The sequence below is a fragment of the Triticum aestivum genome, chromosome 7B (genome assembly GCF_018294505.1).
Source record: "Triticum aestivum cultivar Chinese Spring chromosome 7B, IWGSC CS RefSeq v2.1, whole genome shotgun sequence".
Lineage (NCBI taxonomy): Eukaryota > Viridiplantae > Streptophyta > Magnoliopsida > Poales > Poaceae > Triticum > Triticum aestivum.
This window is the reverse complement of record NC_057813.1, coordinates 716,443,117-716,586,686: the sequence shown is the minus strand read 5'-3', so window position 1 is coordinate 716,586,686 and position 143,570 is coordinate 716,443,117. Positions and strand designations below refer to the sequence as shown.

Below are 143,570 nucleotides of genomic sequence, written 5' to 3'. Positions count from 1 at the left end.
GGCTCGAATACAAGTGCTCGATCATAGACGAGTCAGCAAAAGCAACAATATCTGAGTACAGACATAAGTTAAACAAGTTTGCCATAAGATGGCTAGCACAAACTGGGATACAGATCGAAAGAGGCGCAGGCCTCCTGCCTGGGATCCTCCTAAACTACTCCTGGTCGTCGTCAGCAGCCTGCACGTAGTAGTAGGCACCTCCAGTGTAGTAGTCGTCATCGACGGTGGCGTCTGGCTCCTGGACTCCAGCATCTGGTTGCGACAACCAGAAAGAAAGGAAAAGGGGGAGAAGGAGGGAGAAAGCAACTGTGAGTACTCATCCAAAGTACTCGCAAGCAAGGAACTACACTACATATGCATGGGTATATGTGTAAAGGGCCATATCAGTGGACTGAACTGCAGAATGCCAGAATAAGAGGGGGATAGCTAATCCTGTCGAAGACTACGCTTCTGGCAGCCTCCGTCTTGCAGCATGTAGAAGAGAGTAGACTGAAGTCCTCCAAGTAGCATTGCCAAGTAGTATCTCCAAGTAGCATCGCATAGCATAATCCTACCCGGCAACCCTCTCCTCGTCGCCCTGTTAGAGAGCGATCACCGGGTTGTATCTGGCACTTGGAAGGGTGTGTTTTATTAAGTATCTGGTTCTAGTTGTCATAAGGTCAAGGTACAACTCCGGGTCGTCCTTTTACTGAGGGACACGGCTATTCGAATAGATAAACTTCCCTGCAGGGGTGCACCACATAACCCAACACACTCGATCCCATTTGGCCGGACACACTTTCCTGGGTCATGCCCGGCCTCGGAAGATCAACACGTTGCAGCCCCACCTAGGCCTAACAGAGAGGTCAGCACGCCGGTCTAACTCCTATGGCGCAGGGGTCTGGGCCCATCGCCCATTGCACACCTGCACGTTGCGTGGGCGGCCGAAAGCAGAACTAGCCCCCTAATACAAGAGCAGGCTTACGTTCCAATCCGGCGCGCGCCGCTCAGTCGCTGACGTCTAGAAGGCTTCGGGTGATACCACGACGTCGGGATACCCATAACTACTCCCACGTAGATGGTTAGTGCGTATAGACCAAATGGCCAGACTCAGATCAAATACCCAGATCTCGTTAAGCGTGTTAAGTATCCGCGAACGCCGATCAGGGCTAGGCCCACCTGTCTCCTAGGTGGTCTCAACCTGCCCTGTCGCTCCGCCACAAAGTAACAGTCGGGGGCCGTCGGGAACCCAGGCCCACCTCTACCGGGATGGAGCCACCTGTCCTTTCAGCCCCCTCATCAGAATCACTTGCGGGTACTCCTCGAGCTGACCCTACTTTAGTCACAATCTGTATAGTATGTAGGTATGTGTAGTATATACCCGTGATCACCTCCCAAGTGATCACGGCCCGATAGTATAGCAAGGCAGACTGACAAGAATGTAGGGCCAATGATGATAAACTAGCATCCTATACTAAGCATTTAGGATTGCAGGTAAGGTATCAGCAGATGTAGCAACAATGTCAGGCTATGCATCAGAATAGGATCAACTGAAAGCAGTAACATGCTACACTACTCTAATGCAAGCAGTATAGAGGAGAATAGGCGATATCTGGTAATCAAGGGGGGGGGCTTGCCTGGTTGCTCAGACAAGGAGGGGTCGTCGGTGACGTAGTCGTCCACAGGGGCATCAGCATCGTCACGGGGGCTACCGGAGAGAAGAGGGGGAAGAAACAGTAAATACATAGCAAGCAAGTGCATAACAGGTCAACAAGCAAAGCTAGACGTGTTCTAACGCGGTATGAGGTGATACCGGTGAAGGGGGGAAACATCCGGGAAAGTATCCCCGGTGTTTCGTGTTTTCGGACAGATGAACCGGAGGTGAAATGTTGCAGGTTCTCTATGCTAGGGACGCGTGGCGGACGAACGGGTTGCGTATTCGGATTCGTCTCGTCGTTCTGAGCAACTTTCATGTAGAAAGTATTTTCATCCGAGTTACGGTTTATTCTATATTAATTTTAAAAGATTTAATTCATTTTTAGGATTTATTTAATTATTTAAATTCAACATTATCCAGAACAGTGTTTGCTGACGTCATCATGACGTCAGCATGACATCAACAGTCAACAGAGGTGTTGACTGGGTCGCTGACGTGTGGGTCCCACTGGTCATTGACTCATTAGCCTAATTAGTGTTTAACTAATCTAACCACTATTTAATTAAACTAATTAGTTAATTAGGTTAATCCAATTGTGATTAATTAACTTAATTAATTCCTTAATTAATTAATTTAATTATTATTATTTATTTAATTATTTTTTTAACTCTTTTATTTTATAAAATGTTGTGGGCGCTGGGGCCCGCATGTAAGTGGCCCAGGGCCTTAACGGGCGATGGGCGTTCGGGCGCAGGGGCTCACGGGCGCATGCCCGAGGGAACGGACCCGCGCGGTGCCGCTGGATACAGCGGGGCGGCCGACGGAGGCCACGGCGGGGCTCAGCCGGGGAAGGCTGGCGCGGGTGTGCGGGCGTTGTGGCCGGCGCCGGGGTGGTTGCGTGCGGGCACGCACAGCAGGCGGCGGGCGCGGGCAGCAGGGGGCGACGGGCGTCGTGGCTGCGGCTGGATGGCGTTGGTCGCGCGCGTGGGAGCGCACAGGAGTGCATGGGCGCGTGCTCTGGGTCGAGCAGGGGCGAACGGGGCGACAGAGGAGGAGAGGAGGAGATCGGGGCCTCACCACGTCCGTGGGGTCTAGGCAGTGGGCGTGAGGAGGAGGACGGAGACGTCGCGGACGGAGTGGAGGCAGGCCGGCGAGGAGGAGGAAGCAGACCGGCGAGGAAGTCCGGCGAGGTCCAGGCGGCGGCTCGGTGGCTCCGGTGACGGCGTCGGGGAGGCAGGGTCGAGGTAGCTTCGGGCGGGGTTCACCGACGGCGCGGTCGTGGACGGGGTGGCGAGGTGGCGGGGGACCGGTAGGGCGACGGGCCACGGCGTCGAGCGGCAGGAGTGCCAGCCGCTGTCGGGGCACAGGCGAGGCGGCTGGGCGGCATCGGGTTGGGCGCCGGCATCGGGCTCAGGGGATCTGGCGGGGAAGAGGACGAGGAGGAGCTCCGGCGACGGGGTGGCTCCAGCGAAGTAGTGGCGGGATGAGGCGCGACGGTGGGGCGGGGCTCGATCCAGAATCGGGATCGGGCGAGGGAGAGTGAGCGGAGTGGATCGAGAGGTGGGGGAAAGTGGGGATCGTGGGGGTTAGAGTTCGGTCAGTGGACCGAGGGGGTTAAGTGGGGTGGCCGGCTGGGCCTGGTGGGTTGGCCCAGTGGGGTTGATGGCCTGCTGGGCTGGGGCCCCTGGGGGGTTCTTTTCTTTTTGTTAGTTTTCTTTTCTGTTTTGTCTTTGTTTCCTATTGTTTTATTTTTTTTGTAATATATATATACTTGGCATCTAATTTAGTAATTCAATTTAGGCCATTGCCTCAAAAAGTCAAGTCCTGAAATAATTTAGTTTGACATTTTATTAATTAGAAAAGGTATTTGAATAACTATTTATGCTGATGTTTTATTCATCTGATAGTATTTAAAGATTTTATAAAAGTGGGGTTTCTTCACCACAATCACCTTTGCATTATTTAGCACGACTCGGACATTTTAGTTTTAAAGTTTGAAAACTTTTGTTGTTTGTCTTTATTTTAAATTTGAATTTGAATCGTTTTTGAACCATCGCGAGATTAACTAAAGTGACAGCAGTGACATGGCATCATTAGGAGAGGGTTACTGTAGCTTGATTATCCGGGCGTCACACACCTTCCCTACCAATGTGAGTTTATTGATAATGGAATCGTATCTTCATATGCTAAGGGTGTTTATTATTACTATGACGTTCAACAAATTGAAGTATTTGTTGCTTTTAAGGGTGCTTATGAAATTGCTTCTTTGATTGAAAAGTATGATGCTACTCTCTACAAATCTGAAAAATTTGCCATACTTGAATATTGTTATGATAATTATGCTTCTAATGCCCATGTTAAACCATATATTGAGAAATTCTCCGCTGTCCAAGAAGAGACTAATATTTTGCAAGAAGCTATGGAAGAAGAAATTGATGAAACTGTGAGATCATTGGATGAAAAAGATGATGAGGAGAGCGAAGAACAAAAGAAGGAAGAGCGGATTGATCACCCGTGCCAACCTTCTAATGAGAGTAACTCTTCAACTCATACATTGTTTAATTCCCCTCTGTGCTTACCGAAGGATGATTGCTATGATCCCGTTGATTCTCTTGAAATATCCCTTTTTGTTGATGCTTGCTATGCTTGTGGCCAAGATACCAATATGAATTATGCTTATGGAGATGAACTTGTTATAGTTCCTTATGTTAAACATGAAATTGTTGCTATTGCACCACGCATGATAGTCCTATTATCTTTTTGAATTCTCCCGACTACACTATATCGGAGAAGTTTGCGCTTAGTAAGGATTATATTGATGGGTTGCCTTTTACCATTGCACATGATGATTTTGATGAATGTAATATGCATGTGCTTGCTGCTCCTACTTGCAATTATTATGAGAGAGGAACTATATCTCCGCATCTTTATGTTTCCAATATGATAGAATTGCAAGAAACTGCTTATACTATGCATTGGCCTTTACTATGTGTGCATGAATTGTTCTTTTATGACATGCCGATGCATAGGAAGAGAGTTAGACTTCGTTGTTGCATGATGTATGTTACTTTGTTCTCACTACTAAATTACAAATCATTGTTAATTAAAACTGGCTTTGATATACCTTGGGATCAGGGTGGATTCATTACTTGAGCACTAAATGCCTAGCTTAATGGCTTTAAAGAAAGCGCTGCCAGGGAGACAACCCGGAAGTTTTAGAGAGTCATTTATTTCTGTTGAGTGCTTTTATATAGTTTAAAAACAAAAAAATAAAGAGGGGAACCCAAAACTGTAAGTGCATCTAGTGCCCCTTAGTGATTTTGGTGTATTGAAGACTTATAGGTTAAGGGACTGATGCGTTTGTGAGTGTACACAGGTCTATAAGTCTATGAGGAGTTTGATATTTACAGAGAAAGTCGACCCCTAAAAATGAAGTTTTTCGACTGAAGACTTTGATATTCTGAAGACTTTCTGAAGACTTTGAAAGTGAAGAAATTGGTGTGACCTTGAAGACTTGATATTCAGTTGAGGAACATGGAGCGTGAAGACTTTTGTTTTCGTAGTTTCATTTTCTCTTTCTTGAGTCATAGGAAACACGTACTGTTAAAGGGGGTCGAGGAAATACTAAGGAAAAATTTCCATGTGATGCTCAACTCAAAATCCTACACCTACCAATACCTTCGAGTGAAGCCATTGGAAATCTCATACAGTTCAGTCATTTTCTTCAGTGACAGAGACGCAGTTCTTCTAGTCACTGAGGACTTTGCTCTGACTGAGGAGTTAGGAATTCGCCAGTGCGAATTGCCTACACAGTGAGGAACATGATAGCCCTGAGGAATTTGAGAGTCAAATTTCCGACCGTTGCTGTGCTGCGCGCCGGTCGTCCCAAAATATCTTATCCACCTAACGGTCATATCATTGAAGGGCATTTATGTCTTATCATGTCGGGCTGCTCCCTAGGCTATAAATAGCCGCCCCCTACAACCACTAGCTAGTTGGCTGCTCCGAGAGAACTTGACACTTGTCATTTGAGAGCAACCCATCCTCCGAGGACTTTGAGCGAAAATCATCAAATGAGGAAAATCCCAAAACCAAACCCCCACAAACCAAAAGTGATTGAGCATCACTGAAGAAATTGATCCTGCGTGGATCCGACGCTTGTTACCTTTGAAGACTGTGCTTCTTCCAGACGGTTAGGCATCAAGGTCTAGAGCATCCAAGAGGAATTGTGGATCGCCGAGTGACCAAGTCTGTGAAGGTTTGGAAGTCACCTGAAGACTTACCACGAGTGATTGGACGGGGCCTACGTGGTCTTAGTTCAAGGAGAATATGGTGAGGACTGGGTGTCCTGAGTTGCGACTCATTGACTGGGTGTCCGGGACTGCGTGTCCTCGAGTTTAAATACTCAGCCGCTCCAACCAGACGTACAACTGAGACAGTAGTTGGAACCGGTTTACCAAATCATTGTCTTCACCAACTAACTGGTTCTATTTCCTCAACCCTTTCATTTCCTCATTACTGTGTTGAGTGTTTGTTCATATCTGTGCTTGAAGACTTTGACTGAAGACTTTCTCAATTTCCTCAGTTCAATTTCTTTAGTCTATTTGTCTTCATCTTGTGTTATCCTGTGATTACGCTTTCTGTACTCTGTGCTTGTCTTCATTTCATCATGATGACCATGCTTGTATTCTGTTATGCATACTTCTGAGTACTTATTCTGCTGCAAGTAGTTCTTTGCTAAGGAATTTCCTCACCAGCAAATTCCTTAGTGAAGAATTTATAAAAATCGCCTATTCACCCCTCCTCTAGTCGATATAACGGACTTTCAATTGGTATCAGAGCAAGGTACTCCCTTGTTCTGTGTGATTTTGGTTTAACCGCCTGGAGTTTTAGTTATGTCGACCGCAGGTATGAAGAAAGTGACATGCCCTATCTTTGACGGTCATGACTATCCCAAGTGGAAGGCCATGATGAGGAAGCGCCTCATGGCAATGAACAGCGAGCTGTGGACCGTCACTGAGATTGGTCTTACTGATCTATGCAAGATGGCGGATGCTGATGATATTCGCAAGTACACTCGACTTGACATCATGGTGAAGGATATCATTTGTTCCTGCCTATCCAGAGATCAATTCGGACGCATTATGCATCTTGGAAATTCAAAGCTTATCTGGGACCAAATCTCTGATGTCTATGAAGGTCATCGAACCCGTCATGATCCCTGGTTTGAGGACTTCAAGGAATCTCTCAAAACGATGACTTTCGAGCCAGAATCATCATCTTCTGCATCATGTCTCATGGCAGACGGTGCTGAGGTAACCGAATGCTCCTCATCCGAGTTCTGTGACGATGAATCTGATAATGATGAATCTGATGATGATATTGAATCTTGTTATACCAAACTCGTTTGCATTGCCACTAAACAACAAACGGCTTTGGAACAAGTTCAAGACATGCTAGACAAAAGTGATGATATGTTGCGTAAGGAAATGGATCAGTCAAAAGCATTGGGTGAATGTCTTTAGAGAATTCACTCCAAGTTTGACGCCCTTCAAGATCAACATAATACCCTCTTGACTGATCACGAGAAGCTTTCTTCTGAATCACTTCAAAGAAAGGAAGATCTTGAAAAGCTAAGAGTGTGTTATGAAGATCTTCAGAAGGAGCGCGATTCATTACTAGCTCAACAAATCAGCGCTTCTCAGGAAGAATTTGTTCCTCCATGCTTAAAGTGCATTGAACGTGAATCTGCTAATTCTTCACCTGAATGTTCAAATGCTTCAACTGTTACAAATTTTTCATCTGCCTCTGCTATCACTAATTCCTCATCTGAGGACATTGCTAGTATCACTGACAATGCAGGGCTGAAGGAATTATACATGACAGGCATGTACAAAAGCCTCAAAGGGCATCAGACTCTTTGTGATGTGCTTAAAAAGCAGATCCTCAACAGAAACCCTAGGAAAGAGGGTATTGCCTTTGAGAGGAAACTTAATGCTGATGGAACATATTGGAAGCCTGAGCAATACCCCAAAACCTCATGGGTTACTGCAAAGGGACCTCCAGTTGATCCATCTAACTTATCTGGCTTTACATGTGAATCTCCTCATTCATCTGATGAGTCATTTGACTCCAACTATAAACTGTTCAAAAATCATAATGGTGAAGTATTTGCTAGATATGTTGGCACTAACTACAGGAACTGTTCCCCTATGAAGAAAATCTGGGTTCCCAAAAGTTATGTTGATAGTCTTCAGGTGAATGTCCTCATGACACCACCTGTGAAGAACAGGAACCCCAGATCAAATTCTTCATATGGACCAAATTCTTCATATGGATCCAATTCCTCATATGGATCAAATTCCTCAAAAGGATCAAAGTCCTCATATGGTTATCATCATGCTAACAACTCTGTCTCGCAGGGTAGAGCTAAGGGCTATGAATATGTGCATTATTCTTCAAACCATTATGTTCATAAGTCCTCGAAGAATTTCTCTGCTTATTCATATGCTTACCCTAACCCCTCTTATGTGAAACGAAATGGTTTGGCATCTTTGCCACCTTTCTCATATGGTGCTCGCAGAGTGATGAACCCTTTGCCACCCCTTCAGATGTGGGTGGTGAAGAAAAAGAACTAATCTCTTCTGCAGGGTCAGGTCTCCAGACGTGCTTTAACGTCTGAAGAATTTGCTGGGGACCTGACAAAAATGCCTAAAAGGACGCAGGCGAATCATGATGAAATGAACTTTCATTTCACACGTCCTCATACTGCTATATCTGCTTACTGCTTGATGAAATTCATCTGATGAACTTGATATCATATTCTTCACTGATGAAGCATATGAGATTGTAAGCTACACTAATTCATCTGCAGGATGATCAACCCAAAACCACTGAATGGGTCCTCGATAGTGGATGTACGAATCACATGACTGGTGACAAGAATCTATTGACAGATGCTCCCTTATCACCGTTACCTCTGAAGCATATCATCTTTGCTGACAAAGGCAAAAGTCAGGTATTGGGTCTTGGTAAGGTTGCAATCTCTAAGGATAAACACATGGACAAAGTCATGCTTGTTGAGTCCTTAGGATACAATCTCATGTCAGTCTCAATGCTTTGTGATCTCGATATGGTTGTTGTCTTTGGCAAGTACCGTTGTGTTGTGATTATGGAAGCTGACAATTCCAAAGTCTTCGAAGGCTTTAGGAGAGGAGATCTGTATATTGTTGATTTCTCTACAGGACCACAACCAGCCGTGTGTCTACTTGCAAAAGCTTCAGAAGGCTGGCTATGGCATCGATGACTTGGTCACGCAGGCATGAGAAATTTGAACACGCTTGCAAAGAAGAAGCATGTCATTGGCATTGAGAATGTCAAATTCCTCAAGGATCACTTATGCGGAGCCTGTGAAGCTGGAAAAATGACCAAGGCCAAACATCAGCGAAGACTATCATGACCACTACTCGTCCATTCGAATTGCTTCACATGGACCTCTTCGGACCTAATCATTACTCAGCAGTCACTAATGATGCATCTCTATATGGTTTTGTCATTGTTGACGATTATTCTCGATATACATGGGTACACATTGTTACTTACAAACATGAAGTGCAGGAAGTCTTCAAACGATTTTCCTCGAGGGCTTCAACCAAATTTGGTGTGAAGATCAAGCACATCAACAGAGTATATCTTCACAAATTCTTCAAGAAGACAGCCTATGAACTCCTCACTGACAAGAAACCCAATGTGAGTTATTTCAAAGTCTTCGGTGCTAAATGTTGGATTAGAGATCCTCACCACAACTCTAAATTTGCACCGAAAGCACATGAAGGTTTTATGCTTGGTTACGGAAAGGACTCGCACACCTACAGAGTCTTCAACATTGTTCTTCACAAGATTGTTGACACTGTAGATGTGCGGTTCGATGAAACTAATGGCTCGCAAAGAGAACACCTACCTTCTGTGTGAGATGAACCAGCACCTGAGGATTCTATCAAGTTCAAGGCAGCTGAGGATGTCATTCCAACTGAAGAATCTGCTGAAGAATTCATTCCTGTTCATGAAGAACGTCGAGCTGATGCACCTGAAGAAAATCCTGAGGAAAATGGTGCTGAAGAAAATGCTAATCAAAATCCTCAGCGACAACCAGCTCATCCTTGCGTTGCAAAAGAAGTGCAAGTGGAGAAGATCATCGATGACATTAGCGCACCAGGTCCTCTCACACGCTCAAAAGCTTCACATTTATCTAACTTTTGTGGGCACTATGCTTTTGTCTCTATCACAGAGCTCACTAAGGTAGATGAAGCATTTCTGGAGCCGAAGTGGATTCAGGCTATGCAAGAAGAATTACATCAGTTCGAGCTCAATAATGTCTGGGAACTGGTCAACCGTCCAGATCCTGTGGATCTACCGCAACAAGCAAGATGAAGATGTCCTTGTGGTGAGGAATAAGGCACGACTAGTAGCTCAAGGCTACACACAGGTTGAAGGAATTGATTTCGATGAAACTTTTGCACATGTTGCTAGACTTGAGGCTATTCGCATATTACTAGCTTACGCTAACCATCATGATATCATCTTATATCAAATGGATGTGAAAAGTGCATTCCTCAATGGTAAGCTTGAGGAAGAAGTATATGTTGCTCAACCCCCAGGTTTTGAAGATCCAAAGAATCCTGACAAAGTCTTCAGACTCAATAAGGCCCTGTATGGCCTCAAGCAAGCCCCTCGGGCGTGGTATGATACATTGAAGGAATTCTTCGTGAAGAATGGCTTCATACCCGGTTCACTCGACCCTACTCTCTTTACAAAATCTTATGATGGTGAACTGTTTGTGTGCCAAATATATGTTGATGATATTATCTTTGGCTGTACTGACCAACGTTATAGTGATGAATTTGCCTATATGATGAGTGAAGAATATCAAATGTCTATGATGGGAGAGTTGAAATTCTTCTTAGGTCTTCAAATTCGTCAGCAGCGCAATGGCATATTCATATCTCAGGAGAAATACCTCAAAGATGTACTGAGGAAATTCGGCATGCAAGATTGCAAAGGCGTCAAAATTCCTATGCCCACAAATGGCCATCTAAGCACTGATGAAAATGGTATTGACTTTGATCACAAGGTATACCGCTCCATGATTGGTTCTTTATTGTACTTATGTGCATCTAGGCCAGATATAAAGCTTAGTGTTTGCATGTGTGCCCGATTTCAAGCTGCACCGAAAGAATCACACCATAAGGCTGTGAAGCATATTCTTCGATATCTAGCTCACACACCAACACTAGGATTATGGTACCCCAAGGGCTCTGCTTTTGATCTCATTGGATATTCTGACTCTGACTATGCCGGTGATCGTGTGGACCGCAAGTCAACATCTGGCACTTGTCATTTCCTCGGACGATCTTTGGTCTGTTGGTCCTCGAAGAAACAGAACTGTGTATCACTGTCTACTGCTGAAGCTGAATACATTGCTGCTGGCTCTTGCTGTGCTCAACTGCTTTGGATGAAGCAAACCCTCAAGGACTATGGCGTCAACATGAAGAATGTGCCCCTCTGCGACAATGAGAGTGCCATCAAGATTGCTCACAACCTAGTTCAGCACTCGAAGACAAAGCACATCCAGATTCGTCATCATTTTCTTCGTGATCATGTGTTGAAGGGCGACATCTCCATCGAGCACGTGAAGACTGAAGAACAGCTAGCTGATATCTTCACTAAGCCCTTGGATGAGAAGAGATTTAGCAAGTTGCGGTGTGAGCTAAATATCTTAGAATCTTCGAATATTCTTTGAAAAGGACACACATCCTAACCCTTATGCAGAATTGATGACTTAGATGTGCAACACATGAAGAAATGTTTTTCTTCAATCAATGAAGAATAACACTCTAAGTGTGAAGAAATTAATGAAGAATTTGATTCTCAGAACCCTACGACAATTGTCCGTGGTGTCTGAAATCATCATTCTTATACGGTGGGACACGCCACCACAAAAAGTTGAAAATCTTCAATTTGAGTTTTTCCTCATTTTTGAAATTCTTCAGTTTTCAAATTCTTCAACTTTGCAAAATCTTCACTGTTTCCGTCGTTTTTCTTCATTGGCTATATATATATATATATGAGTTTATGTCCTCTACAGCATTCACTTATGGCTATTTCTTCAAGTTGTGTGTTTCTACTAAGTGAATGTGATCGGACCCTTCCCCCTCTATGCTATACTCAACCCAATCTATTCACAAGTTCTTCATGTGCGTTCTATGTGAAACTCGCTCAAAGTCTTCACTGTGTCCTTGTCAGCTGAAGAAATTGCGAACGAAACTTTAAAACAAATCTTATCCAGATTTTCGGTTTTACCGCTCAAACCGTTCCGCATCCCACGATGTATTATTTTATTCTTCCACGATCTTACACAATCTCATCTGCTTAGTACGTGGGTGACACATGTCGCGTGAAGGAGAAAGGGCAGGGGCATGTTCGTCCCAAAATCTTCGGGCGAACAGTTTTTCATCGTGCCTATAAATACCCCTCTCCCCTTCCTCACTTCATTTACTCCGCTCGGCCGCTCTCTCTCGCTCGAACTCCTCAAACCCTAGCGCCGCTGCTACTCCATCGTCGCCGGTGAGGAAGAGCTTCGCTGCCTCGACCTCGTCACCGTCGTACTCGCGCCGGTTGCGGAAATCTTCACTCCGCCGCCGCCGTAGCTGTCTCCCTCTGCCAAGTTAGGGCGTGGGAGATCTAACTTGACGAACTTCACCTCTGTTCATCTCAGTTCGTCGTGTTCTTTAGTTTGGCGTTCCTCGAAGAAAAACTGCATACTTCTTCAGAGTGTTCAATTGTTCAAATTCCTCATCTGAAGAATATGGCTGAAGGAAAGAGACCGCAGAAAGGAGGAAAGAAGCCTGAGGTCATGACTGCTTTCGAAATCCCTGATGACATATACAAGGATTATTGCACACCTGATGAAGCCAATTTTGGCAAAGAGAATAAGAATCAGTGCAAGGTGCGCATACAGAGGATTGAACGGAGATGGGCAAGAGAATGGAGGGAATATTGATATGTTACTCCAAAGTACATGAAGAAATTCGTTTTAAATCCTCCATGCCCAAGAGCTCCATTGGCACCTGGCCAAGTAGCTGATCCCACCAGCATCAAGCGTGGTGAGGACTTTCCTGAAGAATGGGCTAGGCGCCAAGCTAAATTGGCAAGACAAGCCAAGGAGGCAGTGAGGAAATTCAATGAGGATTCTGCCACTGCTGCTGCTGCTGAGGCCTCGGTCAAGCCGAGGAAATCAATGCCTAAGAAGCCTGCTCGCAAGCCAAGTGCTTCACTGACAGCGCCCTCACGGCCAAGTTCCTCAGGTATGCCCTCACGGCACATTCCTCAGACCGCTACTGCTCCACCAAAGTCCTCAACTCCTGTGCATCTGGCTACATGTCAAAAGACTACGGGTTTTTCAATTGCTTCTGGTGTCTTAGCGAGTTCTTCAGGTGCACCAATGTCCTCATCAGGCCCTACACTGTTGAAGACAAAAGCAACAGCTGGACGCGGTCCTCGGCCAAGTCCAAGGAAGAAACAGGTTGCGTTCCAAGTGCCCTCTGATGATGAAGCTTCTGATGGTGAACTTGCAGAAATCATCAGAGACAGACAAGTGAAGGCCGCTAGAGCCAAAGGCACATCTGTGCCACTGCTTTTGGATCCGAAGAAGATCCTCGATTACATTGATCTCTGGCACAAGGATCCAAACACTCCAATGCCTGATCTGCCTCTGACTCCCAGTCAAAGTCACATGCTGACCCATTTCATCACTCAAGAGAAATGGAAATTTGAGAAGGCTCGTGAGATCAAGAAGGCTCAGTACAGGAAGGAGAAGCTCCTGAAGAAAAATGTTGTCAGAATGACACCTGAGGAACTTATCCAGGCTCAATCTGAAATCCAAGCCCTCGGCAAAGACTTCGATGCACACAATGCTGATTAGCAAGGAGCCAAAGTGAGATTCGTCAACCTGACAAAGAAAATGACAACTGTTGCAGCCCCACCGCAACAAGAAAACCCTCAGGCTGCAGACTTTGCTCAGCCTGCTGAAGAACATGCCAGCACAGCTGATGACTTTCAGCCTGCTGATGAAAATACAAGTTCCAGGGCTGATGACTCCATCCCAGCCGCTGAAGAAATTGCCAGGGCATCCACTAATGGTGTGCCTGAAGAAACTGAAGAGATCAGGGCAACTGCACCAGTTGCGCCTGAAGAAAATCAACCAGATTCCTCAGCTCCTCCCGCGCCTACACCAACTCCAGTTCTTCCTTCTGCCTATGAAGTGAAGAAAACCAAGGCTGCAGAGCGAGCTGCAGTGAAGAAAAGGAAGGCATCAGCTACGTCAAATTCTTCGGCTGTGAAGAAAATGAAGCCAATGACCAGTTCTCTTGAAAATCCTATTGATGCTGTTCCAATTTCCTCCATGTCATCAAACGAAATTGTTCCTTATGGAGAAGACTACAAGATCCCAAGCAGATCTGATGAAGAAAATCATTCTGTTGCTTCGTCAGAGCAGATTGATGATGAAATTGAAGTGGACGCATTCCCTTCAACGCCGGTCATTTCCTCACCTCTGCCTCAGTTCACAGCTGAAGAGGCTGGTGTTGAGGAAATTGAAGATGAAGATGTGGATATTGGATGCACCACACCTGTGATGAACGATGACTTTTGGGAAAGTCAGCATCCCAATACTCCTCCATTCACACCTATCCAACAAATTCCTCAGTCCCCGACAACCACAGTTCAGATGGGCTCTGAAGAAACTCATCCCACTCCATCTGTTCATGAGGAAATTCCAACCGCTAGTGCTGAAGAACCTGCTGCTGCTGATCCTCAAGTTGCACAAGAAGAGGAACCAGAAATTCCTCAGCCTGAAGAACCTGAGCTCGCGATTCCTGAGGTTGTGCTGCAAATCACTGACACTCCTCTACCCAAACCGAAGAATCCGTTCTCAAGCAAGCAAAAATTCAAGGCTGAAGACTTCTTTTCTGAGCATGTGTTCTTCACTGACTATAATCCATATGACTCTGCTCGCATAAGGAAGAGGCATTTCTGGACTGCTAGTCAAGCCAACTTCTATTCCTCAGTGCTCTTTGACAAGGACAAAATCTTCGATCATGAACATATTCCTCATGTGGATATGGAATCTCTGCCATGCTTCGAGCCAATCCTCAGTGTTATTCATGATGCAGGATTACTGAATTTCTTCACTGACATTTGCGATTGGAATGAAGAACTCATTCTTCAGTTCTACGCCACACTGCATATCACTGGAGACGCTGAAGATGTCAATTCATGGGTGTTGGATTGGATGACCAAAAACACTCACTATAAGGCACCAGCAACTGAATTGCTTCGTGTCCTTCCTCTTGATCCTCCCCATGACAGTGTACGTTGCATCTACAATGACCCTGAACTGACAAATCACTATATGCAAGTGCTCATGAAGCCTTTGAAGCCAGGGCAGGCCCCACGAACCAAATTCCTCGTCAAGGAATTGCTCTATGTGCCTCGGACTGTCTATCGCATTCTGACAAAGACAATGAGTCCTATCAAAGGCCACGACTCAAATGATGAAGATGTCATTGGCATCATGAAGAACATGCTTTTCAACATCATTCATGGCGTTCCCGTCAACTTCCATGATTTCTTCATGAGGACTCTGGCAAATGTTGCTATGTCACCATTCAAGCTGAAGCCCTATGCGCCTTGGATTATGAGATTCATAAGGGCAAGATCTTCACTGAATTACAAGGCTGACACTCTGAACCATGGTAGCTACTTGACTCCCATTGAAGTCCTCAAGCGACCAGTTTCATCATCTGATGATAAAGGCAAGGCAGCTGCTGTGATCGATGAAGGCACTCGTCCATTGGATGGTCAATTTCGTCTGGCTACATCTTATTCTACCAATGACGACTCTGCCACACATGACACTGCCGCAAATACCTCAGCCAAGCAAAATCCTCAAGCAACAGCACCCAGGGTGATGACTGATCGTGAGTTACTCCTCAGTCTTCATCAGAAGGTTGATCGCAATCACAAATGGGTAAACCGTCAGTTTGGTGCAATTCTTCACAACATGACCTCAACACATAATGCAGTGAAGAAGAACCACTACTACCTTCATGAAACCCTCAACCGAACCTGGGCTGTTCTCGTTCATGTTTATAGCGCTGAAGAACTGAAGACTATGGGTCTTAAGGAAGAATTTGACTGGTCTGCACCTCCTCCGAAGAAATTCAAGAGGGTCAAAGTTCCTCCACTGGTGGCCAGCTCTTATTCTTCATCGCGCGAAACTGATGAATATGAAGATTTGGACGACACTGCGGCAGGCCCTGCTACAACAAACAACCCCGACAACGCTGGCGCTCCTCCATCAACTTGAAATTCTTCAGGGGCGTTAGTCCTCAGTTTAGATCCTTTTGGTCATTTGATGACAAAGGGGGAGAAATCTGAGTTAGTCTTCAAGTGGGTTTATATTATGGGTGTTTTTCTAAGTTACAACTCTCGTTCTTCCAAAACTTTTATTGGATCGAGTTATAATCTTAAACCCGATGGTGCCCTGATACTTTTAACCGTGCTCCGATACCTTTGATGCACTGTGCTCTGATACTTTTGATGTGCTATTTTTCATGCTTATTCCTCGTTAATATTATTGCACGCATGCTGAATTTCATCAGGCACCATATTTCATCATGCATTTCAAATTCTTCATATTATATATCAAATGCGTGTATGAATTACAAGATATAGGGGGAGATCTCCATGATTCAACTCTTCAAATGTGCATTGCCTCAAAAGCAAATTCCTCACTATGCACATCTTCAGGGGGAGTTCTTCTATATCTTGCAATCAAATTCTTAAATATCAGTATTTACACTTCATATGTTTATTCCCGTTGAAAACTTAACCTATGTTGTCATCAATCACCAAAAAGGGGGAGATTGTAAGTGCATCTAGTGCCCCTTAGTGATTTTGGTGTATTGAAGACTTATAGGTTAAGGGACTGATGCGTTTGTGAGTGTACACAGGTCTATAAGTCTATGAGGAGTTTGATATTTACAGAGAAAGTCGACCCCTAAAAATGAAGTTTTTCGACTGAAGACTTTGATATTCTGAAGACTTCCTGAAGACTTTGAAAGTGAAGAAATTGGTGTGACCTTGAAGACTTGATATTCATTTGAGGAACATGAAGCGTGAAGACTTTTGTTTTCGTAGTTTCATTTTCTCTTTCTTGAGTCATATGAAACACCATACTGTTAAAGGGGTTGAGGAAATACTAAGGAAAAATTTCCATGTGATGCTCAACTCAAAATCCTACACCTACCAATCCCTTCGAGTGAAGCCATTGGAAATCTCATACAGTTCAGTCATTTCTTCAGTGACAGAGACGCAGTTCTTCTGGTCACTGAGGACTTTGCTCTGACTGAGGAGTTAGGAATTCGCCAGTGCGAATTGCCTACACAGTGAGGAACATGATAGCCCTGAGGAATTTGAGAGTCAAATATCCGACCGTTGCTGTGTTGCGCGCCGGCTGTCCCAAAATATCTTATCCACCTAACGGTCATATCATTGAAGGGCATTTATGTCTTATCATGTCGGGCTGCTCCCTAGGCTATAAATAGCCGCCCCCTACAACCACTAGCTGGTTGGCTGCTCCGAGAGAACTTGACACTTGTCATTTGAGAGCAACCCATCCTCCGAGGACTTTGAGCGAAAATCATCAAGTGAGGAAAATCCCAAAACCAAACCCCCACAAACCCAAAGTGATTGAGCATCACTGAAGAAATTGATCCTGCGTGGATCCGACGCTTGTTACCTTTGAAGACTGTGCTTCTTCCAGACGGTTAGGCGTCAAGGTCTAGAGCATCCAAGAGGAATTGTGGATCGCCGAGTGACCAAGTCTGTGAAGGTTTGGAAGTCACCTGAAGACTTACCACGAGTGATTGGACGAGGCCTGCGTGGTCTTAGTTCAAGGAGAATACGGTGAGGACTGGGTGTCCTGAGTTGCGGCTCAGTGACTGGGTGTCCGGGACTACGTGTCCTCGAGTTTAAATACTCAGCCGCTCCAACCAGACGTACAACTGAGACAGCAGTTGGAACTGGTTTACCAAATCATTGTCTTCACCAACTAACTGGTTCTATTTCCTCAACCCTTTCATTTCCTCATTACTGTGTTGAGTGTTTGTTCATATCTGTGCTTGAAGACTTTGACTGAAGACTTTCTCAATTTCCTCAGTTCAATTTCTTCAGTCTGTTTGTCTTCATCTTGTGTTATCCTGTGATTACGCTTTTTGTACTCTGTGCTTGTCTTCATTTCATCATGATGACCATGCTTGTATTCTGTTATGCATACTTCTGAGTACTTATTCTGCTGCAAGTAGTTCTTTGCTAAGGAATTTCTTCACCAGCAAATTCCTCAGTGAAGAATTCATAAAAATCGCCTATTCACCCCCCCTCTAGTCGATATAACGCACTTTCAAAAACTTTTCAAAAAGGAAAGTGAAAGTGAGAAAGACAAGCATTGTTGAAGTGGGAGCTAGCCTTGAACTTTGTTCATGCTCACGGAAACTTTGTGAATCCTGATTAAAGAAAATTTTCAACAAAAATAATTATCCCCTTGTACAATTCCATTGTATTATAAAAATAATGTGCCAAGGTTTGCCTTTAGGATGTTTACAATGCTTGTTGGTTTGTACGGTGCAGGACAGAAACTTTGGCTGTAGTGCGCGATTTTACATTTTTAACTGGGACGTCAAATGGTTCTGATTCCTTTTGCACTGTCTTGCCGTACAATTTTTTTATTTTTCCTAATTTTAGTAGAATTTTTGGGGTACCAGAAGTATGTTGAATGTTCAGATTACTACAGACTATTCTGTTTTTGACAGATTCTGTTTTTGATGCATAGTTTTCTTGTTTTGATGAAACTATCAATTTCTATCACTGGATTAAGCCATGAAAAAGTTATATTACAGTAGCTACATTGAAAAAACAAAATATGAATTGGTTTTCAACAGTACCTAGAGTAGTGATTTGCTTTATTATACTAACGAATCTTACTGAGTTTTCTGTTGAAGTTTTGTGTGGATGAAGTGTTTGATCGAGGAGGTCTCGATATGAGGAAAAGGAAGAGAGGCAAGAGCTCAAGCTTGGGGATGCCCGAGGCACCCCAAGTAAATATTCAAGGAGACTCAAGCGTCTAAGCTTGGGGATGCCCCGGAAGGCATCCCCTCTTTCTTCAACAAGTATCGGTATGTTTTCGAATTCGTTTCGTTCATGTGATATGTGCGAATCTTGAAGGGTCTTTTGCATTTAGTTTTCATTTTTCTTTTTTACACCATGCTGGTATGAGATAGTCCTTGGTTGATTTATATAATAATCATTGCACTTCACTTAAATCTTTTGAGTGTGGCTTTATAGAATGCTTCATGTGCTTCACTTATATCGTTTGAAGTCTGGATTGCCTGTTTCTCTTCACATAGAAAACCTCCATTTGTAGAATGTTCTTTTGCTTCACTTATATTTGTTAGAGCGTGGGCATATCTTTTGTAGAAAGAATTAAACTCTCTTTCTTCACTTATATCTTTTTAGAGAGATGACAGGAATTGGTCATTCACATGGTTAGTCATAAAATCCTACATAAACTTGTAGATCGCTGAATATGATATGTTTGATTTCTTGCAATAGTTTTGCGATATAAAGGTGGTGATATTAGAGTCATGCTAGTGGGTGGTTGTGGATTGTAGAGACACTTGTGTTGAGGTTTGCAAGTCCCGTAGCATGCACGTATGGTAACCGTTGTGTGACAAATTTGAAGCATGGGGTGTTTCTTTGATTGTCTTCCTTATGAGTGGCGGTCGGGGACGAGCGATGGTCTTTTCCTACCAATCTATCCCCCTAGGGGCATGCGTAGTAGTACTTTGCTTCGAGGGCTAATAAACTTTTGCAATAAGTATATGAGTTCTTTATGACTAATGTGAGTCCATGGATTATACGCACTTTTACCTTTCCATCATTGCTAGCCTCTTCGGTACTGTGCATTGCCCTTTCTCACCTTGAGAGTTGGTGTAAACTTCGCCGGTGCATCCAAACCCCGTGATATGATATGCTCCATCACACATAAGCCTCCTTATGTCTTCCTCAAAACCGCCACCATGCCTACCTATTATGGCATTTCCATAGCCATTCCGAGATATATTGCCATGCAACTTCCATCATCATCATAGACATGACTTGAGCATTCATTGTCATATTGCTTTGCATGATCGTAAGATAGCTAGCATGATGTTTTCATGGCTTGTCTGTTTTTTGATGTCATTGCTACGCTAGATCATTGCACATCCCGGTACACCGCCGGAAGCATTCATATAGAGTAATATCTTTGTTCTAGTATCGAGTTGTAATATTGAGTTGTAAGTAAATAAAAGTGTGATGATCATCATTATAGAGCATTGCCCCATGAAAAAAAAGAAAAGGAAAGGCCAAAGAAGCCTAAATAAAAAACAGGGGGCCAAAGAAGCCCGCAAAAAGAAAAAGAAAAAAAGAAAAAAAGAAAAAAAAAGAAAAGGGGCAATGTTACTATCCTTTTACCACACTTTTGCTTAAGAGTAGCACCATGTTCTTCATATAGAGAGTCTCCTATATTGTCACTTTCATATACTACTAGGAATTTTCGTTATAGAACTTGGCTTGTATATTCCAACGATGGGCTTCCTCAAATGCCCTAGGTCTTCATGCGCAAGAAAGTTGGATGCACACCCACTTAGTTTCTTTTGTTGAGCTTTCATACACTTATAGCTCTTAGTGCATCCGTTGCATGGCAATCCCTACTCCTCGCATTGACATCAATTTATGGGCATCTCCATAGCCCGTTGATTAGCCGCGTCGATGTGAGACTTTCTCCCTTTTTTGTCTTCTCCATATAAACCTCCACCATCATATTCTATTCCACCTATAGTGCTATATCCATGGCTTGCGCTCATGTATTGCGTGAGGGTTGAAAAAGCTGAAGCGCGTTAAAAAGTATGAACCAATTGCTCGGCTTGTCATCGGGGTTGTGCATGATGGGGGCATTTTGTGTGACGAAAATGAAGCATGGCCAAACTATATGATTTTGTAGGGATAAGCTTGCTTTGGCCATGTTGTTTTGAAAAGACATGATTGCTTTATTAGTACGCTCAAAGTATTATCGTTTTTTATGTCAAATGATAGACTATTGCTTTGAATCACTCGTGTCTTAATATTCATGCCATGATTAGACATATGATCAAGATTATGCTAGGTAGCATTCCACATCAAAAATTATCTTTTTATCATTTACCTACTCGAGGACGAGCATGAATTAAGCTTGGGAAGCTGATACGTCTCCGTAGTATCTATAATTTTTTATTGTTCCATGCCAATATTATTCAACTTTCATATACTTTTGGCAACTTTTTATACTATTTTTGGGACTAACATATTGATCCAGTGCCTAGTGCCAGTTCCTATTTGTTGCATGTTTTATGTTTTGCAGAAAACCCATATCAAACGGAGTCCAAATGGGATAAAAACGGACGGAGAATTATTTTGGAATATTTGTGATTTTTGCAAAGTAAAATCAACGCGAGACGGTGCCCGAGGGGGCCAGGAGATAGGGGGCGCACCCCAGGGAGGTAGGTGCGCCCTGGACTCTCCTGGGGCCCCCGTAAGGCGGTTGACGCTCTTATTTTGCTGCAAGAAGCTAATTTTATGAGAAAGATCTGGGCGAAAGATTCACCCCAATCGGAGTTACGGATCTCCGGATATAAAAGAAATGGTGAAGGGGAAGGATCTGAGAACACAGAAACAAAGAGACAGAGAGAGACAGATCCAATCTCGGAGGGGCTCTCTCCCCTCCCACGCCATGGGAGCCAAGGACTAGAGGGGAAACCCTTCTCCCCTCTAGGGAGAAGGTCAAGGAAGAAGAAGAAGAAGGGGGGCTCTCTCCGCCTTGCTTCTGGTGGCACCGGAACGCCGCCGAGGGCCATCATCATCACCGCGATCTTCATCACCAACTCTTCCCCCCTCTATGCAGCGGTGTAACTCCTCTCTTACCCGCTGTAATCTCTACTTAAACATGGTGCTCAACGCTATATATTATTTCCCAATGATGTATGGCTATCTTATGATGTTTGAGTAGATCTGTTTTGTCCTATGGGTTAATTGATGATCGTGATTGGTTTGAGTTGCATGTTTTATTATTGGTGCTGTCCTATGGTGCTCTCTGTGTCGCGCAAGCGTGAGGGATACCCGCTGTAGGGTTTGCAATATGTTTATGATTTGCTTATGGTGGGTGGCGTGAGTGAACAGAAGCACAGACCCGAGTAAGTAGGTTGTTTGCGTATGGGATAAAGGGGACTTGATGCTTTAATGCTATGGTTGGGTTTTACCTTAATGATCTTTAGTAGTTGGGGATGCTTGCTAGAGTTCCAATCATAAGTGCATATGATCGAAGAAGATAAAGTATGTTAGCTTATGCCTCTCCCTCAAATAAAATTGTAATAGTGATTACCGGTCTAGTTATCGATTGCCTAGGGACAAATAACTTTCTCGTAACAAAAAGCTCTCTACTAATACTTACTTTATTGCATCTTTATCTAAACAGCCCCTAGTTTATATTTACGTGCTCTTTATTAGCTTGCAAACCTATCCTATCACACCTACAAAAGTACTTCTAGTTTCATACTTGTTCTAGGTAAAGAGAACACTAAGCGTGCGTAGAGTCGTATCAGTGGCAGATAGGACTTGAGAGGGTATTTGTTCTACCTTTAGCTCCTCGTTGGGTTCGACACTCTTACTTATCGAAAGAGGCTACAATTTTCCCTACACTTGTGGGCTATCAGCCACTCAATCCGAGTAAAAATAGTTACATGCTCGAAGCAAGCAACTAACCAATGAATATATATTGTATATGGGCTTACCTTTTTTTTAATATGTGTTTATATATTCACTTTTGAAGAATAGAGATAACAAGTGATGGTTTCGGATGATGCTTTGAAAATGTCTATTGAGAAAGCTTTATGATGGATGGATTGAAAACTTATTGAGGGTTACAGAACTGGAAGAGATGCATAGAAATAACTGTTCTTCTTTATATTGTTGTACATGATAATACAAAAAGGTCTCTCCCCTTCTTATTTTTATATATGTTTGGAGAGATGTATATGTATTATGCTGATATTCAACAAGAATCCATCGACAAGATGTTGACGCGATGTTGTTGGGAGGGACAAAAATTCATCAAGTTACATACAACAACTAGACAATGCCCCGCGCGTTGCTGCGGGAAGCATGATAAATAGATGCATAATAGGTGCTAAAAACTAAAAATATAACAAAAAAAATTTAGGATTGCTCTTGGTTTATATTTGAAAACAATAAAATCATATGAAGCAAGAAGCATTTGACAAAATAACGTATAAAAATATAAACTATTGAATTGAAGTAAACGGGGTGCCATTTTAAACAAAAATGTGTAACACGGTCTACATATATTTGCTCTATGCATCCAATGTATATACCATTTATGCCCACACAAAATTAGTGAAACAACTAGAAGGGTAGGGCGCGCTTTGTTGTGCCTCGTGTTGTTGGGTTTCTTAAAAAAAGTACAATCTTAAAATATAAGGTATATAGCTCTTTTGAAAAGTCAAACTATTTAAGTTTGATTAAATTTGTAGAGAAATATATCAAAACCATAATATCAAATGGGTATGATATATTCATCACGAAATGAATTTCCATACTTTTTTTGTTTCATATTGTGGATGCCGATACTTTTTGCTCTGAACTTGCTCAAAGTTAAAGAAATTTGATTTCTAAAAAGCTAATACCCTTTTTATTTTGGAACTTACGGAATATTTAGTTTGGCGGGCGACCGAGATGATGGAGTGTATTTATTTTTATTTATAATGCGGTGATTTGATTGGACTTTCTTAGTGTGGTATGTGTTATCCGCTAACCAACGTATATTTATATGAAGAAATTTCTACGTCGGTAGCTGCATGTACTATATTAGTGCTAAAATATCACACGGTTACTTTCTTATTTTCTAGGTGGTAGCAGGGTGCACGGGATTAATATGGTTTTATACGACTGATTGCTGCTGGTTGATTTCATTGGCCCGGTCAAAATTGTAAACCAAGTCCAAAATTGAATAACTCAATTGAATGGAAAAGATTCAAAATTAGTGAACATACAGAATTAAAAGAATTGAGCGGAAAAGCTCCTTAAGAAAGTATTGACCCGATCAGAATCAGGTGGCTCAATCCCAACTTGAAGACCCAATTAATTACGAGGCCTTAAAAGTTAGGAAGCATAGTGTATAGTAGAAACAAATTGAATGAGAGAGCTTTGAGAAATTGTTGACCCGGTCACAATCGGGTGACCCAATTTTCAATTGGATACCTCAATTGAATGTGGGCTCTTTAAAATTAGGGAGTCTAGTGTTACAGAGGATGGATAGATTAGTGCATAAAATTAACTTATGACCACATTCATGACTTGATGATGTGACATGATAACATGAAGAGAAAAGAAAAGTACTTATGACCACATGCATGATTTGATGATGTGTCATGGTTGTAGGAGGAGGAAAAATAGATTTTTTTTAGGGGTAGGAAAAATAGATAGTGGACTGCAACTATTTAAGAATAGAAGGTACATGTATATATACATCCTCAAGACCCAGCCCTCCCGGCCCGGCCCGGCCCAAGCCCAAGCCCAAGCCCAACCCGGGCCCGTTTGAGGAGAACCGCCTCGTCACCGACCGACGCGTTATTAGCGAGGAGGCGAGCGGAAAATCCTCGCCTCTTTCTTTCCCCACCCCTCCCTATCCGCCTCCCCGCCCCCGCCGCGATCGCCCACGCAGCAGCCATGGCGGAGATCCTCGACCCGGCCGCCGCAGCCGCCGCGGGCGAGCCGGCGGAGGAGCAGGAGGAGGCGCGGCCGCTCTCCGCCGCGGCGGCGGCCGCGGCCGCGGACGACGACGAGGACGAGGAGGAGGAGGGGGACGTGTGCCGGATCTGCCGCAACCGCGGCGACGACGAGCACCCGCTGCGCTACCCCTGCGCCTGCAGCGGCAGCATCAAGTTCGTCCACCAGGATTGCCTCCTCCAGTGGCTCGACCACAGTAACTCCCGCCAGTGCGAGGTACGCATCACCTCGCCCGACCTCCCATCCCCGTTGACGCAGCTGGGTGCGTAGCTTGGTAGGTCCCTCGGGGATTCGATTGGGCGGTGGTGGTGTAATCGATCGACGGGGCGCCTAGCCGGTGCTCTCAGCCGATTCATTCGGGAAATCCCCTCCTAGTCGTTGGTTGGGGGTAAAATTGGTCAATACGCGTCGTCGTGCCTGGATAATTTGGGCGAGTGATGCGGTGGTGATTTCGCGCGTGCTAGGAATGATTTTACCGTTCCAATTTGCTATAATTTGTGAAGCTAGGGTTTCAGAACCAGGTCCATGGAATGTTATTTTGTGAATTGCCCTTCAAGCAATAGGATCTCGTTCCGTTGGATACTTTGGCCTTTTTTAGAACCATGTCCATGGAATGCTTTCTGTGAAGTGTCCTTCAAGCAGTAGGATCTCGTTTCGTGGCAAGCTAATTTGGTCTGTACATGGTGTCAAGAGATTGGTAGTTAATGTCGCCATGCGCCTATGCCATTTTGCTGACATGGCGACAGTATCCTACTCCCTCGGTCCCGTAAAATAAGATGTTATTACAACCAATATGTGAGCATAATCAGTTACTGCTTGTGTCATAGAGGGAGTATTTGTTACTGCTTGTGTCACAATCTCGCCGGGAAAGTTAGTTTCAGCGTCATATATGCTTGTTCTGCCCAACTCCAGTTTTAACAAACTTCACTTCTGTGACTTTCAGGTCTGTAAACACGCATTCTCTTTCTCGCCCGTCTATGCTCAGAATGCTCCAACAAGACTTCCTTTCCAAGAACTTGTGTTTGGCGTTGGGATGAAAACATGCCATGTGTTTCAGTTTGTCCTCCGGCTTGCCTTTGTTCTTTCAGTCTGGCTCATGATTATCCCATTCATTACCTACTGGATATGGCGGTTAACATTTGTGAGAAGTCTTGGTGAAGCTCAAAGGCTGTTCTTGAGTCACATCAGCGCTCAGTTGATTCTCAGTGATTGCCTACATGGATTTCTTCTCTCAGCTATCATTGTCCTTATATTTCTTGGAGCTACCTCTTTAAGGGACTATATAAGGCACTTGCGGGAACTTGGAGGACATGAAGCTGACAGGGACGATGCAGGCCGTGAAAGGCATGGTGCCCGAGCTGTCAGAAGGCTAGCTGGTCCTAATAACAGGGTTCCCGGTGCAGACGGAAATATTGATGACTTGGCTGAGGCCCAAGGACTTGGTGCTGGGGAGCTTCTGAGGAGAAATGCAGAAAATGTTGCTGCTCGATTGGAAAGACTAGAGGCCCAAGTTGAGCAGATGCTAGATGGTCTGGATGATGCGGATGGTGCGGAGGATGTTCCTTTTGATGAACTTGTTGGTATGCAAGGCCCAGTATTTCACTTGGTTGAGAATGCAATTACGGTAAGGATCTTTTCTTGTTATTCTTCTTTTAGTTAGACAATCGGTTTCCTTGTATGTTTACATGTATCTGAACAGATATTCCATCTAATATTTTCATCCTATGCAAAGTATTAGGCTGTGTTTTCTCAACAATCTTTGGTTGGACAGCATCTGTATCGATTATCCCTACTATGTCCCCTCCAGATAGTTAGCCAGTTATATGCCTTATCTTGGTGTCCTCATTAACATGATGCTCAGCACTGTTATCTGTGACATCTATCTTGCCTTTTTCAAGATTGTTAGATGCATTAAAAGCACTATTCAATCTTGGTGTCCTCATTGGCTTCTCATCGCACTCCCAGAAATGTCATATTAATACCTGGCATGAAAGAAATATGTTTATTCTAAAATTCAGACGCATTTAGGATCCTTAAAGTGTAATTGTGATTTTTCTGTCATGTATCACCTGGTGTATTGTTAGCTTTATTGCTGTCATGCTGGCAGTGTCTGTTTCTCCCTTATTTTCTAATTTTTATATGCATATATTTCTCTTCAGGTTTTGGCCAGCAATGCTATATTCCTCATTGTTGTGATCTTCGTACCATTCTCATTGGGAAGGATTGTCCTGTATTATCTATCATGGTTTTTCTCTTCAGCCTCCAGTCCTATGCTGGCTAGGGTGATGCCATTTACGGAATCTGCTATTTCTTTGGCTAATGAAACATTGAATAGTGCTTTTAATGCCATGAAGAATTTCTCTTCCGACAGTCACAATGAAGGTGTTATTGGGCATGTGATTGAGGTGGTTACTCAGTCCTTGAAGATAAATGCCACTGGTCTTGCTGTAATGCAGGGCACTGGGAAGAGCAGTCTGGTGAAAGGAACAGTTATTGGCTCATCTTATCTTTCAGATCTGACAACTCTTGCTGTTGGATACATGTTTATCTTTTGCCTTGTGTTTTTGTACATTGGATCACTGGCTTTACTTCGATATGCCCGTGGAGAACGTTTTACTATTGGAAGACTCTATGGCATCGCTGCAATACTAGAGGCCATTCCATCTTTATGCAGGCAGTTCTTTTCTGGAATGAAGCATCTCATGACCATGGTCAAAGTTGCTTTCCTTTTGGTGATAGAACTCGGAGTATTTCCCCTTATGTGTGGTTGGTGGCTTGATGTCTGCACTCTTAAGATGTTGGGTACCACAATTGCTCAAAGAGTTGAATTCTTTACGATGTCACCCTTGGCGAGCTCCTCGATCCATTGGCTTGTTGGGATTGTATATATGCTCCAAATAAGCATATTTGTCAGCCTTCTTCGAGGGGTATTGCTCAACTTGCCAATCCTTGTGATATTTCTGCTAGTTCATGAACTGCACACAAGGACTTGTATATCTTGTTTCTCATGTTTGTTTTGCCTTCCTGTGTAGGTACTGCGGAATGGAGTTCTTTACTTCTTACGGGACCCTGCTGATCCAAATTACAATCCTTTTAGGGACCTGATCGATGATCCTGTGCATAAACATGCTCGACGAGTCCTTTTATCTGTCGCTGTGTATGGAAGCTTGATTGTGATGCTGGTCTTCTTACCTGTCAAACTGGCCATGCGAGTAGCTCCTAAAACTTTTCCTCTGGACATTACGTGAGTCCTATCATCACGATATCTTTTTCATTGAGCCTTTTATCATTTCCGTCTCATTTGGTTATTACACTTACATCATTTTGTTGACCTGTTTTTGCAGCATTTTTGACCCTTTTACCGAGATTCCAGTTGATGTGCTTCTGTTCCAAATATGCATCCCATTTGCGATTGAGCATTTCAAGCCTAGGGCAACTATTAAAGCTCTGTTGCATCATTGGTTCGCTGTGATTGGCTGGGCACTAGGCTTAACTGATTTCTTACTACCAAAACCTGAAGAAAATGCTGCTGGGCAAGAGAACTGGAATGGCAGGGCAGAAAGAAGAGATAGAGTACATGGTGGGATGGAAATGGTAGCCCCACAGCTTGAGCAGCGTATGATTCAGCATGCTGCCATAGATAATGATGGTAGGGGTAATGCAAATGAAGCCAATGACGTTGCTGAAGAATCTGATGTAGATGATCAAGGAGATTCAGAGTGAGTATAATATCTAGATAGCTGTAAAAGAATAACTAATTACTTTCTGCATATTATTTTTGAACCTGCACAAAAGAAGATTATAATTTCTATATCTAAAGAAAAGCAGTTTGGAGTATGATAAAAGAATAACTACTTGCTGTTCTTACATCGTTTTTGAACCTGCACAAAAGAAGATTATGCCTCCTATATCAAAAGTAAAACAGTTTGGAGTGTGGTTGAATTATTTTTCTTCTAACAAATTCTTAAGACTATAAACTCTGCCTTTAAATTTTACAAGACCTTGGCGCAGTGGTAAAGCTGCTGCCTTGTGACCATGAGGTCACGGGTTCAAGTCCTGGAAACGGCCTCTTGCAGAAATGTAGGGAAAGGCTGTGTACAATAGACCCAAAGTGGTCGGACCCTTCCCCAGACCCTGCGCAAGCGGGAGCTACATGCACTGGGGCTGCCCTTTTTTTTTCCTTGAAGCCCCTCCCCTCCCTCCTCCTTTAGAGAAATCTAGCATCTATGTTAAGTAATCAGTATAAGCACGGAAATTGCTTTTGGATCCTGGGGCTCCATGGAGCCCGTCATATTTTGAAGTTTAATGTACATAGAGATGCATACCATGTTCCTGTAAATTTTCATGATGAAATATGTTTTGGTGTGAGCTGCACACACACAAAAAAACATGTATTTCTAGCACATTTACTATTTGCTATGAACCATGTTTTTTTCTTCAGAATTGTTTGAAACTTAATCTCACTTTTGATTTTTTTTTAAAGGGCTCCATGGTGCTCTGGGAGCAAGAAATCCTCTCTTATATTAGTATATATAATACTATTACTAAATTTTATCACTAGTTAAGTGTTCTTAATAATTCTTTACCTTTTGAAGGTACAGTTTTGCACTCCGTATCATACTCTTGCTTGTACTGGCATGGATGACGCTACTCATATTCAATGCTGGAATGATTGTTATTCCCATCTCACTTGGCCGTCTAGTTTTTGAGGCTGTTCCCCGCCTGCCAATCACACATGGCATCAAGTGCAATGGTAATTTGCTGATGAGTACTGCTTACCTTCCCTTGTTTGCTATATAAGTTTCATATTTACGAGGTTAATGTAGTGATGCTTCACTAAACTTGTGGTTTTCTTGTCTCTCGATCAGATCTGTTCTCTTTTAGCATTGGTTGCTATATTATCTGGAGTGCAGCAGCTGGAACCAGATATGCAGTTGACTACATTAGATCACGACGTCTTGGCTTCCTGGTGCAACAGATCTGCAAGTGGTGCTCTATTGTCCTGAAGAGTTCCGCTCTCCTGTCAATATGGGTAATTCATCTGGACTGAGCTTTTTCCAAGTATCTCATTTTGCATTTGTCAGCATGGTCTATGATTGACAAGGCCTGTACTCTAGTGTCTAACCACGAATAATGTTCTTTCCAGATCTTCGTTATCCCCGTGCTGATTGGACTCCTTTTTGAGCTGCTGGTGATTGTGCCCATGAGGGTGCCTATTGACGAGAGCCCAGTTTTTCTGCTGTATCAGGATTGGGCACTTGGATTAATATTCTTGAAAATTTGGACTAGACTGGTAAGAGTGCAAATCTCTGATTCTGTTTGCAAATCTCTGATTCTGTCTGTTCCACTTAAGCTCTCAATGACTTTGCAGTTACTTTTTAAGTTTTAACCGGATAAACTTATTTATAACCATGGGTAGGCACCTATATGAACGTTTGAATTATTTTATTGATTGTTTTTCGTGGGTACTCATTGCAGGTGATGCTGGATCAAATGGCACCTTTGGTTGATGAAAGCTGGAGGATGAAGTTTGAGAGAGTAAGAGAGGATGGCTTCTCCCGTTTGAAAGGTCTATGGGTCCTGCACGAAATCATAACCCCCATCATCACGAAGCTCCTTACTGCTCTCTGTGTTCCATACGTCCTAGCGAGGGGTGTGTTCCCGGTGCTGGGCTACCCACTGATTGTGAACTCGGCAGTCTACCGTTTTGCCTGGCTCGGGTGCCTGATATTCAGCACGCTCTTCTTCTGCGGCAAGAGATTCCACGTTTGGTTCACCAACCTCCACAACTCCATCAGGGATGACCGCTATCTCATTGGCCGGAGGCTGCACAACTTTGGCGAGGACTCCCGCCGGTCGAACGAGCCTGATGAGACTCCAGGTTCATTAGAAGACGACCTTGCGCTGATCCCTATAGATCATCCGGACAACGACGACGTCGGGCTGAGGTTCAGGGGCAACAACCGTCAAGAAGACGCTGGGCTGGTTGTCGGTTAAGCAGGTGCGTGTGACCGGCATTGTAGAGTGAATGAGTTGCCCTGTAGTAGCGTTAGGGTAGTAGGCAAGCATTGTTGTACAACACACATAGTAGCGAGGGGAATAAGCTAGATAGAAGGATTTGCGTGCCGAAAGCTGATGGTCAACTGCCTTTTTTTGGTTCCTGTGGTAGTCGTTGCTGAATGTATATATTGGTGGAAGACCTAATCAGACATAATCTGATGTTGTACTGATGTAATGTGTAAGGATAAATCTGATTCCACACTGGTGTAATGGCTGATGTTTCACGTTGGACCTACTCGTTCTGGTTTTCATCTCATGGAATGTAGCACCGAGGTTAATTTGCACTTACTAGCTGTTTGTCTGCTCAGTTCTTAGGGCCGAGGTGTTCCCTTCATAGCCATCAACCACAGTTTGATAGCATGGTGTATTATTATCAGTTTAGTGACAATGAAATTGGAGACTGGCGCTCCTAAGTTTGGAAAAGAATTAGAGAAACTATGCATGTATATTTTTCTATGTGCAACTTAATGATTTATGGAAGGCTAAGAGTGACAGGCCCTTGGAAAGAAATCTGGGAAGCTGAGGTTTTAGTTCAAACTAAGACAACTTATTACTATTATAGATCCCAGGGAGTACTATATTTTGCTGCGCATGCACTTGTACAAGAACCAAATGGCTGATGATCTAGCCGTGCTCAACTAACGAGGGACGACAGGGTGCATCTGCCAACACATTGACAAGCGCTCCTTGCTGGGAGCACCATCAGAACTGATCTACAACCAACAGGTTTCAAGGCCTTCACTAACGCTGCCTGGAACACGCAAAAACTCCGCCAGCACCCCGTATGATGAATTGGTGTATACATATATAAGCAAATGACGAGATGGTTTGGAAGCACTCAACAAGTGGTTTTTATTTGTCGGCATCGGTTTTATCACGCACAATTCATTGGATCTATGGGCACCACCTTCCACTGCTACATTTGGGGCGTTTCGGCTCCGCCGAAGGTGAAATTCTTTGCTTGGCTTGCAACTCGTAATAGGATTTGGACGGCTGACAGGCTCGCTGGGAAGGGTTGGCAAAATTGTGGACTGTGTCCGCTTTGCTAGCGTGTGCAAGAAAATGGAGCCCATCTTTTCTACAAGTGTCGCTTCACCCTTAGGATTTGGAACCTCATCAAAAATTGGCTTGGTCTCCATATGATTGACATGTCAACTTGGGACAATTTGCACTCTCTCTCGCTTTGGTGGAGAAACATGTCTGGAAGCAACATCCCCAATAGAAAGGCCATGGCATCCCTCACTATGCTAGTTGGGTGTACCATTTGGAATGAGAGAAACGCTCGTATATTCAGGCACAAGTCAACACCTGCGCTGGTCATCTTCGACACCATCAAAAGAGAAGCTACACTTTGGGTTACTGCGGGTGCACACAAATTGGGTAGCATAATGCCGGAAGAGTAATGGACCTCATGTAATATGTGTGGTGTAACAAACAAACTCTATTCTCCTTCTTAATTAATGGATGAGGCAAAGCTTATGCCTCCGTTTCGAAAAAAAATATAAGCAAATGAGAAAGAAGATCACAGACCAAATGTTATGATCACGGCATGCCGCGAAGCTGTCGATTCTCATCTTGATGCAGAAGACAGAGCTCTGCTATTAGGCTCTCAAGCTTGCTTCTGCTGCTCAGCTCAACCAGGCACCACCACACTCCTATTGACAAGCATATACTTTGCCTTATTCATAGCTGTTGGAGACGTTCACCCCTATCCAGGCCGTTGGGAAATTATAAATTATATCTGATTTTGAAAATATCTCCAGCCTGTGGCGCGGTTGGCAGTTGGCACACAGTTCTGCACTAAGGGATCGCTCGAGAAAAGGACACAACAACGATCAGATGGCCGAGTTGGTCTAAGGCGCCAGATTAAGGCTCTGGTCCGAAAGGGCGTGGGTTCAAATCCCACTCTGGTCAATTCCTTTTTTCCTTTTTGATTGATGAAAGCCCCATGGGCCCAGCGGTAAAATCGGCATACCAGTTATTGGAGTGCCATTCCCCTTTGATGGAAGACCCCATCGGCCCTGTCCGCAAAGGAGTTCAGGTGGACAATGATGGGAAGCACCTCCAGCTGGAAACTTGAAAATTTAGCGGAGGTTTTTCATGCGGAGTGCATTGCCCCGATCAAAGGCGGCGTCGGGAAGATGTCGCCTTGCTTTGAAACATGTCGTGAGCTCTGATTCTCCTGGTCGATCAATGTTGGGGACACTTTTCAGGGAGGCCAAATTTCGTCTCTGACTGGGTACCAAGTGGTCTACTCCAAACGTATGTGTGATAAGCCTGTGCATGTGCTTGCTGGTATTGGTACTAGGGAGGTTATTATTGCCGACCATACTCTATGGTTGACTAACTTTCCCTTTGATGTAACATGTGTGGTGGCCGGCGATCTTGCCGCATCCACAGTTTAATGGAATGCGATGGTGTTCTAGGTAAAAATAAATAAAAAATCTTCCCATAGGGGTATGCAATGCTCAATGTTGCTTCTCTTAAGCAACTTTCTTGCATCTCTAATTTCTATTGATTCTACATCGAGTATACTATATACTACTCACTCTGGAGCCTAGCTTTGACGACTACTTTTATTAATCAAAAAATGATGTGCTTTTTGTGACACACAATTTATGTTTCATTTGTTAAATCAGTGGTCAAAGTTAGGCTCAAAATACGAGATGGACTTGTAGTCTTGTACACACGATTGAGAGGGATTGCTTCATTTAGAGTCTAAACAAACGCTAAGATTAGTTTTATCCCAAAATGGGTGTGCAAATCTTAAGGCCTTAGGTCACTCACAATGCATTGTACCGTGTGCTAGAACTACTTTAGTTACTACATTCACATTGCATAATTATCATGCACTAGTATCATATTTCACTTAAAAGATATTTCATTTGATTTATAATTTGTAGAATTCAATACAAAGTTGTGGATTCAATCTTCTTGTTTATTCCTCTCGTCTCCAGGTATGATATCAAAATATTCTCTCACATCCTTAATTCCAATGCCACGTCATCTTTTTTTTCCTTAAGCGTCACTTCATGACAGTATTATGATACTTGCACCGGAAAAGGTCATATGCGTGATGGAATATCACTTGCAGCATTTTTATTTCGATTCCGTTTCAAATGTTTATCACAAATAAACACATCGAGATTACTATGCCTGAGAAAATGTGATAAATTACTAGGAGATTGGAACAAGCATTCAAGACCGCCGAAAGTTTGCCCGGATGCTGTCCACGGTGTGCTTGTCCGTGAAGAGCGTCTTAGCGAGGAGATCATCGGGGAGTGCCCCGGCGAAGAGCACGTTGGCGAGGAGCACCAGCCCGGGGTTCTGGCTACTGAGGCTGGCGTAGAGCGCGGCGGGGGCGGTGCCGTTGTTGTAGAGGAAGTGCATGAGCCCCTGCGGCACGGCGAACACGTCGCCCTTGTGGAGCACCTTGGAGAAGAGCTTGTTGTCCGGGTAGGAGGAGACGAACCCGAAGTAGACGGAGCCTTCCAGCACCACGGCCGTCTCGGCCGCCCTGGGGTGGTAGTGCGGCGGGAAGATGGCCCCCAGTGCGAGGTCGACGCGGGCGTACCGCTGGCCCTGCGTGTTAAGGCCCGGGATCTGCACGGTCACCGCCGAGTACCCGTAGCGCTCGTTCACCGCGTCCCGCAGCTTGTCGGCGCCGGCGAAGAAGAAGTCGTCGGACACCACGGCGGCCGGGTCCTTGCACGATAACCCATTCACGCGCACTGCGTAGTACATGCATATAAAGAGCTTATATGACCACATCATGAAGCAGTCCCTCGGCCCCCATTCACATTCGTGATTTAGCGAGTATTGATCATCAGTTATAACAAAAATGCACTCCCACTCTAAATTAGTTGAAGTTCTAAATTTACTTAGGGCCCTGATAGGCGCGGTGCGCCGGCTGAAACTTTCGGCCGGTCTAGCCCAGGCCGTTGGATGCGAGCCGCGCGGGTCGTTGGATCCAGGTAAAAAAAAAAACAATCGCCCCCGGCTTCTTCTTCCTCGAGCACTCGGGCTGGATCCGCATGCCTCGCTCAAGGAGCGCGGCGCCGCGCCTCTTGTCTCCTCCGGTGGCCGTCCTCGTCGCCGGCCCCCGTCGGTCTTCCTCATCACCGGTCCCCATCCCTTTCCAACCCCCTCGTCGCCGGTCCCCATCCTCGCCGGTCGTCCTCGTCGTCCCCTAGACCCATGCAACAGCCACACCTGCGGTTGCAGCTCTCGACGGCGCCGGTTGTTGCTCCCGGTTGTAGCTCCGTCACCGCCGCTCGCCGTTGATGCTCGCTGCAAGGAATTGCGTCGACGACAGCTGCCAGTCAATCAACGCCGTTTGAATGGATGTAGCAAAAACTTCACTGGTAGTAGCAAAATTAAACTACGGTTGCAGCAAAAATCTTCTCGCCGTCGTCGCGAGGTTGTAGCTCCGCCTAGATGGACGTAGCAAAACCTTCGGCGGTAGTAGCAAAATCCTACTATGGTTGCAGCAAAATCGTCATCGCCGTCACGAGGTCGCAGCTCCCGCCTTGATGGATGTAGCAAAAAACTTTGCTGGTGGTAGCAAAAATCAACTACGGTTGAATCTTTATTATCTACGGTTGAAGCTTTTTGCGACACCTTGAAGCTTTTCCCTGTTGGCAGTAGCCAGCCCCTAGCATCGGCATTCAATGTTTGAAGCTTTTTCCAACGCCGGTTGAAGCTTTATGCGATACCGGATGTAGCATTTTGTTGTGGCAATGGTTGGTTCCAGCATCTGTCGCCACTGGCTGAAGCTTTTCGCCGCATCGGTTGTAGCTTTCAAGAATGCCGGTCACAACATCAAGGGTGTCCCCATTGTGCTCTCAGCTCGACGTCCACCTCGAGCTCGTGTGCCATGGCCGCCCTGCCTGTGAGCTCGCAGGTGATGCCTCCCCTGTCGTAGTAGCGCCGGTGCTTGGCCCCTGACGAGCGCGGCCATGGCTTACGAGATGTAGTTGAGAGAGGGGAGGACACTAGCTCGGGGGCGGAGGAGGGGGTCGGCTTCGGGGGTGCTCGCCGGAGAAGAAAGGGGGGCTCGCTGGAGGAGATCGCAGGTTTGGACTTCCATGGTAGCCGGGGGAGATGGGGAAAAAAGTACTAGGAAAGGGAAGGAGAAGGAGGTGGGGATGGGGGGAAGGATAACGTGGTGGGCCTAGCGCTGCGTGTGTGGACGAGACCGGCCGAAGCGTTCGGCCGGTGCGCCGTCTTCAAACGATTCCCATTTACTTAAGCCTAAATTTCTCTAAATTTGACCAAACTTCTCTAACTTTGTGTTAAAGTCTGCATCATCAAATATATAAAGCACGAATAGTTATGATCAATCTAATGAGACTAATTTTGTGATATAGATGTTGGTGTATTTTCCTATAAACTTTATCAAACTTAAAGAAGTTAACTTAGGACAAAACTAACAATTCAATTAATTTCAAACAGAGGGAGTAAGCAGTGTAGCATAGAAACTATTCCATTGTTTTCTCAAAAAAATAACACACAATTGGGAACTTTTGATGTAATTTCTCTTGGCAAGAAATAACTTGAGTTTTATTAGTCAAATTATCAGTCAAAGTTGATTGTCGAAATGTGTGGCACCGTGTAAATTAGAACGGCAGGAGCAGAAACCAGAAGGACGCGCACGGCCAGTGTTTCCTACCTTTGGACGTGGCGTCGGCGATGCAGAAGTCCTGGAGAGGGTTGGGGTCGAAGGCCTCGCCGCCATGGCCGGAGCCGAGGGCGACGAGCGCAGCCACCAGGAGCAACGCCGCAGCAGCCATGGCCAGCAGTCCTTCTCGAGTTCTCGATCAGCACATGTGCAACGAGAAACGACTGCAAGTTAGATATATAGCGCCAGCGAACTTCCATGAATGAGGAGCCGTGGTGTGAACGTACATGGTGGAATTCCGGTGAAAACGAACGCAGCTTTGCTGAAGGTCAACGAAGGCTCCTGTAGTCCTGTCTAGAAGCTTTGTCTAATCATGCACGGAGAAAACTAACCAGCTTTCACGGACGAGGGGGGACTCCATTTGGAAATTAACAAAAGTTTTCAAAAACTATTCGTTATATTTCGGAAGAGTGTGCGAGCGGCGAGCGCGTCATTATCTATCATATCATCGCGAATTTTTGGCGTGCCTGCCTTGAATTTATAGGAGGGGGTTCATACAGGAGCGTGGAGAAGGACTGAATCGTAGCCATTGGTTGGCTTCCACGGTTGCAAACCGAGTTTAGTTTAAGTTGGCAGGCACGTTTTGCTCAGCAAAGGCTAAGACGACGTCTCACCAGCTTTGATGGGCCTCAGCATGGTTGAAATGTGTGCATTGTGAGCGTCCAGGTTTGAATTAACATATTAAGCTAATGTAGTAGGTGATTTTCTTTTTCTTTTTGCGGGTGAATGTAGTAGGTGAATTTGAGGGTTAGTGGAAGCAAAACCACGCAACAAAAAACTTGGGGGCTGGTGCAAAATCATAATTCCGGCCTCATGTATACAACTGTTAACCCCAAGATGGTGTGGAAGTTTCTGACCATGTTGGGAAAGCTAAGCTCTTGCATGAAGCTTTTAAGGAAAGTCTTGGCCAATCTGAAAACTTTGACATACCTGCTCACCTACTTCACCTACTTGCCACTCACCAGGATGTTCCATTTACCAAAGAGGAAATTGATGCTGTGATCAAGGATCTACCAACAAACAAGTCACCTGGGCCTGATGGGTTTAATACTAATTTCATTCAAAAATGTTGGCATGTTATACAACATGACTTCTATGACCTATGTGAGCAATTTCAAAAAGGAGGCATTTGTTTGCAGAGTATCAACAACTCCTTCATTACTCCTATCCCTAAAAAGGCAGGGGCAAACACTGTCAATGGTTACATACCTATTCCCCTTTTAAGTTGCACGATCAAGCTTATTACCAAGCTCCTTGCTAACAGACTTCAATCAGTTATATTGGAACTAGTTCATGTCAATCAGTATGGGGTTTTAAAAACCAGAACCATCCAAGACTACATAGGATGGGCTTATGAGTACCTGTTCCAATGTCACAAAAGTAAACAACCAACTGTGGTTCTTAAACTAGACTTTGAAAAGGCTTTTGATAAGATAGAACATGGCATGATCTTAGCAATCCTTAAGCAAAATGGCTTTGGAAGGCTTGGAGTAAGCAGATTCTGGAGACAGCCACCTCATCTGTTCTTTTGAATGGCATCCATGGGTCATAGTTATAATGAAGAAGGGGTGTCAGACAGGGAGACCCACTATCACCTTTACTATTTGTTCTAGCAGCCGACTTCTTGCAATCCATTCTAAATAATGAAAAGAACAGAGGGGACATTACACCTCCATTCAGCTCCACCTCTTGTCCTGACTTTCCCATACTGCAATATGCAGATGACACCTTGATTTTATGTCTGCTTGCCCAGCAAAACTTCAACAGCTGCAGAGCCTAGTCCACCTATTTTGAAATGCCTCTAGCCTTAAGGTTAATTATTACAAATCCAGCTTGCTCCCAATCATTGTCTTTGGAGAAGCAGTGCAACATCTGTCTACTCTGTTGGGATGTGCTATTGGAACATTCCCTTTCATCTAGCTAGGCACACCACTGGGCTTCACTAACCCAAAAATGGAATTCTTCATGTACATTATTGAGAGAATACATAAAATGCTGGCCATCTGCTCTAAATATTTAAGCTATAATGGCACGCTGCTCATGGTTAACGCAGTTCTCTCGTCCTTGCCCACCTTTCTCATGAGTTGTCTCCTTTATAAAGGCATCATTGAGCAAATTGATAAATACAGAAGGCATCTTTTTTGTAGAGGCAAAGATTTGGAAAAAAAGAACCCACCTCTTGCTACTTGGGACATGATCTGCAGGCCAAAGGATAAAGGAGGACTTGGAATTCTTAATTTACACACTCAGAACACCTGCTTGCTAATGAAGATGATGCACAAGTTCCTTAACCACTCTGATATTCCCTGGGTATATCTTATTTGGGAAGTTTATTATCAACAAGGGGTATCATAATCTGACATATCCCAATGTTCTTTATGGTGGAGGGATTGCCTAAAGTTATTAAACACATACAAGTCCCACGTTACTTGCATTCCTCAAGATGGCAAAACACTTGGATTCTGGCAAGACGTCTGGAATGAAAAACCTAAGTCTCAGTTATGGCCACATTTACATTCATTCTCCAAACAACAGTAGATCTCTGTTTATGAGATATTCTATACCGAGGATGTTTTACATCACTTCCACCTACCAATCTCCGAGGAGGCCTATGAAGAATATTTACAGCTAGAGCAATGCCTACAAGACCCGAATCTTAATGAGGATCATGACACATGGAAACTCGCACCTGGATAGGTAACATACAAGGAATCCACAGCTTATACCACTTTGACAATTGCCCCAGAGGTCATACCAGCCATCAAGTGGCTATGGAAAAACTTGTTGCCAACTTAAGCACAAGATATTCTTTTGGCTATTAATCAATGATAGGGTTAACACCAGGGCTCTTTTGCAGAGAAAACGTTTCTTTTTTGCATGATTACTCTTGTGTCATGTGCAACCTAAAAGCCGTTGAGATGAGGGATCACCTTTTCTTTCATTGTCGATTTGCACAATTGTGTTGGAACTACATTTGCACCAACTGGCTACCAGCACATACAGGCATTCAGGAAGAAACTTGCAACCTCAAGCAACTCTTAAGCGTGCCATATGCGATGGAGATTATCATCCTAACCTGTTGGGCAATTTGGACAACTAGGAATGATTACATTTTCCAACATATACCACCAAGCATATATAGATGCAAAAAGAAGCTAAAAGAAGAACTCAAATATGGATCACCTACAAAGTCAAGATGAAGGAATACAGTGGATTTGAAACATGGATCAAATCCTTTAGATAACTTGTAATTGTGCTGTTGTATTTGCTGTCTCCTTTATTTTCCTAGTTTTGTTTGTTTTTTATGTATATTTCCTTTTTTTATTTTTTGGACATAATTCTTTGTACTCTATTTTAAAAAATCAATAAAAATATGCAGCAGAGTTCTGCCGTTTCCCTCAAAAAATAATATAATTTATCAAAGAAACACAAGAAATATGAAGAATCGGGCCTTGAAGAAACAATTGGATGGAAGAATAATAAAAAAATCACTCAACACATAGGTGTTTGGAGCAGCCATAAAGTTCATTGTCCTCTTATAGGGAGATGATGAAGCCAGTGGAGGAGAACCGAAGAGGAGATGAAGAATCTAGGAGCTAGCTTGCAGTCATTTACTTTGCTCTTTTTGCATGAGACCCGAGAGAAAATGAGTCAAGGAATGCAAGAGCATGGATATCATTGATACGAACTTTGCTTTTGAACTCGCAACCTCTGCATTCGAAGGAAAGCGCACAAACCACTAGGCTATCCCACCCGTTGTAAAATACATGCTTTTTTATTTCTTTTATCTTTTTCTTCAGTTCGTGCTTTTTCCTCCGGAGGTTTTATTTGGTTTTTCTTTTTTTCTCCCTTTTTCTTAAATATGTGGATTCTTTTCAAATTCATGATTTTTTTTCAAAACTGATGAACCTTTTCCCCCCAATCCATTAACTTTTATTGAAATTCATGAACATGTTTTTCAAAATCAGTGAACTTTCTCCAAATTTTGAAATTTTTAAAAATCAAGGGATTTTCCTAATTCAATGAAATTATTACAAAGTCAATAAAATTTTTAAAAATTGATTAGATTTTCTTTAAATTCGATTTACTTTTGTTTTTACAAATTTGATTAAAAATTTAAAGTTTGAGATTCCTTTTTTCAAAATTTATGATTTTTTCCCCAAAAACAATGAACTTTTTTCAAAATCAATTAACTTTTCTTCAAATTTGTGTTTTTTTTAAGTTTGTGAACTAATTTTTAAAATCCATGATTTTTTTTCGAATTCATGATCTTTTTCAAATTTTATGAATATTTAGATTTTTTCATATTTATTCAAAAGTCAACGGTTGAACCGGTGAACCATCATGAATAAAAAAAGGGAAAACAACTGCATTTTTTGTGGGTTGCATTTTAAGAATGAAAAAAAATGATAGTTGTATGTCTGGTGTGATGGACGACTTGGTCACATCGTTCTTTAAACTGGACCATTACAGTTCAAATCATGGTCTGCACACCTTTTTGGGGGATTTAAAGGGAGAAAATGGTAAAAATGGGTCGGCCACTAAGCGTTGTAGTGGGTGTTGGTTGGGTTCCGCAGCCCTAACAATGCGAATAGGAGCTCCCGTCAAAGCAAGATGGTAAAAAAAATTGAGAAGAAACGAGATGGTAATTAAGGGAGAGACGTGAGGTGGGCCTAGGTTCCAGCACGTGGGCCTCATTTATTTTAATTCTAATAATCAAAATGAAGGCCAAAGCCTTTGATTAGCATTAGTACTCAATGGGCCTCTGATCTCTACTCCTAATGTCTCAGTTGGTAGGTCGCGTTCCGGGTTTTATTTTCGTCCCATCTCACCCGGTCTTTTTTGGTACTTCTTTGGTACTTCCTCCCATCTCCCACCCGTTTTATTTCGCTGGTTTTTTTTCGTCCCTCCCCCACCCCACCGGTTTAGTTTCGTCACCCTCTCACACAACGAAAAAAATCTTAACGGATCATAACTTTCCATGCTGGTGCAGGTTATTTATAGTAATGTCTTTACACTAGTGCAGAACCGGGCATTAGCACCGGTTCGTAAGGATCTATAGTGCCGGTTACATAACCGGCACTAATTTGTGGTCACTAAAGGCCCCCCCCCTTTAGTACCGGTTCAGCACGTGGCACGAGCCAGCTCCGGGGACCTGGAGCCCTTTAGTACCGGTTGGTAAGACCAACCGGTACTATAAGGTTTGGGGTTTTTTAGTTTTATGATTTCTTTTTTATTTAATTTTGTGTTTCCATTTTAATTCTTTTTCGTTTGCTGGTATTTTACGATACTACACATTGTACACGTTATGCATATATATATATATATATATATATATATAGAATTTCTAGTAGAACCAATCATGCATATATATATCACATCAATGTCTCACAAATTAAACCACCATATTAATTAATTCACACATACACACATGTATAGCTATATATAATTTCTCCTACATATGAATGTTGCCTTCGGAGCCAGTCTAATTGGTGCCTTTGGAGCACGATGACAATTGAAAGTGGTTTTCATAGGGCGGTAGCGGGTAATAGAATTCTCCATTCGGATTTATGACCTGGTCGAGCAAAAATCCCGCTATTTCCTCTTGAAGTGCTTCTACGCGCTCCCTTTCTATGAGCTTCTCCCGCACCTCTTTGAACTGTTAAGAAGGAGATCAATATGCATGTGTATTAGTTGTGTGACTAGATATCGATAATGGTGTAAAAATTGTGAATACTGTTCTGACAAGCGTACCCATTGCTGTCTTTGAGATCTGCTCCTTTCGGATGTCATCATGCGAATGTTCTCGCAAACGCAGAATGCACACAGATCAGTCCCCTGCGCCTGCTTCAGGGCCTTTACGAGAATGGAATTTGATCAGATAAAAATTAATCAAGCATGATAATTAAAGAGATGGCAGCTAGCTAGCTAGTTAGTACTACTTAATTACTTACCTTGGGTCGACCTCATTGAAGCTTTTGTTTCCATTCACCTTCCGTGACGCTGATGAATCTTGCCCAAGCCCTGCCCGCCGACAAAGAAAATGAATAAAGGGGTTATTAAATAGTTCATATCATGAAATGACGAACTAAATAGGCCGAGATATATAGTTAATAATGATTGAAATTACCTGTTGACTATCCCATACAAGATGTTAAAGTCAGTTTTTTTTGAGATTAGTGAGTCCAGTACTTCAACTGTTCCGGCGTCAACTTTAATGATACACAAGACCCAGTGAAATCTACATGCACACACGTTTACATGTCTTAATTAAGCGGGCATATGTAAGCAAAAACATGTAGCTAGCTAGTAGACAAAAACAGAGAATTTGTAGTACAAGACAGTGTGACTCACCCAAAGTGGTAAGGAAGTAGTATATCTTCATTGTATTTGAGGCGCTTCAAGAACTCTAGCATGCTGTCCTCTACTTCCTTTGCATGATTTTCATTTATCTTCCATGTGAATTCATTAACGGTGTTTGGGTCAATGAACCCAATGCCATAGCGTCCACCTTTTCTCATTTCATATATCTTCATCCTGCATAATACCACAGAAAAGAATATAGTGAGGATAATTACAGGTAATGATTGATCAAAAGGATCACTACAGCTAGCTTGAGACTTAAATTATAGAAAGAGATCACTTACCGACAATAGCAACTGGCGATAGATTTGTCGAGTGCGTCCTGATTGTATAACTGAAACAGTTCTAAATACTCAACGGACCCAGCTTTCTCATGGTAGTAATGGTCCTTCTTGACATTCACCATGAGGGACACTCGATCTGAAATCTTGGTAATGTTCATGTACCATTGATGCAATTCATACATTCTCGTTGGGAGGTTATTGACCTTGTCTGGCGCGACCAAAGGTTGGCCCCGGACATATTTCCGTTTTACTTCATCCTCTCTAAGCAAAGGCATGGGCTCGATCTCGAGGAGTTGTCCAACAGTGATGTTGAGAACTTCAGCCTGCATTATATGCTCCTCCGTTATTACCACATTGCCCACCTCGGGGACATGCACTGTTTGCCCACAATAATATTGGGGGCGCGTACTGTCACCTGTTGTTGGCACAACAAGCGAGGGGATCGATTGCGCCGCCTGTTCTCCCAGCTGGGGAATGGTTTTCCCGCATTTTTTGGCAGCTGCTTCTTGTTTGCTCGATCCCGATGTAGACGTGCTCGCCTCCCTTTGTAGACGTGCTCGATTTAACTTCCTAATGTGGCGCTCATAGTCTGTGTCAACAGGCTTGGAAGCTGGTGGTTGAGCCATACGAATGAAGTGGTCAATCGTTTCCTCAGGCACTTTCTCCCTTGGCGGCGGTGGCGGTTTCGGTGCAAAATGGGCTTCCACCTCGGCCTTCGATATGGCTGTGATTTCCTCCTCGGACTTGTCATAAGACCTCTGCGGAAGAGCCTTCAAGCTTGGACCATATTTATACCGCTTGCCTCCGCCTGTACTTCCTGTACTACCTCGACTCGTACGGCTACGCACCAGAGCTGCGGGGTGTCTATTCGAATTCTGCGATTGCTGAGGCGGCGGAGACGGCTGACGGGACTGAGTTGGACGAGGAGGAGTGGCCTGAGGTTGTGCCGGACTTGGAGGAGGAGTGGACGTCTGACGCTGTGGCGGACTTGGAGGAGGAGGATTGTCCTGACACTTTGCCGGACTTGGAGGAGGAGGATTGTCCTGACACTTTGCCGGACTTGGAGGAGCGGGAGTCTGCTGACTCGGTGGCGGACTTCGACGAGGACTCGGGTGACGCGGTGTCGGTGGCCTTGGAAAGATGATGCAATCCTTTTTCCATAGGATGATACGATGTTTGGCCTCTCCGAGAAAGCGCTCGCCGTCACCTCCAACAATGTCAAGCTGTAGCCCCGAATATGGGTCCAGCACCTCATCAACCACGACACGAGCAAAGCCCGCTGGAATCGGGTTGCAATGGAAGGTTGCCTCGTGGGGATTTGTGAAAGCACAGCCGTCTGCCACCTTCATGGATATGTTCTTCATTTTGACGTGTAGCTCGCAGTTAGTGTTCTCCGTGATGTCATCCACGGGGTATCTACCCAGCATTGGGTCGTCCGGGACGGAACCCACGCTGCTTCTCGGCATGGATGGGCCGGTGCTATCCAATGCTGGATCATCCGCTAGCTGATGCAGCTGCTGAGACCCCCTTTGATGGGTAAGTGAGTCGATCTGCTCCTACTGCCGCTGGAATTTGACTGCCAATTCCGCTTGACTTGCTTCTAGGCCTTGAAGGCGTTCATAGTCCCGCTTCCTCTGCTCCTCCTCCATCTTCCTCTTCTTCTCCTCCGCAATCTTCTTTCTCGCACGGGTTCTGTAGTCGTTGTTCCAGTCGGAAAACCCCTCATACCACGGCAGAGCGCCCTTGCCTCGTGTTCTTCCCGGGTGTTCAGGATTTCCCAGGGCACGCGTAAGCTCATCGTTCTCTCTGTTGGGCTAGAACACCCCCGTTTGTGCCTCTTCTATTGCAACAAGTATCGCATCGTCGGCTCCCTTCAGACTTGCCCTCGTCGAAACATTGCCTGTCTCCCGGTCCAACTCCCCCCCATGCGCATAGAACCAAGTCCTGACCCTGGCGGGCCAGCTCTTAGTAGCCGGAGTGACACCTGCATCCTCCATCTCTTTCTCAGACTTATCCCACTTAGGCATTGCCACTGCATAGCCACCTGGCCCCAACTTATGGAACTTATCCTTTTTTCGGCATTCTTCTTGTTTATTCTCGACCGTTTCTTAGCTAATTCCGAATCCTTGAATTTCACGAAATCGGCCCAATGATCACGTTGGTTCTCCAGTGTTCCCTTGAATACTGGAGTCTTCCTTCCTCCGTTGACGTACTTGTTCCATTCACCATTCTTGTAGTTCTTGAATGCAGTCGCCATCATCTTAAGAGCAGCCTCTTTGACTTTCTGCACATCTGCTTCTGTGAAATGATCTGGTAGGGTGAAATGTTCCATGAGAGTATCCCAAAGCAGATCTTTTTGATTCTTGTCGACATAAGTAACATCTGGACGTGGCTTTGCTGGCGCTCTCCATTCTTGAAGTTTGATCGGGAGTTGGTCCTTCACAAGAACTCCACACTGACGAATGAAATTGTCCGCAATCTTCTTAGGCGCTAATGGTTTGCCAGTAGGGCCGCATGCCTCGATATTGTACTTTACGCCCGGCTTCAACTTTTTGTTCGGGCCTCGTTTCGTCCTTTTGTCTGAAGATTTGCTCGATCCGGATGGCTGAAAGAACAAAGATCGATTCGTTAATATATCTTCAAGTCATTTAAAACATGTGATGATCACCAGATGCCTGCTTATATAAATATATATACCTCGTCGGTGTTTGTTGTTTCAGGATCATGTTCTTCGTCATCGTCATAATCATTCATGACTTCGTCGTGATCGAATATCATATCACCCTCTCCGGTGTTGTTTAGAAATTCGGAGCCGTCATACTCTTCTTCATTTTGATTATCATCTGCCCCGCGTATCATATCGAACATGGTCTATTCTCCCTCTCTGTCGGTATTGTCTGCCATAGCTTTTGTTTAACTAATACAAAAGAAATATAAAACAATTTAGTATTCAAATCTCGAATAATAGATATAATCTCGAATACATCGTCCAGAATAATAGATATAATCTCGAATACATCGTCTTGAATAATATATAATATTGAATAGTACATCACTGGCTATTAGCTAATAAAGATCGAATACTACAGAAGAATCTAGGACACTCGCGGTTCCTCCGGCGCGGGCAGTGGACACCCAAAGAGAAGGAACCCTCACAGGATCATAGCTGAAGTGAGATCCCCGAAGATACTGCCACGTATTGGAGAACCTGCCGCCCTCTAACGCAACCATGTAGCGATGGACGTGCTCGTCCTCCTCCCTGACATGGCGACGTACCACCTCCGGCGGGGCCGGGTCCCTCCGCACCGGAACTGGCCCACGCGAACGCCACCAAACGAGATCAGGGTCGACGACTGGACCCGCGGCCGGGTTCCTCGTCAAGCGGCGCGCCCCTCCAAGCAGCACCTTCTAGTGCCAGCCCGGCGGAGCCCAGTCCCGGACATGGGTCGGCTGGACGTCGTTGCGGACGGGTCGACGGCGAGGATGCGGGCCGGGCATCGTCGAGAACAAATACTAGCTATATGCCCGCAAAAAGTAACATTTTTTTAATGATTGGATTTTGATAACTAAAATTTCTAACATTTTTATATAACTAACATTTCTATAACATTTCTAACAATGCTATATATAACTAACATTTCTATAACATTTCTAATATTTCTATAACTAAAGAACAGAAAAAAATTATAACATTTCTATATATATAACTAACATTTTTATAACTATTTCTATAACTAAAAAACAGAAAAATTTCTAACAATTCTAACTTTTTTATAACTATATATTTCTATAACTAAAAAACAGAAAAATTTCTACAATTTCAAACATTTCTAACAAATCTAACAATTCTAACATTTCTAACTATTTCTAAAAAACAGAAAAATGTCTAACAATTTCTTAAAAACAGAAAAATCTATAACTAAAAATGTATGTGTGTGTGTGCGCGCTCACCGGCCGGCTAGGCGAGAGGCGACGGGGGGCGCGCGGCGACGGGGACGGCGACGGGCGCGGCGACGACGGGGACGGGGACATACGGGCCGGGGCGGCGACGGGGGCGGCGACGGGGCGCGCGGCGACGGGGCGGCGACGACGGGGACGGGGCGGACACGACGGGGACGGGGCGGCGACGGGGGCGGCACCGACGGGGGCGGCGACGGGCCGGGGCGGCGGGCGACGGTGCAGAGGAGAAGAAGCAGAGGGAGATGATAAACTGACGAAATTTTGAAGTGTTTTCTTATATAGAAGGCACCTTTAGTACCGGTTGGAGCCACCAACCGGTACTAAAGGTCTGTTTTGGCCAGGCCAAGCGGCGGGAAGCAACCCCCTTTAGTACCGGGTGGTGGCACAAACCGGTACTAAAGGCCCCCCCTTTAGTACCGGTTTGTGCCACGACCCGGTACTAAAGGGGGTGCGTTGGTGCAGGTGCAGTGCGGAAGTTTAGTCCCACCTCACTAGTCGAGGGGCTACCGCACTGGTTTATAAGCCCCAGTGCGGTAGCTCTCTCGAGCTCCTCTCCTAATCAGGCCTACTGGGCCTACCTGTCCTCCTCGCCTTGTGGGCCTACTGGGCCTTCGCGGGCCTGCATCCTGGCCCAACGAAAGGTTGTGTCGCTAGTCGTATGCAGGCCGCTTTGGCCCAGTAGGCGGGCTTTTTTTTCTTAAATTTTTTTTTGCTTTATTTTTTTTTGTTTTATTTATTTTTGAGTTGTTTTTTTGCTGTATTTAGAGTTTCTTTGTGAATATTTTTGCTTTAGGTACAAAAAATTACAAACTTTCTGTTAGTGCCGGTAGATTTCAAATTTGAATAGTTTAAATTTTGAATTATTTGAAATTTGTGTGAATCACTAGTTTGTGAATAACTTAACTTTGAAAAAAGTTTTTTCAGTGATTCTTTTTTCTTATGTTTAATATTAGTGTGTTTTATTATTATATTCAATTTAGTAATGCTTAGGTTATTTAAAAAATGAAATGCCTTTGTAACAGTTCAGTTTTCGTTGGAAACCCTGATACTTCGAAAGAGATTGTCCATTTTGTACACGAAGTGCATCCAGTTTTTGGCGTAACCCTCTCTACTTTCTTGCACATGCTATTTGTATGAAATTATGATACCATGCCAACTTTCAACCTTTTCTGAGTTCATTTGAATTGCTTTTCAATTTCAGGGTCATTTAGCTGGAAAAAAATCAGTAAATGCATGAAAAGAATTTGTTTGCACATAAAATTTCTTCGCGTTTCAAATGCCAAAACACATAACTACCCTAACTATTACAGACATTTCCTCCTCGGTGTGAAACACAGAAGAAAGTGATGATAGTGAAGCCGATCACATCCCAGATCTTTGGGTGTGAAACTTTTTCTTCGCGTGTGTCCCTTTGCGCCGTAACCATGGAAAATCTTCATCATTTAACGGGATGCTCGGGTCAATATTCACTGTGAATGGAGCAATTTCATCAAACTTTTCATAATCTTCTGACTTGTCTGTCTTGTCATCCACTCCCACGATGTTTCTCTTCCCAGAAAGAACTATGTGCCGCTTTGGCTCATCGTACGATGCATTCGCTTCCTTATTTTTTTTTCTTGGCTTGGTAGACATGTCCTTCACATAGAAAACCTGTGCCACATCATTGGCTAGGACGAATGGTTCGTCTGCATACGCAAGATTGTTGAGATCCACTGTTGTCATTCCGTACTGCGGGTCTTCCGTTACCCCGCCTCGTGTCATATTGACCCATTTGCACCGAAACAAAGGGACCTTTAAACCACGTCGATAGTCAAGTTCCCATATGTCTTGTATATAACCATAATATGTTTCCTTTCCCGTCTTGGTTTCTGCATCAAAGCGGACACCACTGTTTTGGTTGGTGCTCTTCTTATCTTGGGCGATCGTGTAAAATGTATTACCATTTATCTCGTACCCTTTGAAAGTCATTATATTCGAAGATGGTAACTGGGACAGCAAGTACAGGTCATCTTCAATAGAGGTGTCATGCATGGTACGTGTCTGCAACCAGTTGGCGAAACTCCTGGTTTGTTCACGTGTAATCCACTCATCAGACCGCTCCGGGTGTTTGGAGCGTAGCAAATTCTTGTGTTCATCCATATACGGAGCCACCAAGGTGGAATTCTATAGAACTGTGTAGTATGCTTCAGTGAGAGAATGTCCGTCCATACATATTATTTGTTCCCCTCCTAGCGTGCCTTTTCCATCCAGTCTGCCCTTATGCCGCGATTCATGAACACCAATCGGCTTAAGGTCAGGAATAAAGTCAATACAAAACTCAATGACCTCCTCATTTTGATGGCCCTTGGAGATGCTTCCTTCTGGCCTAGCACGGTTATGAACATATTTCTTTAAGACTCCCATGAACCTCTCAAAGGGGAACATATTGTGTAGAAATACAGGACCCAAAACGTTAATCTCTTCGCATAGGTGAACTAGGACGTGCGTCATGATGTTGAAGAAGGATGGTGGGAACACCAACTCGAAACTGACAAGACATTGCACCAAATCATTCTGTAACCTTGGTATGATTTCTGGATCGATTACCTTCTGAGAGATTGCATTGAGAAATGCACATAGCTTCACAATGGCTAATCGAACGTTTTCCAGTAGAAGCCCCCTCAATGCAACCGGAAGCAGTTGCGTCATAATCACGTGGCAGTCATGAGACTTTAGGTTCTGGAACTTTTCTCTGCCATGTTTATTATTCCCTTTATATTCGACGAGAAGCCAGACGGTACCTTAATACTGAGCAGGCATTCAAAGAAGATTTCCTTCTCTTCTTTGGTAAGAGCGTAGCTTGCATCACCCTGATGTATGCCGTCTTCTCCGTGCATACGTTGCTGGTCCTCCCGTGCCTCAGGTGTATCTTTTGTCTTCCCATACACGCCCAAGAAGCCAAGCAGGGTCACGCAAAGATTCTTCGTGACGTGCATCACGTCGATTGCGGAGCGGACCTCTAGGTCTTTCCAATATGGCAGGTCCCAAAATATAGATTTCTTCTTCCACATGGGTGCGCGTCCGTCCGCATCCTTCGGAACAGGTTGTCCGCCAGGACCCTTTCCAAATATCACCTTCAAATCCTTGACCATATCATGTACATCAGCATCAGTACGATGGCGAGGCTTCGTCCGGTGATCCGCCTCACCTTTGAAATGCTTGCCTTTCTTTCTTACGGGATGCCTGCTCGGAAGAAATCGACGATGTCCCAGGTACACTTTCTTCTTACAACTATTCAAATATATACTGTCGGTATCATCCAAACAGTGCGTGCATCCGCGGTATCCCTTGTTTGTCTGTCCTGAAAGGTTACTGAGAGCAGGCCAATCATTGATGGTCACGAACAACAACGCCTTGAGGTCAAATTCTTCCCCCATGTGCTCATCCCACGCACGTACACCTGTTCCATTCCACAGCTATAAGAGTTCTTCAACTAATGGCCTTAGGTACACATCAATATCGTTGCCGGGTTGCTTAGGGCCTTGGATGAGCACTGGCATCATAATGAACTTCCGCTTCATGCACAACCAAGGAGGAAGGTTATACAAACATAGAGTCACAGGCCAGGTGCTATGGTTGCTGTCTGCTCCCCAAAAGGATTAATGCCATCTGCGCTTAGACCAAACCATACGCTCCTTGCGTCATCTGCAAACTCCTTCCCGTACTTTCTTTCGATTTTTCTCCACTGCGACCCGTCAGCGGGTACTCTCAACTTTCCGTCTTTCTTATGGTCTTCTCTGTGCCATCTCATCGCCTTGGCATGCTCTTTGTTTTGGAACAAACGTTTCAACCGTGGTATTATAGGAGAATACCACATCACCTTCGCAGGAATCTTCTTCCTGGGGCGCTCGCCCTCGACATCACCAGGCTCATCGCGGCTGATGTTATAGCGCAATGCACCACATACCGGGCAAGCATTCAAATCCTCGTACTCACCGCGGTACAGGATGCAATCATTAGGGCATGCATGTATCTTTTGCACCTCTAACCCTAGAGGGCAGACAGCCTTCTTTGCTTCGTACGTACTCTCGGGCAATTCGTTGTCCTTTGGAAGCATATCCTTTATCATTACCAGCAACTTTCCAAATCCCTTGTCAGATACACCATTCTCTGCCTTCCATTGCAGCAATTCCAGTGTGGTGCCCAACTTTTTCTTGTCACCTACGCAATTAGGGTACAACAATTTTTTGTGATCCTCTAACATGCGCTGCAACTTCTTCTTCTCCAAATCACTTGCGCAGTTTATCTTTGCATCGGCAATGGCCCGACCTAGATCATCAATGGGCTCATCTGATGCCTCTTCTTCAGCTTCTTCCCGCATTGCCGGCTCAGCTTCTTCCCGCATTACCGTCTCAGCTTCTTCCCCCATTGTTGTATCATCGTATTCAGGGAACCCATGGCCAGGATAGCTGTCGTCGTCCTCTTCTTCTTCATTGTCTTCCATCATAATCCCTCTTTCTCCGTGCTTGGTCCAAACATTATAGTGGGGCATGAAACCGGACTTAAACAGGTGGACGTGAATGGTTCTTGACGTAGAGTAATTGTGACCATTCTTACAGACACCACATGGACAAGGCATAAAACCATCCGCCCGCTTGTTTGCCTCAGCCGCAAGCAGAAAAGTATGCACGCCCTCAACGAACTGGGGAGAGCATCGGTAATCGTACATCCATTGCCGGCTCATCTTCATTACACAACACCGAATAGGCCAAATTAATACAAGTTCATACATAAAGTTCATACAACACTTAAATGCAACAAACAAATAACTCTCTAGCTAAAGCATTTAAATGCAACAACAAATGCGATCAAGATCGCAACTAAGGTAACAATTGATCCAACAGCATAATGATACCAAGCCTCACTATCGATGGCATATTTTCTAATCTTTCTATTCTTCAAGCGCATTTTCTCCATCTTGATCTTGTGATCATCGACGACATCGGCAACATGCAACTCCAATTCCATCTTCTCCCCCTCAATTCTTTTCAATTTTTCTTTCAAGTACTCGTTTTCTCTTTCAACTAAATTTAACCTCTCGACAATAGGGTCGGTTGGAATTTCCGGTTCACATACCTCCTAGATAAACATATCTACGTCAACTTGATGGGCATAATTTGTCATAAACACGAAATGCAACTAATAGTTTTAAAAGAGAATATACCACATCCGAATCATAACAAGGACGAGGACCGACGGGGACGGATATCAAAACCATGGCACTATGTATAACAAACAACGTACGGGTAAGATAATTATTACATGATTAACTATATATCCAAATCACACAAACATCAATTTTTTATATAAAATTACATGAACAAGAGGCTCACCAGAAGGTGGTGCCAGTGACGGGACGGTGCGGGCGATCGACGGTGGTTACGACGGAGATTTAGAAGGCACTAAGTAAACCACACCTACATATGCAAACTAAGTGTTATTTTTGACCTCAAATTGCATATAAATCAAATACTAGCACATATATATATTTCCTCCCAAATTACTAAACTCACAAATTAGTAACTATATAAAGCATTGCAAGAGCTAATCTAGCAATGAGAGATGAAAGGACAAAGTTGCTAACCTTTGTGATCATTTGAATGGATGGGGGCCTTCAAATCTTGACAAATTTTGGGCAAAATTTGTGAGGAGCTCGAGGGAAAAGGGGAAGAACAGAGGAGAAGTGAGGGGAAAGGGGAAGAACATAGTGGCTCGGGTGGACGAAGGGTTTATGTACGTCGACCTATAGTACCGGTTCGTGGCACGAACCGGTACTAAAGGTGCTGGAGGGGGCCCAGACTGACAACATCCTGCCACCACCCTCATTAGTACCGGTTCGTGGCACAAACCGGTGCTAAAAGTTAGCCACGAAGCGGTACTAATGAGAGCGGCACGGCTAGCCGTTGGAACCGGCACTAATGTATACATTAGTGCCGGCTCTAATACAAACCGGCACTAATGTGCTGCACGTTTGACCCTTTTTCTACTAGTGTTATGTGAAAGAATCAATCACGATCAATCTCTAAATATCAAATCTAAATTAATTAACCTTACCTTAAATTGCTCAATCACATTAATTAGGAAACAAAATAACCGATTTTAAGAAAATATCTACTCTTAATGGAGGGTATTACATACCAAACATAGGTACGTCATTAGCTCGCTTCCTTCCCTTCTCTTCCCTTCATCCCTCAGTCCCATGCTCGTTGCGCTGAAGTGGCATCGACAGGCGATGGCGGCGAGGACAGCACGTGGCAGCCCCTGAAGCACGAACACGACTGCACCTCGGGTCTGCTGTCTCCCAAGATATGGGTGAGTTCTTGTGATGCCCACCCTAAACCCTCACGTCCTACAAATTCCTCAACCTCTACCATCTCGATTTCGTCCATGCTCTGATCCAAATGACGATGCAGCTCCGGCCGATTGACAATGGAGGTTTGCCATCCTTCCTCTCAGCACCCACTCCTGAAGGAACGACACGCCATGCCGGTCGAACCCGGTCGAGATCACTCACCAAGATTGCTATTCGGAAGTTTTTTGTCAAAAAGTGAAGAGTGGGACGGGATCTGCACTTTTGTTAATATCTCTACTCCTAATGTCACAGTTGGTAGGTCGCGTTCCGGGTTTTATTTTCGTCCCACCTCACCCAGTCTTTTTTGGTACTTCTTTGGTACTTTCTCCCACCTCCCGCTCAGCCGAGACGGTTTATTTTCGTACTCCCTCCCACCTCCCAGGTAGTTCCCTCCACGCAAAAAAATCGAACCAACCAATCTCTACTCCTAATGGAGCAGTTGGTAGTCTCCGCCGGTCAATTTTCGTCCCACCACTTTCATCCGGGTTTTTTCGTAGGTTAACCGTCGTAGATTTTTTTCGTCGCCTCCCCCACTTCATCGGTTTATTTTCACTTCACCCTCCCACACAACGAAAAAAACTGAACGGATCAGAACTTTCCATACTGACGCAAATTATTTAGTAATGTCTTTATGTAAAAGAATCAATCACAATCAATCTCTAAAGATCAAATCTAAATTAATTAATCTTCATAATGTTTGTTTCCTTTCGAATCACGTCCATAACTTTCCTTCCTTGTTTGGGCAGAAACTGTTTGGTAGCAGAGATTAGGAAGCTTCCTATGAGTGTAGTAATAGGAAGTATTCTTTTTCTTGATGATTCGTTTCCATGCATGATGATAGTAAATTATGCCAACATTCACCACTATTTATCAACGTCATCAATCGTATCCATTTCTACCAGTTTTAAGGGAATCTGCTCGCTATGTCTTTTTTAAGGGGATCCGCTCGCTAAGTCGTCGTCGCACGTTATTTTCACAAACAATCTCTACTCCTAATGGAGCAGTTGGTAGCCTCGTACGGTTTATTTTTGTCCTCCTCCCACCTCCCCTGGTTTTTTTTCATCCTCCCTCCCACCTCCCAATTTCGTTGGTTTTTTTCGTCGGTTTTTACTCACCCCCTTCCACCTCCCAATTTCGTCCGGTTTTTATTCGTCCCACCTCCCACCACCCCCTCGTACTGGTTCTTTTTCTCTCCACTCTTTCCTTGCAAACCAATAATTTCCTAACATACAAAAGATCACGAATCTATCTTTCCTTACCCGAACCAATCGCGCCCTACATCGGTGCATTTCTTTATTACGAAAACTAACACGTAAATCTTAACGCATTGCAAACAAATCCCGTTATGGACCTAATCAATTTATTATGGAATCTATACGTGGTCGCATTGGTTCTTTTTCTCTCCACTCTTTCCTTGCAAAGCACTAATTTCCTAACATACAAAAGATCACGAATCTATCTTTCCTTACCCGAATCAATCGATCCCTACATCAGTGCATTTCTTTATTAAAAAAACTAACACGTAAATCTTAACGCATTGTAAAGAAATCCCGTTATGGACCTAATTAATTTATTATGGAATCTGTACGTGGTCGCATCTCTCCCCTCGTGAAAAAATCGCATCCATCTCCGGTTAAAAAGGAAAAGAGAACATGAATGATCAATCCCACACCGTGCATCTCAGTAGCAAAAAATCGCCCCCGCCTCTGCTACTGCGCCTCGCCGTGAGCCCGGCTCGACCCATGCCTTGCCTGCATGGCTGGACGCCGCCGTCTCCACCGCCACGTACAAGAAAACGGTGGGCAGAACCATCCATTCAAATCGCATACCCCCACCCTCCTCCGCAATCCCTAGCCCTGCATCACCCTATCGCTTTCTCGCCTCTCTTTCTCCTTGATGTAGATGGTGCCGAGCGGCGGCCTCGAGCACCGGCAGTGCCGCCCTCTCTATCTTCGCTGCGTCGAGAGATGGGCCGAGGCTATCGTCGGTTCGTCGCCCATGATTGGGCCGCCTCCGGTTGTCGCGCACCACCCTCTCCACCTAACGTGCCCGACCCTCTCCGCTTTCGACCTTCCGGTGACCACATCCCTCCGCGCCTCCATCCATCATCCACAAGGCCACTCCCTGCACCCACCCTCCTAAATTCTCCATACGGGCGGACAATCACCGAAGATCCAAGTTGGCCCGATATCAATTTTCTTACATGCTTTGTTTATCAGTTGGTGATGGGAATGGGTTCCAATTTCTCTCTCTGACTGTGGATTCGCAGGCAAGAAGCGCTTCTACATGCATCCTCCTGTCGGTCCCTAAAGTACCAAGGTAAATGGTTGATGTTGCGTTTGTCTAGGATGATATATGTTGGCTCTGTTCCGGTTCATCCGAGCAGTTTGGTGACTAATTTACTGATAATTTAATTATATTAATTAAATGAGTCGGGTGTATCTTCGTGCATTTATCTTGCCAGTAATGTTCTGTGATGCTCTGATGCACTTTGGAAATTGTTTATCTTGTCTTCAGTGCAGAACATTTGTTTATTAATGCATGAGAAGAATCCTTGTTACTACCTTGAACCTGTTTTATAATCCATATTGTTATGCACCAGCGCATGTGCGTGTGAAATAGATGGATTATGGTCCCGTACCCAATAAGATGAATGTGTGTGTGTGTTAGAGAGAGAGAGAGGGAGAGGGGGAGAGAGAGTGAGGAGGAGGGAGGGAAAGAGTGTGTGTGAGAATTTGATGGTAAAAAGGTCGCCAATGTCACTTGATATGTATGAGAATATTAAATGTAATATTGACATAATTGATATTGAACTCTTAAAGTTAATTTGGCCCCGTTGCAACGCACGGGTGTTCTTCTAGTACTTAATGGTAGCCCACACAATCGTATGTGGTACTAGTGTATTGTTTTTTTCTTTCGAAACTCACAATAGAAACACAAATGCTCAACATACACAAATATAAGATCTCACCCCTAAGAGTACATGCACATACATCCTACGCAGTGGCCGAGCTATAGAGAAATAGTTGGGCAGGTCAGTCTAAAGGAGAACACACAAAAAATAAAAACTGAACTATACAACTTCAATACTACGAGGCCCGGTTATTCTAAAAACCATCGCAAAGCTGAACCATCTCATTTTCTTCTGAAACCAAACCAATTCTTTGTTGATTGGCCTTAACATGAAGCTGGTGTTGTGCTTGTTCGGACATTTATCAGGGTTAAAGATTAACTTCCATAAAAGTGAATTGTTCTACTTTGGAAGAGCTAAAGAAGAACAACAAGCTTACAAGGAATTGTTCGGGTGCGAATTGGGGTCTTTTTTTACCCTTTACGTATTTGGGTATTACCAATCCACCATCGCAAGCTTTCAAACAAGGAGTGGAAGTGCATTGAAGATCGATTTGAAAAAAAACCAAGTTGCTGGAAGGGCAAGCTTATGCCATACGGAGGACGATTGATTCTGATTAATTCGGTTCTCACAAGTATGCCTATGTTTCTCTTATCCTTTTTTGAAGTACCAGTTGAAGTACGGATAAGGCTAGATTTCTATCGACCGCGCTTCTTCTGGCAGAACGATGAATTAAAAAGAAAATACAGACTTGCTAAGTGGGATATCATTTGTAAGCCGAAAGATCAAGGGGGTCTAGGCATTGAAAATTTAGAGGTGAAGAACAGATGTCTTCTCAGCAAGTGGCTGTATAAGTTATCTATAGAGACGGATGCCACATGGGCCCAGATTCTTCGTAATAAGTACCTTCAGTCCAAAACCTTGTCCCAGATGAGTTAAGATCGACTGATTCGCCTTTTCTGGAAGGGACTGATGAGAGTAAAATCAGTCTTTTTTAACAGGACAAAATTTGTAGTTGGAAATGGTACTTCCACAAGATTCTGGGAGGATACATGGCTAGGGGAGATGCCCCTTGCAATCCAATATCCTTCTCTCTATAGTATTGTTCAGCAAAGAGACGCTTACGTTGCAACAGTACTACAGTCCAATCCTCTTAATATTCAATTCAGGAGGACGCTAGCAGGAAACCGTTGGGAAGCATGGCTCCATCTTGTGAGAAGATTGATGGATGTCCACCTTTCTCAACAGTCCGATCGGTTGCGCTGGAAACTAGCTAAGAATGGTGAGTTTTCGATTAAATCCATGTATTTGGATATTCCTAGTTCGAAACATGTTTGAAAAGTTAAAGTGCCTTTAAAAATTAAAGTGCTTATGTGGTTTGTCCACAAACAAGTTATCCTAACTAAGGACAATTTAGCGAAGCGCAACTGAACTGGATCCAAAAGATGTAGTTTTTGTGATACCTAAAGGGATGAATCAATCAAACACCTCTTTCTTGAATGCCCATTGGCAAAATTTTTGTGGAGGTCGGTCCACATAGCTTTTAATATTACTCCTTTGAATTCAATCAACCCGTTATTTGGGACGTGGCTAGATGGGATTGATGCAGAAACAACGAGACATATCCGTGTACGAGTATGTGCTTTATTATGGGCAGTTTGGAACTGCAGAAACGACTTGGTTTTTAAAAGAACAACAAATATTCATTTCTTACAGGTGGTTTTCAGGGCCACTACACTCATCCGTATATGGTCGCTACTCACTCCGACGGAGCCCAAGGAGCATTTGGTTATTGGATCTATCCGATTGGAGACAGTAGCACAGGCTATCTTCAACCGGTTTGGATGGCGGTCATGTAATAAGATAGGTGTTTAGTTTTCCTATCTTTTTGTTTGGCCTGCCGGTTGTGGCTGTCTTGTTTTTGCTTTCGTGCTCTTTGTGAGCATGTTTTCTTTTTGTTTGAGACCTCGAGACTTATGTTGGACCTTTTGATTATCAATTATATGGCCGTATGCATCGTTCTGATGCAGAGGCCGGGGCAAACTCCCTTTTCAAAAAAAAAATAATCGACTGAATAATCTATGCTACCAAATCGGTACCATGAATTTCAGATAACTATAGCCTATAGGATTTTTTGGAAAGGAGCGTATAGGAAAATTGGAATTGAGAATTTTGGGATGATGCCTTGAAGTGCAATTAGGAGAAGAAAGGAAACTAATTTGTGCACAGTGCAGCTGAGCCCTGGCGTGGCTAAATCCTTAGCATTCAGGCTTCGTGTAGGGCAGGCCAATGGCAGGTCTCTCGTGCACATTCAGTCAGTCTTCTGACGCCCGACGAAGTGGACTGGGCATGCGTGTCAGGTACCTGACGAAGTGTCGTATTTCTTCAGTTAGCCAGTGGCTTCTCTGTAACGCTTCGCGGCAAATCCTACGGCCGTCGTCGCTCCATTTCACTAGTGTCGCTCGACGGCTGAGATGCATCCTCATTGTTTATTGACAGCCGGGCTGTGGCTGACGAGGCCATGCTGCAGCATATGCTCCTAGGCATGTTGTGAGAGTGAAAGATGAGCCATGTATAAAAAAAATAATACATATGTATTTACATGCAATTATTGTGTTTGCCGGTTATAAACTTAGCTATGGATGATGTTGCAAGACCATATAGCCAAAAGCTGGCTATACTATTAACCATGTTGTAAGGCTGTCACACAAGGGGAGCGCAGATTGCACGAAAAATGTGGGAAAAAGTCCAACATAAACATTGAAGTTGTAGACGAAAGCTAAATCAAACCCTGAACTTTGAATACCGGAAATTGGCACTCTGAACTTGTAATCCCGTTCTATTTTGGATCCTAGACATGTTTGGCACATTGGGACAATCCCAGCTGGGATTCCCGCTACTCTCACGGACTAGAATTTGGGCCGACCCACTATAACACAACAAAAATTCGTGAGGTTTAAAAAATGTTCGCACATTTCTAAAACTGTTCAAAAGTTTTTTTTTCTGTTTTCTATTTTTGCACAAATTCAATTCGTTTTGTGTTTTTCAAAAACTGTTTGGAATTTTGTGTTCGCACAAAATCAACTCTTTTTGAGAATTTCGAATACTTTTAAAAAACCAACAACTTTGAAAAAGCAAACACCTTTATAAACATTTTCTGAAACCTGAACAAAATTTTAAAGTGCAAACACTTTTTGAAACATAATTTTTTCTGCAACCTAAACAAAATATTAAAGTGCGGACACGTTTTGATACATAAACATTTTATGAAACCTGGAAATATTTTGTGACATCTAAAGAATATCACAAGTTTTAAAAAATGTATGGGCCAATCCAAATGTTTTATACAATGTATAATAATATTTGTGTGATTCAAAAAAATGTTTTATTCATTCAACAAATGTAACATTTCAAGAATGATCACGAGTTCCAAAAAATTGTGTTTGTGACATTTTTAAAAGAATGTGTTTACAATGTAAAAAAATGTTTGCGCGATGTAAAAAAATGTGTCATAACCTTAACAGAATATATGTGGCATGTCCTTGAAAAACGTGTATGCAAGTTTAAAAATGTTGAACCATGTAAAAAAGTGTTGTATAGTTTTTATAAAATGTTTATTTTCATTAAGAAAATGTAAAACATGTAGTTGAAAAAATATTACCATGTATTCAAAAAGTTTTGAAAACTTGTAATTTATAAATGTACATAATGTATTTGAAAATATCAAAAGTTTATCCAAAAATACTTAATGTGTGCGTTAAAAATGTACATTGGGTAATGAGAAAAATTAGACATGTGTAAAAATGAAAAATGAAAAATGAAAAAAGAAAAATTAGACATGTGTAAAAATGAAAAATGAAAAATGAAAAGAAAACAAAAAAGGAAGAAAGTAAGAAAAACCAGAGCAACTGCGCAACTGGGGCCGGCCCAATTTAGCAAATCCCGACTATGTTCTGTCAAGGTTTAAAATAGACCGAGACTAGAGAGTTTGGTGTGCTGATTTCAGGATTGAGAGCTTGGGGTTTGATTTAGCTTTCGCCTACAAATTGAAGGTTTGTTTTGGACTTTTTCCAAAAATGTGGGCCGTGTGCGTGTCTGCTTGGTTGCTGGGTTGACTTTGACTTGACCGACTCTGAAACTGTGGGCGTTGGAGGGAAACTGTCTCACATGGCAGTGGCATCGTATGAAGGCGGGTCCACCATAGCATCTATCCATTGTTTTGCGCACGCATCCTATGTTATCCACCCAATGGTCTTGACTTGACTCTTAGTCTTGCCCATCTCGGAGCTGCATAGGCACCCCCGTGTGTTTTTCCCTTGTAGACTTGATAAGTCATGGTAAAAAATTTATTTACCTTTTAGAAACCGTATACGCCGCGGTTGGTTTGGTAATACCAGCAGCGGCCGTTGCCGTGTCTCTCCCTGCACTGCCATTTCCATGTTTGTGCGCAAGGACGATACACAATTGCTTCGGACGGAAATTCTACGGCTATACATATGGCAGCTTTGCTTGCGCGGCGAGAATTACGGATCGAACGCGCAGGCGACGCGGTTTACCGGGGGCAACAAACAGCAGCGTCGTGGTCGTCACGTGCAAGCGACGCTAAGCCCGGCAGGCCCGCCGGGGCCCGGACGTGAAAAAGGTTGCATCCAATCCGCTTGTGAGAGACAGCAAAGCGCGTCCGTACGTGATTATTTATTGTTCTGGGAAGGCGACGCAGAGCGGCAGAAAACGCGTGTCCTCTCCTCCGTCGGCGGGCAATAAAGAGCCACAGCGCCCTCGTCAATCTTGGATCGGAGCAGCAGCAAAAGGTCGCTTTCGTCTCTCTCTCTCAGCCCGCGCCCCCCTTTCGCCGACGCCGAAGATTCAACGCTCCCCCCGCCGCCGACGATTCGCCCGCCCGCCCGCCCGCCCATGTCGATCCAGGGCCAGCTCCTCGAGGTCAGAGGTACGTAATAATAGCTATGCGCGCCTTTCCCTCCCCTGTTCCCACTCGATCGGCTGAGTCAACCCCCGCCGCGGGCGGCCTGGACACCCTTTTGCTCAACTGAATTTTGTCGACGCGCTTGCTCGATTGGTTTGCTTGGGGTGGGCAGTGACGGGGTGCCGGAAGCTGCGGGACACGGAGTTCTTCTCGCGCCAGGACCCCTACGTCATCGTCGAGTACGCCAACACCAAGCTCCGCACCCGCACCTGCACCGGTACGCTATCCCTCCCCTCCACCATTTTTTCTCGCTTGCTTCAGCTCATCTCTCCTGCAGCGTGCCTGTATCCTGTATGACGTTATGCGTGACCACATACTCCTGCCCTTCAAGTGAAAATTGTTTGCACGCATCAGCAAACCGACTACTGCTCGATTTAAACTGGTGGCATTTGAACCAATTGGCGACAAATTAATCTGTTTATTGAGCCATGCCTTTGTCCGCGCGCACACATTGTTCTAGACGAGCAAGGGTGGGTGTACTAGCAACGACCTGTACATTGAGGAGGGCACACCAAACTGATCGGTTTCTTCTTCAGTGGTTGCGCCAACCCGCCGTTAACTGCACAAACAACGGCGGGTGAGTGACCATTTCAGCATTGCCTCTTCTTTTTTCTTGAGGAGCAGGAGCAGCGACGTCTTCTCATCTTCAGTTATAGTACTTTGCTACAAGGAAGCCTCACTGCTCAATTTGTTCCTCCCTGCAGTTTGTGCATCCACAAACTCTGCACTTAGCCTAGGTGCCCAAAACTGGTGGTATTCAAACTGAATTCACCCAATATTTGAACTGGGTTTACCCAGGTTATCTAGTGTATTGTACAGTCTACCGCTAATTTAGTCTGCTTAATTACTCAGCATGCTTGACTCAATTCGTTTCAGTAGTTGCACCTACCGGCACCACGCGGTGGTTGGGTAACCAGGTCAGCATTGCCTCTTCTATGTTATCGACGACAGTGGGCGGCGGACTAGTAACCAATGACTAGTTCTCAAGCGCACTTACAGTTTGCAACAGCATGGCCCACTGCTTGATTAGTACTATACGGGCTGCTTTTCTGAAACATGTGCTTGTCATTATTAGGACTGGTGTCAACTGACTGCTCTCATACTCAGCCAACTCTTAGTAATATCACTAGTAATCTAACAGTAATACTGTTCATTCATGGAAGCCGACATTATTGCAGTTGAGCTGACACCATAGGCTCATGATGTTTCTGTATCTTCGTCGGTTGCACGCGTGATCATTGTCTCATCTCTTTGGAGTCCATATATTCGATAGGGTACTCTGCCTCCTATTATTTTGTGAAGATCGTGCGTCTCGTGATGAGGAGGTTATTTTTGTTTCTTGCACACCTCCTGGTGGAATCGGCCACCCTAGAATTTCAATAAAAAAAGAATCATGCCACCATAGATTGGCATAAGATACTCAGGTCGACACCAGAATATATTCTTCTACCTTTGTTTGATGAGCCGCGCCCCTGATGAGTATGTTTCTACACACTAGCGGTCCCCATTACTCATCCTAGTTTTTGCGAAAAGGCCATGCCGTGGTTATTTTTGTTTCTTTCACGTCTGCTGGTGGAAAACAATGCCACCCTAGATTGGCATAAGATGCTCTTGTCGGTTCGAGAATATATCCTTTTAACTTTTTGATTGATGCACGGCCTATGAATAAAGCTGTATGAGATAGTGGTACTCATTGCTTGTCCTACAGGAATCCTATTTCCTTTGTAGTACAATTTGGCATCTACCTCTGTATGTTTCGAGTGATGCTCTCAGGATGCTGGGCTGGTTCTAGAAGTTGAGCAATTCAATTTTCTGGAATGCTATTTGCCAATGTCAGTGTGTTACCATTTCTTATATCCTTATATTGAAATTTGCTACCTGGCCTTCCTTATCCAGACAAGGACTTAAATACAGCAAACTGGCATGGTGCGCAATTCACTTCCAGTTTTTATTTCGTTCTATATGAATCTGAAACCATTCCTAGAAGAACCCAGCCCTAGATTAAGCACTGTAGGAAAGTTCTTTCTCTGTTATCTTACAGTTACTATGCCAAATAGAAAATGCACTCTCATCCATCCTAGAGTTGACCTGAACAAGTCCTCAACTTTTTCCAAGAGGTTCTCCGATCTGCATTTCATAACATATTATTAATCTAGCAGACTATCACTCCTTGACTTTCAATTAATGTGGAGTGCCACGACATCTTTTTTCGGTGTGAACTGCAAGGACATTTCCAACGTTTGTACATATTTGACCTCCATAAGCTTACTATTTTTTTATTAATACAATCAGATGGGGGAAGGAACCCGTCCTTCGACGAGAAGTTTCATATACCACTCATCGAGGGGCTCCGTGAGCTGAGTATCAACGTGTGGAACAGCAACACAATCAACACTGATGACTTCATTGGCAGCTGCAGGTTTGTGCATTACGATGCAGTTCATTTTAGTCATTATACTGTTACCGAGTAAAGCGACTGATGGCTGAGCGTTTCTGCATGCAGGGTGCCACTGAACAAGGTGCTCACGAGTGGCTACGATGATTCCTCGTGGCCCCTCCAGACACGCCATATGAAGTAGGTGTTTTGTTACATATATATGCGTACTGTAATACCTTTCTCCTACTGCCACTTGCAGATTTCCTGACACTGAGGTCAATCTGTGCAGGTCTGCTGGGGAAGTTAAGCTTATCATGCACTTTGATGTCTCAGCAATGGTGAGTGAGAGAACGATCACTGGTCTTTGTTTAATTGTTTCTGTTGATGTGTCATTGCCTCATTGTTTTTCTCTTGTGTATATCAGAAGAACAAGATGGCAGGTAAAACTTCTGGCCAGTACGCTCCTTCGCCATACGGTGCCTCCTCAGCTTCATACCCAGCGCCTTCAGCATATGCTGCAGCACCCCCACCGCACCAAGCTTATCCAGCTCCTAGCCACGCACCATATCCTGCTCCTTCTGCGTACTCAACTCCGCCTCCTCAGCAGCCATACCCAACTCCGCCTCCTCAGCAGCCATACCCGCAGCAGGGAGGTCCTCCTACAAGTCACCCACCACAGCCATATGGACAACCGTATCCACCGCAGCCATACGGGCAACCGTACCCACCACAGCCATATGGGCAGCAACCTTACCCGCCACAGCCATATGGGCAACCCTACCCACCACCTTCAGCAGCACAATCCCCTTATCCACCTGGTAAGATCTTGATGAGCTTAGATAAATCCATCCGTTTTCATGACTCTAATCAGGTGAACTAATCTGATCATCTCACTGAATCTTATGCAGCGCCGTACCCCGGAGCTTATCCACCGCGGCCATATTGATACACCCAGCTTCAGTGACCTGACGTGGCGGCACCGAAACGAAGAAATTATGATTAGTTGTGGCCGCTGAGCTGTTTCAAATGGAGTACAATTCACAAGCCTACTGAAGGTGTGTTAGATAACTGAAACAGCATGTAAATCGTCTCCTTTGCGCTAGTGTTGCGAACAACCTAGCAAATCATCAGAAACGTTTACTCTCTCTGGTATGCACTATATAAGTAGCTTGCAGAACGCGTGATCAAGTCAGTTCTATATTGTGGTTAGAAACCTTTGTTCTGTTTTGAAGCCATTATCGACTTCTCTACCCGCAAGTCTGTAACTATAGTTCTAGCTGCTTGAATGCCAGCGAATGCGTGGCAACTGCAAAGCCTGCAGCGTCTTGCAGCCGACCTGAAACCTGAAGTGTTTTGTGATGCTCAATAAATTTGCCTTGTTTGATATACGCCATGGTATGTGGTGAATAGTATGTGATTCCGAATGAGATTTGTGGCCCAATAAATTTGACTTGTTTGATATACGCCTGGTGTGTGGTGAGTAGAATGTGATTTCGAATGAGATTTGTGGCTCAATAAATTTGCCTCAATAAGCTGGAAGTGTTTTGTGATGCTCTTTGTTTGGATATACCCTTGATGTCTCTTGGCGAGACTCCTTTTTTCTGTTTCGAAATAGTTATTGACATAGATGTAAGCCTAATTATAGTGTCACCTGTTTGAACCTGGTAGTGTTTTGTGAGTGTTCAATAAATTTGCATTGTTTGATGTACTACTCATGATGAGTGGTAAATTTAGGTTTGTGGGATTTGTCAATCCCGAGATTTTTAATACTGATTCCTGAGTTCTGCTCTGGTGATGTTGGTAGAATTCACGTGTTGAATTTCAAATTTTCGTTGATATTGTTTTGGGGTTTGGAGGCTGTGCTTGGGTGCTGTTCTGGTGCTGTGCTCATGACTCCTATGCTACACAAGCCCTATTTGTTTTGTTTTAAAACCTAAGTAAGTCACTCATAGCACTTGAATTCTCTCATTATTTACAACAGAAACATTTTTTTTGCTTTCTTCGTATGACATATATGTTTATGTCTTCCCCATTTCAAACGAGAACATGTCGATCCCGCAGCTCACGGCATGGTCACAGAAGTATCAAATGGTATAATGCCAGCCTATAAGGCTGTGTGCATCACTCAGAGGCTGAGGGGTACATCCTCATTTTGAATTTTTTTTGAAAAGTGCCAGCCTATAAGAAAACACAGTACAGAACTTAGTGCACAAGAAAAGCAGACATGTGTACATACGGATGTAGAATAGATGCTGTAATATTTAGAGAGCTGATCAGTTTGGATGGCATCAGGGTGGGGACTGCTCCTCGGATGCTCGTTCTTCCCGCCGCATGGTTCACCGCTTGGTGCATCGTCCGTCTGTCTGTCGGATGTCCCTGGCGCTAATAAGCGGGATGATGCGCTCAATCTTGGATCGGAGCAGCAGCAAAAGGTCGCTTTCGTCTCTCTCTCTCTCAGCCCGCGCCCCCCTTTCGCCGACGCCGAAGATTCAACGCTCCCCCCGCCGCCGACGATTCGCCCGCCCGCCCGCCCGCCCATGTCGATCCAGGGCCAGCTCCTCGAGGTCAGAGGTACGTAATAATAGCTATGCGCGCCTTTCCCTCCCCTGTTCCCACTCGATCGGCTGAGTCAACCCCCGCCGCGGGCGGCCTGGACACCCTTTTGCTCAACTGAATTTTGTCGACGCGCTTGCTCGATTGGTTTGCTTGGGGTGGGCAGTGACGGGGTGCCGGAAGCTGCGGGACACGGAGTTCTTCTCGCGCCAGGACCCCTACGTCATCGTCGAGTACGCCAACACCAAGCTCCGCACCCGCACCTGCACCGGTACGCTATCCCTCCCCTCCACCATTTTTTCTCGCTTGCTTCAGCTCATCTCTCCTGCAGCGTGCCTGTATCCTGTATGACGTTATGCGTGACCACATACTCCTGCCCTTCAAGTGAAAATTGTTTGCACGCATCAGCAAACCGACTACTGCTCGATTTAAACTGGTGGCATTTGAACCAATTGGCGACAAATTAATCTGTTTATTGAGCCATGCCTTTGTCCGCGCGCACACATTGTTCTAGACGAGCAAGGGTGGGTGTACTAGCAACGACCTGTACATTGAGGAGGGCACACCAAACTGATCGGTTTCTTCTTCAGTGGTTGCGCCAACCCGCCGTTAACTGCACAAACAACGGCGGGTGAGTGACCATTTCAGCATTGCCTCTTCTTTTTTCTTGAGGAGCAGGAGCAGCGACGTCTTCTCATCTTCAGTTATAGTACTTTGCTACAAGGAAGCCTCACTGCTCAATTTGTTCCTCCCTGCAGTTTGTGCATCCACAAACTCTGCACTTAGCCTAGGTGCCCAAAACTGGTGGTATTCAAACTGAATTCACCCAATATTTGAACTGGGTTTACCCAGGTTATCTAGTGTATTGTACAGTCTACCGCTAATTTAGTCTGCTTAATTACTCAGCATGCTTGACTCAATTCGTTTCAGTAGTTGCACCTACCGGCACCACGCGGTGGTTGGGTAACCAGGTCAGCATTGCCTCTTCTATGTTATCGACGACAGTGGGCGGCGGACTAGTAACCAATGACTAGTTCTCAAGCGCACTTACAGTTTGCAACAGCATGGCCCACTGCTTGATTAGTACTATACGGGCTGCTTTTCTGAAACATGTGCTTGTCATTATTAGGACTGGTGTCAACTGACTGCTCTCATACTCAGCCAACTCTTAGTAATATCACTAGTAATCTAACAGTAATACTGTTCATTCATGGAAGCCGACATTATTGCAGTTGAGCTGACACCATAGGCTCATGATGTTTCTGTATCTTCGTCGGTTGCACGCGTGATCATTGTCTCATCTCTTTGGAGTCCATATATTCGATAGGGTACTCTGCCTCCTATTATTTTGTGAAGATCGTGCGTCTCGTGATGAGGAGGTTATTTTTGTTTCTTGCACACCTCCTGGTGGAATCGGCCACCCTAGAATTTCAATAAAAAAAGAATCATGCCACCATAGATTGGCATAAGATACTCAGGTCGACACCAGAATATATTCTTCTACCTTTGTTTGATGAGCCGCGCCCCTGATGAGTATGTTTCTACACACTAGCGGTCCCCATTACTCATCCTAGTTTTTGCGAAAAGGCCATGCCGTGGTTATTTTTGTTTCTTTCACGTCTGCTGGTGGAAAACAATGCCACCCTAGATTGGCATAAGATGCTCTTGTCGGTTCGAGAATATATCCTTTTAACTTTTTGATTGATGCACGGCCTATGAATAAAGCTGTATGAGATAGTGGTACTCATTGCTTGTCCTACAGGAATCCTATTTCCTTTGTAGTACAATTTGGCATCTACCTCTGTATGTTTCGAGTGATGCTCTCAGGATGCTGGGCTGGTTCTAGAAGTTGAGCAATTCAATTTTCTGGAATGCTATTTGCCAATGTCAGTGTGTTACCATTTCTTATATCCTTATATTGAAATTTGCTACCTGGCCTTCCTTATCCAGACAAGGACTTAAATACAGCAAACTGGCATGGTGCGCAATTCACTTCCAGTTTTTATTTCGTTCTATATGAATCTGAAACCATTCCTAGAAGAACCCAGCCCTAGATTAAGCACTGTAGGAAAGTTCTTTCTCTGTTATCTTACAGTTACTATGCCAAATAGAAAATGCACTCTCATCCATCCTAGAGTTGACCTGAACAAGTCCTCAACTTTTTCCAAGAGGTTCTCCGATCTGCATTTCATAACATATTATTAATCTAGCAGACTATCACTCCTTGACTTTCAATTAATGTGGAGTGCCACGACATCTTTTTTCGGTGTGAACTGCAAGGACATTTCCAACGTTTGTACATATTTGACCTCCATAAGCTTACTATTTTTTTATTAATACAATCAGATGGGGGAAGGAACCCGTCCTTCGACGAGAAGTTTCATATACCACTCATCGAGGGGCTCCGTGAGCTGAGTATCAACGTGTGGAACAGCAACACAATCAACACTGATGACTTCATTGGCAGCTGCAGGTTTGTGCATTACGATGCAGTTCATTTTAGTCATTATACTGTTACCGAGTAAAGCGACTGATGGCTGAGCGTTTCTGCATGCAGGGTGCCACTGAACAAGGTGCTCACGAGTGGCTACGATGATTCCTCGTGGCCCCTCCAGACACGCCATATGAAGTAGGTGTTTTGTTACATATATATGCGTACTGTAATACCTTTCTCCTACTGCCACTTGCAGATTTCCTGACACTGAGGTCAATCTGTGCAGGTCTGCTGGGGAAGTTAAGCTTATCATGCACTTTGATGTCTCAGCAATGGTGAGTGAGAGAACGATCACTGGTCTTTGTTTAATTGTTTCTGTTGATGTGTCATTGCCTCATTGTTTTTCTCTTGTGTATATCAGAAGAACAAGATGGCAGGTAAAACTTCTGGCCAGTACGCTCCTTCGCCATACGGTGCCTCCTCAGCTTCATACCCAGCGCCTTCAGCATATGCTGCAGCACCCCCACCGCACCAAGCTTATCCAGCTCCTAGCCACGCACCATATCCTGCTCCTTCTGCGTACTCAACTCCGCCTCCTCAGCAGCCATACCCAACTCCGCCTCCTCAGCAGCCATACCCGCAGCAGGGAGGTCCTCCTACAAGTCACCCACCACAGCCATATGGACAACCGTATCCACCGCAGCCATACGGGCAACCGTACCCACCACAGCCATATGGGCAGCAACCTTACCCGCCACAGCCATATGGGCAACCATACCCACCACCTTCAGCAGCGCAATCCCCTTATCCACCTGGTAAGATCTTGATGAGCTTAGATAAATCCATCCGTTTTCATGACTCTAATCAGGTGAACTAATCTGATCATCTCACTGAATCTTATGCAGCGCCGTACCCCGGAGCTTATCCACCGCGGCCATATTGATACACCCAGCTTCAGTGACCTGACGTGGCGGCACCGAAACGAAGAAAGTATGATTAGTTGTGGCCGCTGAGCTGTTTCAAATGGAGTACAATTCACAAGCCTACTGAAGGTGTGTTAGATAACTGAAACAGCATGTAAATCGTCTCCTTTGCGCTAGTGTTGCGAACAACCTAGCAAATCATCAGAAACGTTTACTCTCTCTGGTATGCACTATATAAGTAGCTTGCAGAACGCGTGATCAAGTCAGTTCTATATTGTGGTTAGAAACCTTTGTTCTGTTTTGAAGCCATTATCGACTTCTCTACCCGCAAGTCTGTAACTATAGTTCTAGCTGCTTGAATGCCAGCGAATGCGTGGCAACTGCAAAGCCTGCAGCGTCTTGCAGCCGACCTGAAACCTGAAGTGTTTTGTGATGCTCAATAAATTTGCCTTGTTTGATATACGCCATGGTATGTGGTGAATAGTATGTGATTCCGAATGAGATTTGTGGCCCAATAAATTTGACTTGTTTGATATACGCCTGGTGTGTGGTGAGTAGAATGTGATTTCGAATGAGATTTGTGGCTCAATAAATTTGCCTCAATAAGCTGGAAGTGTTTTGTGATGCTCTTTGTTTGGATATACCCTTGATGTCTCTTGGCGAGACTCCTTTTTTCTGTTTCGAAATAGTTATTGACATAGATGTAAGCCTAATTATAGTGTCACCTGTTTGAACCTGGTAGTGTTTTGTGAGTGTTCAATAAATTTGCATTGTTTGATGTACTACTCATGATGAGTGGTAAATTTAGGTTTGTGGGATTTGTCAATCCCGAGATTTTTAATACTGATTCCTGAGTTCTGCTCTGGTGATGTTGGTAGAATTCACGTGTTGAATTTCAAATTTTCGTTGATATTGTTTTGGGGTTTGGAGGCTGTGCTTGGGTGCTGTTCTGGTGCTGTGCTCATGACTCCTATGCTACACAAGCCCTATTTGTTTTGTTTTAAAACCTAAGTAAGTCACTCATAGCACTTGAATTCTCTCATTATTTACAACAGAAACATTTTTTTTGCTTTCTTCGTATGACATATATGTTTATGTCTTCCCCATTTCAAACGAGAACATGTCGATCCCGCAGCTCACGGCATGGTCACAGAAGTATCAAATGGTATAATGCCAGCCTATAAGGCTGTGTGCATCACTCAGAGGCTGAGGGGTACATCCTCATTTTGAATTTTTTTTGAAAAGTGCCAGCCTATAAGAAAACACAGTACAGAACTTAGTGCACAAGAAAAGCAGACATGTGTACATACGGATGTAGAATAGATGCTGTAATATTTAGAGAGCTGATCAGTTTGGATGGCATCAGGGTGGGGACTGCTCCTCGGATGCTCGTTCTTCCCGCCGCATGGTTCACCGCTTGGTGCATCGTCCGTCTGTCTGTCGGATGTCCCTGGCGCTAATAAGCGGGATGATGCGCTCAATCTTGGATCGGAGCAGCAGCAAAAGGTCGCTTTCGTCTCTCTCTCTCTCAGCCCGCGCCCCCCTTTCGCCGACGCCGAAGATTCAACGCTCCCCCCGCCGCCGACGATTCGCCCGCCCGCCCGCCCGCCCATGTCGATCCAGGGCCAGCTCCTCGAGGTCAGAGGTACGTAATAATAGCTATGCGCGCCTTTCCCTCCCCTGTTCCCACTCGATCGGCTGAGTCAACCCCCGCCGCGGGCGGCCTGGACACCCTTTTGCTCAACTGAATTTTGTCGACGCGCTTGCTCGATTGGTTTGCTTGGGGTGGGCAGTGACGGGGTGCCGGAAGCTGCGGGACACGGAGTTCTTCTCGCGCCAGGACCCCTACGTCATCGTCGAGTACGCCAACACCAAGCTCCGCACCCGCACCTGCACCGGTACGCTATCCCTCCCCTCCACCATTTTTTCTCGCTTGCTTCAGCTCATCTCTCCTGCAGCGTGCCTGTATCCTGTATGACGTTATGCGTGACCACATACTCCTGCCCTTCAAGTGAAAATTGTTTGCACGCATCAGCAAACCGACTACTGCTCGATTTAAACTGGTGGCATTTGAACCAATTGGCGACAAATTAATCTGTTTATTGAGCCATGCCTTTGTCCGCGCGCACACATTGTTCTAGACGAGCAAGGGTGGGTGTACTAGCAACGACCTGTACATTGAGGAGGGCACACCAAACTGATCGGTTTCTTCTTCAGTGGTTGCGCCAACCCGCCGTTAACTGCACAAACAACGGCGGGTGAGTGACCATTTCAGCATTGCCTCTTCTTTTTTCTTGAGGAGCAGGAGCAGCGACGTCTTCTCATCTTCAGTTATAGTACTTTGCTACAAGGAAGCCTCACTGCTCAATTTGTTCCTCCCTGCAGTTTGTGCATCCACAAACTCTGCACTTAGCCTAGGTGCCCAAAACTGGTGGTATTCAAACTGAATTCACCCAATATTTGAACTGGGTTTACCCAGGTTATCTAGTGTATTGTACAGTCTACCGCTAATTTAGTCTGCTTAATTACTCAGCATGCTTGACTCAATTCGTTTCAGTAGTTGCACCTACCGGCACCACGCGGTGGTTGGGTAACCAGGTCAGCATTGCCTCTTCTATGTTATCGACGACAGTGGGCGGCGGACTAGTAACCAATGACTAGTTCTCAAGCGCACTTACAGTTTGCAACAGCATGGCCCACTGCTTGATTAGTACTATACGGGCTGCTTTTCTGAAACATGTGCTTGTCATTATTAGGACTGGTGTCAACTGACTGCTCTCATACTCAGCCAACTCTTAGTAATATCACTAGTAATCTAACAGTAATACTGTTCATTCATGGAAGCCGACATTATTGCAGTTGAGCTGACACCATAGGCTCATGATGTTTCTGTATCTTCGTCGGTTGCACGCGTGATCATTGTCTCATCTCTTTGGAGTCCATATATTCGATAGGGTACTCTGCCTCCTATTATTTTGTGAAGATCGTGCGTCTCGTGATGAGGAGGTTATTTTTGTTTCTTGCACACCTCCTGGTGGAATCGGCCACCCTAGAATTTCAATAAAAAAAGAATCATGCCACCATAGATTGGCATAAGATACTCAGGTCGACACCAGAATATATTCTTCTACCTTTGTTTGATGAGCCGCGCCCCTGATGAGTATGTTTCTACACACTAGCGGTCCCCATTACTCATCCTAGTTTTTGCGAAAAGGCCATGCCGTGGTTATTTTTGTTTCTTTCACGTCTGCTGGTGGAAAACAATGCCACCCTAGATTGGCATAAGATGCTCTTGTCGGTTCGAGAATATATCCTTTTAACTTTTTGATTGATGCACGGCCTATGAATAAAGCTGTATGAGATAGTGGTACTCATTGCTTGTCCTACAGGAATCCTATTTCCTTTGTAGTACAATTTGGCATCTACCTCTGTATGTTTCGAGTGATGCTCTCAGGATGCTGGGCTGGTTCTAGAAGTTGAGCAATTCAATTTTCTGGAATGCTATTTGCCAATGTCAGTGTGTTACCATTTCTTATATCCTTATATTGAAATTTGCTACCTGGCCTTCCTTATCCAGACAAGGACTTAAATACAGCAAACTGGCATGGTGCGCAATTCACTTCCAGTTTTTATTTCGTTCTATATGAATCTGAAACCATTCCTAGAAGAACCCAGCCCTAGATTAAGCACTGTAGGAAAGTTCTTTCTCTGTTATCTTACAGTTACTATGCCAAATAGAAAATGCACTCTCATCCATCCTAGAGTTGACCTGAACAAGTCCTCAACTTTTTCCAAGAGGTTCTCCGATCTGCATTTCATAACATATTATTAATCTAGCAGACTATCACTCCTTGACTTTCAATTAATGTGGAGTGCCACGACATCTTTTTTCGGTGTGAACTGCAAGGACATTTCCAACGTTTGTACATATTTGACCTCCATAAGCTTACTATTTTTTTATTAATACAATCAGATGGGGGAAGGAACCCGTCCTTCGACGAGAAGTTTCATATACCACTCATCGAGGGGCTCCGTGAGCTGAGTATCAACGTGTGGAACAGCAACACAATCAACACTGATGACTTCATTGGCAGCTGCAGGTTTGTGCATTACGATGCAGTTCATTTTAGTCATTATACTGTTACCGAGTAAAGCGACTGATGGCTGAGCGTTTCTGCATGCAGGGTGCCACTGAACAAGGTGCTCACGAGTGGCTACGATGATTCCTCGTGGCCCCTCCAGACACGCCATATGAAGTAGGTGTTTTGTTACATATATATGCGTACTGTAATACCTTTCTCCTACTGCCACTTGCAGATTTCCTGACACTGAGGTCAATCTGTGCAGGTCTGCTGGGGAAGTTAAGCTTATCATGCACTTTGATGTCTCAGCAATGGTGAGTGAGAGAACGATCACTGGTCTTTGTTTAATTGTTTCTGTTGATGTGTCATTGCCTCATTGTTTTTCTCTTGTGTATATCAGAAGAACAAGATGGCAGGTAAAACTTCTGGCCAGTACGCTCCTTCGCCATACGGTGCCTCCTCAGCTTCATACCCAGCGCCTTCAGCATATGCTGCAGCACCCCCACCGCACCAAGCTTATCCAGCTCCTAGCCACGCACCATATCCTGCTCCTTCTGCGTACTCAACTCCGCCTCCTCAGCAGCCATACCCAACTCCGCCTCCTCAGCAGCCATACCCGCAGCAGGGAGGTCCTCCTACAAGTCACCCACCACAGCCATATGGACAACCGTATCCACCGCAGCCATACGGGCAACCGTACCCACCACAGCCATATGGGCAGCAACCTTACCCGCCACAGCCATATGGGCAACCATACCCACCACCTTCAGCAGCGCAATCCCCTTATCCACCTGGTAAGATCTTGATGAGCTTAGATAAATCCATCCGTTTTCATGACTCTAATCAGGTGAACTAATCTGATCATCTCACTGAATCTTATGCAGCGCCGTACCCCGGAGCTTATCCACCGCGGCCATATTGATACACCCAGCTTCAGTGACCTGACGTGGCGGCACCGAAACGAAGAAAGTATGATTAGTTGTGGCCGCTGAGCTGTTTCAAATGGAGTACAATTCACAAGCCTACTGAAGGTGTGTTAGATAACTGAAACAGCATGTAAATCGTCTCCTTTGCGCTAGTGTTGCGAACAACCTAGCAAATCATCAGAAACGTTTACTCTCTCTGGTATGCACTATATAAGTAGCTTGCAGAACGCGTGATCAAGTCAGTTCTATATTGTGGTTAGAAACCTTTGTTCTGTTTTGAAGCCATTATCGACTTCTCTACCCGCAAGTCTGTAACTATAGTTCTAGCTGCTTGAATGCCAGCGAATGCGTGGCAACTGCAAAGCCTGCAGCGTCTTGCAGCCGACCTGAAACCTGAAGTGTTTTGTGATGCTCAATAAATTTGCCTTGTTTGATATACGCCATGGTATGTGGTGAATAGTATGTGATTCCGAATGAGATTTGTGGCCCAATAAATTTGACTTGTTTGATATACGCCTGGTGTGTGGTGAGTAGAATGTGATTTCGAATGAGATTTGTGGCTCAATAAATTTGCCTCAATAAGCTGGAAGTGTTTTGTGATGCTCTTTGTTTGGATATACCCTTGATGTCTCTTGGCGAGACTCCTTTTTTCTGTTTCGAAATAGTTATTGACATAGATGTAAGCCTAATTATAGTGTCACCTGTTTGAACCTGGTAGTGTTTTGTGAGTGTTCAATAAATTTGCATTGTTTGATGTACTACTCATGATGAGTGGTAAATTTAGGTTTGTGGGATTTGTCAATCCCGAGATTTTTAATACTGATTCCTGAGTTCTGCTCTGGTGATGTTGGTAGAATTCACGTGTTGAATTTCAAATTTTCGTTGATATTGTTTTGGGGTTTGGAGGCTGTGCTTGGGTGCTGTTCTGGTGCTGTGCTCATGACTCCTATGCTACACAAGCCCTATTTGTTTTGTTTTAAAACCTAAGTAAGTCACTCATAGCACTTGAATTCTCTCATTATTTACAACAGAAACATTTTTTTTGCTTTCTTCGTATGACATATATGTTTATGTCTTCCCCATTTCAAACGAGAACATGTCGATCCCGCAGCTCACGGCATGGTCACAGAAGTATCAAATGGTATAATGCCAGCCTATAAGGCTGTGTGCATCACTCAGAGGCTGAGGGGTACATCCTCATTTTGAATTTTTTTTGAAAAGTGCCAGCCTATAAGAAAACACAGTACAGAACTTAGTGCACAAGAAAAGCAGACATGTGTACATACGGATGTAGAATAGATGCTGTAATATTTAGAGAGCTGATCAGTTTGGATGGCATCAGGGTGGGGACTGCTCCTCGGATGCTCGTTCTTCCCGCCGCATGGTTCACCGCTTGGTGCATCGTCCGTCTGTCTGTCGGATGTCCCTGGCGCTAATAAGCGGGATGATGCGCTCAACCCCTGGCCTGGGTCAGGGATGAATGAAAATAAGCACCTAGCCCAGTTCTGGCTTTGAATAAGTTACTTTCCAGCACAAGAGAGTTTCTAGAGGGAAGAAAGTAGGTAGCAGATGGACTTCATGACATGAAAGAAAAGGTCGACACTCTGTTATGTCCTTGGGAAAATCATACCAAGAGCTTGGAAAACTTGAGCAAAGCTGTAAATGGTACATTAGAAGCGTTTTCTATTTTTGGTGCACGAAGAAGAAATAATCGTACCAAAAGCTTAGCGCTTGGGTTGGGGCGGGCTCGTGGGTCGGGGAGGGCTGGTGCGGGAGCCACGTCGCCTCGGTTTTGGTGGACTGGTAAGGGAGGAAGATGGCATCGGCTTTGATGGGCTAGAGCTGGTGGGAGGAGGTACTGCTGCCCTTGACTTGCTAGCATTTACAGCTTTGCTCATCGGTGGTAGTGCCTTTGATGACGCTCCCACTGCTTTGCTCCTCCGTGCATCTTGTTTGCTCATTGGTGGCCCCTGTTGTTGACGTTCGCCCCTTGTTGCATCTTGTTTGCCATCTTGGCCTCTGGCAGACCTGTCGCGATTGAAGGAAAAATGACGAACAAATTAGCAGTGCAAGATTGGACGAATGCCCTGTTAAGGTCTCTTTTGGTTCATTGAATAGGCATATCATCAAAATTGGAAAATCATATGAAGTGAGGTGACAAGTATGTCATTTCATCTGATTCACAGGATATGATTGTTTTTTTCATTGGGTTTGGGTCTAGGCTAATGCTTTTTCCCCCCTTTGAAATAGAAAGGATTGGTTTCTATGCTGGACAGGAATGAGATTCTATTCCTACAAATCACTGGGTTCCAAAGAAATCCTTTTATAAAATTCCTATCCTTTAAACCCCCTACAAAATTCTTGTAAACGGAAGAAAAAGCCGTACCTGCTTTCCTTGCCTTCTTGATACTGGTGAGTTGCGGTGCTATCATCCTCCTTACCATCAAAAATCAGATCCACAAATTTTATTCTGATCCTAGGAGAGTTGGGGTGATTCCTGACGACAGCCTCCAATGCCGACTCGGCAACTTTTACGTTGAAGTTGTCAGCAGCCCCAGTACCAAGTCTTACACATACATCCGTAAGGCCTCTCAAGTGACTCAAGCCAAGAGTTTCAAAGGTATCCGATCTCCATTGGTCTGAGTTGAATCCTAGGTTGAGGTTTTGGAGTTTGGGCATCGCTCCTTGTTCAAAGGACAGGCATGGTGCAGCACACAAGAACTTGAAGTACGTGAGTCTATAGAATCCCCCGTCAGTCATGATCATCTTTTCTGTGGGAGTTGTCTGATTATACAGGGCGAGAGCAGCGAGGGCCGGCATTCTTTCCAGGATTTCAATATCACTCCTCGACAGACTCCTAATTGCAATCTTTAGGATGCAGAGTTTCCTTAGCTCTCCAAAGCACTTAGGTATGCAGAAGAAGATGCAGCAGTGCCGCGACATTTCGATCCTCTGTAGAAGCAGGTCTGGAGGAGGCTCCATGTTAAATCCATCAGGGGGAATAATTATGCTTGTAGGTGCTGCAGCCTGACCATCATCCTGATGAGAGGACACTGAAGCAGGTACCAAAGTTATGGTCTGCAAGAAACTAAGCCTCTCAACAATCCAGCCAAGGAGTAGCACATTCTTTTCCAGGTTTTCTGCTTGCTGTGCCATAGCACAGGTGAGCTGGAGATCCTGGAGATTAGACAGCCCTCCAAGTTGTAATACATTCTCTATTGAGTAACGGCGGCTGAGATCAAAATTCCCCAAAGTGCGAAGAGATGTCATGTGGGCTACTCCTTGAGGCAGGATAGATTCGCTCGGAAGACGGAGGTGCAGTAACCTCTCCAGATTATCCATATCTGATGGAACAGCAAACAATCTTGCATCTACTTCCAGTGTCTCCAAGTATCGGAGCATTCCAATCTTCTCTGGAAGTTTGACGGTGATATTACATTCAACCGTGAGATACTTCAGAAGAAATAAGTTCCCAATTCCAATGAGGTCAAAAATCTCATTGTCTTCATCAGCCCAAATATGAAGATTCAGAATACGAAGAAATCCATAATCCATAATGGAAGGAGGCGCACACTTGAAGAAACCCCAAAATACAAGTGACCGAACTTTCGATGTTACGATGGTTTCTGGAATGTATGCGCTTTTTACCCCTCCAAACTGGATGGATAACCGACGAACTTTGTCAGGGTGTGCTAGAGTTGATTCAGAATAGTCCACAGTGGTGACAAAATTCTCATCCAAAGATTTGGACCTAATAAAATCCAGTACCAAATGGTGAACCGTACATGACAACACCTTGCCAGTATAATCGGTGTCCACGGCCTGGACCATTGCTCTGCTGACAAGCTCATCAAAATAACGCTCAGCAATTTTCATTGCGACTGTCCCTTCCACAACACCGATAAAACCTTCGGCTACCCAGTGCTTCACCAACTCAGCCTTCTTCATCACGTAGCCCTGTGGATACATACTCAGATATAGCAAGCATGTCCTCAAACCAGGTGGAAGACTATTGTAGATAAGGTTTAAAATATCTTTCATCCCTTCGGAAGTGGAGGAAAAAGAATTTTGTATGTGCCTCCAATCTTCCATGACGATGCTTAATTCGCTTGCTAACAGACCTGCTATACTTACAATTGCTAACGGCAAACCTTCACATTTTCTGATAATCTCGTATGAGACTTCTTTGGTAGCTGGAGAACAACCATCTCCAGGGGCAGAGCTAAACACCCTACGGAAGAATAACTTTCGAGATTCATATTCATCAAGAAGTTCCATCTTATATATACGGACCGGGTGATAACCAGAGCATGCCAATGCTACGTCATGCACTTGTGTAGTTGTTATTATTCTGCTGCGGTGATCACCACGAGGAAAAGCGCGGCTAACAATATGCCATACCGATGCAGTCCATAAATCATCAAGTACGATCAAGTACCTGCATAATTTTGTATGTTAGGTCAGAAAAAATAAAAATTAATATATACCTTGCTCAAGCGGCAGCATATATATTAATTTGCCTAGGTTCACCTGAGCATGTGCTATAATTTTTTTTTGAGGGTCAACACCCATTAATAATATTCATAATTTCTCAAAATGCTATGGCAATGCCTGACACGCCATAACTGGAACCTCATAAAATAAAATTATGCCTATGATTTATTTATGAGAAGAGAACACGGAATTTGCTTATTTAGACAGTATAGTTGAGATCAATCACCCTTTGCCTTGGAGATGCCTGCTGATAGCGCCAATAAGGTCCAGCACATCAGGAAAGCCAGGGGGCCGTGGTGCCTTAAGTTGTGCTAGCATGCTGGTGAGGATTCCCCTCATATCTGGATTCTGAGACACACTTACAAAAGCCCGGCACTGAAATTTCCCTCCATGCTTGTGATACAAGGTTCTGGCAGCTGTTGTCTTTCCAACACCTGAAAGAAGATGAAAGAAACTTGGCATATGTTCCAGCTAGCATTAATGGGCCGGGCAGAAAAAGACTAGAGATATTCAAGTTGAGGATAGATTATTACTGTACCTGCACATCCAATTATAGGTATCACCTTGAGTGTCTTGTCGTTGACATCATCATCTAAAGCTAGCAGCTGGACAAGCTTGTTTGGGGCCTCCACGACCACGGCACCGGGTGTGGTATGGACACCGAAGGAACCCAGCAGCTGGACAAGTTTTTTGGAGAAGCGGCGGTTGAAGGCTTCCCACGTGTCAGACCGGGTGGTCTTGGGAGACCACTTGAAACCTCTGCGTCTTTCCCTCGCATCAATGGCGCGAGCAAGTAAGCCTGAATAAACAGCCTTGGCACGATCAGGTAACTCTGAAAATTCAGGACGATCTCGAGCACTTTGGACGAAGTTGAGGTAATCCTGCGTATCATAACAAAGCTCCCGAACTATCTTCATCCACCACCGGGCCATAAAGCTAGCACCGTCGTCTTCGGACATACTCTTCAGGGGGATGCATACTTCCCTGAGAGCATCTCTAAGAAGACGAAGCTCCTCCGCACCGAGAAGACTCTGTCCGGAAGAATCGAGTTCCCGGAGGAGGAGGGCCGACGGACCCAGCATAACAGTAACAGGAGCTCGAATCGCTGCGTGGAGATCAGGGTCCAACGCCATCGCTGGCAGAGGGGACGCGGCATCTACATCCTCCATCTGCGCCATCTTCACCTGAAGCAAGAAACAGATGATTACTATTGATCCCTCATAGACAACCAGATGATTTGTAATTGTATGAATGAACGACAAAGAAAGCTCGGGAGGGGAGACACTACCAGGGAAATCTCGATTTGGACGAAGCTATCAGATGGGCGAAAAAGTAGTGCGTGGACAAAGTGGAACACCACAACTCAACAGCCCCCTATACGTACATGGAACATGGGGAAGGGGAGGGTGCTTAGAAGACCTGACCTGTGACTGGAAGAACCGGCCAAGCCTCCGCCCCACGGAACCGCCCCTCCTCCAAAGAAAAACTGTGATTGCTGCCTATTCTATCAACAACCACTGGTGGTTAACATCTGGAACGAATCTGCCATCTGGGTTAGATTAATTGACATCAACATAGAAAACAAATGGATCCTCTTAGTCCATTTTTCTTACTTGGAAAACGATTTTATAGTAGTGACGGTTACAGGTTAGAAAAAGAGACAGTGTGAAAAGTAACGTGAACCATCCATTGGGTTATCCATTTCATAAGAGAGGATGGGGGAGAAGCAAGCCGAACCTTTGATTGACCCGGCTACCATTACTCTTACCTATATAGGAAGCTAATATAAGTACATAACACGTCCAATACTCCTTGGGAGATGCTCCCTCCGTAAAAAAACTATAAGAGCATTTGAACACTCTTATATTTCTTTACAGAGGGAGCAAGAGGAAGCATCTTAACACATTTAAATAATGAAAAATATATATAGAATAGACCTTTTTGTAAACACGGTATAAATGAAGACAATCATCACATATACCCCTATTAACACACGCACACATATCTTATCACTAGCTACGAGCACCTCTGAGTGTCTGAGATGATACAAATTTAATTAGTTCTCTGATCATCGATCGTACAAGATGATTCCAACTATTGCAAAATTATCTGAAATTTAAATCAAACCTCTAATTAGATATGTATGAAAAAAAAACTGAGTCCCGTTAGATCCAAAACCGTTCTGGAGAAAAAGTTTCCCAAACAAGTTCATAGTAAACACTAGCAGAGTACTCCCTCCGTTCCAAAATAGATGACTCAACTTTGTACTAACTTTAGTACAAAGTTAGTACAAAGTTGAGTCATCTATTTTGGAACGGAGGGAGTATATGTTAGCCCAGTCCTCCTTGCCACTTGTGAATTGTGACTTGTGACTTGTGACTCTATCAAGTCACTGCAGCCGAGGAGGGGAACTCTGAAGCTCCCTCCACCGAGGTAGAGAAGCTCTGTCTCCCGGCCCCTTCCCTCTCCCTCTCTCTTCCATTTGAAGCAACACTAACCGCTCTTTGCCGTGCATGCAGATCTAGGGAGGAGGAGTGATCTGTGGAGACAAGGAAAGAGAGACCGATGGAGTTTGCTGTAGCGGCATTTAGCACGGTAGCTGGCGTCGCCTTGTCGAAGCTCTGCAGCGTGAAGGGGAAGCTAAATACTGATGCTACCATCATCAGTGAAGAACTCAAGTGGATCGAAGCTGCCATGAAGGATCATGCTTCCAGTGTCGAGCCGATGAGTTTCTTGCAGGCAGAATATTTTGCACAACTGAGGGCCTTGGCTTATGACATCCAAGACTGTATAGACAGCTTCAACGCCAAGATGACGACCGATGATGAATTTGCCGACAAAATTGCCCAACTCAAGGAGAGATCAACTGCAACGACTGAACGGATAAAGAGGTTTGGCTTTCCTGTACAAGGGGCTGCAGCACAAGCGGCGGCTGCTGCTGTCCCCGCGGAGATTCAGAATTTTCATTTCCTGATGAGGGGAGGTAATCTTAATGGTGATTACCACAACTGCTTGCTATATCTGCGCTTGTTCCCTCATGAACATCATGTCAGGACTAAGCCCCTAGAAAGGAGATGGACGGCTGAAGGACTTGTACCAGGAGAACAAGGCGCAGCCAGCAATTTGGGCATGCTTGTTGGTTCCAGTATCATCAGGTCCACCCAGAGAAGCAGCAATGGGAAGGTGAAGAGATGCCAGCCTACCGGCGATGCGATTCGGCAGTACATCACCCAACGGTCCATGTCGGAGAATTTCATATGGTTATCTCACGATGTGGCCGAATTGCAGAACGAACACCTCCGCAGGCTATCTGTGCATGCTTGTGCAAACGCCCATCTGAATTTGCCTCAGAGTTTATCTCTTCTCCGGACCCTGGCAGTATTCTCCACTGGCGCGGCGGCAACTCTAGATAGTTATGAAGCTGTTTTAGATTTTACCAAGTATAAACTGCTGCGAGTGTTGGACCTGAAAGAGTGTGCTCACCTTAGTGCGGGCCATATTCAGGCTATCTACAGCCTGGTGCTGATGAAATACCTGAGCATCAAATCGGGCATCATTGATAGGCTTCCAAGGGAAATCTGGAAGCTGAATCAGCTAGAGACACTCGACCTGAGTGGAAGTGGAAGCTCAGAATGTGACGGTGCTGATGGAATAGTGACGGTGTACAAAGAAGTCCTCCTGCTGCCGCGATTGAAGCATCTCATTGGCAAGTTTGAGCTTTCCGGAACAGATACCATTTGGGCACCTGTACCGTCAGATGTAGAGAAGTTCCTCAAAGCTCATAAGAGTATGCTGGAGACGCTGGCAGGATTTGTCACCGGTCAGAAAGTTGGATTTCCGCAACTGATGAGTCTTATGAGGCGGTTGCGGAAGGTGAAGATATGGTGCGAACCCAATGCAAAGCGAAGAAACCTGCATGCTCTTTCAAGTGCCATTACCAAATTCATTCGTGATGGTCCCGGAGAGCCTCATCTTAGTCGCTCCCTATCCATCAATTTCCAAGGATCCTCGGGAGGATTCACGAGCGATATAGACCCAGTTCCCGGCATACTCGCCGCTCTCAAGCTGCAAGGCAAACTGGGCCAGTTCCCTCCGTTTGTCTCACAGCTAAGTTCCATCGACGAGCTGTGCCTTTGCTCGACTGGTCTGAGCTGGGAGGATATTCGAGCCGGGCTGAGCTACGTGGATATTCAAGGCGAGCTGATCTGCGTTGGGGGACTGAAATATCTCAAGCTTATTGAAAATGAGGATACCCTCGGGCCCATCGTGATACAGCCTGATCACCTCAAAAGCATCAAGCGGTTGTCAATCGTGTGCAAGCCAAGGCTAGACATAACAATCCAAGCTGGCGCGCTGCCTGATCTTGTGTCGCTTCATATCCTCTGTGAAACACTGGATGTTCTTCCTGGAACACCCGGCATTGAGATTGCACATATGAATCAGCTGGATCAAGTCGAGCTCCATCCTCAGGTCCAGGGCGGAATAAGAGCTCAATGGCAACTGGCTGTAGATGGCCATAATAATAGGCCCGTGCCCTTCCTTTTGTTCGTTGAAGAACCCTGATCGATAATGCAGACTTCATCAAACACGGTCAGTTAGTTCTCTACTCTTCTCCTCTTTCGTCTCCACTTGAAGTATCTTTCATTTGAAATAATTAAAGCATATGTAATTATATATACTTTTCACTATTTATGTGCAGTCAGTGCAAATCAACAATGGAGCCACCTTCCGTCGGCATTGCTGCCAACTTAATTATGTTGCACCGATATGCTGCCTCTCTCCTTTGTGTGATGGTTTTCTTCTTCTTATGGTTATTACTATAACAAGGTTTACCACATGTTGTTCAATTTAGCCTTTCCAACATTATTATTATTACTATTTGTGTGTATACCCACTGTTTGTTTCAGAGAGATTTCTCTTATTGTAAATTTTATTGTACTCCTTCCATTCAAGAACTTTTTTCTTTCGAAAAGGGATCAAGAACTTTGCTGCTCCTCATTATTTAGTCTTGTGTTTTGTATGTTCAACAAGCTTATCACAACTTGAGGATTGATTTCAGTTATGTCACTTCATATGCGCTGTCAAGATCAATGTGCTATTTTGCAAGCCAGAGTCCGATCGGAATAAAGGATTTTCAAAATAAAAATATTAGGAAATGAATCATATACAAAGACAATTTGTTGCGCCCTTTGAATTGCGGCGTTGGCTTTGAAAATTTCTATAGGAGTCCTTTATTTGGTTCATATTTTGGAGAATCTAATATTTGCTCAAACCTCATGTTCTACTTTCTTTGAGAAGTCCAATGCAACAGATGTCTTTGTCTCGCCTCTTCTCTTTCTCTCTCTCGAAGAAACAATTTCCTACAAAATCCCAGTCAAACATTCAAATATCCATACTGTACAAGTCTTGCGTTTTAGGGATAGCTTGGATTGTAGGATTCTAAAAAACATAGTAATAGGAAAAAAATACATAATTTCCTATAGAATTTCTTAGAACAAAATAGGCACTCAGATATGATATCCAATTCCTATACAAAAACTGATCTTGTGTGTCAGCGCCCCCGACAGTGGGGATCCACAAGGCCACGCTGTCCCCACTCATCAGGCTGCACCCAGGCCCACTCGACCCCATCAGCCCAACCCAAAGGTCCATGGGCCAGAATGGGCCAACTGAAGCACCAGCGGCAACTAATAAAGGCAGCGTCAGCGAGAGGAAGGGCATCCAGAGGATCAAGGCAGCGGCGGCTCGACTCTTTCCCCTTTCCCCTTCTTCCTTCCGCGACGAACCCTAGTCCGCAATTCTTGTAACTCGCCTCTGTAATCGCCACCTATATTGCTATTGATCGAGAGTACTAGTAGATCCTATCATCTGGTATCAGAGACCAGCCCTGCCATCCCTTCCACTCCACTCTGGACAATCTCATCGAAACCCGTCGCGTGCGGCAAGCGTGTTCCGTGCTCGCGGCCATGCATCCGTCGATCCAAGCATTCCTCGACCGTCTCGACACCAACATGAAGGCCCAGTCCAAGGCAATCGCTGAGATACAGCTCTCAACGGCCAAGATCGACGAGCTCATCGACTGGCGGCCCGATCTGGAGAAACGGGTCGCCGATCTGGGCGATGCGGTGGCAGCACTCCAGCGGGCGCAGCCGCCGTCGACCATGGAGACCGAGGAGACGCGGGCGACCGCACCACTCCACGCCCCACCCGCGATGATCGGCGCCCACACGGGGGCTGGATCCGGCGCGATCGACGTTCCACAAGGGCCAGTGAGCCACGACCTGCTGCATCTTCCACGGGGGTCCGCGGCGGCGTCCTTCCAGACCCCGCCGCTACCCCCGGCAACGGGTCAGTACAACGCCCTGACAGCATCTCCTTCCTCTCTGTCCCCATTTGCACATGCCAGCCAACTCCTCTCGGGGCTGGGACAGACACACCCGTCCATCTCGTTTCCACGGTTCACGGGCGTCAATCTGAATCTGTGAAAAACGCTGTGTGACCAATACTTTCAAATGTTTGGAATCTCATAGTCATTTTGGGTACCGATGGCTGCTCTAAATTTTTCGGGGTCAGCCTCAGTGTGGTTGCAGTCAATCCAAAAACGACTTGCAGATTTCACCTGGGAATACTTCACTAGTTTACTCTATGCTCGTTTTGGGCGTGATCGGCATCAAATGCTGATTCGACAGTTCTACACTGTCCGCCAAACTTCTACAGTCGCTAATTACATTGAACAATTTGAGTTGATTATAAATCATCTCTCGTCTTATTCGGATACTATTCACCCATTCTACTTTTTGACTCGTTTTGTGGAGGGCTTGCGGAAGGATATTCGTGCGGTGGTGCTCGTACAGCGGCCGCCCGATCTGGACACGGCCTGTGCTCTGGCGCTGCTGCAAGAGGAAGTGGCGGACGGGGCGTTTGGCACTCTGCCTCGACCACCCGATGCAACACCCAAGCCGGGTGCACCGATGCCTCTTCCGTTGCCCCCGGCGCGCACGGTACCCACGGCTCCTGCGGCTGATCGCCGCGGCACTGACGCCGCCCGTGCCGAGGGGTCCAAACTGAAGACACTCCGGGACTACATGCGCGCTCGAGGCCTTTGCTTCAAGTGCGGCGAGAGGTGGGGGCACGATCACACATGCCCCACCTCCGTGCAGCTGCATGTCATCGAGGAGCTACTCGACCTGTTCGGACTCGACAACGCCATCGACACGCAAGTCCCAGCAACAGATCAAGCTGACGACGCCGTCATGGCCATATCTCTGTCAGCAGTTACAGGAGGGGTGTCACCGAAGGCGTTCCAGCTTCGAGCATGGATCCAAGGACATGAGGTTCTTCTCCTGGTGGACTCCGGCAGTTCCAATTCGTTCGTCGACGACCGCCTGGCTGCAAAACTCACCGGCATCCAACCTCTGCCAAGACCCGGCCGCGTCCGCGTCGCGGATGGCAGCGAACTCACATGCTCCGCTTTCGTCCCCAACTGCTCCTGGTATTCACAAGGCCAGGAGTTCTTCACTGACTTGAAGGTGCTCGCGCTGGGTACCTATGATGCCATCTTGGGCATGGACTGGCTTGAGGAGCACAGTCCCATGGTTGTCGACTGGCGCGCGCGCTTCATCGAGATCCCCACACCAGCCGGCCCGCTCCGTCTGGTCGGCCACGACGCATCTGCAACAACCTGCGAATCCATCAACGCGATTCAGTTGCAAGGGCTCTGCAGCCGGGGTGCTATTTCACATGTGGTGCATCTGTGTATGGTCGCACCTACACAAGCAGCTTCAACACCAGTTCCTGATTGCATTCAGCGCGTCCTTGATGAGTTTCCAGATGTATTCACTGAGCCGACATGCCTTCCTCCCAGGCGTGCTTGCGATCACAGGATACCTCTTATTCCTGGAGCCCAGCCGGTCAACATATGGCCGTACCATCACAAACCTGAACACAAGACTGAGATTGAAACTCAAGTTGAAGAGCTGCTGAAATCAGGGGTCATCCAGCGTAGCACCAGTCCATTTTCTTCTCCGGTCATTCTGGTCAAAAAGAAGGATGGCACGTGGTGACTCTGCATAGATTACAGGCAGCTCAATGCACTTACAGTAGTGCCCAAGTACCCGGTGCCCATCATTGAAGAACTCTTGGACGAACTTCATGGCGCCAAATGGTTCTCCAAACTGGACCTCCGTGCGGGCTACCACCAAATCCGCCTGGCACCTGGGGAGGAGTATAAGACCGCGTTCCAAACACATCAAGGGCACTTCGAGTTCACAGTTGTGTCATTCGGGCTTGCAGGTGCACCAGCCACCTTCTTGGGAGCTGTTACCACAACACTCAAGCCAGTTAACCGCGTCTGTGTCGTGTCCTTCTTCGACGACATCTTGGTTTCCAGCTTCTCACTGGAAGAACACGCGGAGCATCTGCGTCAGGTGCTAGCGCTGCTGCGCTGCTGAGAAAGGATTGCTGGAAGGCTAAAATGAGCAAGTGTGTTTTCGGCCAGAAGCAGATTTCATACCTGGGTCACACCATCAGCGCCCAGGGTGTGTCCACCGACCCATCCAAGATTGCAGTTGTGAAGGACTGGCAGGCACCATCGGATGTCAAGGGAGTTCACAGCTTCTTGGGGCTCGCAGGCTACTATAGGCGTTTCATCAGAAACTTTGGAGTCATTGCGTGCCCCTTGTTCAACCTGCTCAAGAAGGGAGTACCCTTCCAATGGACATCTACAATAGAAACAACATTCCAAGTCCTGAAACAGCAACTTATCTCTGCACCGGTCTTGGCGCTACCAGATTTCAAACAGCCATTCATCATTGAAATGGACGCTAGTGATCGCGGCATCGGGGCAATTTTGCAACAGCAGGGGCACCCTATTACATTCATGAGTAAGGTGCTCAGCCCGCGGTATCAAGGCCTTTCAACTTATGAGAAAGAATATCTCGCCATAGTTGTAGCAGTGGATCAATGGCGTCCTTACCTCCAACATGCTGAATTCATAATCCTCACGGACCAGAAGAGTCTAATTCACCTGGAAGAGCAAAGGCTAACCACCCCATGGCAGCAGAAGGCTTTTACCAAACTCCTCGGCCTTCATTACCGGATTAGATACAAGAAAGGCATCGAAAACGCAGGGGCAGATGCTTTATCAAGGGCCAATCCAAGTGAATTCTTGACCAGCATCACTTCTTGTGTACCTGCTTGGCTCGAGGACGTCGTCAACAGCTACAACAACAACCCCCACGCCACTCGTCTCCTGGAACAATTGGCACTTCAGCAAGATCCGAAGGGTCGTTTTTCTCTTGAGAAAGGACTCATTCGTTTTCGTGGAAGAATCTGACTGGGAGGAGGCACATAGATACAACAGCGCATCATTGGGGCTTTCCACGATAGCCCGATGGGGGGGGGGGGGCACTCCGGATTTCCGGTGACTTATCGTCGCATCCGGCGTTTGTTTGCGTGGCCAAAGATGAAGACGCACATCCTTCAATACGTGCGCTGCTGTCAAATCTGTCAACAGGCTAAACCAGACCGGGCTGCTTCTCCGGGTCTACTCCAGCCACTACATGTACCCAGTCAGCCGTGGGAGATTATCTCTATGGATTTCGTCGACGGCCTACCTCAATCCAGCAAGTTCAATTGCCTTCTGGTCATTGTTGACAAGCGCACCAAGTTTGCCTATTTTCTGCCTCTGGCTCACCCTTACATGGCAGCATCGGTCGCGCAGTTGTACCTACAACAAGTCTACAAGATCCACGGCCTACCAACTACTATTGTGTCTGACAGAGACCCGGTGTTTACTAGTCATTTTTGGCAGGAACTGTTCAAAGGGACAGGAACAGAGTTAAGGCTCAGCACTGCAAACCATCCTCAGACAGACGGGCAAACGGAGAGGGTTAATTAGTGCGTGGAAACATTTCTGCACTGCTTCACACAAGCATGCCCGTGACGCTGGAGTTTTTGGATACCTTTGGCACAGTTCTGGTACAACAATGCACATCACTCGGCCATCGGCATGACACCGTTCAAAGCCATGTTCGGCTACGAACCTCGTCACCGGGGGCTCACGGCAGAAGGTACTTGCTCAGTTCCCGCACTGCAATCTTGGCTGGATGAGCGCGCCACTGTTCAAGCTCTCCTTCAACAACACCTCAATCAAGCACAACAACTGATGAAAGATCAGGCTGATAAGAAGCGATCCTTTCGAGTTTTCAACGTGGGTGACACGGTCTTCCTCAAGATGCAACCATACATACAGTCTTCCGTCGCCCCAAGAGCAAATCACAAACTCACCTACAAGTTCTACGGACCCTTTCCCATCATCAAGAAGATCAACGAAGTGGCATACAAACTTCAGCTTCCACAACAAGCAACTATCCATCCCGTGTTCCACGTTTCACTGCTTCGACAAGCTCTCCTTCCAGGTATGGCTGTTGAACCTCACCTTCCTCACGGTTTGGATGACCTAGCAGTGCCGGAAGCAGTCCTCCAGACCCATTGGCGCAAGAACAAAGACGACGTCCGAGAGCAAGTAAAGATCCAATGGTCAGCTGCTTCGAACCTGGGCATCACTTGGGAAGACAAAGCCAGCTTGATGGCCCGGTTCCCTCATGCGGAGGCTTGGGGTCAAGCCTCTGCCCAAGGAGGGGATGTCAGCACCCCCGACAGTGGGGACCCACAAGGCCACGCTGTCCCCACTCATCAGGCTACACCCAGGCCCACTCGACCCCGTCAGCCCAACCCAAAGGTCCATTGGCCAGAATGGGCCAACTGAAGCACCAGCGGCAACTACTAAAGGCAGCGTCAGCGAGAGGAAGGGCATCCAGAGGATCAAGGCAGCGGCGGCTCGGCTCTTTCCCCTTTCCCCTTCTTCCTTCCGCGACGAACCCTAGTCCGCAATTCTTGTAACTCGCCTCTGTAATCGCCACCTATATTGCTATTGATCGAGAGTACTAGTAGATCCTATCATTGTGTTTCCGCTATCATGTGCTCCGAATAGGTCCTAAACATCCCATTTTCTAAATAATAGCATGTAACAAACTAAGTTGGTGCGCTATCTATTCTTGTGTCACGTTGTATGATTTTCAAGCATCTATGTGTTCAAATCCTACTGTGTGAAAATAAATGTGGATGGCGTTTTCTGATGTGCAAAACATAGTGGGTGACGGGGACAGGATCCTGAGGGTGATGTTATTTTTGTGGTCACGAGCTATCGAGCAGTTTGAAGACTGTTCAGCAGATGGCCATTGTCTGTGCAGTTAGAATATTGCGGCGATGGATGACATTTTGATCATGCACCTATGGGGGGTCCTTTTCAGAGAAGATAATTATCTCCTTAATTTGGGTTTTATTGAACATAATGTTTTTCGGTCCATGCAGTGTCTTATTGGCAGTAATACGCCACACACTACCACTAATTTCTAAAACAGACGGTTAAGTTCTCTTGTAATTGCATTGTCTTGTTGCCACTTGAGAGCAATAAGAAAGTTTTCTTTGTCCAAGAAAAGGGAGTATATCTGAGTCTTAATTAGTTGGTAACAAGATATACAACCAAAATATATTTATCTGATTGTGGAGAGAAGATATATTATGATCCCAAATAAGCCTATGTAACAAAATAAGATATCTCCACTAAACTATCTGTCTTAAGAAGTAAACATGCACCTCAATATGTAATCATTCGTAGAAACTGTGCACCTTAATATGCAACCATACATGAAAAAATGGTTAGCTCTTTTCATTTTATCATGGTAGTAATATTTATTAAATATTTCACAATATTATAATAATTAAAGAGAAAAGTATGGTTTTAGTCCCTCAAGTTTACAAGAAGTCGACATCTAGATCCTCATCAATTTTTGGGTGACTTCTAGTCCCTTGTGTTTCAAAAACTTATACTCCCTCCGTCCGGAAAAACTTGTCCTTCAAATGGATGTATCTAGCACCAAGTTAGTGCTAAATACATCCATTTGAGGAACAAGTTTGGGACAAGTTTTTTCGGATGGAAGGAGTACAAATAGTCTAAAACCGGAAAACAGGGATAAACCACTGACGTGTCACTGGTTTGGGAGCCCCACTTTGCCATGTGTCATACAAAGTCAGCTCCACTGCCACGTCATCAATGTTATCATTTTTTTTGTGGGTGCGGGTTAGGCATTTTTTGGTACCTTGTGTGATATCGCGTCCCTATGCAAGTGTGCATACCCTTGCCTCTCACCAGCATGTACATGAACGGCGGCCCAAGCACCACGACCACGAGCCTGGAGTTACAAGTATCAACGCGACCAACATCGACCAGGTCTTTAGCATGCTCGTCCTGCGCACTTCCGCTACATACTATGCCAAGGCTGGGCATGACGTTGTCGTCGCCAGTGGTTTCCTCCACCCCAGGCCACCGCCCTTAATGTACCTAAATCCGACAGATCTCGAGGTAGGGGATACCGAGTAAAGCATCTGGACACAATGGTAGTAGGAACATGAGGTTTACCCTGTTTCAGGCTCTCCAAAGATGTAACACCCTACTGGAAATATGCCCTAGAGGCAATAATATTTTAGTATCCAGGCTTGGGGATGCTGATACGTCTCGAACTATCTATAATTTCTAATTGTTTGATGTTATTATAATACACTTTTACATAAATTTGGCAATAACTGATATCATTTTTATTTGAACTAACCTATTAATCCAGCGCCAAAGGCCAGTTCGTGTTTCTATTGTTTTCAGAAATATAGGTAAAAAATTCACGGAGTCAGAATGAGCTGGATTTTTTTGAATTTGTCACGGAATAAAAGACACGCGTAGCTAGAAAATGGAAGTTTGGGGAGCCACGAGGCCTCCATGTGGCTAGTCCAAGCGACAAGTCCCCTGGCCACGCCACGGGCCCGCATGGGAGATCCCTATGTCGGTTGGAGATCCAATTTCGTCGCAATAAATATGCTAAAATAATAAAAGTCGTGCAAAGAAATCAACTTAATCGGAGTTACGGATCTCCGGATATAAAAGAAATGGTGATCCTCCTAAAAGAAGGACCGGAATAGAGCGAAAATAAAGAGAAACAAATAGAGAATAGATCCAATCTCGAAGGGGCTCTCTCCCTTCGGGAGCCATGGAGGCCGACCAAAGGGGAAAACCTCTCCTCATCTGGGGAGAGGCCAAGCAAGGAGAAGAAGCATGGGAGCCTCCCTCCCCCTCTCTTCCGGTGGTGCTGTAGCACCGATGGGGGAATCATCATCGCCGCCAGCTTCTTAATAAACTTCAATGGCTTCATCAACGTCTTCCTCCCTCTCTATTCAGAGGCCCACTCTCCTCTAACCTGATGTAATCTCATACTTGAACATGGTGTTGGATGTTGTATATTATTTGCCAATGATTTCTTTCATCTTCTATATGTTCGAGTAGATTCTTTTGTCCTATGAGTTAATGATATGCTATAGTTCATTTGAGTTGTATGTGATTACGGTGATGTCCTATTGTGTCCACCGGTTGCGCATACATGTGGGACTCGAGTTGTAGGGTGTTGCGGTATGTGATAAATTTGCTTATGATGGGTTGCCGGAGTGACAGAAACCTAAAATCCCAGTTTGTGAGTTGTTGGATAGGGGATTAAAGGGGACCTTAGAGCTTAATGCTATGGTTCAGTTTTACCTTAAATAATCTTTGGTCTTTGGGGATGCTTGCTAGAGTTCCATTGTAGGGGGAATTGACCATCATGGAGGTGGAATTGTCCGGAGCCGAGGAAGGAGAAGAGGTAAGACAAATTTGCAGAGGAGGAATGGTGTAGAGGGAATGCTGAGAGGGGTGAGTGAAGATGCATGGGGATGGTTTATATAGTCTAGCCACGACGCTGCAGACAGAGCGCTCGACCCAGCTTTGTGCGGTGGCGCAGGCAATGGTCACGGCTCGTGCAAGCTCCTAAGCATATTGATGATGTGGATTGGCTCGCGGGGGGGGGGGGCATCTTGGTACCGATGTTCTCCGATGGCGATGAGTCACCGACATCCGAGTTGTGGCCGGCATCGGCGACAACAGAGCAACGTCGCAGGTGGGAGGGGGGGGGGGGGGCAGGGGAATGGATGGAGAGGGAAGTGAATGGCGACACGTGAGGGTGAATGCTTTGACCAAACTTTCGTCCTATGTGGCAAGTGAAAATAAAACCGGTGACACGTCAGTGCTTTATCTCTCTTTTCTAGTTTTTGATCAAATTTATTTAGTTTTGGAACACAAGGGGTTATAAGTCGCCCAAAAAAGACGAGGGACTAGAAGTTGAATTCTTTTGAACTTGAGGGACTTAAAACATAACTTTCTCATAATTAAATACAATAGAACATATGCGGTTTCAATTGCAGTTCTCATATTTTTAATCCAAATATACATGCTGATACAACGAAATCATATTAAAATAGTATATGTTGCAATCAATTTCCACAACAAGGCACAAGATATCATCTAGTACACGATAAATACGGTTAGGCTACTCTTGATAGGTTCTCATTGCAAAACCTTGGCATTTTTGCAGTGGTCAACAACAAAATGATTGAGTAAATTGTATGACTTGTACTCACCCGTCTCAGATTTGTGCATATTTAAAAAGAAATTATGAACATTAATTTGATCAAAAAATATTAGTTACATGCCACAAAAATGTATTCACATTTGAGAAAAATATCGAGTTGTATAAATTGGTGATCAAATTAATGGACAAAGTTTTCTTACAATACGCGCGGCTTATATTAAAATCTGAATGGAGGGGATACTTGTACACAGTTTAAAAACCGTATATATGCGGTTTATGTTATTGGGAAGACGACGCAGAATACGAGTATATAGAAAGTTGTCAAAAGATGATTTTCTTGGGCTTATCAGGTTCGCAGTCGACCTCATGGAAGACGACGACATCAGGGTCAGGGCCCGGCGGCGGGCGTCGGAGCGTTAGCGGGCAGCTGAGCTCCAGGCCACGTTTGTTGCCGAGGCCAAGGGTGATAACCCCGGAGAGGCGCACCTCCACCTCGAACACCCCCGTGGCATTCTGCTTGTTGAACTCCTCGACTGCTGCGGCGTCGAGCACATACGGGCCCTCGCCGCCGGTGTGGAGGAGGTGCGCCTCCCTCTTGAGCGGCCTGTGCCTGTGCCCTTTGTCGGCCACGGTGACGTTGTACAGACGCCGGTCGTGGAAGAGGAAGGTGGCCACGAGGGGCCTGGTGTACGTGATGGCCATGGCCCCGTTGAGGTTACGCACTGTGAGGGCGACCGAGGTGGAGAAGTTGTACGCGGAGAAGGACGCCCGCGTGCCGGCGAAGGCGAAGCTGTCGAGACGGGCGTCCTCAACGTAGGCCTTAACCTGCGGGGTGATGATGAAGTGTAATATGAGGAGCAGACTACCTGCTGAGACGATGAGTGCAGGGAAGGCATAACGGAGCAACCATCTGAGCCATAACTTGATTTTTGTTTGCGTTTCCCCGTCGAAGCAGGAATCGCAGAGCCTGCGGGAGAAATTCCCCAACGAGGACATAATCCCGCTGATTAGCAAGCCTTTTTCTCCCTCTTCCGAATAGGAGGATACTACTCTCGTCCAAGCTCCTATTGGATTTGCTGGTCAGCTAGGCTTCAAATAGTGAATTTTGCCCAAAAACAGCTAATTGGAAAGCAATAGTCATATTTCTAATCCTCCAAGCTACCATCAAATAAGATCCCTCACTTAACTAAAATTGTAAAAAGAATACAAGAACTAGGAGGGGTTTAATCATGAATCCATTGATTCTTCTCTTTAATTAAAATTTATTACTTAAATCGCTTTTTTATTTGGATATGGGGGTGAGAAGAGATTATTTACTCTTTATTTCACAAGCGGGTATAGCGGATCATGTATTCGTGTATACAGTATACAGATGAATACACAACCATTACATGGCCAACCACGCATCGCACAACAACTCATCCTTCATGGTCGACTAGCTCACCATCCTTCATACTCTAAAAAATGACATAGCATTTGAAAATAAGTTCAATGGCATTTGACCGAACGCCTGCCGAGCGTGGTGTCCGCCATGGAGGTCGTGGACGGGGGCGGAGTGTACCTGTATACAAAGGGCTCCAGGGTGGACAACGTCGTCGTAAAGGCGAGCAGGCGTGTCGGTGCTAGTTGTGGACGTCCGACAATGCCTCTGTGGTGGCTGGAGACATACATGCCGCGGGGAGGTGGAGAGTGTGGATGCAAAGCAAGGGGAAGAAGGGGTGGAGTGGAAAGAAATGGGACCGAGAGGGGGATTGGGTGGGCCAGGGGTGTCGGAGTCCTACGTGTCTGTCGTCCGGACTCCCGCACCCCCCCCCCTACTTCGTCTCCCATTTGTGGTAGAAAGCTCGTCCAGACGCCCCCGTGGACCGATACATGCTCGTGTTGGATGGCTTCCACGGCCCGGACGGATGCGGGCGGTTTGTGGGTCCTCCTTGGAGGTGCCCTTAGGGCATCCGGAAGGCATTAATCTAGGCCTCTAGCGCAAATGCTAATTGGGACCGGACCAGTTCGGACACCTGAAATCCCTCTGGTGGGCCGACAAGTCATTGGGGCGGGGAGATCTGGGGGAGTCCGGGCGTAAAGTTGGACTCTAGCACGTATGTCCCATCCGGAGCCAACATTTTTTCACAATGGGACCTTTCCCCTCCACTCTCTATCTACACTCTGAGGCTGATGGCATCTTTGCTTGCCCCCACCCCCACACACAATGTCCAGGCCTTGGTAGACCTTCGGCGATCCACTCAACCGCCTCGCTGTCTAGGCCAATGTCGCCACCGTATAGGTACCCTCGACCCTTGCCAACGATGTCCATGGTGGACACGACAAGCAAAGGCGGTTGATTTAGACGATGGGTGCTTATATCCCGACTTCACGAATTAATCTTCATCAGATGATGAGGGCGATTCTTGAAGACATAAAGCATGCGAAGGAGCATGTTCTCAACTTAAACTGTTCAAGAAAGGGACACCGAGTGTTGAACTGGGGTCGGGCACAGGGGCATGTTGATCTCTCCAAGGACTACTTTGCCTCACTCTGTGCATTTTAAAACCGAACCGAAAAACCATACCGAAAATAAACCGAACCAAACCGATTTTTTTGTTTTTATGGTTTCTGGTTTCGGTATGGTATGAACTTTTCATACCGATTTGAACTTTGGTTTTTATGGTATATACCGAAAAACCGAACGGTTAACCGAATAAACCGAAGTAAAAGATAAATTTATATTTCTTGAGATGAACAACCGTACAAGTTGTCACTTTTTTTGTACATGAGTCAAATTCACTACTAAGCACCTACATTTTTCTTGTAACATTGTCATTTTTCTCTTTTTAAAATGCTAAGCACGTCCATAACCATCAACAGATGAATCAATGCATGCATATATACTTATATATATAGTCATATACTATTTGTGTAAAATAGAATGTGTTTTGAGTCATAAATTTGCAAATTATTATTACGTCATTTTTAAATTCGCGTCAACTTTGGTTTTTATGGTATATACCGAAACCATACCAAAATAATTTGGTATATACCGAAACCGAACCGTATTTTAATTTCATACCGTATTTACCGAAGTATTAATACCATACATACCGAAAAACCGTATAAACCGAACCATGTAAACCGAATAAACCGAACGCACAGGGCTAACTTTGCCCCTGATTCATCATTTGACTGCTATTTCCGACATCAATACGGGGTGCAACGACCATTGTTCTTGTGCATCATTGAAGGCGTCAGGGCCTATGATGATTATTAAAGATTAAAAGAGATTACATTGGCCACATTGAGTTCTCTGGTCTCCAGAAGTGCATGGCTGCTATGAGGATGCTTGCGTATGGCACAATCATAGACTTGTGGGATGAGTACCTCTGGATGTGTGAGAGCACATGCCTTGAAGCCATTTTCAGATTTGCTACCGCACTGGTCAAGGTGTTTGGACTAGAGTATTTGAGAGAACCACACACCGAAGACACAACAAGGCCCATGGCACTTGGAGAATCAAGAGGGTATCCAGGTTTTCTCAGTTGACCAGATTGCATACACTAAGAATGGAAGAACTACCCATACACCCAACAAGGCAAATACCATGGCCGTCATAAAAGACCATCATCATTTTCGAGGCAGTTGCATCACAAGACTTCTATATTTGGAACTTTTTCTTTTGCATGCTAGGATCTCATAATGTCAGCAACGTGTTGCAGCGGTCTCTATTGTTTGCTAGGTTGTTTGCAGGGGACACTCCCGCGTGCAACTCTGAAGGGTACAACATGAGGTACTATCTTTGTGGTGATATCTATCCTCAGTGTGTGACCTTTGTCAACACCATCTCCAATTCAATAGGTAACCGAAAAAAGCTCATTTGACGCAAGACAAGAATTTGCTAGAAATGGGTATTGAGAGAGCATTTGTAATGCCCCAAGCCTATTTTGCAGTTGTTTGTGAACCTAGTAAACATCATGGGAAGTCATGCCAGCTTGTGTGATCATGCAAAACATGATTGTGAAGGATGATGACAAGGCAGTTCACCAAGTTCTGGATTTGAAAATATGGATGATCATATCCAGCTTCCAGAGCATAATGTTGCAGCATTTGCGCAATTTATCGAAATGCATTATCAGATTCGCAATCGAGCAACTCATATACAACTTCAGAATGATTTGGTGGGGCATTTGTGGGCACTTGATATGGACAATTGCAACGCGTGTCCAAATATATTGACTATTCATTTCAAAACTTTATTATGTTTGTACTGTAATTTATATTTGGAATATTTATCTGGGCTATTAGATGCAGTGCTATTTTACTTTCAGTATTTAGGAGTACACAGCCATGCACGTACACCCGGTCAGGCATGTAAACCTAGTAGCCGGGCACGTACACCCGGCAAAGAAGGACATCAAGGACGACATTGGTTTGGAGGAATGGTTGGCCGATCCAAAGAAGTGAGGTAAAGGTGAAAGCTTCAACATGCGAGAGGATGAGTTGTTGTGCGATGTATCGATCTAATCCATGGCACGAAAGACGCATCATTTATGGCCAACATCTATACTTGATTCCATGGTACAAGAATTTCAAGCCCTACCGCAACAAACCCATCCGCAATCGTGGGATAAAGTCACTCAACCGTCGATGGTACACCATCCAAGAGGCCATGAGCAAGTATTATGGCCACTTAAAACAACTTATCAGTCGGTGGCCAAGTTGTGCGCTAATCACCGAGAAAGTTTTCATATGTGTTAGCCATTTGGCCCGATATGCTCTAAATGTTGGTCATTCAGCCGAATATGTAACTTGTTGACACTATTTTCTTTGTATCCCTCCCATGCGTGCAACTTGTTCTTGAAGATGGAGAAGAGAGCTTCATCCTTATGCATTGTTGGTTGAAGTTGAATGGCACACCCAAGTGGCACATATCCATTCCAACTCCATGAAGATCATTGGCATCAGCATCGAGGAAGAAGCGGGTGATCCAACAGGCCCAACAAAAGACCGTCCAAAAGGTTAGAAGAGAGTTTCGGTGAAACAAGTGGGAGGAGGAAAAGAAGAAGCAAGAAGGGGCGGCGGCCAAGATGATGAAGAGGTTTGAGAACATCTTGACTAAGAACGAGGCAGCATGTGTCAAACGCTCCGAAGTGAAGGACGAGAAGAAGGCCGAGAGATTGAGTTCGTGGCCTCTTCGGAGGATACGAAGATGTTCACCTTGAATATGAACGACTTGGATGACGATACAACGACGATCATGCACGCCGTCCATCTCAAGATTCAAGTGCTTGGCGACCGAGCCGGAGGCGCGTGAGAAAGAGCCGGACAGTGAGGCGGCGGCACAGTGAGCACAGTGGCTCGAATAGCCGGTCTGGCAGGGTTTTTTTTTTTTTGCGTCGACCCATACTTTTGTAATCGGGCGGGTGTAAAAACTATGAACATCCGTCTTTTTTTGTTTTGGTCGGGCGCTATGCAAACAACTCTTTAACTTGCTTCATATTGCTACACATTTGAATGAAATTCGCCAAGCCCAAACATTTAGGGAATACAGTTGGTTGATTTGCCACCGTATTTGAATTCGTGGACTGGTTTAGACCAATTGGGCCGATACAAATACAATGTCCGATTTAGGGTTCCATGTTGGAGCTGTCCAAATGTCCCATGTGCAGACACCGCACAGTGCGTCGCTTAAAGTTGTGGAAGAGAGCTCCGATCCGGGAGCCTTTGCTGCAAAATTTCGGTGAAGCGTATCATCAGCTTGCTACCCAATTGTCTGATAGCGGATACTATTGTACGCGGATGTGTACACCAACTGACTAATGTGTACCGGAAATGACATGCTCCACATACGTTTCTGTCGAGACTCAGTCCAACCGCTATTGTCGAATTTGCAGTACTAGTATGCATGCACGTCTTTACAAATGCACATGATATTCATGTGATATTTCGAGTCTTTATTTAAAAAAAAATAAAGAAGAAGAAGAAGACATGACCATGGAGAAACCAGAGAACAACAATATGCATTTTTAAAGCACACCACCAACTCAAATTGCCTATTCAAGTTTCGTAGTGAAAGCAATGTGGGTGCAAGGAAACATATCAAAAAATGTTGTAGAGGTATACATAAATTTTTAGACATGGAAGGAACCAATGAAGAAATTAAAATATATGACAATGTTGGGCACAACGGTAATCATTTTAAGTTTGTGGAGCTACAACATGTCACTTAAAAGTACCGTTTAGAAGTCCCAAATTCCATTTCTCTTGCCCCATGAACGCCTACGCCCAACTCATACCAAGTCATTTAACCAGTGACATTGACTATTTATCCTCTTTGCGTCTTCTCCAGTACCAGGACATCTATCACCACACACAAAAATCCCCTAAAAATGAAAATTTTGGTGAAGTAAGATGAAAATTGTGGTATTAGGAAGCGCTACCAGGTCATCACCGAGTGCAATGCATGTTTAGATATTGAGAGATTATATTTGTAGCTGCAAGCAATTTCATAATGAAGGAAAAAAATTAACACAATTTAATACCGTATATATGAACTTCCAAAAAAAAGGCTGCCAAACAAACCCTAAGAATTGCTCTGCTTCTTCAGGTTGCAAGCTCTCTCTAAATACAATTGAATCAGAACTCTAATAAGTTCAGTAATGTTCAAGATAAAATGATGATGTGAGATGCGCCAATTTCGTCATTCAGAAACCGTGTTCCCAAAATAGCAGGATGTATAGATTTTTTTTTTTTGGAAAAGGAGGCTCACCCACGTCCTCTGCATCTGAAAGATGCATGCGGTCATATTATTAATAAAAGGTTTGAAAAATAACAAGATCTTAGCTCCATTACAGCTCGCAAGAGGAGCGAAAACAGGAAAGAGAACTCAATGTCACAACCGGCAGGATAATAGGATTAGAACACTAGACGCCTATCCTATTATGAGACCGCCATCCAAACCGGTTGAATATATCCCGTGCTACCATCTCCCGCTGGGTGCACCCAGTAACCAAATGCTCCCTGGAGTCCGTAGGAGTGAGTAAGGACCACGTACGGATCCATGTTGTAGCTCTAAAGATGACCTGCAAGAATGTTAAAAAATGTTGTCTGTTAAAGATCATATCATTTATGTAGTTCCATATAGCCCAAATAAGCGCACATATTCAAATCCGAATACGAGACGCTTCAATGCTAGTTGCAGGATTAATGTTAAAGGCTATATGAATCGTCTGCCAAAGTAATTTCGCAAGGGGGCATTCTATGAATAAGTGTTATATTGTTTCATCATGATCACAAAAAACAACATCGTGCACTACCTACCCACTGTGGCTTTGGTAACTTATCTTTGGTGAGGATCACTTGTTTGTGGACAAACCACATGAAAATTTTGATACGCAAGGGAACCTTCACTTTTCAAATATGTTGTGATCTTGGGATTGGGCCAAAATTAATTAGATCCACATATGTAGACTTTACCGTAAACACACCGTTTCTGGTTAGTTTCCAGTGAAAGGAATCAGGTTGGTCAGATAGTTGAACTTCCATCAACCACCTCACCAAGTGTAGCCAGGAATTCCAACGCTCCCCTACTAAAGATCTCCTAAACTGTATATTCAAGGGCACCCCCTGTAGAATATTAGCCATGTAATCCTCCTTACGTTAAACAATATTATATAAGGTGGGATACTGTAGTGCTAGAGGCGTCTCCCCTAACCATGTGTCCTCCCAAAATCTTCTTGTCATCCCATTGCCAACAAAGAATTTGGCCTACAAAAGAATGCATCTTTGTTTCTCATAAGTACCTTCCAGAAAGCTGAATCGGTGGGTCTTGCGGTAACTTGGGCCAGAGTTTTTGAATGTAAATATTTGTTTTGTAGTATCTGAGCCCACATACCATCAGCTTCTACTGATAGCCTATATAACCATTTACTCATTAGACATTTGTTTTTAGTCTCTAGGTTCTCAATGCCAAGACCACCCTGGTCCTTGGGCCGGCAAATGATATCCCATCTGGCCAAGCGATATTTCGTCTTTACATCATCTAACTGCCAAAAATAATCTAGATCGATAAAAATCAAGTCTTTTCCGTACCCCCTTAGGTACTTCGAAGAATGGTAACAGAAACATCGGCATACTAGTTAGTACTGAATTAATAAGCACCAACCGACCCCCATAAGACAGTAGCTTACCCTTCCAGCAACTTAGTTTCTTTTTAAATCGATCTTCGATGCATTTCCATTCTTTATTAGTAAGTTTTCGATGATGAATGGGTATGCCCAAATAACTGAAAGGCAAAGATCCCAATTCGCATCCGAACAATTGTTTATATGCCTCTTGTTCCTCTTTGGCGCTCCAAAAGCAGAACAATTCGCTTTTATGAAAATTTATTTTTAATCCCGACAATTGTTCAAAAAGACATAGCACCAGTTTCATGTTTTGAGGCTTTGCGAGATCATGCTCCATGAAAAGAATAGTGTCATCGGCATATTGTAAGATGGAAACTCCCCCATCAACGAGATGGGGAACTAGTCCACCCACCTGTCCGTTCTCCTTGGCCTGCCAATTAGAATGGTTAGCATATCGACTATTATATTGAATAAGAGCGGAGACATCGAATCACCTTGTCTCAAGCCCTTATGAGTCTGAAAATAATGCCCGATATCATCATTAACCCTAACTCCGACACTACCTTTTTGGACTAGGGAATCCACCTGATTCCTCCAGGTCTTAAAACCCTTCATGCGCATTGCCTGCTAAAGGAAAGGCCACTTAACTTTATTATATGCCTTTTCGAAATCCACTTTGAAGATGACCCCATCTAGTTTCTCCGAATGAATTTCATGGAAAGTTTCATGTAAGACAACCACCCCTTTTAGGATATGTCTTCCCGGCATGAAAGCCACATGACTCGGTTGCACCATGAATAGCACGGTAACATTCTTATTCAAGTTATACTTTTTAGACATTTCCTAGCACCAGTTGCTCTCTTCTGATTGTTTTCAGGCCCAGGGAAGCCATGGATGCTTACGCAAGCCAAGGACGCTATGTCAGGAGAAGCACTTGCTAGGTATTTAGGTGTCTGTTTCAAGGTGCAGAGGCCAGAGGCACAATATTTACGACGATCATGGCCTTGGAAGAACTAGTTGTGGGTATACCTAGCCATGGGAGGCCCGGCCCGGCCGGCCGGGCCCGACACGGCCCGAAAAAGCCCGACCCGACGCTGCCCCCGGGCCAGGCTCGGGCCTAGATTTTGAGCCCAAAGGCCGGGCCGGGCCGGGCCCGGGCCGATCCGGGAGCCTTTGCTGCAGAAATTTCGGGGAAGCGTATCATCAGCTTGCTACTCGATTGTCTGATAGCGGATGCTATTGTACGCGGATGTGTACACCAACTGACTAATGTGTACCGGAAATGACATGCTCCACATACGTTTCTGTCGAGACTCAGTCCAACCGCCATTGTGGAATTTGCAGTACTAGTTGGACGAACACGCCCAGGCTAAGACAACGAAGGCGAATGCTGGACGCATGTGTTTGGCCAAATAGACAGATAAGGATGGGTTGGATCGTCCAGATCCTGTGGATGGGATGATCAAGTTTGAGTGGTTCGTAGATACGTGTGGTATGATCCGATTTTCCGCTTGGTTTGATAGAGATTGAGTGGGATGCAGTATACACCTCCTCTACTTTCCAAGTTATTTCCAGCCTTACCCCCAACTCAGCTCAAAGCATATATGATTCTTCGAGGAAAAACCACACCTAAACACAAAAAATAGTACAATGATTGGTGCTTCAGAGTTCAAACCACCATGTATGAAAAATGGATCTAGAAAATTAGATGTATGCTATGTCTGAAGGGATTGTTATCATTAAACAAAGGGTAAATTGGCAATCCACCCCGTACATACGGATTCTCTAGGCCAATAAACAACCCCTATGTATTTACCCCCTTGGGGGCGGCATTCATGTGTCGTTACGCCCTTGGGGGCGGCATTCTTAGAGATGCACTCGGACTCGAGGGACCAACGGTTGGCTTCTTTGGTGGAGCAGTGTTTCTTTCTACATATTCATGGCGGAGGTTCTTGGCGGCATGGAGCAGTGGAGGATTGGCGTCAGATGTGTGGCGATGGACACGCGCAGGAGGTCGACGCTGTCTGGCGTCGTGGTGGCGTCGGCAGCAGCTAGATCGGGCAAGGTAGATGCAGCAGTATAATTCTGAAGATGGATTGGTGGCAGGTGGCTGCAGCGGCCTCATACCCGGCAGGCGTCCTGGTTGAGGAGCACGCCAGACTGGTGGGTGCCCATACCCGGCAGACGTCCTGGTTGGGACCTCAGGTGTTAGATGTTAGGTTTGGCTGCGAGGTCTGTTTGGTATTAGGCCCAGACTATCAGCATCCCTTCATCAATTGGATACGAGTAGCGATAGTCTGTTGCCTAGATGGTGTCTTCAGTCATTTGTATGACTTTGTAAGGTCTTGTGTGAATAATTAATAAAATGACTGCATGCATCGTTCAGATGCAGAGGCCGGGGGTCCTCTTCCATTTCTAATAAAAATGAGGCTATGAAAGAAATCTTGGTCAGTGGCACTGATAATAAAGCATGGAAGGAGTTTATTTTTATTTCTGGAGAAAGGCTCAAAGACACAACTACTATTGAAAACTGGTGTAAATTCAAGTAGTATTGTTTCTAGTAAAGTATCTTGTTTATGTTAGCAAAAGTGAAAGGTGGTTCCTCTGATGAAGGCCCTAGTATCATAGTATGTGGTTCTAATCATTACAGTAGGTGGTTATAATCATGCCGACAAACAATGTTTAAAAGTGTGGTAGTTTCATAGCTCATTTAGCCGGAGAAAGTGGTTTAGCCTCTAGTTTGGTACTATCTCGTGGCTAAGGCTGATCAACCGAGACCCAATGATGATATCGCGTCGCTTAAAGTTGTGGAAGAGAGCTCCGATCCGGGAGCCTTTGCTGCAGAAATTTCGGCGAAGCGTATCATCAGCTTGCTACTTGATTGTCTGATAGCGGATACTATTGTACGCGGATGTGTACACCAACTGACTAATGTGTACCGGAAATGACATGCTCCACATACGTTTCTGTCGAGACTCAGTCCAACCGCTATTGTGGAATTTGCAGCACTAGTTTGATGAACACGCCCCGGCTAAGACAACGAAGGCGAATGCTGGACCCATGTGTTTGGCCAAATAGACAGATAAGGATGGTTAGGATTGTCCAGATCCTGTGGATGGGATGATCAAGTTTGAGTGGTTCGTAGATATGCGTGGTATGATCTGATTTTCCGTTTGGTTTGAGAGAGATTGAGTGGGATGCAGTATAAACCTGTGAACAGCATGAGGCGGATTAAATGATCCAGTGGTCTTTTACCGGCGGTATATTCTCCTCGGCTGGCTCATCCTACTTATACCTGACCTAAACGTGGCACACGGATGGCCCCAACCCACATAATGAGTTCCTTTCGGGTCAATCGGTGTCGGCATGAATCCCCTGTGTGTTGCGCTGCTTAACCAGCGTCTCTCCTCCACAAGCTGCTCATCCTCATCTGCCTTGGGGATAGAGGCATGAATTCTCAGTGTGTCGAGCTGCTTAACCAGCGTCTCTCGCCCACAAGCTGCTCATCCTCATCTGCCTCGGGGACAGAGGAAGGACCACAATACATTGGTGTAGAAGAAAACACACTCGTACACGGCTTTGAAAAGTCTATATGACGAGGACTCGATGACTAGGGGTGAATTTAAAAACCGAGTACTGAATCGTCACTGAAAAATGAACCAGATTTCGTGGGTTTTTTCACTGATTGTACTTTGTTTTAAGAACTTGAACAGAAATTATGTAGTACTCCCTCCGTCCGGAAATAATTGTCATCAAAATGATAGTACTCCCTCCGTCCGGAAATACTTGTAACCGGAGGCCTCCTTCACTATGCTTGTCTCGTGGATAATTTGGACTGAGAGAAACGCTAGGGTATTTCGCCACAAGAGCGCGCCGCCTACAAGCCTTCTCTAACTTGTAACCGATGAGGCAAAGCTTTGGGTAACCGCCGGCGCTAAGAAACTAGGGAAAATTATAATAAGCGAGTAATTGTCAGGCCGTGATGGGTGTCGGGTTAGGTCTTGTAACACTCCAAAAAACTCTATCCTTCTCATTTAATAGATGAGACAAATTTTTTGCCTCCGTTTCGAAGAAAAAATGAATAAAAGGATGTATCTAGACGTATTTTAGTTTGAGATACATTTTTTTATTAATTTTGATGACAAGTATTTTCGGACAGAGGGAGTACATGTTTCATTTTTAAAATGAACAGAGATTTATACATGTGTGAAGCGCGCTGGCTCATTTTTTATTTTACTTTTTTGAGATAAGCCTAAGGCAGAGTTGAACAAGTACTTTTTTGAATAAGTATTAAAATTTTGATGACAAATAAAAAATGTTGAATAAGTATAGTAAGCGAGTAATATGAAAAATGTTGAACAAGTATTTAAAAATGTTAAACGAGTATTTGGAAGTTGAACAAGTATTTTTAAAATGTAGAACAAATATTTGAAAATATGTTGAACAAAGTATTTGGAAAAATGTTGTGCATGTATAAAAAAATTGAAAAAATATTTTTAAAATGTAGAACAAGTATTTTAAAAAATTAGAAAAATTATTCTAAAAAATGTTTTACAAGTATTTGCTAAATGTTGAAAAAATATTTGATTTTTTTATCATTTATAAAATAATGTAGAATGAAAGAAAAAAGAAACAAAGAAAAAAACAAAAAATGAAAAAATCGGAGAAGAAAAAATAGTAAAAGAAAAGAAAATGGAAAAACAAAGAAAAAATAGAGAAAACCAGCTCCGGTCGCCTCTAGTAGGCCGCGATCTAACTTCTAACTAGTTACTATAAGCTGGCGTAGTTGTTAGCTCCACATGTGCTTAACCTCGTGACCAGGGTTTGAATCCTGGGTTCCGCTCCTTTAAATTCCCCAAGTTTTAAGTATCGCACGCTAAAGAATGGGCTGGCCCAACACTGTTTACTTCAACGCAATAACTTCCAGTGGACTCGCTTAAGGCGAGAAATAGTGGCCACGCGTACCACCTGGGGACTTCCTATCTGCCGCATTCTGCGGCAGAATGTCGAGACTTCACATAAGTTAGTCCCTCGACTGGGCCGGCCTTTGAAGGCAGCGAGCAGAGTAAAAAATGAACGAATAACACAGAGCTTCAACTAGGATTTGAGCTCACGACCGCCTAGACAGATGTAGCTAGCCACTACGCCTGATTATATTTGACAGTGAAAAGGCAATGTGAATACTTCACACCTAGTCACACCGGCATATTGGGTTATTTTTCCTTTTTCTGATCTTTCCTTGTAAATTCTGAATATATTTTTTCAAAAATACGAACATTTTTGAGAGAACACACGCAAGTTTTAAAAAAATGTTAGTATTTTGAGTTCATAACCAAATTTGAAAAACAGGAAGAATTTTGAAGTTGTGGACAAATATTGGGGAACATTTATTAAAAATTACGATCAATTTTTGATAAGAACAAAAAAAATGACAAAATGTACACAATTTCTGACATTAACGTACAAGTACCACAAAATTCGAACAGTTTTTGAGTTTATGAACAATTATTTAAAATGAACATTTTTAATTTGTGAACAAATTTTCAGAACAGGAACATTTTCAAATTGTTGACCTTTTTTTTTGGAAAATGGCAATATTGTTTTTGAATCATGACCAAGCTTTAAAGGTCTGGTCCATTTTTCAATCTGTGAAAAAATGTAACAATGGAAAATTTCTGAATTTGCGAAAAATTTTGAAAGTAGGAAAAAAAGGAAATAGTGTTATTTGAAATTTTCCAACATTTTTTTAATTTGGGAGGAAAATTTTAAAACAAGAACACTTTTTAAAGGTGAGCACTTTATCAAATATGTGAAAATTTTACAAAATCACAATTATTTTTGAATTTGTAAAAAACAATTAATAACAGGACCATTTTTTGAATTTTCAAAAAAATGTAATCTGAAAAAATATAAACAAAAAATGAAGAAGAAAAAATGATTAGAAAAGAAATAGAATAAATGAAATAAGTAAACACAAATAAGTAAATGAAAAATTGAAAAGAAACAGTAAAAGAAAAAGGGAAAAAGAAACATAAAAAAGCAGGGAAAACCGGTTCAGGAACCTTCTAGATGTTTTCTAAAACTGGTCAGGAACCTTCTAGAATGTTCCCAAAACTGGATACTGTAGCGTCCACGGATGTTAGGAAATTGGGCGGGCCCATCTCCATTTGCTAAATTGGGCCGGACATTTTTTATACAAATTTGTATACATGCAAAAACTAAATGTTTTCATGATGTAAAAAAAAAATATGTCCAACGATTAAAAACATGTAGGTCATATTTTCAAGAAAACTTCCAATGATTCAAGAAAAATGTTTGTGAAATTTTAAATAATGATTGTACAATGTAAAATATAATTTTTTGCATAATATAGAAAAATGTACACGACATTTTAAAGAAAACTTCTGGCGATTAAAAAAATTTGGGAGGTTTTAAATGATGCTTATACAATATAGAAATTAAATGTTTGTGTAATGTAAAAAAATGCACATGAAATATTAAAGCAAAAATCCGGCGATTCAAAAAATATTCGTTGCATTTTAAATGATGCTTATACATGTAACAAAATTATTCCGATATGTACAGAACTGATCATTTCCATTACAAAACTGCATGTGACATTTTGAACAAATATTCAGGTGTTTCCAGAAAATAAAAATGTAAAAAATGTTAGAACAATGTAAAAGAAATCGTCATTGTGTATGACACTAAAAATTTACAATATGTATTAGGTTTTTTTATTGTGTACTCATTTTTTTTCAAAATAACAAAAGGTAGACATGCGTTAAAAAATGGAAACCGACTAAAATCGACAATGAAACAGAAAGAAAATAAAATAAAACCAAGGCATACGAAGAAAACCAAGAAAAAAAATAAAAAAACCAAAAGTGGAACAAAAAAATCAGATGAAACCATTGAAAAACAAAGAAAAAACGTACAACAAAAGAAAAAAACCATAGAAAATTTAGAAAACATGCAAAAAGAAATGAAGAAAAATGAAGGGAGAAAGCGAACCCACGGTTGCACTATAGCGGCAGCGAATCACACTGATGGGCTCACCCGATTCGCTTGCCCGAAGTCTATGCAACAAAGATAAAATCCTTGGCAGGCCCATTTTTATAGCCCCAGCATTGTTACATAATATAATACAACGATTTATAGCCTATGCAACAAAGACAAATTCCTGGGCAGCCCCATTTTTATACAATTATATCTCTTTTTTAGTGTACACCGTGTAGTAAAATATATAGTGTTGGAAATTCATACACATATATTACACATTTATATCCTATACTGATTTTACATTTTTTTTAACTTGAACCCAGATTATATACATGTTTCTTTTTTACAATACAGAGATTTATATATGTTGTGTGTGTGTGTGTGTGTGTGTGTGTGTGTGAGAGAGAGAGAGAGAGAGAGAGAGAGAGAGAGATTATATCCTTTTTTTGAGACAATCACGCGAAGCTTTATTCATCCTGAAATAATGTTTACAGGGACAAAAACGAGATTACCGGGGTGTCCTAACCAAACATGGCGGCCCACCCCTAGTTTTAAAGCATGCTTCGCTAGATTGTGAGACTCGAAGTTCGAGCTCCTATACTCATGAACAAAATTGCACTCTACAAAACTAGTCGCTTGGTCTGATATTTCATGTAGAATTGCACCATAACCAGCCGGGTTTTTCTCCTTCATGTCCTCGATCACCACTTTGCAATCGGATGCAACATGCAGTCTTTGTAAATTCAGATCTTCGGCCAAGGCTAAAGCCTCCCGAATAGCAAGGGCTTCTAGTGTCGGCGGGTCGTAAGCACCCCTCACAAGAATTGCCGAAGCCCCCAAAAAATTTCCATCGCGGTCTCTGCATACTGCAGCTGCAGCTCCCCTTCGCCGGTTCTGAGAAACTGCACCATCTACGTTGATCTTGCACATTGCCTCCGGTGGGTGAATCCATTGTGTTTGTCTCGGCCTTGCTCCTTCCACCACCGGCCTTGCTCTGCTGCTGCTGTTTATCTACACTGACCGAAGATCATTCATATACGATTGAACAAAGTGATGGGTAGATTGAGGGCTCTCGAAAATGTCCTCATATATGGCCTTTCGCCTAGCCTTCCAGACCGCCCATAGTGTAATCACCAAGATCACAAAATCCTCCTGGGATAGTTCTTCATGCATTGTGAAAATCCAGTTCCTTGCGTTCCTTTCTGTATTCTGGATCATCTTCTCCACAAGGCTGGGATCGGCCAGAGACCAAATGCATCTAGACATTGTGCACTCCAGTAGGGCGTGTTTCCATGAGTCGTCACATCCGCAGAGAGCGCAAGATCGGGTGGTAGACATATTGCGATGGTGCAGAACATCCATAGACGGGATCGAGTGTTGAGCCAGTCTCCACAAAAACACCTTCAGCTTCGAAGGCCCTTAATGTGCCAAAGATCTGTCCACTCATTGCTCTTTGTGTTAATATATGAAACTCCACCAGACCCCTCCAACCAATTCTCGCGATGATGTTTTGTGTTCATCACCATCCCGTAAGCTGACCTTACCATGAATCTTCCACTTCTTTCATCCGACCATGCCCAAAAGTCATCCATGGATCTCGTGCACAAGGGGATCGCCAGTATTGAGTCCGCGTCAAACGGCAAAAAAGTTTCCCTGATTAGTTCCTCTCTCCATGCAGCAGATGTGGAGTCAATCAGCTCTGACACTAACCTTGGTGGATTAACTGAGAGGGATGTGATTGGTCCCATGAGACCGGTTCTTGGAATCCAGTTAGTATCCCAAATATCTATTGACGCCCCGTTTCCAACCCTTTGAATGATGCCCTGTTTCAAAACCTCTCTGCCATCAATCACAACCCGCCATATTTGTGAAGGGTGGTTTCCTAACTCCGCATCCAGGAAACTACTCTCTGGGTAGTAAGCCGCCTTGAGCAGTTTTGAACTCAGCGATGTAGGATCATCCATGAGCCTCCACGCCTGTCGAGCAAGTAGAGCAAGATTGAAAACCTCAATATCTCTAAAATCCATGCCACCTAAATATTTTGGTTTTGTCATGATGTCCCAAGCAACCCAAGCTGGTTTTCTTCTACCTCGTTTACTCCCCCACCAAAACTGCCTGATTATCGAAGTGATATTCTCACACAAGCCCCGTGGTAATCTGAAGCATGCCATTGAATAAACTGGGATGGCCTGTGCCACAGATTTTATAAGCACTTCTTTCCCTGCAGCTGAGAGTAACTTCTCCATCCATCCACGAACCTTCTCCCATACTCTGTCTCTTAAGTACTTGAAAGTACCCATCTTAGACTGCCCTACATCCGTTGGCATTTCCAGATACCTGTCACTCAAAGACTCATTATGAACATTCAGGTCTGCTTCACAATATCTCTAACCACTTGGGGACACCCTTTGCTAAAGAAGATAGAAGATTTATCATTGTTTATCCGCTGTCCGGAAGCCTTGCAGTACACATCCAATAGGTTTGATACCATTGTCGCGCCCTCAACACTTGACTTAAAAAGCAACAGGCTATCGTCAGCAAAAAGGAGGTGGTTAACATATGGAGCTGAGGGTGCCACCTTGATCCCTTCCAAACCTGACGACTGAGAACTTGATTTTAAAAGGCACGAAAGGCCCTCTGCTGCAATCAAGAAAAGGTAAGGGGAGATAGGATCTCCCTGTCGGATGCCTCTTGTGGGTGTAAAGTGTTCTAGTTTCTCACCATTGAAAAGAACTGAGAAGGATACTGATTGTACCATGTTCATCACTATCTGAACCCAGCTTTGTGCAAAGCCCAATCTTTCCATCATGGCTCGAAGATACGGCCACTATAATCGATCATAGGCTTTCATCATGTCCAACTTCAACGCACAGAAACTGTTGGATTTAGCCCTGCTCCTCTTCATAAAATGTAAGCATTCATATGCACAAATGATGTTATCTGTGATAAGTCTACCAGGAACAAAAGCAGATTGTTCCTCTGATATTATGTTAGGGAGAACTATCTTCAGCCCGTTAGAGACAACCTTAGAGGCAATTTTATAGATTACATTGCAAAGACTTATGGGACGGAATTGAGAGAGTTGTGTTGGGTTCAGAACCTTGGGAATGAGCACTAGCACAGTATCATTGACACAACCAGCCCCCTCTTCCCCTTTGATAATTCTCAAGACTGCCTTCGTCACCTCATCTCCACAAATATCCCAATGCCTCTGATAAAAATGAGCTGGGAACCCATCTGGTCCCGGAGCCTTGGTAGGGAACATTTGTAACAGAGCCTTTTTGACCTCTTCCTTCGTATATGGCGCCAAGAGCATCTCGTTCATGTCATTTGTGACTTTGATAGGAACCTTGGATAATACATCCTCCAAATCAGCTACCCCTTCGGACGTATACAACGTCGTATAGAAGTCCAGAACCAATGATCTTAATTCTGCAGGGTCTTCTGTCATGACTCCCAGGGAATTAGCTAGTGCTTTTATCATATTTCTCTTCCTTCGCTGGCTTGCTCTTAGATGAAAGAAACGAGTGTTGCGATCCCCAGCCGAGAGCCATTCTAATCTTGAGCACTGTCTCCACATGAGTTCCTCCCTGTGATACAATTCTATTAGTTTCTCATTGATCTTTAACTCAACATGCGAGGGTACAGTCCTTCCAGGGTTAGCCCGCAGCCTTTCCAGCTCCCCTTTCAAACTCTTTATCTCTCTTCTAACTGAGCCGAAAGTGCTCCTGTTCCATACTTCCAAATTCTCAGAGATTCTTCTGAGCTTTCTGCTTAGCTCCTCGACAGTACCCGTCGCTCCCCCTTCTGTCCACTTGGATGTGATTGTCTCCGACCAAGTCTCATGCGTCTCCCATATTACTTCATACTTGAACTCCTTTTTATGGTGCGGGCGTTCTCTCCCTCGAAATTCCAGCAAGATCGGGCAGTGGTCAGATGTCGCTGCCGTTAAATGTTTTAGGTATGCTTGAGGAAACCTCTCATTCCATTCTGTTGTAGCAACTGCTCGGTCCAGCCTCACTCGCGTATAGCTTCCTCCCATCACCTTCTTCTCATATGTCCAAAACTGGCCTTGGTAGCCCATGTCCACCAGCATGCAAACATCAACGGCGTCTCAGAAGCCCTGTATTTGAGCATTACTCCTTTCTCCCACTCCCACTTGTTCATCCGGACGTAAAACTTCGTTGAAATCACCTATGCAAATCCACGGGAGCTCGCTCAAAGTGCTTATCCCCTTCATGACCTCCCATGTTTGGTGCCTCAAGTGTGTTCTTGCTTCTCCATAAAACAAAGTCATTCTCCCTTGATCGCTACCTGGTTCCTCCACAGAGCAATCAATGTGGTACACCGAGTAACCAAGAATTTCAATCTTTATTGGATTATTCCAGAAAAAACCCAAGCCGCCACTTCTACCTTGGCTGCTAACCGCATAGCCATTATCATAACCAATAGTTTCTGCTAAGCTTTCTACCCTAGATCTATCAATCTGTGTTTCAACAATACATAACAGGGTAGGGGCAAAACTCCTCGCTAAATCGCGAAGCTCTTTCACTCTCGCGGCTTTGCCCGCGCCGCGACAGTTCCAACTTAAGATACTCATTGCGCTCGGCAGCGCTCCTCTCGGAGCCCGCCGTTGTTGCATTTGATGTTGAACTCATTGCCTCAACTTCCTCCTCAAGTGTTTCTGCTGCCGTACCCCCCTTCTTTGGCCTCTTCCGTTCCTTCCTAGGCGATAGATAAACAAGTGGGAGGGGCGGAACCATAGGATCACGAACTATCAGCTCCATGCGTTCTCCCTGGCCACTTCCATCAGGCGATGTTTCTGAACCACTCGCCATGTTCTCAACAGAATTTCGTTTGTTTGATGACAGTATGATCCCTGTCGAGCCAGACGGCAGGCTTAAACCCCCTTCCCGTGAGCTATCCTTCCCGGTTGTGTTCTCCTCTGCTGGCTCCTTCTCCTGCGCCTCATGCTGCTGCTGCGGCCGCGCATTAAAACACCAGCTCCGGTTCGGGTTATAGGGTTCCCGGCCTCTTCCTCTGCCTCCTCCTCCTTGTCTTCCTCCTCCTCGCTGCGATGTATATACTCTCCCCGCGGGTTTGACGCGGACATTATCAGCAAAAATGAAATCTCCCCATTCAAAAGTTGTCTCATCATGCACACCATCTCCACACTCCTCATGCCAATGACCAAACTCACCGCAATTATAGCAAAAAGTTGGGAGCTTTTCATATTTTACTTGATACTTGAAACGAGAGAGATTATATCTGTGTGATGCGTTTGAGGCTGAGTTGTGCGCAGTCCTGGGTGATTGCTCAACGCCCAGTTAAAGCCTGCCCATAGCCCAGTTAAGCTTTTAAGGCCTGGGAACGTGCTGAGGGAAGCTGAGCGATGTTATGGATCACGTGTGTGTGTTTAAAAAAAACCAAATGGAATGTAGGTATACATATTATTTACATGTCTATATAGTTTTGTAAAATAATACACTGAATTATAGCTTCAGCAAAAAAGATAATTTCTTAGGTCAAAATCAAAAAAGGGAGGCCCATTTTTATAGAAGTATCTCTCTTTTTTGTGTACACCACGTATTAAAAAAATATTGTTGGAAATTCATTCACAAATACTACACATTGATATGTATATCTACTGATTGTACTTTAAAAAAAACTTGAACATAGATTATATACATCTTTTCTTTTTAGTATGAACAGAGATTTATACATGCGTGGTGCGTCTGACGCTGAGCTATGAGGGTTGTCCTGTGACGTCTGAAGGCCGAACAACGGAAACCAAGCCCTGTTAGGCCCTGTTTGCATTGTCGTTTTCATACCTAATACACTTGTAAAGAATACAAGCCTCCGCCCGTTGTTTTCGTTTCCACCTGAAAACTGCACTGGGCCGGTAAGTTACACCCGTATAGAAAATACAACCGCATTTCAATACACCCATTCCAAGCGCAGCCTTATGGTATAGCCCAGTTAATGCCTGCACGTACGTGTTGCCCAGGTAAGGCCGACCTTACAGAAGAGCTATGTCCCGCCCATCGCTGCCGCTTTCTATCGCTATTTCTGCGCCGGTTACCTTTGATTTTGTTTCCTTTTTTTAAGTTTTTCTTCATCGGTTTTCTTTGATTTTTCTTTTTCTTCTTCGTTATACTTTGGTTTTCTTTATTTCTTCACATGTTCTCTTTGTTTTATTTCTTTATTTTTTCGATGTACTTTGATTTTCTTTTGTTTTGTTTCTTAATTTTCTTTGTTTACATTGGCTTCCTTTTTTGTTTCTTTGCCGGTTTTTATTGATTTTTAACACTTGTCTACTTTTTCTCAGTATATAATGTACATTTTTACCTCTCATGTGAAACATTATTTGGTTATATGTTTGTTCAAATACGTAATACTTTTAATAAAAATACATGTTTTGAACATTTTTTGAGTACACAGTAAAATTTTACAAATATATGACGTATATATTTTTATTAGAAATATTTTTTGAAAATACGTTCACAATTTTTTACATTCTTTAAAAATCTTTAAAAATGTAAAAAATATTTCATCAGATTATCTTGACTAGTTGAACCTTTTTTTTAATGTATAAACATTTATTCTGAAACGCATGAACATTTTTTTTAATATGATATATGAAGTTTTATAATTATGCAAACCTTTTTTTACATTGTATAAGCATTTTTTAAAATGTCATAAACATTGTTTAGCTTGCAGACTGCTGTGACGAATGTCAGTTCTATATCATGGGTTTGCCAAAATGGCGATCCTCCATGCTTTTGTTTGGGGGGTCATTATTGACTGTTCTACCTGTAAGTCTAATATATAGTGGGAACGGCTCCAACGTCAGCTGCAGAGTCTGCAGTGACCTGAAACCTGGAAGTGTTTTTGTGATGCTCAATAAGTTTGCCTTGTGTGATATATACCCCTGATGTGTGGTGGATCCTGATTTTCTAAATTCCGCTCTTCACGCCTGTTAAAAGTTCAGATTTTAGTCGATCTCCAATGTGATTTATGCGGGGTTTGTTGATCGGCTGTGAAGGTCGCAGCATCTTGCCTAGAAGTGTTTTTTTGGTGCTCTTTGTTTGATATGGTATATACCCTTGATGTTTCGGCAACAGACGAATGAGATTTGTGCGGATTTGCCAATACTGAGACCGTTGAGCTGATTTCTGAATTCCGCCAGTCTTGTGATGTTTGGTAGAATTGTTACCTGTTAAATTTCAAAATTTAGTTGTTTTTTTAGAAGAAGTTCAAAATTTGGTTGATCTCGTTGCATGGTTTGGAGGCTTACTTGCATATAAGATGGCCCATGATGGGCCACCCAGGCCCGCTTTGATACTAGCAATGTTTCCTCAGGGCTTTCATCATTCATTTTGTAGTATGTTTGTAGGGCTTCCATCATCCTGGAGATCTTACACGGGGCAAGGCAAATCAGTATTTTTTTTCTTTTTACCTAGAAGATCAGTAGTTAATCATTACTTTTTTGATTGATTAGCTATCGAAACTATTTTCTGGATAAAGACCATAACACGTATCTTTGTTACCGCCTGGGAAGGAACTGATCTTTACACTGGAAAGGTTTTTGCTGATAATTAACCAGGTTAAACTTCCAAACTTGATGGTGATGATGATGATTCCACATGAATGTAGTCCTTTGCTCTTCACATTTCGTGATGCCAACTTTCATGTCCTCGAGTGCTCCTCAAAAAACATAATCGCTTGTCTGCATGTGTCGGTGATCGAAACTCCAAAGCATAGTGAGATTTTTTTTTTCGAAAAGGAGGTGTACCCCCGGCCTCTGCATCTCTTGATGCACACAGCCATTTATTAAAATAACAGGTTTCAAAAGGTTCCAATAAGTCGTCTCGAAACAAAACAATAAGTCAAGAGATAAATAAATGCCACAATCGGCGAAAATAGGGCTAGGAGACTAAACGCCTATCCTATTATTGGACCGCCATCCAAACCGGTTGTATGTATCCCGTGCAACCATCTCCCATCGGCTGCACCCAATATCCATAAGCGCCATGTGGTCCGCATGGCTGAGTAAGGACCACGTACGGATCTAGGTAGACGCTCTGAAGATGACCTGGAAAAAGTTTGTGATGGTTTGTCTGTTAAAGGCGACGTCATTTCGACAATTCCATAAAGCTCAAAGTAATGCACATGCTCCCACTCGAATATGTGCCGCGGTCCGAGGCGCCACCCCAGCCAACCAGTTATCAAAAATATGTGATACTAGAGGCGGAGTGACGTTAAACGTAATGTGAATAGTTCTCCAAAGTAACTTAGCAAGCGGACATTTGATAAAAAGATGCTCTATTATTCATCCTGATCACAAAAGCAACATCTTTTACTTCCTTCCCAATTATGCTTAGCTAAGTTATCTTTAGTTAAAATTCCGCCCTAATGCACAAACCACATAACACTTTTATTTTCAATGGCACCTTAACTTTCTATATATGAACCGTCCTCGGGATAGTCCCGGTGTTAATCAAATTCGTGTACATGGATTTCACCGAGAAAACTCCTGACCTGGATAGCCTCCACTATTACACTGGTTGGTTTGCCAGGAAGTTTACAGCCAGCGAAGTAACATGCTTTGTCTATTGATCTATGACTCATATGCACAAGGTAGTTACCTCCTACCCGTGATGTGGCCATTGCATCATTCCACTGATTACCTCCCACTAGACTGCATTTCTACACAGTGGCGGAGCCAGGAATATTTTTTAGGTGTGGCAGAGTTTGTGAGGGGAAAAAACAATGTAGTAACATATAACTATGTGACGTTCCTGCTTGCTGCCTTTCTTGACGGTGATCGCTGCCATGCCCACCACGCTGACTAAAGATCGCGTGGTTGCTCTGTAATCGCTGCCTCTGTTGCATGCCATAGGGGTTAGCCGACTAGGGGTCGGTCGGTCGGTCGGTAGTAGGGACAAATATCACAACAAGACATACATTGTCATGAGTTTGGAGGAGTAGCCGTTGCTCCTAGTTGTATATTGTAATACCTCAGACGATTTGAGTCCGATTAGATCTAGTTTCTTCACCGGAGAAACGGAAAGCGGTGAGGCTCTGGGTTTCGCGGAGTTGGCACTGCTCATCACACAGCTAGAGACAAGCTTGAGGGGCGGCTGCAAGGCGATTCCTGATCAACCGTGCTTGAACGAAACAGCTCGTGTATCTCCAATCAACTAGTACATTTTTTTAGCATGTCCAATTAACCGGAGTACATGTGAATTGATTTGCAATTGACTGCCAATGGTGTCCTCGTTTAGAACATGGGCTTGTGGGTCATGGGCTTATGTGATGCAAGTCACCTATATTGCTTAATTCTCTCCTTCAGCGGCAGTTAGGCCTCTAATGAGGCAGAAACACGTAGGTAACAATACAACTACCTGGCGAAATACATTCGAGGCCATGAGTTGCCTGCCCCCTGCGAGTATTCATCCTCCAAATTGACGAAACTGACCAAAAATCCATTGACTCAGCTCAAAGCTTCATACATACAGTATATATATGCAATACTTTTGCCAAATTTTAGGTATGGCGGCTGCCAAACCTCGCCATATAGCTGGATCCGCCCCTGTTTCTACACCAGTTCTTGTCTGTGTTCGATAGTACTTGCTCCACTCAGTCAGTCAGTGACCTGCTGAAACTCACACCAACTTGGTTGCAAGAGACATGGAACCTCAACATCTCTCTGCTATCCATAGTAGGAGACACAAAGTAGCAGATCTCACAGGCCAGTTGTGCACAAACGTATATAGTAGGGAAGAAAAAGGAAGGAGCCTCCAAACAGTTGAGATCTTAAACATCAAGTGTGAAAGTGGTTCGTCATATGTATCGGATGAGCCTCCAAACAGCTGAGCCTCCAAACGGTTCGTCATATGCAGCTTCACCTCTCAGTGTAGTGCTTGGGTTGGTGTTGCTGCGCTCAGCGCTTATGTATCCTGCCTTGGGTGCGTGTGTGCGTGTGTTGTGAGGGTGTGCACTTGTATCGGATGCTGTTGATCATTGCTTTATATATAAAGCAGGGCGAAAGCCTTTTTCGGTAAACATCAAGTGTGAAACTGGTCTGTCAATCATCACACTAGCCAGCCTTTTCTCAGTGCTGCTCTCACTCCGTTTTACACAGCTGCTTTCTGAATCCAATGATCTGTGATTGCGGACTTAAAAAAATGATTTGTGATTGCAGCTGCACGCGTGCTCTACTTACACATGACTACAGGAGGATGTTGAGGATACTCTGCATAGAACAAGAGGGCAATGCCATGCATGGTGGCCAAAATGTCAAAGCCACCTTTGACATTAGCACTTCGCAGCATTGTCTATCTATCTGTAGATGAACGGGTGCGTAAGACAGTAGTAGGCCTAACCTAATCTTGGGCACAGGTAATCATCTGAGTGCTATCATCATTGGCGCCGTGTGCTTAATTATTGCAGGGAAGATTGGTTAGTGATGAGGTTGTTGCTATGCCTGCCTAGTTCACATATACTTTTGCATTGTTTTGTTTTCCTTGTTCATGATAGCAGAGCTGCTATCTAGCTTGTAGGGTGCTAACAAATCAAATCTAGCTAGATTTGTTTTGTGATAGTTGAGCTGATTCCTGAATTCCACCACTCTTGTGATGTTTGTGTAACCTTTTAAAATTTCAAAATTTGGTTGATCTCTTTCCGGGGTTTGGAGGCTTATTTGTATATATATATAGCTGGCCTGTGATGGGTGTTTTAGTGCTGGTCATTCTAGAGTATGTTTGCACGGCTTTCATCATTCTGGATATCTTACACGGGCAAGACAAATCTGTAGGGCTTTTCTTTCTTTTTCTCTAGAAAATCAGTGGTTAATCATTGCTGTGTTCATTGATTAGCTATTGAAACATTTTTTTGGATAAAACACGTATGTTTGTTAGCGCCTGGAAACCTGAGCTTTACCCTGGAATGGTTTTGCTGATAATCATCACATAGGCAGGCTTTTTCTCAGTGCTCCTCTCACTCCTTTTCCTACAGCTGCTTTCTGAATCCTATGACCTATGATTGCAGCTGCACGCGTGCTCTGCTCACACATGTATACAAGAGGATGCTGAGGATAGTTTGCATGCGCAGCTGCATAGAGCAAGACTACAAGAGGGCAATGCCATGCATGGTGATTAAAATGTCAATGCTAGCTTTGACATTAGCATTTCACAGCATTGTCCTACGTGTGTGTCTGTGTGTAGATGAACTGGTCATATCTAACAACTCACCACCAAAATTATGGCAAAATCTGTATACTCTGCGTGTCCGAATCCCGCTGATGTTATATTCAAATGCATCTTATTCTTGTAGCAGTGGGCTCCGCTGGGAAGGCAACAGGACGCTGATCTTCACCGACAAGCTATCGCCGGACTTCGCTCCGTATACTCAGCGTCACGAGCTCCGTCTCCTTCGTCTGCTGCCTCATAGGGATGGGCAGTCCTTTTGGTGTTGGATCCCCCCGAGCCTGCGTGCTCGTTAGTTTGGCTGTTTAGGCCATGTAATGCACTTTATCTCGCGGTCGTGTCCAGTGTGGCATGCCTTTGAACTTGGTGACCTTCGTATGTTTGGTAGTTTATTTATGTACGCTGCCTATGTTGTGGGCTTTATTAATTTAAAGCCGGACGTCCCTGACGTCTATGTTCTAAAAAAAAAACCCTAGTGACCTTATCTAATTAATGGCAAAATAGTAGCTTTGTCTTGGTTTGGACTTTGGAGTTACAGTTGAACTAGCAGTCACCGGTTCCTCTGCTTGATCCCATGCTTCTTCAGACTGCAGATGCCATGCTAAACAGCAGCACAACAGTACTACCGTACTCGTACAATTGTCTTGTTGCACAACTTATTTGTGCCCTGAAGCTCCTCGCGAAAACACCACTATTTTTTTCTTCATATGAACAACACTCCAATAATAATTAAGTGATTCATTTTCGTACTATTTTGCAGCTCCAGTAACAAGACAGCAAACATTTCCCGAGCCATAGATAGATCTCCAGTACATGTTGTGCAAGTTGTAAATGCATACCTCTGTAGTACATGTCGTTGTGCAAGTTGTAAATTCATAACAAAACAATTCCTGAGCCCGCACCAGATTTGTGCAGCAGTGAGGAGAATATATTGCTCGAAAACGTCAACTGTGAGAACTAAACGAGACTAGACGGCATGTGCTCGAATGAGCGTAGATCAGCAGCCAAGTAGTCCTAGTAAAGACGGAAGCTCACCACCATCAACTCATCATGTGTTGTGTAGTCTGTAGTGTGCCTATCTGCCTTGTTCAGCGGTGGTTCTACAATACCTCTAGATCGATACACGTCGATACCTCTAAGGTGTAATCTACTTGGACACTAGATCATCAGATTGTCCGGAAGAAATTGTCGCGCCTGGGAGGTATAAACTAGTTGTGGAGTCGACAAGCTTCATCAACTCTTGTTCCCCTTCTATAGTGTTCCTAGAATTGGATTGTGCACATAAAATACAGCTACCATAGCAAGCACTAGAAGGTAAACATATGTGGACAATCCCCATAACTGAAGGTGGTGTGGGCATTGCAGAGAGAGCGGGCACACACATTCACTACTACTCCCTCCGTTCGGAATTACTTGTCACAAAAATGGATAAAAAAAAATGTATCTACAACTAAAATACATTTAAATACATTTATTTCTTGAACGAGTAATTCCAAACGGAGAGAGTACATCATTAGTCAGCGCCGACTGGTTAAAAACCCTTATCTCTGACCGGCCAGTAACACGCCATTGGCTTCCCATGAGAGACAACAACGTTATCGCTAATCGTTCGATCGACCCGGCAGTGATGGTGAGTGTTACTGAGCGGTCGGTCGGTCAGTAGGTACTATTTAATGGGTGTCCAGTGGTAGGTCACTAGTGACCGGTTGTCCCACTTTGCCCTATCAGTGATGATTGGTGGTTTATTTAGCAACTCGAACAACATTGCACCATACAAGTATACACATGAACACTTTGCATTTTAGATGTTATCACCTAAGAATTTTAATAGCATGTTGAGTGTTTACAAGTATAATTACCAATTTGTGACTCCTGGTGATTTTGATTTCTTGTTTGACCTTCCATATTAAGGTTTTTGTAATATTCATACTATTAATGAAAACAGAAAAGATCTAATTAATGGAGTTCAACTTTTCATAAGATTATATCTTGGAATAATGTGTAAAAATTGATGTAAGTATGAAATATGATACACTCTGCGATAATAGATAAAGCATGTGCATGCAATGCATTTTTAAACTTACTACATGGATAAATTCAGGAATTATTGCAACTTTGTCCAACACCTACTATCCTAATAGCTAGGGTTCCTCTTCAAGGCTTATATATAGAAATATAATGCACACATTATGCAGATTTACTTATTCGTCTATTGTTCACAATGGCTATTTTAGGTAGTAGGTTTGGTTCGTCATGAGATAAATGTCAGTTTAACAAAAACATTAAAGTACATTACAACTTGCTTGGCGACTTGTCGCAATACCTAGGAGATGATTTCTGGTACGACACTACCATAGTCGATCTTCCTTCCATTTCCTTGCTGGTAATATTTCAATTTATTCTCTGAAATATGGGATATCATTAATGGGGAGCAATTTTTGAAATATAAATAGTGTAAATATTGAATGATGACAAAAAAATTAGGAATTAGGATTATAGGAAAAACCATCCGCGGGACTAGGTATCTATAGCTGGGGACCATGCCCCCCCCCCCCCCCCCCGACAAATCGTTCAAGGAACTTTTTTGGGAGGACTTATATGGAAGAAAATATTCTCATATGTCTATTGCCCATCCTGATATGCCAGTCAAGCTCGATGGCATTCATGTGCGGTTGCCCATGAATATGTTGCCTTATTTCTTGCCTAAATCATCCACTCAACTGCATGGAAATTGTGTTATCAAACCATGGTTTTGCTGGCGAGTAGGAAGGACAACCTCGTATGAGGATATAAATACAACTTGTTGGTTCTGTTTGGTCCATTTGTCTTAGGAAGCCTGCAAACCCAAATGGTCCAAGTGCAAATACTGCTCTCGTGGGTGTGTCTTTTCCCAATGTGATTGCTGTTTTTTTGGGGGGGGGGGGGGCTATGGTCCCCAGATTTGGGGAGGGGGAGCAATCACAAACATGAAGCTACATGTGAAGATCTTGTACATAGTGGTGATGTGCCAAGGGATACTACATATGTCCCTATGCATACTGGAGTCATTCTCTTTCTTGCTTCGGAGATCATTGGCCCTTGGTTGTGGACTCGCAGATAAGTCAGCTATGAAATCCATTGATCTCTACTATGAACAAGCCTATGAAACATTCTTGCATGGTCTATTGGAAACTAAAAATAAGATGGGCCTTGTCACCTTTGTTGTGGACTGCCTAAAACCCACAGCCTCCTGAGACAAGTACATGTGTTTGAATATTGGACTCCTTTTCGTAGAAGCACAAGACCTCCAGCTGCAATGACACAGAGTTTATCTCTCTAATCACCACCTTCACCAAAGCGGTGACCACATTGATAAGCATGTTGGGATAGATAGTCGAGGAAGATGCAAATATTATGCTATTTGATGTAATGGTCATTACTCATATTGCTTACTATCTACATATTGTTGGTATCTATGCAACCATCCATAAGGTCTCTTCCTTTCTTGGTGCACCGATGACACATGACATTTCAGCCCAAATAGTGAATGGAAATGGAGGTATTGCCCATAACAGACGAATAAGAAATGGTTCAAGTTGTCCAACAAGGGACAATAATGGGAGGAATGTCGGTAGACAACAAACTAGAGTGCACAACGGTTTAAATTATTTATCGTTGGACATTGATGGATCTAAACGCCACAAGCATCTGATACAACTTTGCTTTGCAAATTCTTTTTTATGAAGGGGATATGCAGATTCCGGCAGCACCTCATCAAAAAAACTAAAGTCAATTCCACATAAGGATTTGAAGGATATAATGGAAGAAACTTTGTAGATAGATGTATGTTTTCAAACTGAGCTTAACAATGAATATGACATAGTTAATATAATTGACTCTTTGCAAGTATAAACAATCATGTTGCTTTGTATGCTATAATTATCTGAACTTAAGGGAGTTAAATTTCTTATCATGTTCATATTGCGTAAAATAATGAAGCATCTCAACTCCCATACACACGAGCCCGCATTGTATATATTGAAATGGTTGAGAGGTAACCCTCGTGAGGTTACAACTGAATCATATATTACAACATGGGAGGATTTTACAGAAGAAAAGATAGAAAGATAAATCAACTCTCCCTAACAACCTCTAGAGATAAGGCTTCCAATGCAAGCATACATATGTAATGTGACAACTATGTTCAACATCCTCCCTTAATCACAACTGCACCCAAGTTGAGATTAAGCTTGAAATCCTCTAAGCTTCTAGCAGGCAATGCCTTTGTGAACCCTTGTTTTTTGACCTAAAAATGAAAGGGTGCATCTTATCTCTACTTGTTCGTTGGCAACTCGTTCTATGACAAAATGGAAGTCTATTTTGATATGCTTAGTCATGGCATTAACGACTGGGTTAGCAGACAGATAAGTGGCACCAAGATTGTCACACCAAAGACAAGGAGGTTGAGTTTGTGAAACTCCAAGTTCCTTGAGTATAGACTGAACCCAAATAACTTCAGCTATAACATTTGCTAATGCCTTGTATTATGCCTCTGTAGTTGACCTGAAATTAAGTTTGGTCCATAAAAGACAACAAAAATGCTAGTTGACCTTTTGTCATCTAGGCAACCTTCCCAGTCCACATCCGAGAATGCACTAATACGAGTGAAGGAAGATTTACTGAATATAAGACTAAGCCCCACTTTATCTTTAGCATACCTCAGAATATGTTTTGTTGTTAGCAGTGATGGGTGCATGCAAAAGCTGGCAAACTTTGTTCACTGCAAAGGAAATGCCAGGTCAGGTAAGAGTTAAATATTGAAGTACACCAACTATGCTTCTGTAATTGGTACTGTCATCCTGATTCAGGAGTTCTCCTTCTATCAAGGACAATGGTTCTAAGATAGACAAGGGTGTGGGTGAAGGCTTGCAATCTTTCATGCCGACTCTGCTTAACAGAACATCTGCACATTTTCCTTGTGATAACTCAATGCCATCTCTATTTTTCTTAACTTCAATGCCTAAAAAGAAATGCATATCTCCTAAATATTTTAAGGCAAACTCTGAACTCAAATCCTTTAGCAATCCTGCTATTGCTTCATTTGATGAGCTAGTTACAATAATGTCATCAACATATATGAGAACAAAGATGGTAAGCTGAAACTTGTTGAAGTTAAACAGTGAAGTGTGAGATTTGGATGGAAGAAATCCTAGCCTTTGCAGCTTTGCACTCAAACGAGAATACTATGCTCTCGGAGCTTGCTTCAGTACATACAAGGCCTTATCAAGCTTGCAAATGTGAAAGGGTGCATTTTTATCATCAAAGCAGGAGATTGTTTCATGTACACTTTCTCTTCTAGAACACCATGAAGATGTTGGGGAACGTAGTAATTTCAAAAAATTTCCTACGCACACGCAAGATCATGGTGATGGCATAGCAACGAGAGGGGAGAGTGTTCGTCCACGTACCCTCGTAGACCGTAAGCGGAAGCGTTAGCACAACGCGGTTGATGTAGTCGTACGTCTTCACGATCCGACCGATCCAAGCACCGAACGTACGGAGCCTCCGAGTTCAGCACACATTCAGCTCGATGACAATCTCCGGCCTCCGATCCAGCCGAGCTCCGGAGATGAATTCCGTCAGCACGACGGCGTGGTGACGATGATGATGTTCTACCGGCGCAGGGCTTCGCCTAAACTCCGCGACGATATGACCGAGGTGGAATATGGTGGAAGGGGGCACCGCACACGGCTAAGGAACGATCCGTAGATCAACTTGTGTGTCTATGGGGTGCCCCCTGCCCCCGTATATAAAGGAGCCAGGGGGGAGGAGACCGCCGGCCTAAGGGGGTGCGCCAAGGGGGGAGTCCTACTCCCACCGGGAGTAGGACTCCCCTTTTCCAAGTTGGAGTAGGAGAGAAGGGGGAAAGAGGAGGAGGAGGGGAAGGAAAGGGGGGGCGCCGCCCTCCTTCCCTTGTCCTATTCGGACTAGGAGGGGAGGGGCGCGCGCCCCCCTCCTTGCTCCTTCCTCTTCTCCCTCTTGGCCCATGTAGGCCCATTAATCCCCCGGGGGGTTCCGTTAACGTCCGGGTACTCCGGTAAAATGCCGATTTCACCCGGAACCATTCCGATGTCCAAACATAGGCTTCCAATATATCAATCTTTATGTCTCAACCATTCCGAGACTCGTCGTCATGTCCGTGATCACATCTGGGACTCCGAACAAACTTCGGTACATCAAAACTTATAAACTCATAATAAAACTGTCATCGAAACGTTAAGCGTGCGGACCCTACGGGTTCGAGAACTATGTAGACATGACCTAAAACCATTCTCGGTCAATAACCAATAGCGGGACCTGGATGCCCATATTGGTTCCTACATATTCTACGAAGATCTTTATCGGTCAAACCGCATAACAACATACGTTGTTCCCTTTGTCATCGGTATGTTACTTGCCCGAGAGTTGATCGTCGGTATCCAATACCTAGTTGAATCTCGTTACCGGCAAGTCTCTTTACTCGTTCCGTAATACATCATCTCATAACTAACTCATTTGTTACATGCTTGCAAGGCTTAGGTGATGAGTATTACCGAGAGGGCCCAGAGATACCTCTCCGACAATCGGAGTGACAAATCCTAATCTCGAATTATGCCAACTCAACATGTACCTTCGGAAACACCTGTAGAGCACCTTTATAATCACCCAGTTACGTTGTGACGTTTGGTAGCACACAAAGTGTTCTTCCGGTATACGGGAGTTGCACAATCTCATAGTTGCAGGAACTTTGTATAAGTCATGAAGAAAGCAATAGCAGTATACTAAACGATCAAGTGCTAGGCTAATGGAATGGGTCATGTCAATCACATCATTCTCCTAATGATGTGATCCCATTAATAAAATGACAACACATGTCTATGGTCAGGAAACATAACCATCTTTGATTAATGAGCTAGTCAAGTAGAGGCATACTAGTGACTATAGTTTTGTCTATGTATTCACACATGTATCATGTTTCCGGTTAATACGATTCTAGCATGAATAATAAACATTTATCATGATATGAGAAAATAAATAATAACTTTATTATTGCCTCTAGGGCATATTTCCTTCAGTCTCCCACTTGCACTAGAGTCAATAATCTAGATTACATAGTAATGATTCTTACACCCATGGAGTCTTGGTGCTGATCATGTTTTGCTCGTGAGAGAGGCTTAGTCAACGGGTCTGCAACATTCAGATCCGTATGTATCTTGCAAATCTCTATGTCTCCCACTTGGACTTGGTCCCGAATGGAATTGAAGCGTCTCTTGATGTGCTTGATCCTCTTGTGAAATCTGGATTCCTTTGCCAAGGCAATTGCACTAGTATTGTCACAGAAGATCTTCATTGGTCCCGATGCACTAGGTATGACACCTAGATCGGAAATGAACTCCTTCATCTAGACTCCTTCATTCGCTGCTTCAGAAGCAGCTATGTACTCCGCTTCACATGTAGATCCCACCACGACGCTTTGTTTAGAACTGCACCAACTTACAGCTCCACCGTTTAATAAAAACACGTATCCGATTTGCGATTTAGAATCGTCCGGATCAGTGTCAAAGCTTGCATCGACGTAACCATCTACGACTAGTTCTTTGTCACCTCCATATACGAGAAACATATCCTTAGTCCTTTTCAGGTATTTCAGGATGTTCTTGATCGCTGTGCAGTGATCCACTCCTAGATTACTTTGGTACCTTCCTGCCAAGCTTATTGCTAAGCATACATCAGGTCTGGTACACAGCATTGCATACATGATAGAGCCTATGGCTGAAGCATAGGGAACATTTTTCATTTTCTCTCTATCTTCTGCTGTGGTCGGGCATTGAGTTTGACTCAACTTCACACCTTGTAGCATAGGCAAGAATCCTTTCTTTGCCTGATCCATTTTGAACTTTTTCAAAATTTTGTCAAGGTATGTGCTTTGTGAAAGTCCTATTAAGCGTCTTGATCTATCTCTATAGATCTTGATGCCCAATATGTAAGCAGCTTCACCGAGGTCTTTCATTGAAAAACTTTTATTCAAGTATCCCTTTATGCTATCCAGAAATTCTATATCATTTCCAATTAATAATATGTCGTCTACATATAAAACTAGAAATGCTACAGAGCTCCCACTCACTTTCTTGTAAATACAGGCTTCTCCAAAAGTCTGTATAAAACCATATGCTTTGATCACATTATCAAAGCATTTATTCCAACTCCGAGATGCTTGCACCAGTCCATAAATGGAACGCTGGAGCTTGCACACTTTGTCAGCACCTTTTGGATCAACAAAACCTTCCGGCTGCATCATATACAACTCTTCTTCTAGAAATCCATTCAAGAATGCAGTCTTGACATCCATTTGCCAAATTTCATAATCATGAAATGCAGCAATAGCCAACATGATTCGGACAGACTTAAGCATCGCTACAGGTGAGAAAGTCTCATCGTAGTCAACCCCTTGAACTTGTCGAAAACCTTTCGCAACAAGTCGAGCTTTATAGACAGTAATATTACCATCAGCATCAGTCTTCTTCTTAAAGATCTATTTATTCTTAATGGCTTGCCGATCATCGGGCAAGTCAACCAAAGTCCACACTTTGTTTTCATACATGGATCCCATCTCAGATTTCATGGCCTCTAGCCATTTTGCGGAATCTGAGCTCATCATCGCTTCCTCATAGTTCGTAGGTTCATCATGGTCAAGTAACATGACTTCCAGAATAGGATTACCGTACCACTCTGGTGTGGATCTTACTCTGGTAGACCTACGAGGTTCAGCAGAAACTTGATCTGAAGTTTCATGATCAATATCATTAGCTTCCTCACTAATTGGTGTAGTCGTCACAGGAACCGGTTCTCGTGATGAACTACCTTCCAATAAGGGAGTAGATACAGTTATCTCATCAAGTTCTACTTTCCTCCCACTCACTTCTTTCGAGAGAAACTCCTTCTCTAGAAAGGATCCATTCTTAGCAAGGAATGTCTTGCCTTCGGATCTGTGATAGAAGGTGTACCCAACAGTCTCTTTTGGGTATCCTATGAAGACACATTTCTCCGATTTGGGTTCGAGCTTATCTGGTTGAAGTTTCTTCATATAAGCATCGCAGCCCCAAACTTTAAGAAACGACAACTTTGGTTTCTTGCCAAACCACAGTTCATAAGGCGTCGTCTCAACGGATTTAGATGGTGCCCTATTTAACGTGAATGCAGCTGTCTCTAAAGCATAACCCCAAAACAATAGCGGTAAATCGGTAAGAGACATCATAGATCGCACCATATCAAGTAAAGTACGATTACGACGTTTGGACACACCATTTCGTTGTGGTGTTCCAGGTGGCGTGAGTTGCGAAACTATTCCGCATTGTTTCAAATGTAAACCAAACTCGTAACTCAAATATTCTCCTCCACGATCAGATCGTAGAAACTTTATTTTCTTGTTACGATGATTTTCCACTTCACTCTGAAATTCTTTGAACTTTTCAAATGTTTCAGACTTGTGCTTCATTAAGTAGATATACCCATATCTGCTCAAATCATCTGTGAAGGTGAGAAAATAACGATATCCGCCACGAGCCTCAATATTCATCGGACCACATACATCTGTATGTATGATTTCCGGCAAATCTGTTGCTCTCTCCATAGTTCCGGAGAACGGCGTTTTAGTCATCTTGCCCATGAGGCACGGTTCGCAAGTACCAAGTGATTCATAATCAAGTGATTCCAGAAGTCCATCAGTATGGAGTTTCTTCATGCGTTTTACACCGATATGACCTAAACGGCAGTGCCACAAATAAGTTGCACTATCATTATCAACTCTGCATCTTTTGGCTTCAACATTATGAATATGTGTATCACTACTATCGAGATTCAATAAAAATAGACCACTCTTCAAGGGTGCATGACCATAAAAGATATTACTCATATAAATAGAACAACCATTATTCTCTGATTTAAATGAATAACTGTCTTGCATCAAACAAGATCCAGATATAATGTTCATGCTTAACGCAAGCACCAAATAACAATTATTCAGGTCTAAAACTAATCCCGAAGGTAGATGTAGAGGCAGCGTACCGACCGCGATCACATCAACTTTGGAACCATTTCCCACGCGCATCGTCACCTCGTCCTTGGCCAGTGCTCGCTTATTCCGTAGTCCCTCTTTCGAGTTGCAAATATTAGCAACAGAACCAGTATCAAATACCCAGGTGTTACTACGAGCTCTAGTTAGGTACACATCAATAACATGTATATCACATATACCTTTGTTCACTTTGCCATCCTTCTTATCCGCCAAATACTTGGGGCAGTTCCGCTTCCAGTGTCCAGTCTGCTTGCAGTAGAAGCACTCAGTTTCAGGCTTAGGTCCAGACTTGGGTTTCTTCTCTTGAGCAGCAACTTGCTTGCCGTTCTTCTTGAAGTTCCCCTTCTTCTTCCCTTTGCCCTTCTTCTTGAAACTAGTGGTCTTGTTGACCATCAACACTTGATGCTCCTTCTTGATTTCTACCTCCGCGGCTTTCAGCATCGCGAAGAGCTCGGGAATAGTCTTGTTCATCCCTTGCATATTATAGTTCATCACGAAGCTCTTGTAGCTTGGTGGCAGTGATTGGAGAATTCTGTCAATGACACTATCATCAGGAAGATTAACTCCCAGTTGAATCAAGTGATTATTGTACCCAGACATTCTGAGTATGTGTTCACTGACGGAACTGTTCTCCTCCATCTTGTAGCTATAGAACTTATTGGAGACTTCATATCTCTCAATCCGGGCATTTGCTTGAAATATTAACTTCAACTCATGGAACATCTCATATGCTCCATGACGTTCAAAACGTCATTGAAGACCCGGTTCCAAGCCGTAAAGCATGGCACACTGAACTATAGAGTAGTCATCAGCTTTGCTCTGCCAGACGTTCTTAACGTCGTCAGTTGCATCAGCAGCAGGCCTGGCACCCAGCGGTGCTTCCAGGACGTAACTCTTCTGTGCAGCAATGAGGATAATCCTCAGGTTACGGATCCAGTCCGTGTAATTGCTACCATCATCTTTCAACTTTGCTTTCTCAAGGAACGCATTAAAATTCAACGGAACAACAGCACGAGCCATCTATCTACAAACAAACATGGACAAGCAAGATACTATCAGGCACTAAGTTCATGATAAATTTAAGTTCAATTAATCATATTACTTAAGAGCTCCCACTTAGACAGACATCTCTCTAGTCATCTAAGTGATCACGTGATCCAAATCAACTAAACCATAACCGATCATCACGTGAGATGGAGTAGTTTTCAATGGTGAACATCACTATGTTGATCATATCTACTATATGATTCATGCTCGACCTTTTGGTCTCTGTGTTCCGAGGCCATATCTTCATATGCTAGGCTCGTCAAGTTTAACCTGAGTATTCTGCGTGTGCAAAACTGGCTTGCACCCGTTGTAGATGGACGTAGAGCTTATCACACCCGATCATCACGTGGTGTCTCGGCACGACGAACTTTGGCAAAGGTGCATACTCAGGGAGAACTCTTCTTGATAATTTTAGTGAGAGATCATCTTAAAATGCTACCGTCAAACAAAGCAAGATAAGATGCATAAAGGATAAACATCACATGCAATCAATATAAGTGATATGATATGGCCATCATCATCTTGTGCTTGTGATCTCCATCTTCGAAGCACCGTCATGATCACCATCGTCACCGGCGCGACACCTTGATCTCCATCGTAGCATCGTTGTCGTTACGCCATCTATTGCTTCTACGACTAATGCTACCGCTTAGTGATAAAGTAAAGCAATTTCAGGGCGTTTGCATTTCATACAATAAAGCGACAACCATATGGCTCCTGCCAGTTGCCGATAACTTCGGTTACAAAACATGATCATCTCATACAATAAAATATAGCATCACGTCTTGACCATATCACATCACAACATGTCCTGCAAAAACAAGTTAGACGTCCTCTACTTTGTTGTTGCAAATTTTACGTGGCTGCTACGGGCTTAGCAAGAACCGTTCTCACCTACGCATCAAAAACCACAACGATAGTTTGTCAAATAGACTCCGTTTTAACCTTCGCAAGGACCGGGCGTAGCCACACTCGGTTCAACTAAAGTGAGAGAGACAGACACCCGCCAGCCACCTTTAAGCACGAGTGCTCATAACGGTGAAACCAGTCTCGCGTAAGCGTACGCGTAATGTCGGTCCGGGCCGCTTCATCTCACAATACTGCCGAGCCAAAGTATGACATGCTGGTAGGCAGTATGACTTATATCGTCCACAACTCACTTGTGTTCTACTCGTGCATATAACATCAACGCATAAAACCTAGGCTCTGATACCACTGTTGGGAACGTAGTAATTTCAAAAAATTTCCTACGCACACGCAAGATCATGGTGATGGCATAGCAACGAGAGGGGAGAGTGTTCATCCACGTACCCTCGTAGACCGTAAGCGGAAGCGTTAGCAGAACGCGGTTGATGTAGTTGTACGTCTTCACGATCCGACCGATCCAAACACCAAACGTACGGAGCCTCCGAGTTCAGCACACGATCAGCTCGATGACGATCTCCGGCCTCCGATCCAGCCGAGCTCCGGAGATGAGTTCCGTCAGCACGACGGCGTGGTGACGATGATGATGTTCTACCAGCGCAGGGCTTCGCCTAAACTCCACGACGATATGACCGAGGTGGAATATGGTGGAAGGGGGCACCGCACACGGCTAAGGAACGATCCGTAGATCAACTTGTGTGTCTATGGGGTGCCCCCTGCCCCCGTATATAAAGGATCCAGGGGGAGGAGGCCACCGGCCTAAGGGGGCGCGCCAAGGGAGGAGTCCTACTCCCACCGGGAGTAGGACTCCCCTTTTCCAAGTTGGAGTAGGAGAGAAGGGGGAAAGAGGAGGAGGAGGGGAAGGAAAGGGGGGGCGCCGCCCCCCTTCCCTTGTCCTATTCGGACTAGGAGGGGGAGGGGCACGCGGCCCCCTCCTTGCTCCTTCCTCTTCTCCCTCTTGGCCCATGTAGGCCCATTAATACCCCGGGGGGTTCCGGTAACCTCCCGGTACTCCGGTAAAATGCCGATTTCACCCGGAACCATTCCGATGTCCAAACATAGGCTTCCAATATACCAATCTTTATGTCTCGACCATTTCGAGACTGCTCGTCATATCCGTGTTCACATCCGGGACTCCGAACAAACTTCGGTACATCAAAACTTATAAACTCATAATAAAACTGTCATCGAAACGTTAAGCGTGCGGACCCTACGGGTTCGAGAACTATGTAGACATGACCTAAAACCATTCTCGGTCAATAACCAATAGCGGGACCTAGATGCCCATATTGGTTCCTACATATTCTACGAAGATCTTTATCGGTCAAACTGCATAACAACATACGTTGTTCCCTTTGTCATCGGTATGTTACTTGCCCGAGATTTGATCGTCGGTATCCAATACCTAGTTCAATCTCGTTACCGGAAAGTCTCTTTACTCATTCCGTAATACATCATCTCATAACTAACTCATTAGTTACATGCTTGCAAGGCTTAGGTGATGAGTATTACCGAGAGGGCCCAGAGATACCTTTCCGACAATCAGAGTGACAAATCCTAATCTCGAATTATGCCAACTCAACATGTACCTTCGGAAACACCTGTAGAGCACCTTTATAATCACCCAGTTACGTTGTGACGTTTGGTAGCACACAAAGTGTTCTTCCGGTATACGGGAGTTGCACAATCTCATAGTTGCAGGAACTTTGTATAAGTCATGAAGAAAGCAATAGCAGTATACTAAACGATCAAGTGCTAGGCTAACGGAATGGGTCATGTCAATCACATCATTCTCCTAATGATGTGATCCCATTAATCAAATGATAACACATGTTTATGGTCAGGAAACATAACCATCTTTGATTAATGAGCTAGTCAAGTAGAGACATACTAGTGACTATAGTTTTGTCTATGTATTCACACATGTATCATGTTTCCGGTTAATACAATTCTAGCATGAATAATAAACATTTATCATGATATGAGGAAATAAATAATAACTTTATTATTGCCTCTAGGGCATATTTCCTTCAGAAGAAACACGTTCCGCACATCCGGCTGTCTAAGACTCCATCCCCTGGAGGACTGAAGGTGTCCTCATAGACATATCTTTTCTTAAAACCCGTTGCTACTAGTCTTGCTTTATAAGGATGAATAGTATAGGTATAGATGAGCTGCAACGGTTTGACAGAGACACTAGCGGAAATAGGGTATGACAATTGATGACTTTTAGCTCTTTGACAAGAATCACCGCTAGTTTCAGAGAGACGCTCACTAATAGCTGGGAGCTTATTTTTACTATGAACTTGGTGAACAATAGAAAAAAGTGGGGTGTCCTAGGTGATGATGCCATCCATCCAAAGAGAACTTAATGTCACCAAGCACTTGTTTATTGAACCTTCTAAACTGGAGAATCAACGGGTAGATTCCATCAACACATCTACCGTGATAAATGATTTTCTTTTCACCTAATTCTTGATCAAAAAGAAGATTGGGTGAAATTCGAAAAACACATGATTGTCAACAGCAATATGACGAATGGAAAGACATTTTTTTGGTAGTACTAGGAACATGCAGAACATTATTTAATTTAATATCACGGAATGGGGTGTTAATAATCGAATGTCTAACGCGACTTATCCTCATACCTGCACCATCTGCATTATGAACTTGCTCTTGACCATGATATCTCCCATGCATAATGATCTTCTCGAGCTCACCGGTTATATGATTCGTGGTACCGGAGTCCACGTACCAATTCATGTCTACATCATATGATGTATCTACGGCAGCTACAACTTTTTGTTTGCGTGAGTTGTCCTCGGTGTAGCGCCATTTGCAATCTTTAGCGGTAGGGTTCGTTTCTTTGCAAATTTGATAGGGACAGTATTCCTCATACCCATGTGAAGAGTTGATATCGCCTCATTTGCCGCTGCCGCCTTGGCGCCCGTTGTTGTTGAAGTTGGGATGGCCGTCATGGTTCTTATTGCTGTAGTAGCCACCACCTTGACCACCATTTTGGCCGCCGCCACCATATCCGCCATGGCCACAATCTGTCGCCACTGGAGCCTCCATAGCTTGCCACCAGAACCACCATGCCCACCATTGGTGCGGGTACTGCCACGGGAGATCCTCTGTGGACCATTGCAGCCCCTGTTAGCGGCGTTGGCGGAGGATTTGAAGCCGCGTGTACCGGTGCCATGGAAGAATTCGACCCTCTGGTCAATGTGGAAACCATGCTGAAAAGATCATATATGAAAAGTGAATCAATAGACATCAATGGCCGAAATTATGGGCTGGTAGTCCATATATAGACCCCCAATAATGAACGAGATAACCTGATTTGTGGTGATGGGATCGCCTGCCATGGTAAGCTTGTCACGCCCCGAGACCATGCCTAGGCGAGACAGCCACCGCGTGCCTATAGACCAAAAGGCCTATAGTCACACAAGGCATGATTAAGCAGGCATAAACCAGCAGTGGATCACAAAAGCTCATATATTGACTATACAAATTCCTACATTTACAAGTAGCCAAAGTACATATTCTCTAGTTGTTTCCCACCCACCGGTCCAGCCTAGTCTTTGATGACAACATCTTTCAAACTTTCGTATGTTAATCGATGACTGCATCCAACAAACGGAGAGAAAGCAAGGGTGAGTACGACAAGTCATACACAACAAGCAGATACTTAACTAAAAAGAAAAGAAGAATTCAAGAATACGAATACAGTAACAATGGAATAACTGTATCCAAAGCAAGATAAATAACGTGGCAATTGCTGGAGCCAATTTCATCGGAAATAGATAAAAGGAACAACATAATTGGATGTACCGAAAATGGACAAAGAAATTATTGGCGTCACACATGACCGCAAGCTTCCCAACGCGGGAGTTGCAGGGGTGAAATTTCACACTTTTACACTCTTAAGAGGGATACTCGGACATCGACAGCCTCAACCAGAACCACACAGGCTCTAGTCGAGCAGAGCTCTTGTACCCACTAAGACCCGGACACCTTGACCTACTAATGTCAGTCGCTCCTACGGATCCATCACCGACACGTTCCCGAACAAGGGTCATTTCTAGTGGAGAGCCCAGACAGTCCCATACCTGAGCTGTGACCGGTACAATATGTTTGCCGTCACGACACCAATATAGATGGATAGAGTATGATATGTGACTAGATCAACGACGAAATTACTGGAATATCAGTCAAAACAATATGCTCATGCCTTTCCACGAGTTCCTTCAAAATACACTGATTCCATTAACAAATGGATTACGACGACAACATGTCCCTCTCTCAATTGAAACAAGGATCAACGGATGATCAATAAAGATCAGTGTGCAACAATATAATCAGATAATCAAGGAAAGATGACGGATTTGAGAATTAGTAAAGAAGCTACTTGCCTCAGATAAAATGATTTCTTCTTTAGAATAATATTCTGCCAGAAGATGAAACTCCATCATCTGTGTATTCCCGTTGCCAAACTGCAACCAGTTTACCTGCTCCGTACATCTCTTCCATCTCCAGTAATTTTTCAATCTCATCAGCAAGTTCCTTCTATCTAGCTCATAGTGGCATGGGTGAGTTGCCGAGCGAAAGCTCCGTGCATGTGCCACCGACGGCGACACCTGAGGGTGCCACGATCTTGTTGAAGACGTCGTTGTGGCTCTTCTCTCCATGTCAGAGCTTCGGGTGAAGACCTGTGTCCAGTGTGGATTCGGCAGCGGCGATGCTGTGTGCCATTTTTCCTCCCAAGGGTGTTGTGGTGGAGTCTAGGTGTGCTAAGAGCATCTACAACCGGACCTCTCAAACCGGCATCATACGCCAAGGCGGGCCGCCCGGTCACTGCCCTGTCACGATTTTTTGACCCAGACGGGCCTCTCAAACGGCCCTCAAACACCCAGGCTGACCGGCACCCCACATATCCCGTCCAAATATGGGGTGGATATGGGGGCGCCCGGGCCCGCCCGCCACGTCAACGTGGCCCCACACGGAAACGCCCAGAAACCTGGCGGTTCGACGGAAGCCGCGTCCGTCGCCGCGTAACGCCGCTCCAGCTCGCCGTCCAAGATGAAATCCGGCTATTTAAGCCGACCAGCGTCCCGCAACCCTAACCTAACCCCCTACCCCCCTCTCCGCGCCGCCAGTCTGAGCCCATCCACCTCCTCCCCCTCCCGCTCTGGTGCTCTGTCCATGCTCCGGCACTCCACCATGGTCCGGAGCAAGATCACGTATTATGCCATGCTGACGCCGGAGCGCCGCTACGAGATCCAGCAGCAAATCCGGACGAGGAAAGCCGGGCGCGCCGCCCACATCACTGCTAGGCTGCCTTCGGACTTGCCGGAGCCGGAGCCGGAGGAGGAGATGGCTCTGATGGAGGTGAAGGACGCGGAGGAGCTGGACCAGCAGGTCGGACGCCTTCAACATGGAGTAGGCGGAGGCGGAGTTCGCCGTTGCCTAGTCCGACGAGATGGCCGAGCAGCAAGACATCCTGGAGTCCATCCAGGATGAGGCCTATGTGGAGGCCAACCGGGCGTTTCTACGGCGGCAGCAGGCGGAGACCGACGCGCTCTTCGATGAGCTCGACGCGGAGATGGAGGCGGAGGAGGCCGGAGCAAAGCAGCAGGAGGCGTTGGAGGATCCGGAGCTGCAGCTGCCGCCCATACTTCCGGAGCCGGGCACGGAGATCGTGGTGATCTCTGACGAGGAGTAGCTATGATCGACGTAGTACGTAGGTTCTATTTCCTTTTGCATGTCTTTGTATGGATATAAGGATCGAGTATGAGATGTCCGGATGCAACGAATGGAATTTGAGGTGTGCCGGTCACTGCCCGCGGACGCGCCCGGGCACGTCCGTGGGTGTTTGAGGGGCCGGATTTGCCATATGTGGCTGTAGCGTGAGGGTGTTCAGTTCTTCCGGTGTTCATTGTTGGTAGCGTAGTCGCGCGCGTTCTGCGTTTGCCGGATATCTCAAGATCGGCTTTGTAATAGAGCCACCTCATCATCTTGTATTGTTCGGCCATGTACTTCTTTTGATTGTTGCTTTATATATAAAGTGGGGCGAAAACCTGTCTAGAGAAAGTTTCTTCTATCTAGCAACGTTTGCATCGCTTAGTTCTTTCCTGGAACTTTTTTCCAACTCTTTCTGTGGGCCACGCAGCTTCTTTTTTGTCCATTTGAGGGCGGACCGGTCCCAGGAATGGAGATGTTTGTGCATCACCGCAAGTCTGTCAGCTAGAGAACCACTATAAGCTGTATGATCCGATTGTTCCCACGCCCTCTTGTACTACTTCAGAAAAATTCTTGTCCTCGAGTCAGCGCTGGCGCCCCTGTATCTCGCCTTCAGCGAGTTAGATTTTTTTTTTTTGAGTAATCAGCGAGATTTCTGGCTCGCTGAAGAGGGCGAGCGAGATGGGCTGGCCCATTAGTGCGGGAGGCCACAATTTTTTCTTTTCTGTTCTTTTAAATCTTCTGTTTTCTTATTTTTCTTGTACTTTTTTACACTTCAAAACTATTTTAAAAGACATATTAAAAAAATAATCTACAACAAGTTTTTGGAGAATGTTCAACAAGTATTCGAAAAATGTTAAACAAGTATTTGAAAAAATGCTAAGCAAGAATTAGGAAAATATTAAGCTTTTTTTTAAAAAAATCTTGAAAAAGTTTTTGAAAAATGTTAATAAATCATTTTAAAAATCTTAAATGTATATAGAAAAGTTGTTGACCATGTATTAAAAATAACATGTTTTAACCATTTACATAATTTTTTTGAGGAACCAGGACAGTGGGAGAGGCTCCCACTGTCATATATATTAATAATTATAACAAATTACAAGGAGTAGTTACATCATGTACATGTCTCTCCCCATCTCACTTTGTAGAGGGGATAGAAAAGTTCTAAGGAGTACAATTAATCAGAGGGCAGGGAGTCTAAAAGTAAGAAGATGAATTCCTTCTTGTTGTCTTTAACCCTATATTGGAGGAGGCTAAACCCTTCTCTGAATCTGGCTAGCCAGGAGTGGTAGGAGGGGGTGATATTTCTAAAAAGTTTGTTGTTCCTTTCCTTCCAAATGCTCCAGGATGCTTGAAGGATGATTTCCATGAACAAAGGCCTGCCCCAAATGATTTTAGCTTGCTCTAGCCAGGACAATCTAGTGGCCTGATCTCCAGGGTCTATCCCAAAGGTTGACCAGCAACTTCTGCTAAAAGGGCATGTTAGGATCAAGTGATCAATGTCTTCTTATTTTTGGCCACATAGTAAGCAGTTCAGGTTTGTGCCAATGTTATAGTGTCTTCTCTTCAACATGTTTCTGGTGTTTAATCTGTCTGACAACATAAGCCATCCAAAGACCTTTAGTTTAGCAGAGACTCTTGATTTCCATAGCCAGTGGTAAGTTTTATGGGCCTTCATATCCCTGAAGCAGAATTTGTAGTATTTGCTTGCAGAGAAGTCAGATCCTTTCCAAGGGTAAGACCAAATATCCTTTGCATTTTGGTTGTTATCCAAAGTAATGTGAGCTACTAACCCTTGCATGTCTTGTACTTCCTGTAATGCTTGTGAGGATAGTGGTAGAAAGAATGCCTGTTCCAAAGATGTTATGGATAAGAATTCTTGGACTGAACAATCTTCATTTCTAACATAAGAAAATGCTCTAGGATGTGTATCAGAAAGAACTTCCTCCAACCACAGATCTTTCCACATGAGAACATTGTTTCCACAGTTCACTGTAACTTTGGAGATGCCTCTAAAAATAGGAGTAAGCTTGAGAATGTCCCTCCACCAGAATGAACCACATGGATCTGAGGCGTGTGGTATTTTGTTGGTATAGTATGTGGACCAGATCAGTTCTACCCAAGGTAGGTCTAGACGGTTGTAAAACTTATGTAAATACTTTAGAAGCAGAGCATCACTTTGCATTTTGAGGTTAATGATTCCAAGCCCTCCACTCTGCTTTGGTCTACAAACTCTGCCCCAGGCCGCCAAAGAGTTGCATTTTCCCCCCTGTTCTGTCTTCTTTGTCCATAGACATCTCCTTCTTAGTTTGTCTAGGAGCTCAAGGATTTTTGGAGGGAATCGTAGTGTGCAGAGTGCAAAAATAGTGAGTGAGGTGATGACCGTGTTTAGAAGGGAGAGTTTGGATCCATATGACATCAGAGACAATGTAGAAGTGAGTCTTCTTTCCATATTGCAGACAATGGGCATTAGGTCCTGGACCGAAGGTTTTGAAGTACCAAGTGGTAATCCAAGGTATGTGAATGGCATCTTGCCAATTGTGCATCCAAAGATAGCGGCAAGATCTGTACTTAGGGCATCATCGCAGTTGATTGGAATCAAAGTTGATTTATGAAAGTTAATTTTGAGGCCAATGGAGGTTGCATAATCAGTGAGAATGTTTTTCATTGTATGAGCTTGATCATGGCAGGCAGGCATGATGATAATAGTGTCATCGGCGTATTGGATGGCAGGGTAATCATTTTGGTTTTGCCGAGGGAAAGGTAGATGGAGTAGGCCATGTCTGAAGGCATCATTAATGGCTGCTTGCAGTAGATCAGCCGCAAGAACAAAAATTAGGGGAGAAAGTGGATCACCCTGTCGAACCCCACTTTTGCAGATAAATTGTCTGCCCGGAATTCCATTCAATAGGACAGAAGATTTGCCAGAAGAGAACAAAGATTTGATCCAAGAAAGCCATTTGTCATTGAATCCCATGTGTTTCATTATTTCCAGCATTGCATCATGCTCAATGGTGTCAAATGCTTTAGCGAAATCCAGTTTAAGGAGCACAATCTTCTTTTTTGAGTTTTGGCACTGGTGTATGTACTCAAATGCCCAAGCAAGACAGTCCTGGATTGCTCTTCCTTTGATGAATCCATATTGATTCTTATGTATAATTTTCAGGATGAGCTTTTGAAGTCGATTAGCTATTAGCTTTGTGATTACTTTGAGACAACAGTTAAGTAGAGTGATAGGTCTAAAGTCATTCACTGTAGCTGGGGAGGCAATTTTAGGGATCAAGGTGATGTAGCCTTCATTAATGCTTTCGAGGTTTAAGGTTCCAGCATGGAATTGATGACATAAATTGTAGAAGTATTCCTTAATGATTTGCCAACATGACTTAAGAAATATTCCTGTGAAGCCATCTGGGCCTGGTGCTCTGTCTGCTGGCATTTCTTTAATGACATTGTCAATTTCCTCTCTGGAAAAAGGAGCTGTTAATTGATCTAGATCATTCCTCTTTTTTATAATGCTTGCAAGGTTAAACTTCATTTGGTATTCTCCTGAGGTTCCCAATCTCTGTTTGAAACTTTGGTAAATTAAAGCTTCTTTCCCAATGTGATCATCAATTGTTGCACCATTATCTAGTTGAAGAGAGACAATATTATTCCTTCTATACCTCTCAGAAGCCATGGCCTTGAAAAATTTTGGGTCTTCATCACCAAATTTTTCCCATCTGATAGTACATCTCTTTCTCCAATATTGCTTTTGATACTCCAATAGTCTGAGTAAATGATTTTTGAGAATTCTTCTAAAGTTTCTCTCTTGTATTGTGAGATTTCTTTTGTTTTCCAGAGAGTCTAGGTTAGCCAGTGCTGAATTAGAGTTAGCAATAGCCGAAGCTAGCTTTGAAATTTTTTTACTCCAATTTTTGAGCGCATATCTAAGTTTTTTAAGTTTCCTGGATATTATTGTGGCATAGTTATCTGAAGGTACATGTTTGTTCCAGGAGGCAGCAACTAAGTCCATAAAACCAGGATGTTGGATCCAATAAGACTCAAACCTGAAAAGGTTGCTTCTAGGTATGTTTGTTTCAATGGAGATGACACATGGTGTGTGGTCTGAAACTGGTTTAGAGAGAGGTTTTACAATGGTGTTTGGGTATGTAATAGTCCAGTTAGTTGAGGTGAAGAACCAATCCAATTGTTCAAGCAATGGATCTTCCTGCATGTTACTCCAAGTAAAAGTTCTGCCTTTGAGTGGGAGTTCAATCAGACCTTGTGTTCGAATGAAATCGTTGAAAGTGATCATATCATTGTTTCCACCAGGTTTATTTCGATTAGCAGGGCTACGGATGTAGTTGAAGTCCCCAACAAGGAGCCAATCTTCATTAGAGGGAACATTAAGATTAAGTAGCCAGCTAGTATAGTCAATCCTGGAATCACCTTGACAGGGGCCATATATATTTACCAAAGTCCACATTTGGGCAGATTGGGTGGATTGAAATTTAGTGACAAGAGCAAATTCTTCTTCAATTAGAACCGTGCCAGTAAAGATAGCACTATTCCATAAGGTTAAAAAACCATCAGAGGCCCCTCTCGAAGGGATAAAAGCAAATTTGTCAAAGTGTTTAGGGCAGCAAGATTTAATATAGGAATTATCAAAAGCAGTTTTCTTGGTTTCTTGTAGACAAATAACCGAGCAACCACTAATAGCAATAGCATTGGATAAAGCCAAAAGCTTGGGGTCTGAGTTCATGCCCCGGATGTTCCAACATAACACATTCCAGTTCGATAACATAGGCATAAACGAAAGGAAATAAAGCTGTGACTAGGAGGAAGTGGACGAAGAGCCAGCCCCCGTATCTGCCATAAGCAGAGCTTCAGTAACTTCTTCAGGTGGGACAGCACACTGATGAACAGCGATATGCTGGATGTGCTCAATTGTCATGGGGGTGGGAGTTCACCATCTGCAGGCTGATCGTCACAGATCTCAGAGATGACTACAGCAGATACAGCATTGGGAATGACGCTGGGTTTCACTTTGGAGATCTTGGTCCTGCTGTCAGTTAGAGGGGGCACCTTGAAACCATCATACTTATTGGAACGAGCACTTCTACACACACTGGTTACCGAGAGCGGAGCTTTATTCTTGCCACGCTTGTTGCTTGCACCCACCCTAGAAGATCCAGCCTGAATTTCAGCGATATCCACTTGCAAAACTTCCTGGTCAGTAGTAGTTTCAGAGATTTCCATAGCCTGATCACCAGCACTAAAACCCATATCTTGAGTGTCATCAGAAAGAATCTGCATCTCCTCAGAAGCCAGGGACCAAACATTGACAGTAGTGGTCACTGAACCATCTTCCTCACCCTGAGTAATGCAGGAAGAAACCTGAACAACACCATTATATTCAGACAGTGACAGAGTGATATCCAGTTTTGTTGGCCTCATGCCATAGCCATGGGCCCAAAGCATTTGAAAAACTGTTGAAAAAGTATTCAAAAAAAAGTTAATAAAGCATTTAGTATACATTAAATGTGTATAGAAAAAATGTTTACCACTTAATAAAAAATGATGAATTGTTTTGATCTTGTATGTAAAAATGTTAATCAATCATTTGTAAAAATGTTGAGCAAGTATTTGAAAAATGTTAATCAAGCATTTGGAAAATGTTAAATCTTACTCGCAAAAAAATGTTAAATATGTATAGAAAAAATGTTGACCATATATTCAATTTATATTTTAATATTTATTTTAATATATATTAATCAAGCGTTTGAAAAATGTATAGGAAATATGTTGACCAGGTATTCAAAAATGTTGATATTGTATTTGAATTTTTTAAATTAAGGTTCAAAAAAGTTTTTAAAATGTGTTTAGATAAAATATTGACCATGTATTAAAAAATGTTAAATGTGTATTAGGAAAATGTATTCGATATGTACCAAAA

At 44.1% G+C, this 143,570-nt stretch overlaps 7 protein-coding genes and 1 non-coding gene across 13 annotated transcripts; 6 read left to right on the top strand and 2 right to left on the bottom strand.

The window, feature by feature from the left end:
- The first annotated feature begins 24,508 nt into the window (after positions 1 to 24,508).
- Positions 24,509 to 30,926, top strand: LOC123162297 (probable E3 ubiquitin ligase SUD1). Of its 2 annotated transcripts, none has more exons than XM_044580090.1 (9): positions 24,509 to 24,847; positions 25,575 to 26,255; positions 26,791 to 27,558; positions 27,664 to 27,875; positions 27,976 to 28,350; positions 29,227 to 29,384; positions 29,500 to 29,663; positions 29,778 to 29,924; positions 30,110 to 30,926. In XM_044580090.1, exons 1-9 carry the CDS (start codon positions 24,572 to 24,574, stop codon positions 30,626 to 30,628), a joined length of 3,300 nt encoding a protein of 1,099 aa, XP_044436025.1. In that variant the 5' UTR covers positions 24,509 to 24,571; the 3' UTR covers positions 30,629 to 30,926. The 2 variants fall into 2 exon arrangements, with proteins under 2 accessions (XP_044436025.1, XP_044436026.1); XM_044580091.1 differs by having other exon boundaries at positions 24,510 to 24,847; positions 29,233 to 29,384.
- Positions 30,927 to 32,524: 1,598 nt separating this feature from the next.
- TRNAL-AAG (transfer RNA leucine (anticodon AAG)) lies at positions 32,525 to 32,605 on the top strand. Its single transcript has one exon. It is a non-coding gene; the product is annotated as a tRNA-Leu (tRNA).
- Positions 32,606 to 33,785: 1,180 nt separating this feature from the next.
- LOC123161603 (germin-like protein 5-1) lies at positions 33,786 to 36,795 on the bottom strand. The gene is made up of 2 exons (XM_044579424.1): positions 36,363 to 36,795; positions 33,786 to 34,422 (listed from the first exon to the last, which is right to left on the bottom strand). Exons 1-2 carry the CDS (start codon positions 36,481 to 36,483, stop codon positions 33,890 to 33,892), a joined length of 654 nt encoding a protein of 217 aa, XP_044435359.1. The 5' UTR covers positions 36,484 to 36,795; the 3' UTR covers positions 33,786 to 33,889.
- A 24,230-nt stretch (positions 36,796 to 61,025) lies between these two features.
- On the top strand, positions 61,026 to 64,967 carry LOC123156686 (formin-like protein 20). Its single transcript, XM_044574847.1, has 7 exons — positions 61,026 to 61,168; positions 61,317 to 61,421; positions 63,497 to 63,623; positions 63,708 to 63,779; positions 63,871 to 63,919; positions 64,006 to 64,399; positions 64,490 to 64,967. Exons 1-7 carry the CDS (start codon positions 61,135 to 61,137, stop codon positions 64,525 to 64,527), a joined length of 819 nt encoding a protein of 272 aa, XP_044430782.1. The 5' UTR covers positions 61,026 to 61,134; the 3' UTR covers positions 64,528 to 64,967.
- A 1,029-nt stretch (positions 64,968 to 65,996) lies between these two features.
- On the top strand, positions 65,997 to 69,951 carry LOC123156685 (formin-like protein 20). The gene is made up of 7 exons (XM_044574846.1): positions 65,997 to 66,152; positions 66,301 to 66,405; positions 68,481 to 68,607; positions 68,692 to 68,763; positions 68,855 to 68,903; positions 68,990 to 69,383; positions 69,474 to 69,951. Exons 1-7 carry the CDS (start codon positions 66,119 to 66,121, stop codon positions 69,509 to 69,511), a joined length of 819 nt encoding a protein of 272 aa, XP_044430781.1. The 5' UTR covers positions 65,997 to 66,118; the 3' UTR covers positions 69,512 to 69,951.
- Positions 69,952 to 70,980: 1,029 nt separating this feature from the next.
- LOC123156684 (formin-like protein 20) lies at positions 70,981 to 74,935 on the top strand. Its single transcript, XM_044574845.1, has 7 exons — positions 70,981 to 71,136; positions 71,285 to 71,389; positions 73,465 to 73,591; positions 73,676 to 73,747; positions 73,839 to 73,887; positions 73,974 to 74,367; positions 74,458 to 74,935. The coding sequence occupies exons 1-7, from the start codon at positions 71,103 to 71,105 to the stop codon at positions 74,493 to 74,495; spliced, it is 819 nt and encodes a 272-aa protein (XP_044430780.1). The 5' UTR covers positions 70,981 to 71,102; the 3' UTR covers positions 74,496 to 74,935.
- Positions 74,936 to 75,527: 592 nt separating this feature from the next.
- Positions 75,528 to 80,702, bottom strand: LOC123156681 (disease resistance protein RGA5). Of its 5 annotated transcripts, none has more exons than XM_044574843.1 (6): positions 80,282 to 80,702; positions 79,532 to 80,177; positions 79,220 to 79,427; positions 76,886 to 78,937; positions 76,217 to 76,527; positions 75,528 to 75,959 (listed from the first exon to the last, which is right to left on the bottom strand). In XM_044574843.1, exons 2-5 carry the CDS (start codon positions 80,169 to 80,171, stop codon positions 76,224 to 76,226), a joined length of 3,204 nt encoding a protein of 1,067 aa, XP_044430778.1. In that variant the 5' UTR covers positions 80,172 to 80,177; positions 80,282 to 80,702; the 3' UTR covers positions 75,528 to 75,959; positions 76,217 to 76,223. The 5 variants fall into 5 exon arrangements, with proteins under 5 accessions (XP_044430778.1, XP_044430774.1, XP_044430777.1 ...); XM_044574840.1 differs by having other exon boundaries at positions 75,592 to 75,964; positions 80,282 to 80,701; XM_044574839.1 differs by having other exon boundaries at positions 75,541 to 76,527; positions 80,282 to 80,701.
- A 521-nt stretch (positions 80,703 to 81,223) lies between these two features.
- Positions 81,224 to 83,998, top strand: LOC123156683 (disease resistance protein RGA4). The gene is made up of 3 exons (XM_044574844.1): positions 81,224 to 81,426; positions 81,513 to 83,583; positions 83,693 to 83,998. Exon 2 carries the CDS (start codon positions 81,559 to 81,561, stop codon positions 83,554 to 83,556), a length of 1,998 nt encoding a protein of 665 aa, XP_044430779.1. The 5' UTR covers positions 81,224 to 81,426; positions 81,513 to 81,558; the 3' UTR covers positions 83,557 to 83,583; positions 83,693 to 83,998.
- The last annotated feature ends 59,572 nt before the right edge of the window (positions 83,999 to 143,570 follow it).

Bases quoted from the DNA above. Each gene is read 5' to 3' on its own strand.
- LOC123162297 (XM_044580090.1), top strand. From the start codon at position 24,572: ATGGCGGAGATCCTCGACCCGGCCGCCGCAGCCGCCGCGGGCGAGCCG. The intron at 26,256-26,790 runs GTAAGGATCTTT...ATTTCTCTTCAG, and splicing joins TGGTTGAGAATGCAATTACG to GTTTTGGCCAGCAATGCTAT. The intron at 27,876-27,975 runs GTGAGTCCTATC...CTGTTTTTGCAG, and splicing joins ACTTTTCCTCTGGACATTAC to CATTTTTGACCCTTTTACCG.
- LOC123161603 (XM_044579424.1), bottom strand. From the start codon at position 36,483: ATGGCTGCTGCGGCGTTGCTCCTGGTGGCTGCGCTCGTCGCCCTCGGC. The intron at 34,423-36,362 runs GTAGGAAACACT...TGTACTACGCAG, and splicing joins CGCCGACGCCACGTCCAAAG to TGCGCGTGAATGGGTTATCG.
- LOC123156686 (XM_044574847.1), top strand. From the start codon at position 61,135: ATGTCGATCCAGGGCCAGCTCCTCGAGGTCAGAG. The intron at 63,624-63,707 runs GTTTGTGCATTA...TTCTGCATGCAG, and splicing joins GACTTCATTGGCAGCTGCAG to GGTGCCACTGAACAAGGTGC. The intron at 64,400-64,489 runs GTAAGATCTTGA...AATCTTATGCAG, and splicing joins ACAATCCCCTTATCCACCTG to CGCCGTACCCCGGAGCTTAT.
- LOC123156685 (XM_044574846.1), top strand. From the start codon at position 66,119: ATGTCGATCCAGGGCCAGCTCCTCGAGGTCAGAG. The intron at 66,153-66,300 runs GTACGTAATAAT...TGGGGTGGGCAG, and splicing joins CCAGCTCCTCGAGGTCAGAG to TGACGGGGTGCCGGAAGCTG. The intron at 68,904-68,989 runs GTGAGTGAGAGA...TGTGTATATCAG, and splicing joins ACTTTGATGTCTCAGCAATG to AAGAACAAGATGGCAGGTAA.
- LOC123156684 (XM_044574845.1), top strand. From the start codon at position 71,103: ATGTCGATCCAGGGCCAGCTCCTCGAGGTCAGAG. The intron at 71,137-71,284 runs GTACGTAATAAT...TGGGGTGGGCAG, and splicing joins CCAGCTCCTCGAGGTCAGAG to TGACGGGGTGCCGGAAGCTG. The intron at 73,748-73,838 runs GTAGGTGTTTTG...CAATCTGTGCAG, and splicing joins CTCCAGACACGCCATATGAA to GTCTGCTGGGGAAGTTAAGC.
- LOC123156681 (XM_044574843.1), bottom strand. From the start codon at position 80,171: ATGGCGCAGATGGAGGATGTAGATGCCGCGTCCCCTCTGCCAGCGATG. The intron at 79,428-79,531 runs GTACAGTAATAA...ATCTTCTTTCAG, and splicing joins ACCTATAATTGGATGTGCAG to GTGTTGGAAAGACAACAGCT. The intron at 76,528-76,885 runs GTACGGCTTTTT...CAATCGCGACAG, and splicing joins CAAGAAGGCAAGGAAAGCAG to GTCTGCCAGAGGCCAAGATG.
- LOC123156683 (XM_044574844.1), top strand. From the start codon at position 81,559: ATGGAGTTTGCTGTAGCGGCATTTAGCACGGTAGCTGGCGTCGCCTTG.